Source organism: Lates calcarifer, linkage group LG6, assembly GCF_001640805.2.
Source record: "Lates calcarifer isolate ASB-BC8 linkage group LG6, TLL_Latcal_v3, whole genome shotgun sequence".
In the NCBI taxonomy this organism is placed as follows: domain Eukaryota; kingdom Metazoa; phylum Chordata; class Actinopteri; family Centropomidae; genus Lates; species Lates calcarifer.
This window is the reverse complement of record NC_066838.1, coordinates 19,798,622-19,914,377: the sequence shown is the minus strand read 5'-3', so window position 1 is coordinate 19,914,377 and position 115,756 is coordinate 19,798,622. Positions and strand designations below refer to the sequence as shown.

The window sequence follows — 115,756 nt, the reverse complement described above, 5'->3', positions numbered from 1 at the left end:
AAAACATGAAAAAATGTCATAGTATAGTATGGCGTCAAAAAACAGTCAAAAAATGTCATAGTATAGTATGGCGTCAAAAACAGTCAAAAAATGTCATAGTATAGTATGGCGTCAAAAAACATGAAAAAATGTCATAGTATAGTATGGCGTCAAAAACATGTCATAGTATAGTATGGCGTCAAAAACGTCAAAAAATGTCATAGTATAGTATGGCGTCAAAAACGGTCAAAAAATGTCATAGTATAGTATGGCGTCAAAAAACATGAAAAAATGTCATAGTATAGTATGGCGTCAAAAAACAGGTCAAAAAATGTCATAGTATAGTATGGCGTCAAAAACAGGTCAAAAAACATGAAAAAATGTCATAGTATAGTATGGCGTCAAAAAACAGAGTCAAAAAAAAACATGAAAAAATGTCATAGTATAGTATGGCGTCAAAAACAGTCAAAAAAATGTCATAGTATAGTATGGCGTCAAAAAAACATGAAAAAATGTCATAGTATAGTATGGCGTCAAAAAACATGAAAAAATGTCATAGTATAGTATGGCGTCAAAAAACATGAAAAAATGTCATAGTATAGTATGGCGTCAAAAAACATGAAAAAATGTCATAGTATAGTATGGCGTCAAAAAACATGAAAAAATGTCATAGTATAGTATGGCGTCAAAAAACATGAAAAAATGTCATAGTATAGTATGGCGTCAAAAACAGTCAAAAAACATGAAAAAATGTCATAGTATAGTATGGCGTCAAAAAACATGAAAAAATGTCAGTATAGTATGGCGTCAAAAACGGTCAAAAAATGTCATAGTATAGTATGGCGTCAAAAACAGTCAAAAAACATGAAAAAATGTCATAGTATAGTATGGCGTCAAAAAACATGAAAAAATGTCATAGTATAGTATGGCGTCAAAAAACAGTCAAAAAAAACATGGAAAAAATGTCATAGTATAGTATGGCGTCAAAAAACATGAAAAAATGTCATAGTATAGTATGGCGTCAAAAAACATGAAAAAATGTCATAGTATAGTATGGCGTCAAAAACATGAAAAAATGTCATAGTATAGTATGGCGTCAAAAAACATGAAAAAATGTCATAGTATAGTATGGCGTCAAAAAACATGAAAAAATGTCATAGTATAGTATGGCGTCAAAAAACATGAAAAAATGTCATAGTATAGTATGGCGTCAAAAAACATGAAAAAATGTCATAGTATAGTATGGCGTCAAAAACAGTCAAAAAACATGAAAAAATGTCATAGTATAGTATGGCGTCAAAAAACATGAAAAAATGTCATAGTATAGTATGGCGTCAAAAAACATGAAAAAATGTCATAGTATAGTATGGCGTCAAAAAACATGGTCAAAAAAATGTCATAGTATAGTATGGCGTCAAAAAACATGTCAAAAAATGTCATAGTATAGTATGGCGTCAAAAAACATGAAAAAATGTCATAGTATAGTATGGCGTCAAAAAACATGAAAAAAATGTCATAGTATAGTATGGCGTCAAAAAACATGAAAAAATGTCATAGTATAGTATGGCGTCAAAAAACATGAAAAAATGTCATAGTATGGCTTCAAAAATGGTCAAAAAATGTCAGTATAGTAAGGAATGAAAAATGGTCTAAAAATGTCACTGTGATTTCAAGCTTTGGACAGTTTCTGTGACTAACATGTTCTGTCTTTGCAGGAGGTGGAGAAGACCTTATCACCTGAAGAGGACAACAAAAGTAGTTAAATATTCATAGAGATATTCAGAGATGTGTAAGACTTTAATAAGCATGCTGTGGTTTGTTGTGCTGTCCAGAACCAAATCAATAAAGTTTTGTAGCTTATCTTTTTGAGTTGAGTTTTTCTATTTTCGAATTAATATCACAAAAAATGATTTTGTTATGCAATTAAAATATATAATTGAGGCTAAAAACTCTAATCTCTGTCTAAAAGTGGCTAGAAGCTGTAACCCTAACCCTAACCTTTGGCTAACAGACTTATATTTTTTATAGTTACATTGTTGGGAAAAAAGTTACAGAAGCTTTAACTGGCTGCAGTTTGTTCCAGACAAGAGGTTGTAAAGTGTCAAACTGAAAAGAATAAACTAACACTAACCTTCTGGAAATGTCTTCACGTCTGTCTCGTCTGTGATTTAATGGTTGAAGTTTGAATCCTGTGTAGAAAAAAACAACAAACATTAATGTTGTGAGTGTGGACTAACTGGTTCTGGATTAATCCGAACTAGTCCAAGAGTTACATTTTCTTTCTACACAAAGACAGAGGAAGCTGCTCTGACTGGAGAACTTACTCTACCAGCTCCTGATATTCACAAAACAGCAGTGGATGGAAATGTTTTTTTTTTCCCTACAAAGTCAAAATTTGAAATGAAAAAAAAAGGACAGTGTTTCTAGTGTGACGCTGAACTGAATAAGTTTGTCACATTTTTATGATTTACTGTGCTAATGAAAGAGAGAGGGACACGGGGTAAAGGGAGAGAAAGACAGAGATAAAGAGAAAGCATGAGAGTGAAAGAGAGCAACGAAGAAAGACAGGCAGAGAGAGAGGGAGGGAGACAGAAGAGAAAGTGTGAGAATTAGAGTAATAGAGCAATGTAGAGAGAGAGCTGATGTTTAAATTCTTCCTTTTCTTTGAACTGTACATTGATTAACTATGTAAATAAACTTTAATGATGAGATATATAATTTAATGTCAGTGCTCTGTGTTGGACAGTTGATGTAAAGCTGTTTGTGAATTACCTGGAGGTCTCTGTCCTGGTTTCAAAGAACTTCTTCAGGATTCTGTGATTGTGAACGATGTCTCAGCAATTGTGGACGAAGTGGTCGCACCTTCAGGACATCAAAGAGAAACATACAAAGGAAATTGATCAATACACTACTGCTTATTCATCATCAATAATTTAACCCCAAACCATACATAAATATTAAAAATTACAGCTGAACCAGAACATTTGTGTCTCAGAAATTGACTAAATATTGTCACATTCGACAAGAAAAAGCATCATCTTTAAGAATCAGTAACAATAAATATTAGGGATAGACCGATTATCGGTGCCAATATTCAGCATATGCATATCGGCATCTGCCTCTTTTTAAAATCCAATGGCCGATAAGAGATCAATTTAAAACTGGGTTATTTTGGCTCTGATGCAGCCGCGCCTCTCTGTCTGCAGTCACTACTCTGTCTCCAGCACTGTCCCGCCCACAGCACCATCTGATTGGTTACACGTAGAGCCACGGCACAGGTAACAGCCAATCAGCGGTGAAAGCTGTATATGCACAGTGCTCACACATGCTGAACAACTCTGTTTTTTGCACCACCATCGGGTGTGTTTTCATTTTTTCATTTAACTTTATAAGACATGCTACTGAGCCTGGGAGCTCCCTGCACTTTTTGTTAGAATTTTAGAAACAAAGATGTCTATTGTCTAAGATTAAAAAAAACTTTTAACATGTTGCAAATCTGAAAAGCTGTTTAATAAACATAGGCATTTAAACAAAGTTAAGTGTTGGAGTTTGTATTATCCAAAATTTTGACACCAATAGTTTCACTTTTACTTCAAATGAATATCGGCTCCAAATATCGGTTATCCGCCTCCTTGACTACTAATAATCAGTATCAGCCCTGAAAAAACCATATCAGTCTACCTCTAATAAATATGTGGCAAAAATGAACTAAAATGATCTTAAATCTTAAATTTCTATATTAATTGTTTGTCAACTAATCACTGGAGGAAACATGTATATTACTGTGAACTGCATAATAAAAACTTTCATTTAAGTACATTTTTGAAAGCAGGGTTTTAACTTGTGTTTTTTTTACTTGTTCTTCAGTCCAGAGACCGAAAATTAACTGACAACTATTTTGAGTTTTTAAAAATTATTATAACACCTACTATTTTCTGACAATTTATAGACACAATTAATCAGCTATTATTATATTCAATACTAAACTCATTAAATACCAAGGATTTAAACAATAACACTGTTACTAACATTAATAATTCAGCTCATTTTCAACAATTTCTAGAAAGAAGAGAGAAAGGGTAAATCTTTAGGACACATACCTGTTTGGTTTGTAAGGTGAGAGCTGGTGTTTCTGTCCAGGTTGCAGCAGCTGAACCAGTAAACCTGGAAAACAAATATCCTCATTAATAAAGTATATATTAGTAGTAATAGTTCACCTCCAAAACTTCAACTGTGTAGACAAATGCAACACTGAAAACCTTGACAATCACACTTTGAGTTTTGAGGTGAGTACATTATTATGTTACTAGAATATGACTTAATTGATCTCAGAGAGAGAAGAAATTTTTAAAACAGCCTTTGTAATCATCTCTAACAGTAATCTCAGCTCATACATTGTGACCTACTCTTGAGGCTTAAAACTTAAAAAACTTAAAAGGAGGAGCACAGAGTTAAAATATAGTTTTCAAGCTTGTATTCAACACAAATCTGAGCTATAAAGTCTCATATCACCATAAACAAGTTCTCATCAATAAGAGACACAACGAGATAAATGGATAGCTATGGACAGATTACTATCACAAAGCTACAAAGACACACAAAATGACAAAGAGGCAAAAAACTGAGTTGGAAAATGACCACAATGAGATGCTTAACTGCTACAATGAAACAAAAAATGGCCACAAAGAAACGTTAAATGACCTGGGATAGACACAAAACTACACAGACACAATACGATGCAAAACAACCACAAGAAACTGACTATAGGCCTGTACTACGAAGAGAGGTTACTGGCTTATCAGAGTAACTTCAGGTGTAACTTCCTGATTAACCTGTACTACTAAAGGGGGATAGATTTTACACATAGTCTCCAAACAGCTCCAAGCAAGTTATGTTCGTGGTTAACTCGGTGTTATCCCTTATAAATACCGACCCACAGGTGGAAGAAGCAATCGATATTGGCACACTGAGAGAGGCTGACTCTGCAGGACGATGCTGTCTAAAGACCATCAGCCTAAAAAAAAAAGAAAGCAGACATTTATTTCTTTGCATTCACCCTTTCTTAAAAGGAAAACGAAAAATTGGTAGTGGGTGGTAGAAATATGTAGATGAAAGGATGGTGTTTTTTATGCTGTTTTTTAAATTACCAATTTCAATTATTTTAATTTACATATACAGCCAAAGTGTTGTGACTATAACTATGACTATACTCCTACTCGAATAATTATCATAGATTTTACGTGTCCTTAAGTCTCACATTATAAATTAAGATTCTAGAACATATGACAATTCTCCCAGGCTTTCTTGGGAGCAGCGGTTTTAACGGGCGTTAAATGTAGTGCACGCCCGTTTTATGCATACGCACAAGTTAATACCGACTCGTCTGACCAACATCTGAGCCACTGCAGGGTAAACGTCCTTCGTAGTACAGGCTTCATAAAAACATCAGCCAGGTAGAGACGCAAAACGAACCAATACCACCACAAATAGACACGGAATGATCAGATGATCAGATCAGATGCTGGGCATGATAACACTTAGCACGACTTCGACATGTCTAAGCAGGCATCCCTCAGAGTTCAGTCATGCTGACTACTTTGAATAAATTACATTGGTTGGATTATAACGTTTGTGCTTTCTTGTTTAAATGTAGGCTGTTATATGGCTGTTTTAGCGTAACCCCTGCTCGCCCCTAATGCTAACGCTATCACCCAGGTGTAAAACAGCCAGGTAGAGACGCAAAATGATGAAAAATACAATCAGGGATTTACACAGCCTATTAAGAGCCCAGTGTGCCCGTCAACGCTAGGTGCCCACAACTCATGTCAAGGACACCTCAGTCACAGAAACACAAACACACTCTTACCCCGGCAACGTTAAGGTAATGCTAATGCAAACGCTCGCCGCTCTCTGATAACATTAACACTAACTCTAGCCGCAAACTGTTTGCCTTACCTTGGCGCCACAGGTGTGTTCAGAGTCCAGTCTCACTCCTGTTCGACAAAAACAGCTCCAAAGTTTGTTTTAGCATCCAGATCTCCACGGTGAGAGAAGTTTGCACACAGTACTAGCAAACAGATGCTATGGGTTAAACTGGTTTAAATCAGCTTTCCACTTCCTTTCTCCGCCTCTCTGCGCTCCTCCCACAAGGTCATGACCAATGACGAAACACCTTACTGACATCAGCTAACGATGGCAGAATTTTGATTGGCCGACCCATTGTGGGCTGCCTAGATTCGTCTTAAAATACATCACTGTAAAGACTTTTTTTAAATTTCACATTACAACTTACTGTACATTTCAAATTTGAAATACATATCAAATTACAAAAAACTCGTTTGAGGAAACATTTGCTTGCATTTGAAACACTACAAGCTTACAACACATTAACAAGATAATATAAAATAAAATAAAATAATCACAGGGGTTGACATTTTAACAAAAGTGCTTTAAGTGTATTAAAAGAACACAGGATTGTAACTTAAAAAGCAAGAGACTTTGACATTGTTTCATATAGTTCCTTGATAGACTGATTTTCTTCCAATAAAACCTTTAGGGATGTTATATAGTTTTTAATTTTTGTTTATGGTGGGTTTGCTGTTTTTCCATTCATTCTTGTGTATATGATATTTTCCCATAATAAGAATTATGTTTACCATTTTGGATACCTTTTTTGACAGACCGTCCATATAAACCATCACTTGAAATTTGTTAAACAAGGAATTGTTAATCTCAATATTTAACCATCAATAAACATCTTTCCAGAACAACATTGTGACTGAACAAGAGAAGAATAAGTGTTCAATCATTTCGTGTTCTGTCATACAGAAAACACACGGACTTACTTCAAAATTGAATCTTTTCCTTAGGGTTTCAGCAGCAGGATAAATATTGTTTATTAATTTGAACTGAATTTCTTTTACCTTGGGTGCAATTGGCCATTTAAGATAACTACAATAAGTCTTCGTTAGTGTCACTTCATTATCTGTTATCTTTATTTTTGTTGACTTTTTGATATCATGGAATAGCTTTTCTTTAAACACACTTCCAAGTACTTTGTTGTTACATTTTCTTTCACCAAATTTCAATTCACCGATTTTTAAATCAGGCAGTTTAACAGACACATTTGAGTTTGTGAGGATATTTTTAATCATGTATTTTAAGGGAAGTGGAATAGCTCTACTAATTTGGTTAAATTCTTTATAAGAGCATTTTAAACTAAACTTTTCTACAAATGAATTAAACTGCAATAAATTGCCATTTACATCCATCAAGTCAGTAACATATAGAACCTTTTTATCATACCATTCTTGTTTAAATAAAGTCTTCCTGTTAATTGATATGGTTCTATTATTCCACAAGGTGGAACTGTGCGGCGTGAAGTTGTGAGTGAACATCATTTTCCAGTAGAGCAGTATTTGTTTAGAGAAGTCAGAAAATTTGATAGGTAGTTTAGTTATTTCAAAGTCACACCTTAACAAAAATTCTAATCCTCCAACATTTTGGAAAAGATATTTTGGTATGTGCAACCATATGGAATCCGGTACATCACTGTAAAGACAGAGAGTAGCCTTAGATGATTTATAAGATTTGACGTACAGCCATGCGCCAGACGTATGTATTATCAGAGCTGGATACCGGATCGAAAATGACGCCCATTCAGTTGTGTCAGTGCCTGGCGCATACGCTTAAAAAGTGAGAAGGTTTCTAGCTTTCGGGATTAATTCCACATTTTGCGGCCCCTTGAATAACATGGATGAATTATTAGCGCTCATTAGATTCTCATAATACATCCATGGTTTGTTGTCATAATCTAAGAACCACCATGTTGAACAAAGATTCTACAGTAATGACAAGATAGTTGACCCCACTGACACACCCAAGCAACGACCATATGGCAGTGACGGAGGTGATCAGGTGAGAAAGTCGGTGACCTTGGTGTTGTACAATATCTTTGCAGTACCAAAGTGGAGTTATTTTAGGCAAATACTTCATGACTCAGAGTTAGCTTCATAAACATAAAAGTCAGATGAAATTAGCCTTTAGGCTTTGAGTACAAACACGGCATTAAAAGCCAGAATACATGTTTCAGTACACACTCATTTAAATCTGAAATTTAACAGCAACAAACAAGTTTTCATAACATGTCACTAGTGTCTCCCCTCTATGCAGGTCCTGACCCGGTCACAGAGCTTTTGGCCTCCTTAATCAAAGTTCTTATGATTGCTGTTTTTCTGGTTATTTTAATCTCCACAGTAAATCAGTTGGATTTCCTGTGGTGGTGGCTGCAGTCACGACAAAAGTTTGCCAGTGTGGTTTTTAGTCACTGTGACTCTGCATCCCAGCTGCATTTGGGAAACTAGTAGTCAGGTCTTTTACTCAAGTAAATATCACAGAGTAAAAAGGTTACAGTAAAAATATAGAATATTAGTTTCCAAATATAAAATATCCAAATGTAAAATATATGTCATTAGGGCATTATATCACAAATGTATGTAAGTTTAAGCTGCTCTAGTTTTGGTACTTCAATGCATTCTTCCCCTTCCAACAAGCCACATACTTTTAGTGTTTTATGAGGGCTTTGTGTGTTTTGATTTCAAGAATCTTAATCTACAAAGTATCTGTTAATATACACCCAGCAGAAGAATGCAACAGGAAGTTAGATCTTTTGAGACTTTGAAAAATAAGCATATTTTGCCCAGCTGAGATGTCTGAAGAGTTTTACAAATTAAACATTGTACTCTCTTTGACTAATTTAAGATAGGATTCAGGAGCTCTTTCTGAAAAGAAGATATAAACTCTGCATCAAAATTTCATGAATATCTATCAGAGCAACACTATCTTCCAGACTGGCAGGGTTGAATGTTATTTGGGAAAAAGATTCTGGCCAAGAAATCTCAGTTAATTGTTGGAAGAGTTTTATAGCATGTTGTTATACTTATTGATATGAAGCACAATCCCATAACCCTACATCTGTTACACTTGGTGAAAAAGTAGGAAATATCTGGAAAAGAGTGACTTGCATCCCTTATGAACAGTGTTATTGCTGCACTGTGTCTATTTGGATTAGTACCAAATTTTTGTCAATAGTCAAAACAAGAGTTATGGTTTCATCTTGCCATGATTACTGGCTGTAGAGTAATGTCATCTCATTATAGTCCCTCTGTCCCTGACGCATACAGTGGTGGCAATATTTTGACTGCTCATACTAATGAAGCAGCAGTCCTGCCTTGCTGTGACCCAAACCTTCAAGGTCTGATGGGCACCCTGACGCACTTCTTACACTGTTAATAAATGCAAACCATTTAAAGCATTGTTAAATAAAGCATATAATTACATAAATCTCAATTTCTGTGTACCTTTAAAAAGTATTTACTACTAAAACTAAGACTGATTGATAAATTAGTGTACACCCTTTCTTTTTAAATATCCTTTTTAAGTATATGCCGCCTAATTTTTGTTTAACATCTGTAATCAGCCTGGAAATGAATCAGAGCTTTTTATCTGAATCCGCTCATTCAAGGACCATTTCAGCGTCAAAGCAACTTGCAGAAAATTCTTTGGAATAAAACTGATTATTATTTGACCCTTTCTTCCTCCATTTCCCTGATGACTCATTCAGCAGCTTTTAAAAGTAAATTACTTTCATTTAAAGCATTTTAAATATTCAGTGAATGTAGCAAAGTCATATTGTCTAATTCAGAAGTTTACATGCAACACAGAGGTTTTTGTGCATTTTTGTACAGAGTATGAGTAACTCAGTGATAATGCTGGTTTAAAAAACAAAAAAGTGTGAGAATATGAAAATCTGAGAGCATCTAATCATTACAGGGTGGACTGTGAAATGTTTCGTATAAGTTGCATCATTTATCATGATGTCAGATCATTTGTATCCTTGACAATTTAATTTACCCAAATGTAAAGTATATTATTCTGACGACACCACATCTTGCCAAAAACATGTTTATGTCCTCTCCAAGGACATGATGTCTAGCAGACAGGAAGGATACTCCCACTGAGCTCACACACACTTTGTAAACACTGAATGCTTTTCTGAGGTCGAAATACTCTGGACAAAACAAAACTCCATATAATAGCATAAAATTAGGATAATTTTATGAAACATGAAACATACCAGTGTGCAATAACATTAAAGCTTTTCTGAGACATCCAAATGTATTGCCAATCCTTCAATTCAGGCGAAACATAATTTTACATATTATGTACAGTATACACTTATATATTTTAAAGGGGCTATTTGTAAGTTTTCTCCGCCACAGAATGTGTTTTTTCCCAGGAGCTGGTTGTTGGTGATGGTTGCTTGTCAAGAGCTCCAGTAATTGTTGCATTTGCAATACAAGAGGTTAGAATATGTCCTCTGAGCAGCGCCACTTCTTCAGGATAGTCTGGGTACTACAGTGTGTTATCATCAAAAAGTGACGAGATGGGTTGGCCAGGCCGGGGCTAGCATGTTAATTTCAGTAGAAGAAAAGAAGTGACATAACCAGAAGCAAAAAACTGTCGTTGTTTCCACTGCTGGAGACAGTTCTTGGCAAGTAATAGTTAAGTTTGATGCTGGACTCAGGAAGTTTCTTCTAGACTGGTAAATAAACAACTGTTAATGCTAACGATGTAGCTATAGCAAAAACTAACAAATAGCTCCTTTAAATATTCCTGATTACAACACAGCCTTGTAGAATAAAAGTCACCTGAATGGATGTCATTAATATGGATACAATACAGGTAGTACTTAACACATACAGTATCTTCTTTGTAGCAGAAGTGCACATCAGATTTGCTTTTCTTTATGAATAAAGTAATAGCATTAAAGCTCAGTATCCAGTGTCATTCAGCACTTTGCATTTGGAACAGTTGCATCAATTTTGTGGAGTTCAAATGTGATCAGCTTTATATTATCACAGTGGGAGGCTGAGTACATTCAAGCTGTTATTTGATTACCATTTATTAGGACCACCATTAGCTGTTACAAAGCAGCTACTCTTCCTGGGGTCCATGTTATGATTAGAAGGCAACATATACAAATAGGTATCATTTAAGAGAAGAAAGGAATAATTGGAATAATTGTCACAGAGGAAAAGCGCAGACATATTGTAGCTGCTGCACTTTACAAAGAGCTAGACAAAATAAAATGTCTTCTTAATGACACAGAGGCAATGACATAAAAATAACATTATTACTACATTTTGTCAGATCACCAGAGGAAGGCTGCACATTACCTGGGAATGTTTAAATCAGTAAATTTAAGAAAGAATCCAAAGACACATTCAGGCTGTACATAGCTTCCTTCTACAGAGAGGCACTCTAAAACCGAAGGCTGTAGCTTCCACTGAGGTATAAAATTCACAATCAAGGTATTCTATGTCTAATACAGGATAATATGCAGGAACGAGTTTTCAGTTGCTACTTATTAAAAATGTTTACATTATGTATCAGAGGTGGATCACAGCTCAGATTTGAAGGCTGTTGTGCAAAGGCATCAACTTCATGTATGTATGTGCACACTCACGCTGACGTATACATTTCCTATCCAACAAAAACTAAACAGACAACACATATAGGGTTTATACAGACATGGTGCACAGAGCTTAAGAATGTAATTGTTGAAGCTGGCTGCAATGTTTTACTGCTGGTCCTCAGAATTGGTAATGCATCCAAGTGGAGAAAAGGGTGGGATTAAATGGAGAAACGAAGGTGTGAGATATATGCAGTGGAGGGTGCAGCTGTTCCATGTGAAAGATAAAGAGGAAAGGACTGAAAATACCTCTTATTTTGCTCCTTTAACTGTGAACACAGTCGTCTGTGTCTGCTGCACTGAAACCGTTCAGAGAGTCCTGCAAGATGCAAGAGGAGAGAGGCAGAGAAGTTAAAAGAGCTAAGGAAAACAGCAAACCAAAAAAGGAGCGAGCAATTTGTTTTGACTGGCACTGACTGAACTTAAGCTAATATTAAAATCTGAGATCACCAGCCAAAGTCAAACACTCTGTCCTTTCTGTCCGTTCCCAGTTTTTGAAGTATTAAAAAAATGTATAAAGGTCACTTTGTGGGCAACAGCACAAGGAAAGAAACATGGAAAAAACTACAAGATCCATCTTTTCACATCCAAAAGGGCACTGTTGGTTGTTGTAAACATCCAAGTACATGGAAAACAGAACATCACTGGGTGTTCCTGCGACATCTCTGATCCCTGTCTGGAGTAACACATCTGAATATATGGAGCCATGAAAGTGACAAAAGGCAGAAAAAGGCAACATCAGTCACATGTATTTGGTTTACCACTGATTTTGTGCACAAACAGAGACACAAAGACATACCTGAACATCTCAACCTGTTATAATATACCATAAAGAAATTGGGAACTGTTGCTTGGACAAAATACTTTTATGATTAAATGTGAGCTATTACTCAACAAATAGAAAAATGAAGGTGCTGAAAGATAAAAGGAACACCTGCAAGGTAAGTAGTTTGGGGGGGGGTCCCAATTGATTGGAGGTTAACTGCATTTTAATTATTTAAGTAACTGAATCATTTGTTGATGTCGGTTTTCTGAAATCCATGTGAATACGCTATATTTTGTTAATTAATTTGGTTCACTCGTTCATTGGTTCATTCATGAAAGTATTATTTTATTGTCAAATCTGTCAGAACATTTTTATCTTAATCCTGTTTATATTTTCGTCCATTCACAAGATCTTTAAACTTCTGTTATACACAGTTTTTTTTGACTGTATTTGACTGTATGTTGACTGACCTCGCTTTGTAACAACTCTGCCCCCTCTGACGCCTCGGAGAACTGCAAGCTGGGTAAAGCGGGGGCCTGGGACATGCGGGCCTGTGGAGGGTTGCCCACGCTGTAAAGACGAGGTCGTTTAACCTGGTCTTGGCTGGACAGCGGAGTGAAGCTGTTCCTTCTGAGGAAAGCTGGAGGCACGACATCTGTTTGGACTTTACTCTGGTCGGCGAAAAGACAGACGAGGTGGACTGATTAACAAGTCTTTTTATGTTGTACTAATTAAATCTCCTTCTGAAATCGTGGTGTCCTGTGTAAGTGACTGTGAGAAGGCAAAGACAGAAAAACAACTACTGAGAAAAACAGCCCTAAATATAGAAGCCTATTGTCATGTTGGTCTCACCAGACAGGATATCTTTCACCCCATTTAACAAGGGGGTTTCTCTGTAAATGTGTTTATGTCTTAACACCCACTCTGTCTAGGACTTCAGGGTTGAAGTTCTTGGTACTAATTAGCACAAACTATACAACCAGACACACAGCTGGCTGATTAAGATATCAAGACAAAAGGCACAGTACAGTTCCTAAATACAGAAGCACAGAAGTCTTGGATCCAGATAAAGATGTGCACTACAATCATGCGTACGCAGATCAGGCATACACATTTTTCTAGAACAGTTTGAGGGTGATATGATGAGGAGGGGATGGATTCTTTCTGTTTCCAGTCTGCAATCTGCAAAATACAAATGCCAAAAGTGGCATTTCTAAACTTACTTTTGAAAGAATAATAAGAAAAGTTTGTGCACTAAACTTTCATTACTCTTTAAATTTACACTGAAGGCATCATATAATTTCTTTGTTTAGTTTTCGTTTTATCCTTTGCAGTGAAACACAAAGCAACAATGTCCCTCTCTGCCGTTCTTTTCAGTGACAGGTAGAGGAAACAGCAGTACTGATGTGCAAACCAGCAATCAAAAAGAACATTTAGAGAACAACGCATATTTGCTTTCTTGATCAATAACACTCCCATATCTATCTGCTAAATATGACATTAGAGCTGCTTAGCTTAGCATAGCATAAAGACTGGAAACAGAAGAAAACAGATAGTTCAGCTCTGTTCAAAGGTAACCAAATCTGCCTACAAGTACTTTATAAAAGAGACATATAAAGCAGAGCAAAGTGTAAACATGTACTTATACATCTGATGAAAAGAATGAGTGTGCATATTTCTTTCTGGGCATACACAGTTTTGGCTGTGGCATCTGATATTTTAGAAAAGACGATATCTGGCTCCTGAAAGCTGAAACAGCAGTGTGTAATTTTTGGTTTGAATTCTTAAACATAGGCTTGACCTGACCGTGGAGGTTAGAGTGATTCTTCAAGCTGCACGCACTGAACACATGCAGTGCAGTGAACTTGGTGGACAGCGACAAGAAAACGGACAGCAAGTGTATGACACAAACTATTAAAAAAGCAGCTTACTAATGGCCTGTCCCTGTGAGTGTTGACAGCTTCAACCTTCAGGTCAAACATGTCCACTTTACAGCCTGGACGAGAAAGACAGGAGAAAAATGCGTCAGTAATGCATCAGGAAAGGTTTAGTTAATCTATGAACAGTGCTGTGACTTACCATAAGCCACAGGGGTGAGTTTAAGGACAGTGTGCAGGGGACACTTCAAGTAGGGTAGGTCATCTGTGGTCACAAAAATAAAAACAACTCGTGAGACTTTGAGACTTTCTGTGTTGTGGTTATGTCCTCATGTTTGGCAGTATGGGCGGCTGTGGTATAATACATGTTGCAGTGTTAAGTCTGCAGTGTTACATGTCCCACAGGGGAATGCAGTGGAATAAAATGCCAGTCAGAGCTGCGCCCACACTGGTTGGTTAAGCTGTGGTTTTGCCTTTACACAGATGCTGCAACAGTGACCACATCCTCTGCTGACTGATGAAACCCTCCTTCTGCCCCAGGTCTAATTATGGATTTGACTTTAAGCATCATTTTCCACTCAGACCACCAAGTTATTATTGAGGTGCACACATTTATACATGGTTTACCTTGAGTATTTGAATGTAAGCACAACTGTTTCATAATGTAGAATGGCATCCAAAAGCCTTTGTCCACTGTCTGGTTTACAATCAAGTCAAAATTAATATGTTGTTGTTACTATTTTTACTTTATTTTCGCCTTGATCCTTGAGTCTTTGCAGTACACTCCCATACATATTTCTGATGTTATGCCAGGCTTATTGGGGACATGGGGAGGCTGCAAGAGTCTGATTGTATTCCATTATTTTGTATTTTTCTTTTTGTTGTTGATTTGTTGTTTTTTTTAAAAAATCTGTCATTCACATCTGAAACGTCAACATGCTTTTTTAGAGCATCCCACAGAGTCTTATGATGTGCAGTCCTTTGTTGTCAGTCATGTAGCATGGACCACTGTGCTGAATTTAAGAATGTGTGACTTCAGCACCCCCTTGTGGTGGCAACAAAAAAATGCATCAGACACAATTCAACAACAACAACAATTAATTTTTTTCTACAGTACATATTTAACCTTGGCCATGACTGTCCAAGTCAAGTCCAATTTTTCCAAAATATTTGCAGCTGTTATTCTGTTCTGTCACAACTCCCTACTGGTCAAGTGCTATTGTATTTAGCAAGTGCTCAGTGGCCTAGAGCTTAGGGCAGACTAAGGTCTGGTGGGAAGATATAACACCCACCTAACAAGCTACTAACCTAAGCCTACGTATAATCCTGTTGAAAGTGTTAAGGATATTACAAAACAAGGTCAGGTGAAAAGTGTAAAATACAAGCTTAAACCAACCAGTGTTACTTCCACAAAGAAATCAAATTTTGTGTGATTATAAAGCCTAGAGCTGCTTGTGCATGAGTTAATTAAGATATCCACAGTGGATAAATCTTGTGCAGTCACTGCTGTGCTTTGAAAGTGTGAAGGAATTAACTTAATTGTTAATTTTTTGTTTACAAAATACCAACACGTCCACTCATTTAGGTGCAGCCCCTGCACTGTGCCGAATCCATAGAATATAGTAGTAGCAGTAGAAATGAAAACACATATTTCAAGGTCATATAAATGTCTAAATGTTGTAGGGCTATGCATGACATTCTCCACCACACCAAGAAAAACAGAGCCTGTAATTCTTGTTTTGGCATCAATGAAAAGCTGGAAACTCACCCACTTAAAGCTGCACTTTGCCTTTTACTGCTTATCTGCTGAGATCTATCTGCGGCACTTACTGTTATCTTTGTAAAGTTATCTTTGTATTATGAATGATACGGTGTCAACTTGGCAAAGTGATCTTCAGGTAATATTGAATATCCCTCCAGTGTGTCTTCAACACATCCCTCCCAAACATTTAGGTCAGCTGCAATTTGACTCAGCGCTCAGGGTAACAAAATGCCCTTGAACTACTCCTTTTTGCTGAAGTACTTCATAGAAATAATCATGTAAGTTTTAGATAAAAACAGTTGTTGTTGTCAGAGAAATCAACAGTGTAAGGTTTCATGCACGTAACCTGCACTCTTATCCAGGAAATAGGCCAGCAAGCAGCGCATGACGGCCTGGTGACAGATGACCAGAACGTTGCCCTGGCGCTCCAGCTCCATGATAACTGGCTCCAGCCGCTGAACCAAATCCTGGTAGGACTACAGAGAGAGAGGGAGAGAGAGGAAAGGCACACATCAAGTCAAGTCAAATGACACAGAACTGGGTTTGGTTCAGATTTTTAAGTCTTTTGTAGAGCATTCATCATCATATTAGTAAAGCTAAGGAAGAGCCTTTACCTCTCCTCCGGGGTAGCGGTAGTGATACTTGCCCTGGTCCCTCATGGCAAACTCCTCTGGGTAAGTTTCCTCAATCATCTTGTAGGTCATCTCTTCACACACTCCCTGAAACGTTAAAAAAGTTTAAACACTCAAAACCTACGACAGGCTCTTATAGTGCGTCTGTCACTGCTGTGGTATTAAAGAGGTACGTACAGCATCTATTTCATTGAGGATTTTCCACTGCTCGTAGGGAACTCCCAGCTCCTCTGCCGTCTGGATGGTGCGTCTCAGCTGGCTGGTCCAAACTTTCAGGTCTGACAGACGGTGCTCTTCAACAAAACCCTTCAGAGCTGCAGCAAACTGATAAAGAGAGGACCAGGGTTTTATGGGGGAGAACAGACACCTAAACACAGGACTTTTTGCTTTCTTGCCCAGAGTTGGATGAGAAGATTTGATAACACACTTGTTTCGGTACAGGAAATATGAGGCTAGCTTAGCTTGGCACAAAGACTGGAAACAGTGGTAAACAGCTCTTCTCGCTCTGTCCAAGTGTAAACAAAAATCTGCCTACCAAAACCTCTAAAGATCAGTAGGACTGATATATCTCTTTTGTCATGTTGTGGTTTTATGAACAGTTATGTGCCACTGATCTGTGTCTCTGTGATGTTGCCAAGCAACCAGGGGACCAAAATAAACCACAAATGCTTGTGGTAGAGATTGCACATTTAATCAACACATAAATCAAGGATCTTTTATTGACACTGACATGAGCCACACATTTCACTCTGTGCTTTTTCAATCAGTAGTTTAGTTTTCTGATGTGTTCATCATACACATAACACCTTCATGATGTGTGCAAAGCGTTTTTTCTCTTTTTCACTATGTTTTTTAGACAACTTGTTCATTAGTGAGATTTAGAGGTGGTGATAGGTGGATTTTTTTTTTCATCTTTGGACAGAACCAGACTAGCTGTTTCCCCCTTTTTCCAGTCTTTATGGTAAGCTAAGCTGCTGGCTGTAGCTTCATATTTAAAAGACAAATTTAAGAGTGGCATTTCCCAAAATGTCAAACAATTCCTTAAGACTTGAGACATGAGAGGATATGTCAAAGCACCTGTTTCCCTCTCTCTGACAGTTCAGCATCTCCCCCGATGCGTCCCTCCACATTGTGATGGCTCTCTCCATGCCGACAGAGGTAGATGGAGTGGGAGTGTACGTGGATGTTCATGAGGTAGTAGACTATTTTACTCTGGATGTAGTCCTGCACCCTGTTGACCAAGAAACGACGGCCAACATTTATGACCTGGATGAAGGACAGGTTCCTGTGGGTCAGAGCAAAGAGGACAACAGGAAGTGAGTCAACCATACATACTGTAACCTGGTGTCATAAGTGACACCAGGATAAGGGTGGAATATCTTGTACTTTTGGTGTAGTCTAAATATCCCGATATGTCGTCTATCACATGATTCAGAGCTTTCTGTGTCAGCAATGATAAGGTCCAAGAAGATCAACAACCATTTCTACAAATTCCACTCTGCAAATCAAAAGTCAGCAAACAACAGACAGTAATCATCTGTAGTAAAAAATGAGCTCCTGTTTCCACCTGCAGGACAATTTCTGCAAGTGCATGCTCTTGTCAACAAAAGAAAACAACTAGCACATTGGTCTAAATTACTTAGATTAGGTTAGTAGTGAGAGGTATTTCACAATGTCAAGAAAAAAAATACACAAGGCCATGCAGCTAGTAACATCCTTAACAAAACAACTTCTTACTTGTCGTGTTCATCTGGATCTAAAGGTTGGTAGGTCACTTTATAACATTCAATTCTCTTCAGAAAATCCTCCATGACACTTTCTCTGTTCCTCTCAGGGTAATCTGGACTGGACACCTTCACATCCTTTGTGAGAGAGACAATTATAGCGATTACTCACTATGACTTTTAATGATTTAGGAGCAAAAATATGCACATAGATAAACATAAATGTATCATTTACCAGAATATTTGTAGCGATGACGTCTGGATCGTCACATATTGACTCTACAAAAAACACCTAACAAAATACATTATTGGTGTGAAAATCAGAGTGTAAAAAATAAACTATCTGCACAGTGACTGAGCTAAAATGATTTAATCCTCAAAGTAATTCTGACCTTGTAGGCGTTATCTTTTGCAAAATTAAGGATGAGTTCCCTCCTCTCTCTGGTGGTGTTGGTGGCATCAAAAACCTGACAGACAATGTGAGATAATCAGGACAAATTACACTTAATATTTAACAGAGAATCACAGTTGTATGCCTCTTTCAACCAGTCAAGTTGCCACTAATGACCCGAAAAGTGTTTGTGCAGAGCATAATGATGTCACTGTGAAGCTGACCTTTGACTTTGGGATATAAAATATCATAACTTCATGATTTTATCCTATTAGACATTTGTGTGAAATTTTGTCAGAATTAAAGTATGAATTCTAAAAATGTATTTTGTGAGGTCACGGTGATTTTGACCTTTCACCTTTGACCACCAAAATCTGATCAGTTCATCCTTGACTTCATCAAGTGGACATGTGGGCTAAATCTGAAGAAATTCCCTCAGGGTGTTCTTGATATATCGCGTCAAAGGAATGAGACAGACGGATAGAAAATAACATGTGTCCTTACAGCGATCTGACCTCCCTCCTCATTCAGATATGCCTTGACATCATCCAGTGCCACCAGAGCACACTGTCTGTGGAAACACAGTAAGAAAACTTACCAGAAAATCAAAGTTAGCTATTTAAAGGTTTCTTAAACACGTAACGTAACGTAATATTTGTAGCCAGATGCAGTCAATAGAAGCATTTGCATGGCTTGCCTACATGAAAAGTAACCACGTGTTTACTAAAATAGTGGAAGAGGAATCAGTCTACTACATCACAGAAGACTGATATAAAGAGGAACTCTCTTACTCACTTTCTAATTTGCATTGCTTCCTTGTTGTCATGTCTGAAAAAGTCATAGGACTTGTATGACTTCACTGCTTCTCTCCTATAAACTCCAAGGTTAAATACTGCAAGAGAACCAGGGGAGAAAGACATGAGAAGACAGTGAAAAGGATTACTGTGCTTGTATGTGCTCTGGCAAGGTGGTGACCTTTATCTCAACTGTGTCTGGCAAACCAGCTCTCCTACATTCCATTTATATGACAACATGAGTGTACGACCATGAGTGTGCAATAGGAGGCATAATTATTACAGCAAATTAACACAGCATTGCCTTAAGCACAAGACTTTATTTTACTAAAGTGTTGTCTCTGAATGCTGTTTACAGAAGCAACTTGTCATGGCACTACCCTGTTTTACCTGCAGATGCATGTTAGCACTGAATACACTGGCCTGGCCCTTCCAATAATAACAAAGCACTTCCTTTTTACAATCACTCTGATATTTCACAGAGCTCCTGGATTCAATTTTAACCTGTTTTATATTGGTTTTACTTCCCATGGACAGATCAAATGTTCCAACATGCACAAACACATGTTGCTTCTGTACTGACCCTTGGTTGGCACTCCGATCCAGTTGAGGTAGCGTGTCAGCTTCTTGGCCATGTAGGTCTTCCCCCTAGCGGGCAACCCAATCATCACTATCACAGTCGGAGAGTTGGTCATATAGGAGGCCCAGGCTGCAGTTTGGACATGCACGCGCGCACACACACACACACACACACACACACACACACACACACACACACACACACACACACACAAAGACAGACACAGACACAGACACACACACACAAACAGAAACACAAGCAGAGATTTTAGTTATCAAGCATGCTGTGTTTAACATTTACCCTCACTTTAACTTTAAACCTGATAAAAGGTCTTATTTGTAATACAAGGGCAGATACACACAATGTTTACACGATCATGCAAAAGCATACAAATATATACCGACACCAGACAGTGAGAGGGTTGTGAAATAATCCAGTGTCACCCCTGCAGTGTTCATCTATGGGCTGGTTAACACTCAAGTTAACATTTCTGTCATACTACTGTCATCTTTCGACTGCTGGTTAATGTTTCCCAAACTCCTGCTGCTTGGCAACCAAATTTAGTAATCCAGTGTAACCTTGCTGACAGGAACATGAAATGGAAAATATTCTAACTATGCTTTTTTTTTTTTTTTAATAAAAAAAAAGATTTTTTTTTATAAAAAAAAAACTCCCTCTTCTTTCAGTGTCTGCAAAAGACCATCGTCAGCTCAGGAAAAACAAATCTGTCAAAACAAAGACCTGGCGAGACCAGACTTGACTCAAGATTCTACGAACAGATGTCTGCAACTTCCACAGCCCAGCAGGCAGGAGTTGTTTTGCGTCGGAGACATATTCTGGTGGAATCATTTCCATCCCACATTTCAGATTAAAACATTCCTCAGTGTCTGAGGAAAAGTGACATTTCTAGTGGCTGACTCAGAGTGTTAACCTCACTATTTACAGTATTACTCTCCTTCAAAAAGTGCGTGTGGTAGTCACTGCCTGTGCAAACACACCCACACACTGTATGTATCCTAATAATGACAGAAGTTGCGTCAACATTTGACATTTAACAATCAGTGCCTGCGGGAGCCTTATCTTTCTTTACTGGTGAGCAGGAGATGTAATTAAAAGAGCCACTACAACAGTGTTACTGCATCATATAATAACATAGCAGGTAAGGTGCACAGAGTTCAATCATTAATACGCAACAGGTTAGTGCCTCAGATAATGAGTCAACATTTCACCTGAAGGGCACACAGAGGGAAAACAAACCACTCACAGCATTTCTTCTCATTGGCCCTGAAGTCCGTCCTTTTAGGCTCCGCTGAGCCGTCTGAGGCAGCCGGAGGTTTCTGCTGCTTGGCAGCCATGACGGTCCCTGATCCGTGTCCTGCTGTCCTGTCACAGCTGGTCTGGAGGGCGCCGAGCTTTGGTCACTAGTATGATCAGGTCAGCATCTCTCTGGTGAGGACAGGATTTTGCTGCATCATATCAAACACTGTTCGGTGGTACAGCAGATGTATGCAGTCAGATGCTAACTCATGTTCAGAGACAATGTGAGATGCATTTTAAGATAATGAGCACATACAGTGAAAACAGAAATCCTCAGAGGAAGCTGATAAAAGCAGATAAAGGTATCAGAATACTTTGAGCTCACAGGTCCTTAAATTATTAATCAATAGTGATCTATTGATTACTTGATCTGCAGGACATACCAGTTCCTAATTAGCAATTCTGATAATCTAGCAACATAATATCCCAAAGACCAAACTGACAGATTCAAATGTCTTGTTTTGTCTTTGGCCAAGAATCCAAAACCCAAATATTCAGTTTAAGGCTGCAACTAATGATTATTTTCATTATCAACTGATTTGCAGATAATTCTTGTGATTCATTGATTGTTTGGGTTCATAAAACATCTAAAAACAGTGATAAATGCTCACGACACCATCCTGCAGTACAAGGAGGCATCATTAAATGTCTTGTTAAGTCCAACCGACAGTCTAAAGCCTAAAAATACTCAATGTATTCTAATATTAGACTAAGAAAAGCAAAAACAAAAGTCACATTTGAGAAGCTGAAGCCATCCATATTTTTGACATTCCTGCTGGAAAAATTACAGAAATAGTTGATCGATCGGTTATGAAATTAACCTTCTAATCACTGTAGCTCAACTCAGTTGCATATATATACTTTTCTGTCAGGGTTGTTTGACATTAGTTAATTGTTGGTCGAGATAAAATGTTAACAGATAAATGAAAATGACTGTAAACTCATCACAGATTTCCACAGACATCATCACCTTACAGGAGGCATATTGAGTGATGCTTTGTGAACAGGTAAAACCCCGAGCTAGTTAATTAGGTCAATGCTGTAAACAGTAAAGAATCAGTTCGACATTTCTGACATTAAGAAACCCTCTCGCCAAAATTTTGCAGTAAAAGTCAGAGCAGAAGTTGTGTCATCCTGTCACAAACATCTGAGCAGCGGCTGGTGCTTGATGAACACTTCACGGACACTCCTGGCCTGCAAACTTAATCACTTCTGCTTTTACGAAAGCAAATGTCGCTTAAAAAGAAAAAAAAACAGGTTTGAGCAAAGCCGGTGTGAAAGTCCAGGTATATAAACTTACCACACTGACAGCAGGTGCCGGGTGAAATTCGTTTCCCCCTTTTGCTACAACGTTGCCATCAGTTCACCGCCACCCGAGACTTCTTCTTCTTCTCGGATGATTTAGCTCCTCCTCCCCGGTGTCTGCAGCTGCCGGAAGTTCACCACTGTCAAGTTCAGCCGGTAGAAAATCAACTACAACTTCTGGTCGTGTTTTTTTCATAATAAAATATTGTAAAGCTATCATCATTTGGAGTATTTATTGAAGTTTAAACACCAAAAAGAATATTAAAAAACACATACGCGGGTTTGAGACAGAGACTGTCTGTCCGGGCACAAACCTGTAAAATGCCCCCCACCTCAGACTGACAGAGACACAAAACGACCACAAACATCCCAGTCACAGTTGTTTTGTCCTCTTTGCAATAGTTGTGTGTCTCATTGTAGTTGTTTTGAATTATTTTGTGTAACTTTGAAGTTGCTTTGTGTTTCTTTGTGGTCGTTTTGTGTCTTGTAATTCACTTCAAATACAAGCTCTGTTCAAGAGACCCAATGACACCTCAAGGCCACAGGCCTGTCCTCAATCTAAGCCCATTCAGTAATCCTGCTATGATTAAAGCAAAAATAAAATACCAGGTGGTTTCTGTCAGTCAACAATTCAGCTGATAAGGTAATCAGTTCAGCTCTAGAGCACTGGTCGGTTTTATCACATAACACTTGTTGACTGTTGAATCTGACTGACTGCATTGTTTGTTCCTTTAAGTCAATTATATGCTTTTATTTTGAAGGGGTCTTGGTTATCCTTGCCGACTTGAAGCTTCTGGTCATGATTATTGCTAATTTACCATAAACCCTGTGGGGGCACTATGTTCAGTAGCTTTGATGGAACCACATCCTTTTGACAGCGTCGTCCTTCATGAAAGGAGAATGCCACTAAATGTAAAGAGTTAATGAAGTGCTGCACTGTAAATTATACAGAGGTGAAGGGGCCTGTTGTTTCCTTAACACCCTCATACATCAGTTCTCACATCTGCACAAATAACTGTTTAATTAAAGATTACACAAAACATCAATGATACTTTTACTTTAGAGTTTGTTTTTAGAGAGATTATCATAGAAGATTATTTCCCACATAGTTGTTTCTCTAGCTTCTACAGTGAGAAAGGACCCACAATAACCCATAATAACAAATGAACAAGACTTAACTAGTTGTGTTCACTCTTGATATTTGATGCAAATCTGCTTTCACTGCTCCAAATGATAGTTTATAATATGTTTTAGTTATCAGTTTATGAGCTCACCTTTCTTTCTGCCCACAGTAGCATGAGAAGCTGTAGGAAGGGAAATGTTGATCCATCAGCAAAATAAATATTGAAATGTTAGCTTGCTGAATTCAATCAATTTACCAATATTAAACTGTAGTAAAACAGGTAAATTATGTGTCATACCTTCTATTCAGCAACCTAAAATGATTAACTTGTAAGGCTGATTGATTCCAGTCTTCTAGAGGGCCCTCTTGTTATTGGGGCCGTGGTAGTTAGTTGCACTAATCCTCTCACTACTGCACCCCTGAAATGATGCATTCACCCATTTATAGGAAAAACCCAGCAAGAAGCTGCAAAAAGGTGTAGTGCTACATCTTTTCTGAAGTTAAACTATTTCAGTTTCTCCATCAATAAAATGCCAAAAGGTCAAGGACTTATAGCACATTTTCTCCTACATAAATGACAGCATGTGGACAGAAACTAACGCATGCATAGCCTCCAACACTGTGTGATGCTGCTGAGTAAATGTAGATCAGACGTTATGTGATGGGGATGTAGAAGGATGCAGTGGACAGGTGGAGGTTAGGCAAGCAGGGAGGGATCGTCATATTGAAACAGGAAAGGGCAAACTGCTGCAAAAAGTTGGAGCAACACTATTATCTAAAATATATAACATCCACTTTTCCCTGAATTTCAGTTACTGTCCAGTCCCAGAGTAAAAGCACACAAAGCACACAGTATGTGAACACTGTTCATGAAGTGCATATATTTATGTATTAATACAGGTTTCACCACTGCAGCTGTATTTCCGATGTCGTGGGTCCACGTGGACACTTTTTTATGCGTAACACAGTAAATATTTCACTAACTGTTGCTGTTACTGCTTGGAAGAGTATTGGTTGTATGACCATGTACTAAGGTAAACCAAATGGAAGTCTTTTGCTGACCCTTGTTTTATTTTAAGTTATAAAACAATAAAAACAACTGTGCACAAAAAAAAAAAACAGAAGTCGCTTTGGGATCACAAAGAGAGGTTTTCTGGACACTAATTTTCTGCTCCAAATCCAATAACAACAATGAATAGAATTGAGGTAATTGGTTTAAACATATATCCAGGGAAAAACATACATGCATTCCAAAATTGAGTGGCATTCCCCTTTAATTCTACAGCTTATTTCATACAGAAAATATGCCACATAACTCATTGCAATCACAATTCTTTATTCTCTTAAAAGAAACTAGCCTCACAGTGTCTAACTAATACACCATAACATTTAACAACCCTTTTGTCTGTAAGATATGTGCTTATTTTGTAAAATGTTTGTCAGTACAAGATAATCTGGAACTACATAGTTTTTGCTCATTTTTCCAAGCTGGATCTCTGAGAGGACGGACGCCAAGAGGTGGATGTACGGCCAGAGGGAGAGAGAGGTGGCCACTGTAGAGCGGGTATTGAAGTCAGGATGGGCTTATGACTCTCAGCATGTTTCTGTCCATCAAGCAAACGCAGTGACCCAGTATTTTCACCAACTGTGTCTCAGACAGTTCTGCAAATTCTAAAAAATAAAATAAAATAAAAATCACTTAACCAGAGACCTTTGCCTCGTCCACATGGTGGTTAAACAGCACATCAGCATAATCTGCCTCCTAGAGTTGCACCCTCTGGTCATCACTTGTCCATTTTTGTAGCCCTTTTGAAACTCAGGGAAGTACTGATAAACAAACTTGTCTGAAGATCCCTGATCAGGTCACGCTCTCTTAAAAGTTCAGTATGTGGGCAAATAAAGGGATCCGGCTCTCAAATGATATGAAAAACTGAGAGGACTTTTCCACTGTTTGTCACAGTTATAAACTCTTAACATACAGTACATACCCTGAATGCCTTACACAGATTGAATAGTTTCAGATCATTTGCAAGACCCATTTAAAGGAGTACTGAAAATTCACTGGCAAGGATCTTTGTATATTTTTTTTATATGTAAGAAGGCCATGCTTTTAGAGATTACACAGTAACAATAAAAGGTCTAATCTAACGCTTATGATTTATTTGTGTGTAATATTAACTTAGCAGTTAATATTACCATTGTGTTATGGATGAGTGCAGTAAAAAAAGACAGCAAGAATGATGACCAGGACATGTAGCAAAGGGATGTTTAATGATTTCTTTGGACAATGAAATGCACATGTCCATTGTTGATGTAATACAAATAAGAGAATAAGAAAAATCAACAACTTGGTATTGTGTCAGCATTCCCAGCTCAACTTTATTTCTTGTTTTGATGTTAACTAAGGATTCAAAATGGAGCAGAACAAGATGTCTGGAGTGTCTCGCAAGGACTGACCAGTAGGGGGAGAGCCAGCTCTTACTAAAATTAAAAAAAAAAAAAAAAAAAACCTAAGTGAGTCTATCTACACTTGTGCATGAATATCTGCTATGCCCTGTTCCACTCATGTACCCTTGGCACTTGCGTTTCCGTTTGAGAAAACTGAGACATGGAAACTTTTTCAGTCCCCACGCTCAAAGTGTCATGAGTTTACACAGAGACGAGGCATAACGTGTCCGGAGTGAGCCAATGCAAACACAAACAAACTCTGCTGAGAATGCGCACACAGACAGCCGAACTCACGAGCAGATTAAATAAAAAATAATCACTTTAAATAAAAGCTTCATCAAATGACACTGAAATGTTGATGATCGTTTGCTGTCTTGGCACAATGTGAAAATCCCTCGCAGCACCATTAATTTTTACAGAAGTCAAGACACGTTTAGGTTCACCTCATTTCGAATGAAAGTCACAAAACGTGTCGAATGACATTAAAAATTTTAATTAAAAAATGTACCACAGTTCTTCATTCTCAACAAAGGGGTGGGAGTTCAAGCTGCTAGAAGGGGGGGGTCATGAAGGAGACAGCTGATTTTAGCAGTCAAATTATGCCTGTACTTCACTGAACCAAACCTTAGGTGAACTTATTTATCTTATTTAAGAACACTGAGCAGGTCTGGAATTTAAATATTTGGCAATGGCTCTGAGCATTTGGCCAGTTCATTTGAGGTTATATAATAAATAATCAATCCATAGTGGTTTTTACTGACACATTTTGAGTGTTCAACCTGAGATTTTAGTCTTTTCAAGGACAGTCAGTTCATAAAAGTAACAAACATTCATCCTTCATGCTAAGAAAGTCTTATTGGAGAAGCTGAATTAAATAATTTAAGACTGGGTACCTACTGCATTGCTTGTTCTAATAGTATTTTGTTATTGCTTATGTTGTTCCATTTCATTTCCAGTAGCAAGTAAACCCCCACCCTAACGCGTGTAGTCTGGTTGAATGGGGAATGCCGTATCAAGTGGTGAGTCTTGGTCCCCTACATCACACAAAGGATGCAAGTGAAAAAGTCAGAATGATCAGGCAAACAAAGGTGGGCAAACTTGATCTGAGGTGAATGGAAAAGTGCAGTGATCAAGTCGACATGAGCTGCAAATGCATACGTTTCATACATTCCTCTGTAGCTCACTGGCTGGGTCAGTCAGTCCTCACATCCCTTCACAAAAACAAACAAAAATGTAAGACTTGAACAATGGGTGTTCACAGACACAGACTGTGTAGTGTGCGTTTGTGAAAAAAGGGGGAGAGGAAGAGAGAGAGAGAGAGAGAGAGGTGGAGTGAATGATTGCATCAAGTGCTAATATATCATGACAGTACATGTACTCGATCTATAAAAAACTACCTTGGTACTGAACACTGACCTCTTTCTAACAAATAATCTGGTATACAACATTTACAAAATGAACATTGTAATAGTGTGATATTTATAATATATATGCTACTGCCTTCCTCTGGTTCTCTGCATTTTAAACCTCTGAGTACATTAACGCCATCTTAATAATTCTTACACGGTAAAGCGTACACACCACACCCGACGAGTGGCAGCCTAATACAAATAGAGAACAGGAAGACTCTGTGGACAGTGAGTACACCTGCATGTGTGTCCTGAGTGTGTGTGGATGGTAGCTCAGCTCGTAAACCAGGCAGCCACAACTTGCCGGTAGACTCAGCAGTGAAGGGAGTTTTAAGAGAGTAAACTTCTGGGATACCAAGATTCTTCAGCTCACAAGGTACAGGATGTCCTTATCCAAGATACTTGCACATTTAAGACAGTCTTGATATACTTTAAGAGATAATAATTATTATAATGTCAATAATAACAATAATAATAACAATAGTATTAAACATCTGTCAATGTTATTTCTGTCCCATGGCAGCAGGGTGATGATCTGCATTATTCTGGATTGTTTCGGTGCCCTGTGATCCCCACATTTCTCCTGCCATCAGTTGTGCCGCTTACGAGGGATCGGCCTCTGTGCATCTGTTGTACGTCTGTGTGTTCATCTCAGATCTGTTTGTGTGTTTGTGTCGATGAAAGTTTGAAGTGAGTCAGGATTTTCCTCAATGATCGCTGCTGGTTCGCTCTCAGAGGCGGGTCTGAGCCTCAGGGACGTAGATTTCGATGCTGTCTGCGCTTTCCGTGGCGGAGTTCTGTCGTACTGACGCCGCACGCTTTGCTGCCATCAGCCGTTTTCTGGCCTCTTGCCGCTGCTTGTCCACGGCCGAGTCCACGCTCCTGTCCTTCCCCGCTGACAGTTTGGGCTTCGACTGCTTCTTTGGCACAGAGGATGGAAGCTGCTTGTTTTCATCCTGAGGAAATCATGACAACAAGGAAGAGGAATAAGGTACGATGTGGCACTACCTGAAAACACAGCCTCAAGTGGCGTTGATATGCATAGCTTTACACAGTTCAAAATTCACAAAGCTAACATAAAGATAAACTCCTCTAGGCTTGAGTTACGGGCTGCAATGATGATTATTTTCATTCATTTGCAGATTATTTTCAACATTTGTCGTTCTGTCTATAAAAGGTTAGAAAATTGTGAAAAATTCTCAAGTTGACATCTTCAAATTACTTTTTATCTTTGGGTTTTAGTCCCAAACCCAAAGGCTTTTAATGTACTGTGATACAAAACGGGGAAAATTAGCTAATCCTCACTTTTGAGAAGCTGGCACCAGGGAATGTTTAACATTTCTGATTGTTAAATGGCTGAAACAATTCATCTCTTATCAAAATAACTGCCAATTAACGTTCTGTTGGGCGGCACCAACTGATCGGCACAAACTGGTTTTATGCTTTGCTGCTCTGCAGCCTACAGTGGCTATGTGCATAGTCTCTAAAGTTACATTGTTGGCTCCTGTGAACCTGATGTGCGCCTCCTCAGAAATGTAACTACACATCCAGGCTACAGCACTGACACAGACACCACACGAGGACCGCAACAACTGTGGCTGGCTGCTTGTGTTTTCACTACGTGTTTCTGATGCTGGTGGAGTGAGTCAAGACGAAGCCTCCCAGTCATCTTCTCCTTTTCCAATACAGACATCTAACAAAGCAATTACACTGTAAATCTTATGCTCACCGCAATCACCGCACTCTATCAGTGGATGAACATCGAGACAGTGATTGTGCTGCGGTAGTCTCCTATTCAGTAATGAAACACAGCAAAATAACAGGATGTAACCCCCGTTCAGTAAATCTACTCACTGTTGATCTGAACCACAAGTAAATTAGAGACTGTAAAACATAATTCCTGTGTGAAATATAAAGCACGATATGGTTTAATTTTGCAGAGGTGATATCAACGAGTGATATCTGACTCAACTATAAGTTAAAACCCACGCCTGTTAACTCCTTGTGTCGAACCCAAAAGAACTTCACAGAATACTGCCTGGCAACAAACATCACCTTCTTCTCTGATTTCTCAGGAAGTTGCCAGTTGTTGGCTTTCAGTTGGTAGAGCTCATCAAACTTCATACTGATGTCTTCTATCGAGAGCTGTAGCAGATCCCAGAACCCTGCGAGGTCCTGTGCTGTGGGACGTGGGTTGGCATTCGCGTTCTAAGCGAGAGGAAAACGAGACAGTGTAGAGAAGTGACAGATGAATGGCTTTGGCCAAATCAGAGAGAATTAATCACATCCTTCCCCGAGCACATATTTCCTCTCTTCAAGAAACTGGTTGAAGAAGAAAACATATTTGACACATCAACTTCTGCAGATTATTAAATTTCAGCAATATTAGACCCGTAACAGAGACTGTTTGACAAGATTGAACAAAAATGAGCATCTACGGCAGTAAATCTGACTGAATAAATCAGAGGATTTTGTGCTTCTGGTTTCTCCCCAAATGTAATGTGATAAGAATACATGTCAGTGTTTGTAGGGAAAATGATGCTGGCTGCAAAAAAAAAAAAAAAAAGCAACTGAGGTCAATAAGAATTTGAGAGGCTAATGACGACATGTAGTAGGGTAGCATATCAAGAGAGAGATTCAATAGGATGTAATGGAGTCACTCACCAAGTTCTCATTACAGAGCCCTCTGAACTGCTCGAACTTCTGTGACATGAGGAGCTGAGCGCTGCCTACTGCACTGCGGATCGTCCCCAACACTACAAAAGAGAAAAGAATACAATGAATCTGCAACAAGCTGACAAGAATGGGCAGAGATCATCTTGAGTTTTAAAAAAAAGACACATAACACTACAAAAAGAGCATAAAAAGCTGTTACTTCAATGTCCAGAGTAAAGACATGACTTGAGAGATATAGTAAATGAAGGGTTTGAGAGCTACTGCGCATCAAACACGCAAGGAGGAGACTGCGTAGAATTTATTTCTGTTGTTTAGGAATTAAATATTTACGGTAACCATTTAACTTTCTGTGACAGTAAATAATTTCCTAAGAAGTAATTTATTAACTCAATCTAAAGGGAGGACAACAAATTACTCTTTATTCAGTTCTTTTTACATCTAATATTTGCATGTAAATGGAAATTCATAATTCAGGTCCACAGAGAGCACAAATGATAATCTGACGGAGCCTCTACTGCCTCGTCTGCTCCTCCTTCATTCATATTTAAGACGCTGCAGAGATAGATGGGCCTAAAAGCCTGAGTGGGTATTCTGGGAGAAGAGAAAGTGAAATGACTCTGCAGTGGCTCTATTACAGCTAAAACAAAGCTTACTCCCACTCTAATGAGCAGTGTTACTGTGAGTCAACAGCAGTAATGGGTTTGTTATGCTTGGTCTCTTCATCCATAGTCAACATGGACGAGGTCTGACCTATTCCCTTGTTTGTGAACTTCAGTAGCATCAATTCGATTCTTCACATCACTGACTTGACAAGCTATTTTCTGTTCTTTTTTACATTTATATTGTGCTGCTGTTTTATGTTTCTGTATTTTCTTTTGTCTTTCATCATGAAGCACTTTGTGATGTCTCATTAAGAAAAGTTCAAAATTGGCCTTGGATATACAAACAAATCATGCCTCAATCATTTTTTTATAGTCGGAGAACCATTGTTCAATCTAAATATGGCTGCTCTTGACTATGGTGAAACTGTGCGTATGCCAGGGTTCCCACACCTTCTTAAACAGCAAATTCAAGGACCTAACACTGCATAGTTTGAGACATTAATCAAGGTTAATTTCTGTTACAGCATTAAGAGTTTCTATAATGAGAACTAGCAGGCGCCAGAGAAACTCACAGACAGCAATTAAAAAGAGAGGCTTGAATGTGTCAACACTACTCAACTGTGCTGTGTAATAGTGATGGTAGACTGTGATCTCTTGCATGCATGCAGACAGCAGCATATAGCCTATTTACTAACATTAAGTAAAAATAATATCAAAATACTTCAATTTCTGTTTTGCGCAGAATATATAAATAGAAGCACATTCAATGACCTATATTCACAATTCACAAACTTTTTTCCTTTCTTGCTCTGCTGCAAAAAATGCAGCATGAACACTGTTAGCTGAATGGATTGCTGAGGCATTTCTGAAAAAAAGCAGGAAAAAAAAACGGTTGAAATGTAGAAGAAAGTTGAAAGCCAAAAGTAATCTCTGAAGCAATGCTTAAAATTGAATGGCAATAGCAGAATATAAGAATAACAGAATAGCAAAATGGCAAACTTGCAGACTAAGCAAAACAGTATAAATATAGTAAATAATGTATAATAGTAAAAAGTAAAATTTCTTGTTGCTTCATTGACTGGAGGAGCCTGGGATCAAAGCGCCAACCTTCTGATCAGGAAGCACCCGCTCTATTTGGTGCAACACTGAAGCCCACACTGCGGTACACAGATTTAAAAATCAAGCTTTTTAGTTCAGATGTTAGTATTTTCTGTGAGCGCTTGGGTTGTTGAGCATGACAATATACAGTATGTGTCCACACTCCAAGCACAACAGGAGATAGGGCGAGTTAAAGAAATGAAAAAAAGAGTTCCCCAAGCCGGTCACGTGACACACTGATGAATCCTCCAAGAAGCTGTAACAACCCAAACTAAAATGCCACAAATCTCCTAAAGTAAACATTTTTAGCACATGAAAAGATACATTAGAAGATCAAAGTTCTGGGAACATTTTAAGCCAAGAACACTGCAGCATTCACAATAACTGTTGTGTGTCTCTGTGTCCATATTTAAACTACATCAACTACATCAGAAAGCAGTGTGTACAAATAGCCACTCACAGGTCTGCTGTGATAATGGCATCTCAAGTTACACTGAAAATTACACTGATCTCCCTGTCTCACTGAAGCAACAGGCTCTAGCATTCAACAAATACAGACCATACAGAAAAAACACTGTGGATTTATCTTTAGCATTTATCTGATCCCTGATCAGTTTGACTGAATGATCGCTGTAGGTGAGGGAGTAGTGTCAGTAAAAGCCTGCTAAGGCAGTAAAACTCCTAACTCATGAATGGAATTCATGTGTTTTATTAGTTTATAAATAGCTGCTAGCTGCCTGACATTAGCAAAACTATTACTGTTGTAACTGCTACAACGCAGAGGTTAATTTTCTTCTGGCATTTTATTTTGGCAATTACAAAGCAGCCTCAGGTCCATCACCACCATCCTCTGAATTGGATTATGTCTGACCCTGATTTGCACGTAGTCCAAGAAAACCAAGACACTGCAATCACATTTGTGTCCTGACCAACAGGGACACATATATGTGGCTAGGTATAAATCAAAGTGTCTTAAAACCTCATCTGGATTTTATGCACAGATGAGATTCTTGAAATGAATGATGAAGATGTGAAGTGTAAATAGGACCTAATTGTTTTCATAGCCACTTGTAATTCCAGTAAATGCAACGCTGTCACTCACCCTCCTCTGAGAGCTTGTTGTCTTTGGTCTCCTGCTCCATCTGTTGACACCAGCCCTCCATGCGGCCCGTTTCCGCCTGCAACAGCTTCAGAAACCAGTTTCCGTCTCGGAGGCAAGCTGGCGTGCTGGACTGAACAGAATCTCCGTGGGTGCTGCAGTTTCCAGTCTCCAGGCTGGGGTCTGGCGGTGGCAAGGAGGAGGGATCTAAAGCCGGATCCAGATTCTCCGGGGGTGAGGTGGATATCCTGGATGGGGCTGAGGTGTGTTTAAGGGGCTGCTGTTCCATGGCTTTGTCCTGTCCATTGGGCGCAGTGGAATTCGCTGTTTGACTGTTGGTGCAGTTGACTGTGTTGTTTTCTGTGGGTGCGGCATCCTGGGGCTCCTGAGGCTCAGTCTCTGTATTTTGTCTGGAGGCCATGCTGCTGTCCCGGCTGAGACTGCAGAGACATGCATAAAAATCAGCCCCTGACAGAGAGTTAAATAAATAAGACAATGAAGTGATGCGTCAAACGTATTCCACAGTAACAGTTTTAGGTCAGCGAGTGTAACTGACAGGACTTAACAGATGATGGTGCTGCATCATCTACTCCAGAGAAGTGCAAAGAGTCCGAAAAGACACAGGATGCGAAGATGGGACAGCAGGGAAATTAGTGACAAATCAGGTATACAACATAAAAGCTTAGCTGACTGCTGGCTTTGGAGATAATGAGCAGGAGAAAAGGAAGCGGGCTGTCAAACAAATGTGATTAAGGGAAATTACAGTGCACTGGAAAAGTTTAAATGGCCGGTTTCTCACTATGTTCAGCTCACTCCAGTCAAAACAAGAGTAAAAGGACATCAATCAGAGTACTGGGTTGCTGTGCTGCTGCCAGGCTGACTGCTGAATGACCTTAGCCACTTGCTGCTGTGCAGGCTGCAGATTTGCCAGCAGCAGTGTGTACAGTTATGGAGGGAAAAGCAGAAGAAGAGATACAGCACATTCAGAGATATAGGCCTGGTGGCAGGGACAAAAATCTATATTACAATATTATGAACACATGATTATGATCTTATATCAATATATGTTACTATATGGGAAATTAAACTGGTTTTTAAACCTTGTTCTAACCAAGAAAGCATCGCTGACAGCCAGGCTCTATTTTTCAGGAACTCACACTAACACAACTACATACATTCACACCTGGGAGTTGCCCAGTGTAAACACAGTCTGACCTGCCGGCTACTGAGCAGCACTCACTGAATCAGCTGAGGGTTAAAGGCCTTTCTCAGGGCTCGCTGCTCGCTACTTGCCCCATCAAGATTTATCCTCCTGGTCCACGAACAACCCTACTTAGAGAAGCTCACTTGTCTGACCTTTATCTCACCTTTATGTCACTACTGGCCCTTCTCATACAAGTTTTTGGCTGTGCCTTGACTCATAACATTGCTTTCACGTTCGATGATCTATCTATCACCAATTAAATACTTAAAAGACTTTGCCACTGTTTTTACACTGACATACTCTTTGCTCCATTTGTTCATGCTATGTGGCAGCAGCTACATGGGCCAGATGTATACAAATGTGCAATATACTGTGCATTATAACATGACATTATAGCATTATATCATGATATTATATCACAGCATGAATGTCGTAACATCTCAAAAGTCCTGTTTCTTATCAAGTATATCCTGTGTTTGCAACATCTTCATGAAGACTGGTATACAGACAAACCATCAGATCATTACTCATGGCTTCCCATACACTGTTATGTCAAATTTGAGTGTACACTTACGGCCTGCCGTTCTCCACTTGAACTCCAATTGACTGAAATTTTAGGGGTGCAGCCAGGGGTAGTGGTTCCTCTCTTGGAATTGGAACAAGGCAATCCACCTGAATAATCATGGATGACAGAGAAGCAGTCAAACACAGGCAGCTCCCAGTATGAATATGTCCTGCTACAAAAATAGACAAATCTTACCTGAATTCCGATTGAGGACAGTTTCCTCTTGGGTGCAGTCGGGGGCTGCTCTAGGGTGACACCAGTGCTCAGGGTGTCATTTTGGGGCTGGGTAGATGTGGAAGTGGTGGCGGTGGCGACTGTGATGGTGGGAGGGAGGTCACGAGGAGCCGGAATGGGAGGCACAGAGCCTGCAGCGGGTGCAGGGGTCGCAGCAGGGACAGCAGCTGGTGGAGGTTGGGTCCCCTTAGCCAGACTGCCCGTGCGGATGCTACAGAGACTGTCAGAGGAGTTGCTGCGTCCTGACTGGCTGTTGGCCTCACTGCCGCGGTCCTGCTGGTCAAGGTATGTGTCCTGGGCTGACTCTGTGCTGCTCTGCAGCGTCACTGAGATGAGGGGCTTGGAGGTGGTGCGGGGTGGGACTGGAGGAGGAGCCTTCCTATTGCTGACTGTTGGCAGAGGAAGCAGATACAAAAAAGAAAGAAGACAGATTGAGAAACTTGCTCTTTGTCCCCTGAGACTTAAGAAAGAAAGCAAAAGAACATTAAAATTGTCCAACTAAACATAAGCCAGTTGGTGCCTAAACATAAAAAACATAAAAAACATAAAAACCATAAAACCATAAACATGGCTTATCTGAAAAACAAACCTGCACTTTGCCCTTTTTGCTGACTGCACTTAAAGCTACCTCTGTGTTTCCTGTAAACCTGCTGGTGGTTGTGTTCCATTGACGTCAGTCTGTCTCTGGGGATCCTCCTTTACATGCCACACCTTCACAGTCCTTTTGCTCTAGGGACTGTCTTACAGGGCAACTCTGTCCTCTCTGCTCAAAGCCATTTTCAACCAAACAGTTCCAAGGACTAAATTAAGAACTAAAATGTCCTTACTGCACTTTCCTGTTTGCATTTCCCCCACATCTGAAGAACCGTGAAGATTAGACACAACAACAACTCATCCTGCTGCCTTTTTGGATTTACTGTTGCGTGACATGTCTCAGAGGATGTTATGAATGGATGAAATGGAGATATGTGGAGGCAGAAAAGGATAGTGAAATCTCAATAATGCCTGTTCCTGGAGTTAATGATCTGCTGAGTGTTTAATTGTTGTTTATTTTTGCTTTAGTGATTTAACTATCAGTTAAGAATTTTTTATTTCTCTTCTTCACTAGGTTTGTTCTCGCATTACTGCTCCCTCCCTCTTTCACTTTCTATCTCTCTTCACTTTCACAGCTCTCAATCTGTTGTTTTTGGCCGCAGCAAAATCTCTGAAGACCATCAGTACATGACCTGTTCAGGTCTAAACAGCAGACAGACGCAGTTAGCAAATAGCTGGTGAACAAAGTAAAGGATTTAGCAACTATGGAGCTGATACAGACCAACGACAGAGCAAAAAGGAGATTTAATATTAGATTTATATTCCTCAGGTGACCAGAAACACGCCTATATGTGAATAATGTTGTGTAAATAAGAACTTTTTGCTGAAAAGTTTGTCAGTGTTGTGTTTACAGCTGGTTTTTTCTGCCTCCATGTAGCCAAAAAATTAAAAAATTTAAAATCCGCAGTTTAAATGTTTTTAAACTTAAAAGTTTTATTTATTTGTTTGTGGACCTTGGATTCACAAAGTCTTTAAGTCAGAAACTACACCGAGGCCTGAAAGTGGATTACTAGTGAGTAAGAACAATTTGACTCAGGGACAAGGAATGGGACTGGTGCCTCTTTTCCTGTCATCAGTCTGACTGCAGAGGTGGATGATACAGAGTTAACTACAGTAAAACAACATGAGAAACAAGGAAAAACCACAGGCTTTCTTCAAGAATTGGGGGGGATGCAGGGGTGGTTTTGTGTGAATGCTATTTAAACAGCTGGCTGACTGGTAACATATGACTGAAAGGGTTGCAAAACACAGAGCAAATGCTTTTGCCCCATTACAGCGTTCACTCACACATGATGGATGAAATATTTCTTTAAAATTAGCTGACTGAGAAAGTAATTCAAGAAAATGTAGTGTTTATTCTCTACGCTAGTGGTTTCAATCTAAATAGCAACCTAACACCCTGTAATTCTGAGGGCGCTGCACTTCCGTCATCAGCCTGTGAGTCACAGCAACAGTAAAGCCGTCATTAAATCCCACCAACATACACAAACATGGCTGCAGAATCCACTCCATGTAGTTCATGAGACGCTCATGCAGCCGTGACCTGCGGTGGCAATCTCGCCTCAGAGAACATATCCAACCAATGACAGAACGTTTATTGTGAAAGACTAGAGAGATACTTCTTGTGGTATTCATGGCACAGATGCATGACATTCCCAAAGTTAATGTGTCTTGTTACACCCCAAGTCTTAGCACATGCCTCCCATTTGTCAAGCCTACAAAGCTGCAGTGAGTTTTTAAGGCTTTGTTCAGATTTGTTTATCAAATCAGATCTTTAGGTCAGACTGTCCGCACTATTATTTGCAGGTGATCAGATCTGATTTGTGTGTCCAGACATCATCAACCAATCTGGATGGGTTGCTTTAATAATGACATAGGTGTCATTAACTATATAGCTACCGTCACTCTGGATCTGACATCACTGTTGTGTGTCACATTTGTGAGTGACTCAAAAGACACGTGCAATCCTCAATCAGCTCTACAACTGCACGACTGATGTGCAGCAACAACAAAGTAGGTCGTCGTGAAGTGGGCTAATTGCAGATTATTCACACTTTAAGCAAAGAGCACAATCCATTTTGCTGTCCTACTGCAATATATGGTGTGATGGCTGACTCCATGTCCCCTGACCATGGGGATTGTGCTGAGAGGTGATTAGGAGATGGATAAGCTGCCCAGACCCTGGATCTCTGGGATAGGGCCAGCAAATAGCCTCCAGCTGAAACATTTACTTCTTCAGAACGCTAAAGGTCACCCCACCTTCAATCATCAGGTCCTTTATCACAAACAGGGCCTGGCTATTGAATGCATGAATGAACAACAGTCCAAATTAGACATGATTAACCACTAAATTGCAAAGCAGGCTGACCCAGAAGGTCAGTGGCTGGACTTGGTGACGCAGCCTAAAATGTCACAACTGTTTTAAGATATAATAAGAATGGCACAGTGTTAGCTGGTGTTGAGATGGAAAGCAGCTCTCCGTTAAAACAAGCCAGTTAGACTACCAGCAACTGTGAATTTGGAGGATTCTCAAAAACCTAAACTCTACACAGAGATTTATTATATCATGGGATAGGATTTTGCAATTCTGTAAAGTCATTGCATCTGCAACTATTTATTTTTTTTGTTGCAACAATTGTACACAATAAGAAAAATACACAATAAACATAATCCACCAGGAGCATCCACATATTTTTCTGGCGAACACAGCACCTTGCCAGATGACGTTTGCATTGCAGAAAAAGTTGAGCTAGGTTCCCTCCCTTTCCTTAATGGCATATTGGGTAATGCTTACACAAAGCGATGTAAGTGGCTGTTGTCTGAGGCTCTTTTCCATGTAGGCTCCAAACCTTTTCATTGATTAAAAAAAAAGAGTGGGTTCACACTGTTCTGTGCTTTACACCTTTAATCTAATTAATTCACTATTTACTTGGACTGTGCTGCAAAAACCTGCCTTTCGTAATGTGTAAGAATAATAGTCATTAATTATTTCATAAGGTGGTCCACAGCTGATCAAGGAAGGTGCTTACATTTTCAGTACTGAAGGAAACATGGCAGCTAAGCTACTGAGCTACATTTTCACATGTTCATACAAGGGACAAATGATGAGGACAGCAGCTGTCTACGAGTCACTTATTTGAGGGGCCCAAATGCTTTCTTTGAAACAATTAAGATCAATTACAACCCTGTCAACACCACCGTGATGATCCCATGTTAACTAAATTGCTTCAGTTATGAAAGCTATGCAGTCTCTGACTCAGGATATGCTCTGGCTCCATCAGCACGTCTGTCTGAGAGCTATCAGATGACCATTAATGGACCCTCCACAGCAGGCTTAAACTTGGGTGAACATGACAGGCTATTTTCAATGCTGCTGCCATCTATTTATTTAAAAAAATCTGAACTAACTTCTTTTCCATATTAGGTGACAGTGTTTGGTGTTCTGGTTTGGGATTTAAGAAGTCTTGATTACTGTTGAGCTCATTCCTGAGTGAATTTGACTCACAGTAAAGTGTGTTAATTAGGCTGCAGAGTGAACTTGTTTGCATGGGGAGACAATGCGTTTTCACATTAGTTTCTACTGAAGCACAAAGCTCAATACAGACAAAAGCAAAGTACACACCAAGCCTTTATAAACAGTATTGTGGCTTATTGTGTATGAACCTTTGTAAAACTCCTGGACATGGGCCAAGTAGTATAGTTTAAGAGGTGGTAGCAGACGCTCTGTCCAAGATTAGCAGTCTTATTGTAAGATTGTATGGCAGGCTGACAGACTGTGGGAGTCATAGACTGAAAGATTAGACCAGGACACATGGCTGAGCATGCCCCCTGACAAACAGATTAGGCTCACAAGAGATACTCTGAATACTGTATATAAGCAGAGGGCTTGCCTATGCTCAATTAACGGCAAAAACTGGAACTTGATTTCAAAAACTTTGCCTTAGCCAAATAATAAATTTCACATTAACTGGGAAAACATTCATTTCAAAGAACTATATTTTTAGCATTACGTATGGCAAAACTGTTGAAAATACAAATATACTGTGTGTACATTGATGATTTTGCATCAGACGTATGCATGTCATATATGACAATATATGATAGATTCAAGGCCATTTCATATAGTGAAGCCAATTAATGACAGTAGATCTTGCATATACTGTAGGGCTTCTTGCAAATTTGAGTCCTTGTTTATTTTAAAATGACTAGTTGACGTTTTCACTCCACTGCTGCTAACTGTTATTGATCTGTTTTATTATTTATATACAACAAAAAAATATTTGTTTGTTTGTTTTCATGTTATTTAGCATCATGAATAGGAGAGAAGCGCTGAAAGGTATGAGGAGAGAGGCGGGTAATTATTGTGCAGGTAGGACAGACCTCAAGACAGAGAGCGTGATCTGTTGAGACAGAAAGACAGGCGGGCTGACATTTAGCGGACAACACTGACACGCTGATTGAAAAAAGTAAATCACTTAAGCAACACACAGCCCACAACAGTGACAACACGTAGGGTAGAAAACAACACCTAGGATATCACTAACAGTCAAGCAACTCGCACTCCATTATGTACTACTGCGGTTAGTATTCCAGAAGTAAATGGTTCATGAAAATTTTAAATAAAAAGCAACAAATGTCTTGCCTTGAGAACAGCCATTCAAGCTGAGACAAAATCCAAATAATTTAGTCCACTCTTTACACTGCTGGAGACTTGTTTTGTGCATTCTTATCTGCTGTATATGCTGATATCCTTAAGACCTCCTGTGGCTTTTCAGTCTGACCTGCTGGACTGAGGTTACAGTCTGGGTCGTGGCCTAATCAGATGACGTAAAGACACGTGTCGAGTGCCTCTGAGGTCAAATCTTTCAGGATGGGAAACTGGGATACTTCTCAATGCAGCATAACCAAGCAACTTTCATTTCATTTCAGATACAACACTGCTTTTTTAGAAAATGCCGTTTCAGGACATGCAACACCCTTAACACTGACTACCACGGCAATCCTATATCTTGATAAATCTTCTGGTCTGTTAAATGTAAGAAATGGTGAAAATTATTATCATAATTTCCCTAACTCTCATAATAATGGTATCAGATTGCTTGTGTTGTGCAACCAACATGCAAAAACTGAAGATATTAAGTTTATTATCACATCAGACAGAGAAAAGCAGTAAATCCTCATAACTGAGAAGCTGGATGACGAAAACATTTTTGTTGGCATCACATTACTAAAATAGTTGCTGATTATTTTTTGTCATTCAATTCTTTGATGACTTTGAAGAACTAAATTTTTGTCCTTTTAAAAACAGCCTAATATTAAAATGTGTCTCGTAACACACAAAAGTGTTTCTCAATGTATATTCTATGAATATTTTTTAATTCTCCTTTAGTTGACAAAAAGCAGTTCTCAAATCAGCACGTCATTACTGCAGGAATTGGAGAGGCCTTTACCACCCTGTCTACCCATGTTAACTAACAGTTCCACAGACATCATTAGGAAGCCTGACTGCTGCTGACCTTACTGTGAAACTACAGTGTCTTCACCCATTCAGTCAAGAGATTACCTCATCAACGAGTGTGAGAGGAAGAGTGTGTAATACTGTGGAGGATGACTCACAGTCTATCCACGGCAATACACAGACACACCATGTCTTGTGTAATATGGTGCGGGATACAATGAACACGCCTTGTGGCTACAATGAAGCTTCAAAGTCAATGTGCCCAATGACTGCCAGGAGCCTGTGAAAGTGGTCTGACAGGTGAATTTCAAACTCTGAAGGACTAAAAATTAAATTATTTACAAAGCATTAGTGGGAAATAACAGGAATTCGGTCATTCAGTATAAACAATAGTGTCAGTGAGCACAGAAAAGGGATGTAGGTAAAGCTATGGTGAGTGTTTTGTTCTGATGTTACATGTCTTTTGTGTGGACATCCTTCTTGTGTCAGGTGGTTATAAAAGCCCTGTGAAGTGCTGAGCTGCAAAGCGCTACACAGGGCAGGAAGCTGATAAATTATTGATTGTGTCCTCAGGTCTTAACACATGGTAGCTGGCTACTGAATAAAAATGGCTTATGAAACTATAAATAAAAATAGCCAGTGCAGTTGTGGCACTTAAAGTAAAAATCATTTCAGAGGGAAGGTTGTCATACACTAACTGGATCTACTCATGCCACATGTGATTTGAAACAGAAATATTAAGACACAGTTGAATTCAATAAGTAAATACAACGTGTTATACTTCAAAAGGTACTTTGATCTGGTCAGGAGAGACAGATCACAATCTGTAGTAGAAAGGACTGTCAGTTTTGACTTTGTGAGTGGACTGATAGGTGATTCATAGCTTCCTCCATGCCTCTGAGCTCGCATCACTGTCACATGCTGAGGCTGAATCGACTAACGTTACATTACCTTATTTAACAGCTAATGTCTATATATAATAAATTACCACACCAGCCCAAGTTATTTAGTTCATAGAGGTATTCATTGAGTGTTTTACGGTTTTACTCAACGATCCGGGTCAGTAAGTTACGATTTAAACATCGTTTAATCCAGCTATTCGGTAAAGTAAGATAGTACACAGTGCATCGGCCAGTGGCCAGTGGTGTGTATCAACTGTTGCAAATGTGAACGGTGTGGTTAGCCTAACTAACCGGGTACCGAGCTGCCAGTACTGGGTTGTTAACGCCTCGGCTACTGTTAGCTTCTGCTAGCAGCCAGTGAACGGTGTGCTACCACACAGGGCATTTAACGTTCGAGTAACGTTAGCCGGGGGGCATTATGTGGTAGGAGGTGTAAGCGAGCCAACAAAGAGACGCTGCTACCGGTGACTTTTATTGCCTTGTTACCACCAGTCTAACAACAGCTGCCACATTGCTGTCTGCCAGCCTCGTCTGCTCGCTAACATCTCGTATCAGGGTTTCATCCCCTTTCTTCATCCACGTTAGCTAGCTAACCCTACCAGACCATTAGCTCGTGTTAGCTCGCCGTTGCTAACGCGCCGACAGCAACTGACAGCCCGAACACCAGCGATCACTTAAATGAAAAGCAACAAACACCTTACTGTATAGTGGGCGAGTCGAAAATCCTTATTTTCGGTTCATTCATGAAATGCGGACGAGATGCAGACGGGTGCTACGGTGTCTTGCCGTAAGAAGATACACAACGACGCTGTGAAGAAAAGATTTGTAGTACACGCCCTTGACGACGAGGATTGGAGTCCACGTTTTCCCCGTTTACCGCTTTCTGCAAGCGATTGGACCGCTCGGATCCTCGAGTTAATCGATGAGGGAGGTGATTGGTTTAAGTCTCGGGGTAGCGTTGCTAGTGAATGTGCTCACGGCGGGTGCGCTTCATTTTGTGTCTGGGCGCCGCGGGAACAGACTCAAGTCTAGACATAAAAAAATAACCACACATTGGATGGAGCCGTATCTAAATTGAGTTGTTTCCTTTCATGTTTTTATTTAATTGAAAGCCAATTTAAATCTTATTGTAATTTTTTCCTCAGCTTTCCCACATGTCTCAAGTAAGTAACACAGAGAAAATTGATTAAATGTTTGGTGAATACTGAAACATTACATCATATTAAAACAGTCAGTGGTGTCTTTCAAAACATCTAACATCTATTTTCAAGTCCCAATTAAAGACCAGTAACCTAATTATAACTGCCCATGATCCTCTTGAGGTCAGGGCCCCCACAAACCACAGGTTCACTCCACATTATTGGGTCTACATAATTTAATCAGTTGCAAATATTGTCAGAAATTTACACCCCTGAAATAGGATACCAATAGTGATAGGCCTTCATCCACTATGTGCCACAATCTAGTTTTAAGACCTTAAAGTTTTAGTTTAATACTTTGATCCTTTGTTGTAAAGTTGCATATCATCAAATTCCTTCCATGCCAATTGTTGCTGCCAATTAATCTTATCAATTAACCTACTGATCAATTAGTTAATCATTTGATCTGTAGAGTACTGGTTGGTATAATGGGGTTAGAAGGGACAAGCCATGATCTTCCTATACACTTAATGTTACCAATGACTTTAATCAAAAAACTAGTAAGGATCCAGTAGGCTACATGTAGTCTACAGTATATAACAATAGCAAAGTAATAGTCCATAACGATACATTATGGTAGCAGCAAACATGGCACAAGTCCAATATGAATATAGGCTTTTCATACACTAAATTTTAATGCATTTAGACATACAGTATGAAGCAATAAGACATGCACTTATATGCAAAAGTCTCCACAAATTACACATTTTGTAGATTTTTTTAAAGTGAAAAGAAGTAAAAAAAAAAACAAACTCATACAGTAAATGGACATTTTAAAAAATCAGCCTTTCCTCTGTACTGTTACATTTTATTTCATGAATTTTGAAAAAATCAATTAATTAAACAGTGACTGCAAGAGTTTAGATGGAAGAAAGGAAGAGGAGAAGAGAGATAAAGAAAAGCAAATTCTGGATGCAAATGTCATGTAGTCAGTTAAGAAAGTCAAATTGAAACGAGGCAGCAGGCTTCTACAACAGGGCAATGATCCAAAGTAGACCTCAAACTCCACCATGAACTAGCCTACTTCAAATAACACAAGCTGCAGCTTTTGGAACAGCCCTCACAGTCCCCTGACTTTAACATCACTGAAAATCTGTGTGTACACACGCTGTGTGTGCCAGACAGCCTAAAAATATCTCCGAACCTGAAGTGAAGTGAAGAGTGGGTGAAAATTCCTAAATTAGGACTAGAAAGACTCCTAGCTGCCTGCTGCAAAAAGCATTTGCAAGCTGCAATATAGTGGTTTTACTCAGTACTGACTTAGTATTGTGCCACAATTACTGTTACTTCTTCATGAAATAAAGAGTAACAGTGCATTAACATTTGAAGAAAGGCTCATTTGTTGTAGTTACTTCTTCTCAATTGAAAAATCAACAAAATATGTAATTTGTCCAGGGGTGTCCAAACTTTTGCACATAACTGCTATAACAACCCCAGAAAGAATAGTTGTCTGCATCATTTGTTTGCATGATCATTTTGGTCGTCTTTGATATTTTCATCTAACAGTGTGTGTGTATGATGTATAATGATAAACATAATAAACTCCTGTGAACCATAATGCTTAACATCAGGCATATACTGGATTCTTAGTACTGTAGAAGAATCTCACACTACTTTTAAATTACAAAATGTAACTAATCCTTCTTATTCAGTGATAAAAAACACATCGTGAAGGAGAATTTTTTTAGAATCGTTTTTTGTTTTTCATAGAAATACCTAAATTGACTTCATTCATTTACTCCAGACACAGTGGATGTTTCCAATGCAATGTCCAAATAATTGTCACTTCACTACAAAAATTCAAGAAATCACACAAAAGTAATTACTTTCAGTAGTTTGATATACATAGACGGGTGACAAATTAAAGGAAAAACCTGAAAAACGAGTGGAGAAACAGGATGGCAGCATCCCCATCCACAGGGCAGGGGTCAGTTATGTGAATCACATCCAATGCTTTCACCGTCACCAGATCTCAACCCATTTGAAAACCTATGGGAGATTCCACCACTGTTTTCTGAAAAAATATACACAAATGTAGTGGCAGCAGAATGGCGTCAAGGTTTTAAATCCTATGGCAGGAGTTCTGTTAACATGAAAAAATGGTTTGCCTTTCTCAGTAGTCAGTGGGGTGTCTGGTTTGGCACAGTACTTTTTCCACTCTGCTTTCATTTATTCAGCGATCCACAAGAGGAGTGTTCTTTCACTGTTAAAACTAGAGCTGGACCAGTGTGTAACCAAAAGCCCTTATTAAAATGGAAATGTAACAATTCTATTAACACCAACATGGAGCGAAAATCTCTATTTTCTACATCTCATGTTTTACATGTTTGGTATTCAGGGCAGAGTAGGCCTACAGTAAAACTAAATGAATCCATGCAGAAACAATACTGTTAATCCACAATAAAATAGGGTGAAACTTATTTTTACCTATACTGAAGACAGAAGTATGTTGTACTGTACATGTATGTGTATGTTTTCTTTATGTTATTCTTAAGTAAAAATGCAAGGTTTTATCATTTCTACGTATAATTATATGTTTTAAATTCTGGTTTGAATATTTCATGGATTTCAGTGATGTGCAAAAAGCATCTTATCTCTTTTTAAAGGACAGAGTAAATGGATGTGTTGCTGATGTCTGGCTTGTATTTCCTCCCTCTCAGCTCATTCTAAGCTATCTTTAGCAGCTTTGTCCCACCTTGTCCTGTCACTGGTACTCACTGGTGTTGGAGCTGTAGCTGTAGCCTGTAGTGGTGGGCGGCGGAGAGTCTGAGTCCACAGAGGCCGTATCTTCATCCTGGGAACAGCCCGCCTGGATGGCCCGCAGGTAGCTGTGGCTGCGTGACCGGAAGCACGTAGGTGCGGGCAGATCCAGAGCCTCCACTGCCTGCGATTCGCCGTCACAGTATGGTACTGAGTGCCCACAGCCCTGCCCGCATACCTGAAAGAACGTGTGCAGACTCACACGCTGAGGGCAGAGGGCAGACTGAGAAACAGGCATTCACTAAAAGTCTATACTCAGTGGCGGAGGAAGCACACACAGATCACAGTAAAAGTGCCAATACAACAACCTTAAAATACTTGATTACATGTAAACTCCACCATCCAAAATCCTACTTAAGTAAAAGTACAAAAGTATTAAGATAAAAGTATTTAATAAATGAAGTAAAAATTAACCCTGTGACTGTTATTGATGCAGTAAGAAAGAACTTTTGAGGTACTTGTACTTTGCTTGAGTAAATCTACTTAGTTACTCTCCACCACTGTCTACACCTATGAATTATGGTGCAGACAGTGTTAGGTAGTGTAAAAAAAAAAAAATCAACACATATAAAGGAAATACAGAGATCACTAATTTTAGTTCTTGGTTCAGGGCCAGTATAAAAATATTTTACACAGCATTGTGTGAGATATTCAAAATAGCTTTGTTTCAGTATTTCTTTGTGTTGTCACTGTGTGATGGAAATAAGCTGTGTCATCCAGCACTATCTGAAATGTTTGATCAAGCAACATCAAAAAGAAGCAGTACAAACGACCAGTGGTAGTTATTTTTATGTTTGCCATTTGAGTAGCAGATATGAAAGTGTCGTGGGTGGCACGTAAACATGAATAATTCTCCCTCAAAATCAACTCGCTCCAAATGTTACTATCCATATACGTTTTACTCTGATTGCCCTTTACTGAAATTGAATCCCCAAGTCATTGTTTGATTGATGTGCAAGCACAGACTGATGCCATTACTTTCCTATAAAAGGCTGTTTGCATCACTCTGGTGTGTGATTCTGCATCCTGCTGATGGAGATATACAACAAGCTCCCTCGAGTTTACACTGAGGCACATGTCCCATTTTGACAATCTGCAAACACTCAAACATCTTTTCTATTCCAACAGCTTATTCCCGACCGGCTTATTCATATACCATCTCTCAGCAGTCTCAGCAGACATTACATATATTTGAATAGTCTTTCAGTAGCTTCAACCTCAAAGTTGTGCCTATGTATTTTTTCTTTCATACCCTCATGATTACACCTCTGATCACATTTTCTCCTCTTTTTTGGGTGACTGGAGTCTATCTAAAATAATCTAATTAGCTGTTTCTAATATTTTATTCATACCCACAAAAAACACATAGCAGACACACATGAGGAAATAGTCTTTGCCAGCCAAATAATAATGCTGTCACAATTCTAACAGCAACACATTTGATAAGGAAGTAGACATACCTGAGTGCCCGAGCCTCTGCCCAGCGTGCCCGAGCATTGGCTGAAATCATTGTTCCTGTGGCGTGGGGGGGCCTCCAATGGGCTCACCAAGCAGTCCAAGTTATCAAGGCTCCGGTTAGTCGACAGCTCTTTCAGGGACGGCAGGGAGCTGTGGAAGCGAACGTAATAATCAACCTCTCAGAAGTCAGAGACCGGAATAAGTGAGGGTTGTGTTTAATTGATGATATCCTGGAGAAACTTTAAATTACACTGCAGAAAGTTCCCCTGGGTATTTTAAAATTAAATACAATTGAGATGTGTGGATAGTGATATGTGTTCGGGTTTAAAATAGCAACAGCACAGAGGAAACAAAGATTTCTGAGAAAAACTTGAAGATTTTATAAATGTACTTTCTCATTGATCTGGGATTTTTGTGAAGTTTCCTCTGTTCTGGCTTGCCCTTTTTGGCACCTGGTGTTAGTGAAAATGTGTGTGCACCAAGCAGCGGGGTGTGTCTGGAGTAATCTCCATGGACAATTTGCATGTTATGAAATCAGGGCTTGAGGAAGCAGGTAAGAGTAAAGTACTAACACACCACTGAGGGTACCTGCAGGGTAAGAAATGGAGCAGGGGGGCAGAGAGGAAAAGTACTGGGAGGGTTAGATAAAAAAAAGTGGTAGGTAGTGGTGGTTTAGGGCAGGTGAGGGTGGGTGGAGGGCGACACTGCCTGCCTACAGATGACACTGACCTCAGATGCTGCATAGAACATGCACTTTGCAGAGGAGACCACAGATAATCCTCCCGCATGAGAGCGTAGCAACGAGGCCTGTCCGTGTGGATATTGGGGTAAAACACATGGCAAAAGTTCACCTCCTTTTGCTTTTGTAGCAAATAAAATGATACTGTACGTCCTCTCTCATTAATGTGCGTCTCTATCTCCATGACTAGCTTCTAATAACTTGTTTTGACTAAGTGCTGCTGCGCATCCACACAATTATTTGTGACAAGATGCTGCCATCTGCTGACTACCTTTGGGGACAAGAGGAAAATGTTTCTTCCCACAGTTTTAACAACAAACACTCCTTTAGTGCCTATTTCTGTTTAGATGAATGTAAAGTAAAAAAATCACAAACTCAACTATGAAAAACAATGAGCATGATAATCACGGTCATAATTCCAGTGTGATAATGTTGATTCTCTGAGCTGCAGGACTCACTTGCGTGGAGGTGGTGGTGGCTGATGCTCGCTCAGGGAGCGCTGAGTGGCCTTCAGGTAGCTCTGGCGACGAGCTGCAGACTTGGGGGAAGGTTTGGGGCTTCCCTCTGAGTCCTCGCTGTCTTCCAGGTCTCCCATAGCTTTCACATAGCTGCCACTGCGCATCCTTCGACAGGGGATCTCAGTTCCCTTGGGCCGGCTGCGGCTCAGGGTTCCTGCCCAGTCTCCCAGTGGGACCTAGATTATGAAGACACATACATACAGACATGAGACTCTTAAACCATATGAGGTATATTCAGGTTTATCCCTTAGAAACAGTATGCATTTCATGTTTTTTTGCCTTCTTTTTTTTCAAATAAATATTCATTATATGATTCTGGGAATGTGAGGCAATGGTGCTTAAAAAGGAAAACATGACTGGGATGAATCTATAAAATCTATAAATGTGACTGAGTATGAACAAAGTTTATGTGAAATAAACAGAATAAGGGTCAAGTTAATTAAATCATCGCGCAAAGTAGGAACTGTCCTAAAATTGATCAATAAAATAAAATAATAAATAATAATAAATAAAACAAATCTCAGAGGAAATTATAAAAATATCCATGCAAACTTACAAAGAAGATGAAGATGAAGATGAATACTCACTGGCCCTCCTACCTGAAGGAACTGTTGTGCCAGGTCTTGGTGGCATGACTTTGATTTAAGCAGGGTCCTGTTGACCGTAGCAGAGCCCTTCTGCAATGCTTGCCTGGCCTGGCTGAGGGTGAGAGTGGACCAGGAGCCCCTCTTCACCAGCGTATCATCCTTGCTTCCCCTGGTTCTTCCCTCCTCTTCCTTGGATCCTACCTGTGTCGCCGGGCATGCCAGGAACTTGAGGTCACTGCTGCTTTTAGAGGTCTTGAGAGTATGTGCAGAAATGGTGTTGTAGCCCTGTGGGATATGTCTGGGAGGAGCCTGGCTGTCTGACACCGCTCTGCCAAGAGTCATCATGGTCAGTGGGTTGCGGTAACCTACAGCAATAGTGCCAGCTTTGGTAGTGTCAGTGTCTAGGGCATCGTCTGAGCTCCAGAGGCCTAGTGTGTTGGGCCTAGGTCTCTGCTTTGGCCCCTCAGTCTTAGCCCTGTCTTTACTCTTGCTCCTGCGGGTTGGTCTACCACCATCCTCACCAGCCCCTGTGGTGCCACTCATTCCTCCAGCAGAACGCCCGTTTATGCTTCCTTTGATTGCAGAGTTTTCCAGGGACTGGGATTTCGCAAATAGCTTCTGCACAGAGTGCATCAGGTGGCGAATGCGTCCTGGACTCTCGCTGCGTTGCTTCGACATGCGTCCTCTATGAAACTGCAGGGTGCTGAATCCATCACGCTGCAGGGGCAAGTGCCTCTCTAGCTGATCCAGAAGGTTGGAGGGCAACCGATTCATCTTGGCTGCTGCTGCAGAGGATATGGTGGCTGATCCACTGGTGATCATTGGAGCACCAGTGAGGCCCAGACCCAAGCCCATACCCATAGACAAGGAGGTGGATAGCGTACCTGCCCTGTTGCCCTGCCCAACTCCACCACCACCAGCCAAACAGGCCTGGGAGCAGTCAACCTGGTCGGTCTGGGAGGTGAAATGCAAACGAGGGAAGGTGCTGCTGTTGGACATTTGGCTGAAAGGCAGCAGGCAGTCAGGGGTCAGGGCGCTGGGGCTGGTGGGAGTGCACTGATGGAGATGTGGGTCCAGAGTGCCATAGTGGTTTATGGTGGGGCTCAACAGAAAGGAGCTGTGAGGGTCTGAGGTTAAGGGACAGAGAGGCTTCTGTTGGCATCCTGCTGGTTCACATGAGTCAGAGAGGTGACGACTGCGGTTGGCTCCTAACCCTTTCATGGTGGCTGAGATGTCGTCCTTAGAACATGTCTCCAATAAGTATGGGTCTAAAGACCTGAAGGGTTCATCCTGAAATATAGACAGACACAGAAATAATCTATTAAACATGCAAGCATCTTATTGGCACTGCAATTTAGTGCATGCATTCTGAATAAAACTTTTAACTGTAACAACACTCCTGGGCATATTTCTGTCACATTTTCTTATTTTCTGTGATTAACCAGTTTTTATCCGAGTTTAGTGACTAAATCTCTCAGGAATTTTCAATAAAAATGTGCCAGTGTCCCTTTCAAGAGATTATAGTTAACAGTGTGTAACAGTAAAACAGCCATTTGCATACAATATAAAGCCTCAGAGGGGGAGCGCTACACATCTATACTTAAAGTTAATGAACACATTAGAGTAAGAGCCCATTTGGAGGTGTTTCTTTCAGTGTGTCCTTGGATTTTCAGAGCAGTAATTGAGCTTTAAAAAAAAAAGACATTATCGACTCTCTCTGCTGTGTGGTGCATTTCACAGAGGCAGCATAACACAGACAGTGATGTGGAGAACAGAGCCATTGTCCTCTACAGTCAGTTCCCACATAAGTTGCTTAACACAACATACCACCAGGTGGAGCAACAGTAGCAAGTGCACAAGGGACAATGTTTGGGGGTTAAACCCACACACATACAAAAATTGTATTTGGGTCTTAAACTACATTTCAAAATTAAAATGTCTAGTTTTTTTAAATTGTAGGTGTATACGATTTTTTGAAAAATGCCACGGTATAATAAAAAAATTATGTTTGTGCTTTAAGTGGTTGAAGACAAACAGTTGGATAATACATATTCTTTTTCTTTGATTCACAGTCTCCATCATTCTGCCACCAAACAAATAAGAAGAATGGAGCCATGAGGCTGAAAAACTAAAGACAAACAGACTAAACCACACACAGAATAGGACAGTCTTTTCAGTTCAGTGCATGAACTACGCCACCCCGGCACGAAACCAGATCGCCAGAGGCCCAATCTAAGACATCACAGTGATGTACAGCCTGGAGCTATAGTCCACTGACAATGCATAGGAGAATGATTTTTGTGACTCATACATGTAAATGAGCTTTATATTTAAGATGCTCTGTGTGTTTCAAAGCAGGAAATGAACCCTCGTTTCCACAAATCATTTTTGGTACTTCGCCATCCTCTTGAATCTACTTACTGTGGGATAAACTGTGATTCCTTTCTAACCACAGGGAACAATAAATCTTCCCTAATGCGCACTAAAAAAAAACAACAAAAAAACAGAAGAATTCTGGGGTAATGGCAGATATTTCATAGCTGTGTTTCAGTGGCATCTATTAGATACAAGCAGAAATAAATGGTGAATTCAATCTGATAAAACTTCACTCAAGGGTCCTGTTATTATTTGTAGATAATGTACTGTTTCATTTTATTTTGAGCTCTTTGTTCTATGTAAGATTTTGAAAAAATAGATCACCGGAGAGCTGACAGTGGATGACAGCTCTGATGTAGCCTATAGATAATGGTCAATTTTTTCACTGCTTCTCGATCAAAGCTAAATATAGCCTAATATGGCCTCCTAGTCAATACGCATTACAGTTTCCAATACAGCCACAAGAATTAATCTTAATATAGTCCTTCATTTGTTTTTGACGTCTGCTGTGTCTGATACACTACATCTCTGCCATAAAGGCAAACATGGTGGCCTGGCAAAGTGCCTCAGCTGCTCAGCAGTGGTCTGACAATTGTATAGAACAGAACAGCACAGAAACACAAACGCAATCTAGAGCAAATGAGGGAAATGGAGATATTTTCTGGCGACAGTCTCATCTTCTTCTGTCACAGGCGTACTCACTCTCAAACCTCACTATGAACAGACAGTAATAATGCATCAAGGTTGTGAAAACTCATAATTCACACAGCAGAAATCTATGCTGCATTAAATTCACTCTAACAGATGCTGTCTGTATCACAGTGGAGTGACTCACCGATCAGTCAATGGTAAGAGCATGAAATCTTGCCTGGGAGCTGAATGTGGAATGTTAACTGCACACATTTTCATTCCACCGTGTTGGTTTGCCACTTCTTATGTCTCTCTGACCTCCCATACGCTCTCTACAGTGCGAGAGCAGCCACTTATCTGAGTCAGTGTTCCTGGACGGGCACAGCAGTGTGCTGACAAATACACCAGCGCTTTACAACAGTGCAGCCTGCTGTAATTCATCCACCAGAGCTGACTGTAGCCCCACGTGTTCACGTCCTGTAGGCGCCACTGCTGACAAACTGACACACACCTACACACTGACACACCAACACACACTGACACACACATAAATGTGCTAAAACGCCCACCCACCCACCCATCCGCCGCACCAATGAAACGCTGTCAAGTGTTGAGCATCACGGGGGGCAGGATGAGAAAGAAATAATGTTCACAGTTCATGTAACTCTGTCACAGGTTCAGTGCATCTGACTGTCTGTGTGATGGTGGCCACCAGGCTCCTGCATAATTACAAGGTGAATGAATCCTTGGAGTGTGTGTGATGTTAGCAAATATGTGTTTCTGCTTCACACACACGCCACAGAGAGGCAATAACTGGCTGTGGGAATTATCCCAGAGACTGTTGCACAATCGCTGAGTGACAGGAGTGTTATGTCTCTTTCAGCAGCAGCTACACATACATGTGTGTGCATCAAAAGCATAACCTCCAATGGCCTCATACATACATAAGTACCATATTAGTTGCAGCTGGATTCCACTTATGCACTGTAGAGAGTGATCTTACAGTTGTTTGTGTATTCAGGTCGTGTAAGGGTCACTTGGAGGGTAAAAGCTCATGCAAACATTTAGTTGATTGCTGGATGAAGGTGAACTGAAAACCAGAGCCGCCATTAAACATTATGAAAAATGAGATTTGGCAACAGTAACAACAGTTGTTGTGGTTGAGGGTCTATACAAGGAGCCAAACATTAGAACCTGTCAGTGGACAAGGTCTTTCAGCGAGGAGCTCACTGTATGTGACTAGTCTACTATCTCAACAGTATTTGTTCAACCTATTATAAAAATCTTAGTAAAAACATTATGTGCAATATGAAACAAAAACAAAAGGGCTGAACAAAAAGACTGAAATTAGAACAATTTATACAAGGGGCACTACTTTCATGGTGGCGCAGGGAACAGCACAAAGGATGCTTTGACCGTTTGGTATTTTCCTGATCTTAAAATTTGCTTTGCCCATCTGTGTGGTATTTAATGCCAAGTGCAGTGCGCAAGGTACACAGGTGGGAGGAGAGGCACAAACAGATGGGAGGTTTATTAAAATAAGGCAACGTAAAATAAGTTGTTGGTATTTTGGTGAAAAAATGTGTCTTAGACACTGAGAGCAGAGATCTAAGAACTACATCTGTTTCGGGCATTACGTCACCCCGAGGCCAGTCTGTACATTTGGATTATGAGACTTTTTTTTTTTTTTTTGGCTGAAAACAGCTGCTGCAGCTAAGAAACCCATGCTGCAGTGAGAGGGAACCAAAACAGTAAAGTTGCTCACCACAAAACCAAAACAATGAGTCAAAAGATGCTACAAAGCTCTGAGGAGCTGAGGGGAGCTGCACAGTTAGGTGATAATTCTCTGTGGGTTCATCACTACTAGTGACTGCTTTCATATTACACACAGTCATTTCACCCAGTAGTAATATAAAAATATTGATTATAGCTGCTGAAAAGACCCAGCAGCAAAAACATCTTATTCACCAAAGAGAGATATACCAGGTGAGCAAGAAATACTTATTATTATGTATATAGGTATACAGTATAGATAAGTCAGATTTTTCTTTCACTGCAGTATATAAGTAGATAATTTTTTATTTTTTATTTTTTTCACTTAATCTGTTCTCAAATGTGTCTTCTTACATCAAGTTTTATTAAACCTTTCCGACTATATGACTCAAGGGGCCACTTAAATTATCAAGAGTAGCAGATTTAAATTAAATTACACAGTAACAGTGACATTGTACCCATTCCAAGCTACAGTGGACATACTATAGTCCACCACTACCTTTTTCTCCCACATCACTGTTTCACTATTACTCTATGAGATGTGTCATCTGGAGATACAGTGGAGAAGAGTGGTTTGGTTCAGGTTGATTCAGAGAATATTTTTTACGATGAAAGACGAAGATTTCTGTTACATCGAAACGTTGCTCTGTTATATTAAATTTGCCGGGAGCTTTCAGTACATTGTGCAGATCTTTTGTCTACTGTTTGCCTTCAGTTTGCTTTTTGATGCAGCATCTCTAGAAGTTTTTTTGGATGCATGTGCCCTATGCTCTGTTTGTCTTTGATTCAGAGATTAAAATAAATATAAAATACAATGGTAAGGGTTTAATTAGATGGTCAAATCACAGACTCGTTTACTACCGTAAAGTAGTCCTGTTGCACTGGCTGTTATACTGCATACATGTGCATGCGGGACATCTAATTTGGCTCTTATACTTTCACATAATTGTGTTATAAAATCAAAGCCAGATGACAAACAATAAACAAGCCCAAATGTTACTGAGGCAAGCAGAGTAATGTTCATTGTTGGAAGATGAGAGAGACTTTCCAAGTACCTTGTTGTTATGTAATGTTGTTTCTGAATCTTGCTGTGGAAAAAAAAAGCCCAGTGGGAAAAGTATTATTAATAGTATTCTTTAGGCTATGCATCAGATTTTCAGCTGTCAGGGTAGAGACGTTGTGGATAATTAGGACACTTCTGGCCGAACTGGTAAAAACATTGGGGACAAGCGTGACATGTTGCTTGTTGCTGGGCAAGAGAGTAAAATAATTTTTAATTCCTTCCTGCTGCAGTATACTGAGATGTTCCATTTTTGTCATTCGATGGCATTAAAAAGTTAGATCCTGTTAAAAAATAAAAGCTGAATTCAATTATACATGAGTCACAGAACATGAATCAATTACAAAATTCAGTCACTTACATCACTTTTCAAGATCGTTGTGATTAACAGGCATGAAATTGTCTTTTGCTTTGTCTTGAAAACATTAATTTAACATGAAAACTTTAAAATATCAATAAAAATGGGCATGTAGGTTTTGCTAAACTGATAAAAGAAGACAAGCAGGGACAAAATGGCCAAAAGCCAAGAATTTAAAAGTAAATAAATAAATGAGTTTCAAGTTTTGCAGCCTCAGTATACTGTAGTGTTGAGGATGCTTCACACTAGTCAGACTAAGATAAAGGAGGGTGGAACAAACCTTTGCTATAGTCTCTTAAAGATGCTCTGTGAATTTCTTTTAGTAAAATAAAAAATGAAAGAAATAAAACCTAAAAAATGAAAAATAATGAATACAATCTGGGATCATTTTTACACTAGGTTTAGATTTAACAAATGGGGATGGTACTCTGAACATAAACGCACTTTGACAAAACAATAATCCTCACAGGACCAGTGAAATCGCTGCTACTTTGTCAAAACCCCCATCACTGGCCCGTCGGGAGGTGATGTCATGTACTCTGGCGCTGACATACGGCCCCTGTTAGATCTACACGAGACCCGCTAACAAGCAGAACCAAGAGTTGCTGGGCTGTGGTCCCACAGAGCCACCAAGCAGGCCTGTAATGAATGTCTCCTGTAGCTGTGCACTTCCCCTACAGTCCCCGGTGATGAGCATAGGGAGGGGACAGACAGTGAAGAAAGAGAGAGGTATCGATCTGGGTCTCGCTCCTTGTTCTAAGGGTGAATATACAGCTGCTGGGTATTGGCTTTTGCAGTCACCTTCAATAATCACCTTTTTTTTTCTCATTGCCTCTCATCCACTCTCTTTCAGCCACATGTCCAGTACATTTATATCATGACTCAATATGATTACTGACTGTGCAACTGTTAATATGAAGAATAAATTCTGCATTTCTTATACTGGTGCAAAAATACAGGCATCATGGGGAAGACTACTTTCAGATTCATTTAATAGGGTAGAGTGTTTGATAACCAGCTACTGCAAGCACAAAGTCCATGTTTACAGTATTAACACTTTAGATGAACCAGCACCATCCGTCATCCCCACTGTCTGGTGAGAATCTACTAATAGCTTGTTGCAAAGTTATGTCATCTGTGCTTCCTGTGGATAAAGTAAGTGTTGTTTTTTACTGTTGCAAGTGTTATTCTCTGCTGCCTGGGGAGATCAAGAGCAATGAGACCCCTTTCTGTGGACAACAGGGCTAATAAGCACAAGAACACAATGCTTTTCCATATATGTCTACTAAGGAGAATATTCTTAAAAATTAGATTTTTTAAACCTTTAATTGTGGCAATAAGCCTTTTTAAGTGACAGATCTGTGTCAAAATATTTAAGTTGAGCATTTTGACTCTCTACACCCCTGCACTTTTTGGTGCAGAGTTAAATGAGAGTATCTATACCGCCACATATATCTGTCTGTTAAATTTAAGGTTACAGCCAGCAGCCTTAGCCTTAGGAAACAGGAGGAAGCAGCAAGTCTTGCTCTGTCCACATAATGAAATCTGCCTTGCAGCACCTCGAAAACACATTACATCTCACTTGTTTAATCCAAATTTAATGTACCGGTGCAGTCCCCGTTCAAAATGTGCCTGTCAGTAGGGGCTGATTGCTTGGCCTGCATTAATCCAGCTTGCAGCTTGTTACTACTAGAACTGGCTGCTTCACTTCACTCCGATAGTGTCTGGGTGACGGCCAGTGTGAAAGTGCCACCAAAGTTGAGTTCTGACTTTTCTAAAACCCTGGTGTGTGTATGCTGTAAATTGTCTGGGCGCATAGTGTGGCTCTACCTTTTCCTAAATGTCAGGTGACATGCAGAAAAGCAATGTTTGAAGTTTTGAGGAGCCACTTGTCCAAAAAAGTTCACAGTCGATACTGCACTTCCTCGGGTCCACAACAATACACCAACAAAGTCTGAAGTCCATCAGCTGAGTGTTTGTCGAGAAAATCAAAAGACAGACAGACAGACAGACAGAGATTCCTACATTTATAGTAAGATATAGTGCTATATTGATATACACACAAAAACCTCAAATGACATGAATGCTCGCAACTTGTTAACATGTGATTCTCATCTTTACCCTCCAATACCATAGGATGTGAATGAGGCAACACATAGCCCCCCCCAACAATGGTGAATTATCATGTTTTAAAACTTTTTTTGTACAGATTAAGCTTACTTAAGTGTTAAAGATTAGACTTTAGAAGTGAAAGGGACAGATTTTGACGGTGAACAAAGCTTACTAACTAACTAACTGTTTCCCACTGTTTCCAGTCTTTGTGCTGCACGTGGTAAGTTCATATTTACCCCTAATTCTCCAATAGAAAACAAATAAGCGTACTTCCCAAAATGTCTAACTATTCCTTTAAAATGATCAAAACAGGCAAGGCCAATAAGTGCACATCCATTACACTCAAATAACACCCCACCCTCCTTCTCTTCTGTTTCCGTGTTGCTGAAAAGGCCAAGTCCATAACCAGGAGGGATGAACATCACATATGAGTTATACAACAAGAATTCTTTTTGTTTTAGCCCTGATTCCACAATGCTTTTTCTTCTGAAAGTATTATCAGAAACATTGAGCTTCCATTAAGCTGGACGCTAAAGATAAAGATATAACAAAGTGATTCTGACAGTGTGGCTGTATGTATCTACTAAGCAATTCATTGTTTAACCTCAGGGGCCATATCATGGAGACATTTTTCTTTGTAGAGGGGATTTAACTGCCAAATGTTGGTCAATCACATTAAAGGAAGAAGCAGAGGTCAGTAAAATGGTTAGAAGAAAGAATCGACTGCTGTGAGACATGTTTTGAGTACCCTGTTTGTTTATGTGGTAAGACTATGGGACAGATAGATAGTCCAGCAGATGGGGGGTTTATGTTTAAAGCACAAGCTAGAGCAGCCAGCCTGTATTGACTCTAGATGTGGAGTTATCCAAAACACCTGCTTATCTCATTCACTGACTGGCTTGTCAAGGAACTTTGTTGATGGCATGTAAGCACGCCTACCAAAATCTGAAAGCATTTTCCTTTTACATTGTTGAACATGGGCAATGTTGCTCTCAAAATGTGAAGCCTGCTGAAATATTCAGAGCTAGAAGCATTTGACGTTCATAGGATTCTCATCAGTGCTTTGCCCATTAAAGCGATCCCACTGCACCGCTCTCCCTCGTTCACCACTGCACGCACTGAAGTGTAATTAGAGAGAGAGGTTGCACATTTCCCTTGGGCAATTTACCATCCTCACTGTACTGCTGCTGGTTCCTTTCTGTATGTTTTCATTTGGCAACATCTTGTGCCAGAGCTTCAGCACTGCCTGACCACAAAGATCCAGTTCAGTGACTCTGCAAGATTGAATGCATGGCATGGTGCTGGATAGAGGGCGAATATTTATGGGTTCAATTTAAAATTTAAAAAATGGCTGTAATCCTAATATTGGCTCATTGGATAGCCATGCAATGGTGTATGAATGTAGAGAGGCGTAAATCACCACCATCACTTGTTAGTAAGATTAGACTATTAATAAGATAATAGACCTAACAGCAAAAGGTAAATTCTAGACTTGAAAGGAAAAAAACATGATGTTGCATGTGTTCATCTCTGTATTTCTGCCTTCATAAAGCAGAACTGTAGCAGAAGCTGTAGGGCATGTGTTGAGAGCTGTGAACTTCCCTCCCTGATAAAATGACTTTGACACTGTATTGGTCTCAGGCGAAACAAGACATAAAGTACCCAATAAGCTGCACGCGTTAACCTCTGCAGTCATGTGCTGTTGTGTCATGCATGCTAAGCAAGCACAGCCCAGTGTTACACTGTTAAAACATGCTACCCATACATTCAGCACAGTGCCTGGGCCCTGGGGAATTATTGCATGCTATTGGTTAGTGGCTGGCAGGGTGAATCCTCCACCAGCGCTCGTTTAAAATGCTGTCAAAGCTTTAATAGTCCCAGGGGCTCAGGCTTAGAGAGGAAATGCTTCAGTCTACTCTGGAAACAGAAAAGGCATTACAAACAGTACTATGCCAAAGGAAGTAATACAATTGCTTTGTTTGAGCTTTGTTTGAGTTTTAAACTAATCTGCTCTCTGGCACGTTGCTGTGCACAACTGTATCGTAATAGCCCTTTGCATTTCCAACCCATTTTCAAACTATCAGGGTTAATTCTTTGCAGGCTGGATTAAATCTATCCGCCTGATCGAGAGCTGTGTGGTGTGGGGTTTATCTCGTTCAATGCTAGCTGACCCCCTAAGTGGGACTTTCTCCAATATGGAGCAGGACAGTGACCTTAAATCGGCTAAACATGTGCACATAGAGTAAAATAATGAACCTCATTGCTGGTGTGCACTCAGGTCAGGAATTTTCTGCATCGTTTTCTTCATGAAGGCAAGAGAGACTCCTCATGTTGAGTAAAAACATGCCCCGAAAATTGACCTATGATGTAATTATTCAAGTCTAAAGAGCAACATATTGCTACTATGGTGGTTTGCAGTTGCATTGCCATAAACCACAACAGCTTTGGCTAGATCATATTCCAGCCTGGGGTGTCATATTAAATGGATTTCTCAAAGATAGTCCCATGTAAATCCTATGGGAGGCGAGATCAGGGCAGGCGCACAGCAGTTGTCCCTAGCTGCTCAAATTGGCCCCGGCACTAGAAACAAGATGAAATTAATATGCTGTTTTGCTCTCTGTAGTGTGAAGGGATTAGAGCATCCAACAGTATCAGGATTTAGGATTCAGTGTGTACTGCACATGACCATGTGGAGCAGTTCAACTGCAGCAGCCGTGGTCAGGCAGTGTAGAGAGGAGGGCTGGAGGAGGAACACATCTGTCAATTAAGAGCCACACTTAAACAGGAGCAGGAACTGTTGTGAGGATTACACCAAGGTCATATTGAATATGCGCAGATATTTTTTTCTAAAAAGAGCTGCAAAGTGGTCTAATTAGAGTGAACATCAAAGCTTATACAGCCAGCAATGGGAGTAATAGGATCAGAAGAAGCCACTGGATCACATTCATAACTATTAGTGTTGAATGTTAGGTCAGCATGGTTAGACATCCAAGTCCTTTATTTGGGCAAAAATCAAGAACAAAATCCACAAAGGAAACATAAAAAATAAAATTTATTTATCAATTCTTAATACTGAAACAAAGATAAAAATGCAAATAAGTCAACATGCTCTAAGCTTCCCTTATTGTTATGCCTTAACCCTGACCACCAGCACAACCTCTTGCTACACTGCCCCAATCCAAACTGACGTTGACAAATCATCCAGCCTGCAAATGATTCCTTCACACCCTCCAATGAATTATCTGTACATCAGCATCATCTGTGGCAGTGAGGTCACTAGAGGACAATAATTTCCCTCTCCGCCAATAGCTCTTGCTGTCCATTTGCACATGTAATGTGTTTGGTGAGGTAATAACCCATTCCAGTGGTGGATCAGGTCTCCCATATCTGTCATTGAAGGTGACCTGGAAGAACCAAACCAAAATGTGCAACCTCTCTGAACTACAGTGTGAGAGAGCGTCTTAACTGGAGTAGTTTAGTGTTGAGGAAATGTAAGTAAACTAAACTTAGGATTTTTAAATCAAGTTCGGACACTGAATTCATCCCTAAGTCACTCGTCTGGAGCCACACACTGCCAGCAGAGTTGAGCACAAAGATAACTGCAGTAGAGAGGGGTCGATCTCCCCTTCACATGCTCTGTAACAAAAACATCTGACTCACATGCATTCAGTGAGGAAGAGGATACTTCAGATGCGGGAACTCCATCTAGCTCCTTGGTGGCCACAACTGCAGGACAAAAGAAAGAAAAAAAAAAACAGTTAAACTGATAAGAACATTGCCCGAGCATCAGACACATTCAACAACAAATATTTGAACAGAGTCATTGCCACTGGTGGATGAAACAGACCCTCTTTTTCACCAGCAGTGAGAGCAGGCTGGTGATAGGACCCTTAGGACTATGAAGATTCAACAGAGGGAGCATTGGTCACCCAGCAAGAGGACAGGTTGGGGGCCAGAGAGATGCACAATGACTGAGGCCACAGCTCTGCCCTTGTCTGTCCTCTTGGGAATAAACCCCATGCCTTGTCAAAGTTAGGATATTTCAGCTCTTTTTTTAAAAAAAAAAAAAAAGAAAAGAAAAAAAAAAGACACTGTGTGGTGTAATGCAGCCCATGGCAACTGCAACATCCTTGGTCATTACAGTTTTCTGTCCTGCACAAGCTGGAGACCCCATTTAACTTCATTGCTGACAGGGAGACAAGGACACTAAACAGCTCCAGCTTGTTAGCTGCAGTGTCACCATGAACATTTTGTATCCTACTGACTTTTCGTCATTGGCCAGTGGTGTGGTGAGCTTCCTACTCCGTCAGCAATAAGTGGGCAACAAGCACATCATCTAATTGGAGGAGTATCCTGGCACAAAAAGTGTGGCCTGGAATTTTTTGTCTGATTAAAACTGATGGTGGGAGACCTGAAAGATGCAAGCCCCAGCCGTCATCTTTAAAACATTCTCAGATCTTGTTGAGTACGTGTCACAGACACCCTTTAGCAGCGATGACGGACTAGCAGTGGAAGCTGAATACTGTGCCCTGCCAATGTGGGCAGTGCTCGTCTCACAGATGACGCACTGTAGCTCCATCTTGGGAGAGTGCTGGGAGTTATTCCATTGCTACTGCTGCCATCTCACTGCTGACAAAGCTCATCACTCAGTACTCTACAGCTGGTCTGTGATCCCATGCATGCTTGACACCAAGGCACATGAAGCAGAGTAAATGTGGATCAACGGAAGCAAACAAGATGGGGGCATGATGGGCAGTGTTTAGCCACTGGAGTGTCAGACTAATTTATCCTTGACTATGCTGCCATCTTGGAGCTAAGATGAGTGGCTAAGCCTATGGAGCAGGCAGAGTGAAAATAGAACATCTGTCTGTGGGTTTAGATGCTGTACTTTAAGCTTCCAGCAGCTGGAGGTTAAGTTTATCATGCACAGATTTTCTTTGCATTTCTTCAATTTATTTCAGTTTATAAAAGTATCCAGGGTCACGTGTATATGCATACTGTAAATTCACAGGTCACAATGTGCTTACTAACACACTGAGATATTATTAGTACAGTAGAGCATCTACATATTTAACTTCCCCAGTGATAAAGGGAAGAGCTGTTTCATTATGAAAGACAAAGCCTTTTATAATTAAAGCCGTAAGAGTAGAATAAAACAGAATGGAATGGGATCAAGGCATAAAATAAAATAACTAAGGCTTCACTCTTCATCTACAGACAGTAAGACATCTTAAATCCATAGTCAGAAATATAAAGTACGGTGTAGGACTGTGCTGCTGCACAGTTCTGAGAGTACTCTTCTGATAGGAAGTATACTGTACTAAAGATAGAAGAAATATAGCTAAATTTGAAATCAAAATTCATTTTGGACACTTAAACCACATTAGAGAATTATGTGACCACCAGCCACACACATACACAGTATATATGTTAACATTCCAACTGTGTTTCTGAGAAATTGCGTTTTAGTTAGTCTGATACGTCTAACACTGCATTACCCACAACCCTAAGGGCTGTTACTATGGCAACAGCACTGGCCAAAGGCACAAAATTCTCCTGACCAACGACTAGTTGAGCACTATTTCAGTGATTCTGACACCTTAGGTAATCAAAGAGTGCACAGCCTCACTGATACTGAGGTGAAGAAAGTAGTAGAAAAGAGAGACAATCACCTGAGACCAATACATGTGGAGCAGCGCAGCTAAACACGTGTCAACTCACTGGACATGTCAGGGCCAGCATGAAGGACAAGAGTTACAGGGTTATGGTGAGCTACAGCTAAAAATCAGATTTCTTCTTGTTACATAGGTGTTTTGATGTGGGTGTTTCGTATCTAATTTTTGGTGTTATTTTTGGATTATTTATAATTTGGAATTTCAGTATTTCATTGTTTGTTGTTTTATGCTGTATGTCTTTTTTTTTAAGATCTTGGGACTATGTTGGATTTTTCTATATCTGCAAGCAATAAAAAATCACGTCATATCGTGTAATCATGTTTTTTTAAATGTACTGTTGGTCGCTTATTCAACAAACTAAGGAGCAGGACATGATGTGTGTTTGGAAGTTTGATAAGAAGGAGAACACTGCTGCTCACTGCAAAGATTTGATCTCTATGAAAATATCTACATAAACAGAGGGCAAATAGTATTATAAACTAATGCAAAAATAGAGGATGAAATCACGAAACCACGAACATTTCTTCCTCTCAACCAGGGCAGGTCGTTTACAGAGATGATAGATGTGTATGCTGTGTGCATTAAATTTTAGTAGGACTTCGGAGGAGCTGAGGGGATGACAGACCAAAGCAGAGGACAGGTTTCTACTGCTTCATCTGCAGCCAGATGGCCCAGTGTTGCAGCTTTTAAAAGAAAAGCAGAAGGGAAGTGAGAGTCCATTCCTGTGGGACTGTTTAATGCTGTAGGACAGAGCGCTGAGCTGGGTCCCGTCTCCTGGGTACTCTTGTCTCCCAGAGCCTGCTGCTGGGCACAGACACAGAGCCGTGAGCTGTGAAAAGGTGTGTGGGCCACAGGATCACAGCAACTATTAAAGGCAATCACAGCATTGAGTAAATTACTGTTATCAGTGAAACATTTTGAACCAGCTGAGACATCTGGATGCGCTGACGCCGCTAAGTGACTGAAGAATTTTCCTTTGATCCTCTTTGAGGATCTGAACTGCCCATCAATGTAACCTTTATAGGTCAGCTGAAGGTTGTTAAGTTGCTGCTCTTGCTGCAATTTCACATTTCTCTACAATTCAAGCTGATGTTGGTGGAATCTCACCACCACACAGAGGATGTAGTGGGTACCCTGGTTTCCTGATGATTAGAGTGTTTGTTTAGGATTTTGCATTTTGCTGGATACGTGGACATGGAAGGATTACTGAACAGCCCTACTGGGCACAGGCCCAGGGGCCCATGGAGTCAGGAACACACACTCTATTTGGAGTAACTGCAAACTTTTGTTTTTGGGAAGTAAATTAAACAACTATAAAGAGACTCAAAATCATTACACAGACCAAACAGAGCATGCAAAAAGGCCACAAAGAGACATAAAACAGCAACAAAAAGATAGACAGTGACCAAAAAGAGACACAAAATGACTGATCATGATGGTAGTATGCATGAATGCCAGCAGCTGATGCAAAATGACCAAAACGACACACAAAACAAGCACAGAGAGCTAAAAGGACAAGACATCTCTTTAAACCTGTGGCCTGTTGTCTCACAAACCATTGATGTATCTGGATACTTGTGAACTAAAATCTTTGAGTTTAATATTAGAAGCTACAGTACAAGCGTGTATATACGTATGATGAATCGAAGCTTTGAGCTGCTGGTAGTTTAATCCTATTTTTCATTTGTTACATTCTTCCATCAAGGTGCTTACAGTCAAGTGCACATCTACTGTTAAGACAATTCTCACTTATTTAACAGCCATTTGTTTTATTATTCAAAGATGTGACGCTAATTAAAGTTACACATGGAGAACAATGACTCCTTCCTTCTGCTGTTTGGGAACAGTCCAACTTACTCTTACACAGAAAGAACACAATATCATGTTTGTGAAGGAAAAAATCAGTTAAGAAATGTCTTAGTATTCACTGGACATTTTTCAAGTAGTATTTCTCCAGGGGAAAAAAAATTGATTTGTGAAACATTCATTCACTTACTATGTTATGGTAAAAACACTGAATGATAAGGAATACCCATAAGAAATAATATTTCTTTATCTAAGTGGTAAAGGAAAAGACAGTTAATACATGGCAGTAGAAAGTGTTGAGACTGAGCACAACAAACAATAGCACACGGCATATTTTATATCTATATTATGTGCTCACAGACATAAACAGCAATATCCCCAATTCATTTAACTCTAGTCTGTGTATAATTTCTCTCTTTATGACTCTGTGACTGACAGTGATATCAAACATTCACATCATTGAGTGAGCACAGAGTAGAGTCTTAACATTCATCTCAGAAGTGTATTACTGATTCTCACATTGTCACCAACACAAACAGCCATGGGATTGTGTGGTCGAGTCACAATACTTGTGACAACAATGACAAACGCTTGGCTTGCTCCGAGCTCCAAGCATCATATCATCACAAAACAATTCCACCAACAATGCTCGAGCCTTGACAACAGCATTCTACTTCTCGCTGAACAAAAAAAAATTACAAAAGGTTCCAAATATGCAGGACGTTTTATTTAGCAAAGACCGACACTAAAAACTCTTCAAATGTGCATCTCAAGCTCCTCAGAGATTTGAGTTTTTATGAAGGTTGTCCATCTGTGGCTGCATGTATTTGTGCCTTCTGTTCTTTACATAGAAACCTGCTTCATGTTGACACACAGAACAATCAAATCTCTACCTGGATAAATTCAGTGTCGAGTATGGTATGGTATGATTCCTGACTTTCAGATTGATGTCTGCCAAAACCATGCAGGCAAATAGTATTCTCTGCTACTGTAGCTATAATCAATGTATTTATATTAAAATGGATCACGTGACTACACGTGTGTGAAAGCACTCACTCGTACAGATGATGGCTCAATTTTGCTGTTCTGATTCACTCTGGCTGCTCTTGTAGCAGCTCTAAAAACCCACTGCACACTTCCTGCTCAGCACCAGACAGTAGACAGACACGCAAAGTTAGTCATTGCAGTGAAGCATTTGGCAACAAAAGAGCATCAGAGGGTGGTAGAGACCAAAAACAGAGCTAACAGGAGAGTGAGTATTGGTCTAGTGGCCTAAAACTCCAGACTGAAGCTAATGTTCCTTCGGCTTTGCAGGATGTGTAAATAAGTAACAGCTAATATACTAATATTATCAACTTGAAAGGTGACAGTCTGTCAGTGTTGTGATAGCAGTATGTTTCTGTTTCTGTCCCCAAGGTGGCTGAAAATCACCTATTGCAGGTTTACGTAATGTTGGGATTCTAACTTTTTCAATTTCTGTATCTGTGGGCAGATCACCACAAACAAGAAAATTCTGTTTATTTATTTGAGTTATTTATAGACAATAATAAAAAGTGTCAAATGTTAAACCTGCATTAATTGATTTTTGAAGTTGTTGTGGCCAATGTGTTTTCAAACTGTTGCTTATCACACATCCAGCAGACAAAGTCAAAATACTGTATACACTCTGCTTGTAGCCTTGGTGTGGCCTCCACTCCTCAGGGATATACAATATATACAGCTTAGGACCCTAAAACCAAAACACTGATCTTAAGGATGCTAAAATGATCCATAGAGATGAGAGGAACTGCACTGTCAGGTGATAAATAGATGAGATAGATAAGTCAGATTTATTGTACTGCACACATCTGACAGAGTCAAGGTAAGACAAAAAAAATATTCTTGTACATTTCAAGTCATAGTTTCAGAAAAAAACCCACAGTAAACTTTCTAACTCTGGCAACAAAATAAATTGCCCTTGAAGAAAAAGCCTATGCAGATATAAAGAGACGTAAGAGTGTTGTTGATGCTTGTAGCCAAAGTGAGGTTGATCAATACATTACACATACAAATGGACTAAAAGTGTCAATTGCATGGAGTGATAATTTAAGCAAAAGCCTCACTGGCACTGATGTGATCCTTCAAGGTAGCACGTGGTCACACTGTAAGTAAATGAGGTCTAATTGGCAGAGTGACCCACAGACCGGGCATTTGTTCAACTGCTACTTTATCCGATAAGGAAGTGTCGGAGCCGAGGGTGAGATAGCGCGGATGAGTGCTAAACCTGTGACTGATGAACACGGAGCAGGCTGCATTTCTCAGAGTACCCTCTACTGGAAGGACACTCATTTACCAGATTGATGGGGTGCTTTATTGCCTGCCACCTCTCTTCCTTCTCTCTCACCATCCCCAATCTCCTCCCTCTCTCTTATACCTATTTCTCTCTTTATCTCCTCCTCCTACCATTCTCCTTTGTCACACACACACACACACACAAACACATACTGTAAATTCATACACACTCTCCTCCTGCTGTCTGTTCTCCTTTCTCTACACACACACAATCTTCTTCTGGTCCTGTGATTGCTTTGCAGAAGGACAATGAGGCTCTCCTAACCTCTTTCACACCTCCACCACAACACTGGTGTCAGTTTTGAACAACAGGCAACACACACACAAACACACGCGCAGACAAGCAAGTGCTATAACCTGTCCAGATTGCAATTAAACCATTACACTTATGGTTTTAACTACAGCTGGAACTAACAGTGACTTTCAATACAATTAATCTGCCAATTTTTAAAATTTATTTAAAGGTACCCTGTGACACTTTTTTTCAACACTAGTAGCATTATGGATCAGTGTTTTTGTGAGCGTGCAGACATGCGCGACTCAGACAACATCTCTGCCATTTATTTCATATAAATCCGCTGATCGACAGGTGGTGATGATACACCAACAAACACAACAAGGCACAAGAAAGGGCAGGGAAGAAGAAGATGGCTGGCAAGAAAACATAGATAAAAAATAATGTATGTTTCAAAATTCAAAAGAAAGAAAGAAAAAAGAGTTAAGAAATCTGTTTAACATATTTGTTAGGCTGCAAGGATATTCACAGTGCATTTTGGTGAGTAACACTGAATATAAACTAAAACATTTTTTTTAAAAGGAAAATGCATAGGGCTCCTTTAATCATTTGGTGGCGAAAAATCCCTAATTTCACAGAGCTCAGGGTGTCATCTTCATGTCAGTCAGTCCCGACGTTCAATTTAAGAATGTCACACCTGAGAGTAGATAATATTTGACATTTGTGGTTAGATTAAAGCAGCTATAATCAATATTTTACATTAACAACAGATTACATGGCTATGTGTAGTAACAAAGGGGTTGCTCATAGTCACAAACAAACAGAGAATTATCACTCAACTCTGTTGCTCCTCTCAGCTCAATGGAGCATTTTTGCATTTTTCTTCTACAGCAACTGTCTATAGCTCTGATAAATCTATTGTATGCCACCTGCACAACACCAAATAGCACACAGACAAAGTCATCTACTAGCTGGTGAACATGGTGGAGCTGAAGCAGTCCAAAAGGTCAGGGAGGCCGATGTCCTGCAGTCAGCCACATCAGCTGAATCACATGGAGCAAAAAGCAAAGGAGCAAATGGTCTAAAGCAAACACACAAAATACTTATCTCTGAAAATATACTTACTGATAAAAGTGCAAATATATTCTCACGACATGAATACTGATGTTTTCACTGTAAGGGTCTTTTTTTTCGCTCTTCTTTTTTCCAGCACAGCTTTTGTAGTCAGTGTCAGTGGTGATCTCACATGGCAAATCAAATCAGTGATCAGCTGGAAAACCACTGCCTCATGCATAAGTAAAGACCACCCCCTGGCCCTTGTGCACGCTACACACCTGATGTCACACACACACGTACAAAACACAAACACTAAAGCCATTATCTAACCACCTCAAAGCGCTGTTTGCACACGTATGATAACTTATTCATATGAGGGAACATGCATAGAAGCAGACCATAAATTGCAGGTGACATATGGATTTTACCCCCCCCCCCTCCAGAGAAAAGTGTTGGTGAGACTATCACATGGCTGCACAGACGTGGCAGTCAATGCCACTGAGCTCATTGCCCCTGGCTGACCTGAGAGAGGCCAAGGACAATAAGTGATGAGTGAGTATGTTTCTGACCCTGAAGAAACTCACTATAATACAGCAACTGCACACTATCAAGTGTTTCACTCCCCTCTCCTTCCTCACTCTTTCTATCTGCAGTACTACACAGTCTGACTCACCAGCTGCTCTCAATTGTATCCACACTGGCTGGGGTAAGACAATGCAGGTTTTGTTTTCTTTTTGTTAAGTCTGTTTGTTGTCAAAAGAGGCATGAGGTAGCAGATACAAGCACTGTTTTTTTAGAATGTGGCCCTTTCTCAAACCTTGGTGATTAAGTGAATCACCTGACACAAAGCTAGTTCTAAATTAGAGCTCCTTCTCTGCTGGTGAATCTTGCCAGAATAGTACATCGATGGATACTGTTCCTGCAGAGGGACCATTAATAGTGTGGTGATCATCATCGATTTCCCCCAGGTAATCATCATTTGTCACATTTTAGACATCTGAGGGTTTAATGCGGCATCACAAATGGCTTTCTGATTAATAGGAACAATGTTCCAAAGGAGGCAGCAACACAGAGGCCATTCTCACAAGATCTGTGGCACTGTGGCTCTGCTGGTGCAACCCTTCTTTGTTGCCTGTCTGAAAATTCAAATATACAGCTGGTGTAACGCAGCAGAGCCTCCTGGCCCAGAGCAGCGATGCAAATTCAGACTTCAGTGGTGGAGCAGAGGAGGAGGACATATTCAATGGTGTCTGAAGCTATTACCTTTTTCATGCAGTTGACTGATGGGTTATGTGACTGATACATCACCATAAATACCAGCTATACAAAAATAAAACAACATTATCAGCATCCTTTACTTAAATAAGACTGAGAGGCTATGGCCATGCTAGCAGCTCTATGAGGCGCTACTAGGCACAGTGATGCTTGGAGCTGATTTCTATATAAACATCAGCATGCTAACATGACAAATGTTAGCAATGAAAATGCTAACATGTTAATGTTAAGTAGCCGCGATATTCGTTATGTTTATTATTTTAGTTTACAAAGTACAACAGTTTTTCAGGTGTTTGGTCATAAACCAGAGTTATTGACAACAGATATTTTTACCTGACGATAGCAGAAGAGGCTAAGAGGCTAATAGCTAAGGGATCACTTAAGTGATTACAATTCATTTTGAGGGGGACATCAATATCTGTAGTTGTTGCAAAGTTATACTAAAAACCACAGACAACCTCATAATGGAGCTGAATAAAAAGTTAGGGGATCACCCAAGTCCTTAAACTGTCCTCTGCGGACCAGGGATGTTTATGCAAATGACAGACTGACCAACAGCACAACAATGCTATCCCTAGAGCCTAGAGGTTAAGACAAATAAAATGGCCATAAATACATCACATCCACAATGGTCTTCAACAAGTGCAATCTTTCATTTTCATCAGCGGCTAAAAACATTGAATATCCATTTTAAATACAAGGCAACAAATTCTGCAGTATTGTTTTGTGCTACTTTTCATACTTTTCATTTATGGTGTTTTATCAATTACATAATAAGTAGTAGTCAGTAGACTGTACAGTATATAGGGAAAAAAGAAAGAACCACTGAAATCACCCTGATGATGGCAAGACAGCTGAAAACAAAAAGCATGGTGTTGTGGAGAATGTGCGATGTGTATTAACTTTGACAGATATTTGGGATAATAACATGTATGTGGAATTAAGTATTTGACCTAAATCACACATCAAACAGGCATCATCGTATTAAATGATTCGAATTGCTGTGTGCTTTGTGCTGCTCAGCTTACAAAAGAGATGCTCCACTCCTCATCAGCACCAAAGGTCAGGACCCTGGACAGCTCCATCAACCCTGACCTCTCTGCCAATCAGCTCAAGGAAAACCGCCTGTCAGCGTGGCAGCAGGCGGCTTTGGAGTTCATCATTACCCGAGTGCTGATCTCTAACCCTCAGTGGAGCCTAAACCTCAGCTTATATGCAACGTGTCACATCCTTTTTCAAGCTGTATCTCATTTGTGCCTTTGGGTTGAGGGGTCAGAGGTCATGGTGGTTTGTCTCTTCATCACACTTACAATGATACTGAGATCAAGAGACAGTGGTCTTCACTTTAATCTCCAGCGGATGAATTTCATTTAAATTAAGACCTGCACTTGCGTCATTACTTTTTTTATATACTCTAGGCTTCGACTGAAGTCAATCAACTCTCAAGTGAAGTGCAAAAACAGCAGCATGAACACAGTCAGCACTTAGAGAAGTTTGTCCATGATGAGACTAAAGGAAATGCATTATGTTCAATCAGCAGTGCATTATTTATTCAAATAGATTCACTCATGAATAATAAGGTGTTTATTGATTTTGTTTGTTGATTAATTAAATAATAGATCCTCCTACAGCAGAGACACACTATTCAGACTCAAACTCATGCAGCTATATCTATATGACAGCTTCCTGTATGGATGCTCTCAGCATTTGTTACACTGTATAAACTCTTATCGCTTATCGTGCACAATATTTTCTGGAGATGTAAAAACAAAACCACATCTTATCTATTCAGAAATGTAGTAAGTCTCTTAGTTATCACTGAATACATCCTTAATTCATGGAGTGGTCAAACACAACAACAACATATTTTTTTTAAGAGAAAATTAAACAGCAAAATGTCTCTTTGGAAACAGCATACCACTTATCAGGATAAACTACTGAAGAAATAATAAGGAAACATTGATACTTTGGGGAGATACTGTTTGCTTTCTTGATGAGAGTTAGATGAACACACTGATACCACTCCTATGTTTGTACACTAAATCTGAAGTGAGCAGCCAGCTGACTTAGCTTACCATAGAGACTGGAAACAGGAGGAAACAGCTAGTCTAGCTCTGTCCAAAGGTAATGAAGTCGACCTACCAACAGCCCTCAGCAGAAAATTTGATTTCTGTACAGGATGTCAGACTCTTATGAAATGCTATCAAAGTTTCATCAGCCAAAGCAAAGCAAAGCAATTTGACAAATCAGCCACAAAGACAGAAACAGACCAAGTTTTTGCCTCTAAACTAAATCCATTATAAATGTAAGAAAACCAGTTTAAATAAGCTTTTTCAAATTTCTTTAAAAGGTTTAAAGCTACCTACGCATAGTACATGAGGCAGAGACTGTGAATGAAATGTTACTGAATTACTGGTTAATAAAAGTCTACCTGGAATTTTAATTAACAAGGTTTATGACCTGAGTTACAATCCAACATTGAAGAAATATTTCAGTCCTCATCCAGGATCATTGTGGGCATGATATAAAGACTACAGCTCCTCTGATATTTAATCTCAGATATGTGCAGTCCTCTCTGCTGTTTGACTGTTGCACTCTGAGCTTAGTTTTCATTTTATGAGTTCCACAGAGGCTATTTTCTCTTCTTTTCATTAATGAAAAGATGGATACATTTTAAAAGAGTTACATAGCTTTACAACACAATCTATGGCTTTAAACCCAAGTTAAAATGCTTAGGACAAACAAACACATAACCGTCAAGTGCGGCAAATGTACCGTCAAGTTGACCCTGTTCCAAATTGTTAAGCATTAATAAAAGTCCCCTCTAACAGTTTTTATGATGTGAGTACAAAGCTGAACCAGGAACATTAGGCAAGAATTTTACATCTTTAATAGCACAAAACCAAACTGCACACAACAGACACAACAAACAGGTTACCTTGAAAGCCATTCATGGTCTGCATAAATTGAGGGGATTAAACACAAACACATTAAACCCAGGAGACCTTAGCAAACCTTCTGTCATTGTATATGTATGAATAGGCCCTCAAGGTCTCTACCAACCCTTCATGTCTTTCTTTCTTTTTTTTTTCGCCAAGACATTTTCTCTGGTAGATGGCTGAATCAATGATTTTCGAGGCTGGAGAGGAATGGAAAAGGGAAAATAAAGGAAAGCAGAGAAGAGAAGAGAGAGGCAGACCGACAGAGAGAAAAGGAGTTTGTGTGAAAGATTTAGAGATTGAGATTGAAAATGCATAAAGGCAAAAGAAGGCTTAGCTCCAACCCAAAATCGTTTGGCTATTTTTCTGACAGTCAGGACTTTGAATTGATTTCAAAGAAGAAGAAGAAGAAGAAGAAGGAAGAAGCCTTCACCAAAACTTTGAATACTTTACACAAAATAAGTCAGAATATTTGAATCAGAATGGCTCAGGAGACACAAGACAAACTCTTGTGTCTGTAGCATGAAGCAAGTTGACGTGAAAGCTTTACAAGTTTACCCAGTGGACAAAAGTAACTCTGTCAATGTACTTTATTCCTGTCAGTCACAATGTAAAGTTACAGAAAGTTAATTTTTGATCTTGGAAACAATACCACAAAATTTTTTGCTATTACTACATAGCCAACATTAGGATTAACAACTGTTTATTTACCGAGAGCTTCAGACAACAACACCACATCAAAAGTGGTCACAAAATCGTCTGGAAAGGGGTCAAAGGTCATCAAGCAGGAGGCATTGAACAACCATAGAATAATAAAGGAGGCCATTCGCTTTCCAATTATGTAAATTAAGACTGGGCTTACTGAATTTTTAATTTTTTAAAAATATAGTAAGAGTTTGCTGCCATGCTCAGGGGCACAATAGATGTTAAGTGTTGCTAAGCACAAAATGCTGAAACAGTTTAATGAAAGTGTATCCATGTATAATGGGAAAGTGATCCCAATCTCTGCAACATACTGAAGGAAATGCTACGAAATATACATTTGACATGACAAAAACATGTTTTAGATTGTGTCCATTTTCTACCATGATTCCCCATTATTTTGGGTACTATTACACAATTAATCAACTGAAGTAAATTATGTACTATACAATTATTACTGATTGTTTAACTCTGAGGCTGAAGTTGCCATGATATAATTTCAAGCCCGAACAAGACTAGACTTGTCTTTTATTTTTCCATTGGAAAGTGCTTTAATTATAAACCCAGCATTTACTTCAGGTCACAAACTTACAACAAAGACAAGGCAAGATGTCCTCGCTCATCTCCCAGCCCTCTCTAGCACAGTGTCTTCTCACTTCTCCAGTTTCACATGAATTATTCATGGCAGCAGAGATAAGGAATTATGTAAAAGAAGCAGCACATAAATCTCTGTGGTTAGGAATCGTTAATCAGAGCATCCCAAGGGGAGGTGATAATGCCACAGAGTATGGAGTTGAGACGGCTTCTCAAAGTTACTTTTTTTTTTTTTGTCTTTGCAGCTCACTGTGTGTGCGGTCCAGGTGTGAGCCGGTGAAGGGTAAAGTCACTCCACTTCTTATTCTAAGATTTAAACTTAAGCCATTTGGTTTGTTAATGGGCAGCAATGGATGATGATGAGAGATGAGCTTTTGTATTTGGGTAATGAGAGATATTAACAGAAAGATGAGAAGATAAAAGTAAACTTGGGAAACACCTCACTTAAGATTACAGCCTGCAAATTATTGTGTGATTGATACAGAGTATCAATATATGAAAGTAAAGGGACAGAAGATAAAAGATTAAGGAATAATGGTGTAACAACTTTGTGTTTAAGGAGGACCCAGGAATAAATTATTTCATTTTATAATTAAAGGGTAAAATTATATTTCTAATGGGTAATAAGGCAGGAGCAATGAGGTATCAGCATTTATAGTGAGATGACATTACTTAGATTCTAATTTAAAATTCTTTACTTAAACTTTGAGAAATTGCAAAGTAAAAGAGTATGTATTATAATAATTAATACAGTTTTAATCTTTTTAATGGATTTTCACAATGATCACAGTATAGTTACAGGGCATATTAAAGTTTTTTTGCATAGTGAAGTGTAAGTGCTACATGAAGCTCTTATGAAAGGACATATAGGGTACGTCTGCTGGTACCCTGTTTGTGCCTTGTAATTATTCTGTATGTACTGAATATTAATATTTGTACTCAAATTTGTTACTTCCTTGTTTTCTGTTCATCTTCACTTGTACCAACAGGTGCCCAGTAAGTATTTCCCGCGCCATAAGTAGAAAATAGATGAAAAGTGCTGGCTGTAATCTTAATCATTACCACAGTCAATATGATCTGATGCATAAATCAAACCCATTGATTTTGACTTTTTTTTTTTCACTTTTGAGATCCTTGTCTACAAGGTGCAACCTGCAGAGCTTTGGTTCACACATACAGATACCGGCTGCACACCGACCTTATCCCATCTGCTCTGGGAAATATCTCTCTGCAGAAATGGGGTGGATTACATTGACCTAGTGTGGCATGGGTTACTGGTGCAAAGCGAGTGTCAAAATGTGACAAATCTTGCTGAGCCCTTGGTTCCCAAGTCTCCTTTGTCCATCCCCACCTCCATACTAAAGAGGCACTCTGTCACAAGACGCAGTGCAGAAGTGGAGGATATGGAAGATTTAACAACAAGATGGTGGTTTTCAGTCTGGAATAGCTAAAAGGCGTTCTAGGAAGTATTTACCTCATGTTTTTTTTGCCTGGAAAATTATTAGACTGTCTATAAATGCATGTTATAATGTCAACACATTATGGGGAAGCGCAAGTGATACTGATGGCCTCCGTTCTGATCAAACAGGTCATGAAACTTGGTGGAAACTGTATGTCTGGGGATGCCCGGGGGAGTTTATGCAGGCGGTCCAGAGAGACAAGCCTTGTGCAGACAGAAATTGGTGTGAATGGAGATCTGCTCTGACACACTGGCCCTAATGTGTGAGGCCAATGTGGGCACAGGCCTGTCAGGTCGCAGGCAGAGATGGCTCCTCATTGGACTGGTGTTAATTATGGGGCCAAAGGCTTTGCCAAGACTATTTGTCATGATGAGAGCTCTGGCAGGCAGAGGACACAGCTTTTGTTTTTTAGTTTTTATTTTTTAGAAATGCATGATTTCCTACAAAGAGAGAAGAAACTTTTAAGCTCTCTCCCAAACACAACATCTTTTTCCCTGTCTTTTTCCTCTCTAAAAACTGTCCTGAACCCTCTTCTCTGTATAAAACCATTAGATAGATGCAATTCCATGTGTGCACTACACTTGGCCGTTGACATTCAGCAAGTTAACTTTTTTGTGTTGTATCTTTTAAACCAACTATAGACTGGGAGCCATCTCCGGTTAGTTATCAATTATTTACAGCACAGGCTTTTTCTTTATGTTCCCTAAAATAATGACAGTCCAAAATATTCCCTGATAAAAGGGCAGAATCAAAATAAGTAAAAACACGGTGCATGGCCTCAGACCATTATGGTTTTACTCTAAGTGCAAACAGTCGACAGGAGTCATTTTGGCTTTCTTCAAGCCTGCTGAAACTGGACATTTTTTCCTTATTATTCCCACAAAGCCCAAATGTACATAGTTATACTAAGGAGAGGAAGCAATTGAAAAAGGTCGCACCATTCTCTTGTCCCATCATCCTTTACTGGCCGATCATTTTTGACATAGAATCCATGTTGAAAGGTGAGTGGTGGGTTAGTATTGGCTGTGTTTTCTGGATCACCTGCATCTACCCTGTATGTCCATCACCTATCTCCTGCTTGAGCCTGATGGGCAGCAAAGCCATCTTTCTGGATAATTAAAGCTGTGAGTGCAGACTGACATGTCCCGCAGTGAGAGGTGAATGCTCACAGAAGCAGAAGTCCTTCTGTATCGAACTTTGCCTGCTGTAATCTCCTACAGTAGACCTCATTCGCTCAGACAGTTCCAGTTCCACTTTCTCATTGCATGTGTGAGGAGAAATCAGAAAAACTGTCAAATTATGATGGGTAAGACCTGTGTCAGCATTCTGTGTTGTAGGCCAACAACAATGTGTGTTTATTTTGTTGTACAGTGCAGTAAATACAGCCACCATGGTAATTTATAGGGTAAGTTGTACAGACAAAACACCCCCTTTGACCCCCTAGTGTTAAATGGCTCCAACAAAACAGCAGGTCTAATTACAATTCTAATTGAGGGCAGGACTATCAATTATGGGGCCTGACAGTGAAGCCACAATAATATGCTACAGTGATGCTGTGGATTGCTTTAGCAGTGTGAATGCTAACACCCAGGCCATTTCCCCTGTTTGTTTCATTAAGTCACTGTGATATCAGAGAACAGATGTTCAGGCTTTTAACCACATCTGACTCTCTCATCAGGATGCCAAAATACAACACATCTCACAACAATCTACCTGAAGCTCCTAGCTGCAGAGAGCGTGCACTCACTCGCTCACACACAGGCATGCTCTTTATCTTTGCTGCTGCCGTTGCTTCTGCTGCAGCATAAATGCTTCCTCATGTTCTCCTCCTCTTTCATCTTATTGTCTTCCTCTCACCCTCCCCTCACTGAGCAAACATAAAATGGAAAAAAAAGTGCTGACTTCGAAAGGGATGACGCAGTAAACATAGTTGCTCTGAATATCTAAATTAAAAGTGGCCTTGTGTATCGTTTGAATTATTCATAATGGTAAACTGGATGCAGCTGCTACTACAGGGCAAGAGGAAATCTCTGAGTTACAGTTACAGTCTGATAGATTACTCCATTTAGCCTGGTAAATTGTTGTTGTAAATTATAGTCAAATAAATGTATTTCAAAATATGGATGAATTTACTTGTTGTGTGGATACAGTTCATGATAATTGTTAAAGTACTTGATCAATGTTTTAATAAAATAACATAATGAGACCAGTGTTGGATGGTAGTGTGGGTGTATTTAAATCATTTTCCCCCTCTTTTCTTTGTTTTATGACTGAAATATCTCAAAAACTATTGGATGGTTTGCCGCGACGTTCATGGTCCCCAGAGGGCAAACACTACCAACTTTGGTGATCACCTAACTTATTATCCAGTGCCACCAACAGACATGTTGTCCAGTAAAATATATACATTTATACAAAATTTTATGCAGAAATTCATGGTTCCCAAATTATGTATATTAGTACCACCACAAAGTAAATAAACTGTGGTTTATAGCAAATGTCTTAACAACCATTTGATGGATCACCATGAAATTTGGTTCAGACATTCATGACACCCTTAGGATGAATTAAGGCAATTTTCTCCAATTTCTGCAACAAGTTTGCTTGTGACCAAATACCTGCAAGAAGAATGACATTCCCATTAGCTGTAGAGTGTGTATTTAGTGCCAATTAGTGAATGTCAACATGCTAACATGCCAAACTAAGATGGTGTGCGTGTTAAACATTACACCTACTACACATCAGCATGTTAATACTGTCACTGTGAGCGTGATAGCATGCTGATGATAGCATTTAGCTCAAAGCACAACTGTGCCCGAGTGCAGCCTCACACAGCCGTGAGCGTGGCTGTGGACTCTTCGTCTAGTTACATAACGTGGCAGAATACAGTCACATTGTCTTCTATTTAGGATACATACTAGCACTCGCATTTATACAAGCCACACTTATTTTATTCACTTCCTTCAGTGAATGCAAATAAAAGCACACTGCATGTTTCTTTTGCTTACTACTCCACTGCTTATATATTAGACAAATCACCTATGGCACAGTGTCAAATAGCGCAAATTAAAAGCTTTTAAGTGCTTCCTCGTGCTCATTAGCATATGTACTGAATGGCAGGGACTGTGGCAGCTCTTTAGAAGACAGAGATAACCTCCTGGAATGACAAGCCTTGAACTTCACCTCTCAAAGGGATATGGGAGAGACAGAGGGAGTGATCTCAGCTGCCGTCTGAATGAGGGCACCTGGTGTGGGCCGTTGTTCTATCAACCCCTCCCATTGAGCCTTTAAATCTCATCCACTTCATGAGAGTCACGTCTTCACTTAGATAATGAATTATGGATCCCACCCAGGGTGATATTCAATATTAGATGAACTGCATATCTTCATTTGGTGACAGTGCCACCGCCGCCATAAGGGACAATCCCTTCTCATAAGCATGAACCCAGATACAGAGGAAAAGCTCATTACTATCCATATTCATGATGGGGACTTATGCGGTGTGCGCGTGCTGTGTGCATGCATACTTGTGTTGTACTCGTGCTAGGTAAGTACCATAAATGTGTGTGTGTATACTGTGTGTTTGTATATGTGAGCGTCTGTGCTTTCACAGGGACGTGCTCAATTCCGGAGCGGGCAGGTTAATTCTGCATGGTCTTTCTAAATGGGGGGACAGGAAGATAAAGTCACTATAGTCACTACAGAATGCACCCGGCTGTTGTTCCTTCTGCCTGAATACACATGAGTGGCCTGACTGATCTTTCCCCTGCTCTTTCTGTGCTGAAAAAGACTAAGATGCTGAACACAGACATGTATAGTACATTTATAAGAACATGGGCCAATAGACTGTCTGAAGATTCAGTGGAGCGTTAGCAAATACAAGGGGAAAAAAATGATGCACAGCCTTCTACTGCTGAGCAAGTGCTTTAGTCTGCTGTAGATATTGGTCTCAATTCATATAAATATACATATCATAATAGTGATTGTTTGTTTTTTGTTTGTTTGTTTGTTTGCACTTTTAGGGTGTTAATATTCTGTTTGAAAATTGTCTTGTGTCAAAAAAATTAACACTAAATTAAATTAGCAACATCACAAATCTTAAAAAACATTGCCAATAGAAGAGGAAAAACAATGTTCATTTTTCAAAACACTCCTGTGCTTGTAGACATGTAAAGCAAACCATACACCGTTAAGCTCTGTTCCATGCTTGAATCTTTTGTTATTAGTGTAGTTACAAACATCAATGAGATTTTGAATGAAGTTTTCTTACTTGCTGAACTGAACCTAAATGCCCTGGTTTCACTTCGATTTCTATAAAAGAAAGCCTGCATTACAAACTGGGAGCAAAAGACACAACTCAGTTGCATTATGGGAAGTGTAGGGACCAGTGTGTTTGGCGCTTTGTCCATTTTAGGGAGTAAGTGCTTTATTTTAACAGTATAAGTACATGGAGCACTTGCATTTAGGGCATGTCCAAATCCAGTTTTTCTGATTTCAAAAAAAGTTGTAGCACTGGGTACATGGTTCAAAACTGTTGTACTTAGTCTCTTAATTAATCATGGGTGTGTTTTGGGATTAACATGCAATAAACAAACAGGGTGCTATCTCCCATTCCCTTTAAACACCAGGTGTGCTTGCACCTTGCCAGATTGCTATTATAATGGCAGATTTTCCAGCCTCTTCTGACAGCTGCAGCTCCTCACCTGTGCTGCTGCTGCTGATATATTTTGATTGATTGACATCAACAGTTCAGCATCAACAGTTCAGCATCACTCTTTCAAAAGTCCTTATTTATGTCCAAGCAACATCCATGATGCATGGGAATGTTATGCACCACGCAGCATGGCTTTTTATTTACATCTTTTTGCATGTTGTGTACCTGCCAGTGTAAGCCCATATTACTAGCTTGATAATGCACCCTTAAAATAACAGTGAAATACTGCATCATTGACTTCCAACCAGATTTTTGTTGATTAATCGTGCAATTGCTTCCCGTTGCCTCAAGGAAGCAATGCGCCTAACCACGCCTCATTTTAAGACCAACACGCCCATGGGTGCTCAGATAGGGGCAAGTGCATTTGCTATTTAAACACTGTGGGTGCTGGACAGGGAAATGACAACTCCATCAGTTTGAAAATAGCAAAGACACTGGTTTCACGCTCTGCGTCAGGTGTAAGATGTGTCTGGGTATCTCTGCTGCATCAATTTTGACCTTTCCTTTTTCATTTCTGTCTCTTATCAGTCCCAGCAATTTATGGGAATGCAACATTAAATCACTGGATTACTCCTTGTCAACCAACCTCTCTGTTAAAGATACTCTACCTATTTTACACATTAAAGTCTGTTGACAGGTTTTGGGGCGTACTAATGCATATAGGAAAATAGTTCATTGCGAGTCTGACAATGTTACAGGATTAAAATGCTAAACTGGTGGAGTATGCTTTTAATGAGTGCCTCCCTTTCTCAATTGCTGTTTGAAAAAAGCCCAAGAAATCCCAATAAGAAGCAAGGATTACCACATGGTGCCTGCCTGACAAAGGAATCATTCAATGCATATCCTAGATCAACAGCCGCAATTTTATACAATACTTCATAGAAAGGTTAAGCAACCAAAATCTCAGATGAAACAGTCTGCGAAAGCAAGACGATAATTGTCTTAACCTCAACATACCGAAGAGGGACTTTGATGCCACAATCGTCTCCCTCGTGGCTGTCAGGGAAGAAATCTGAATTTCAAAACAACACATTACACAGTGCATTCCGCTTAAGACAAAACGAGACGTTTTAAAGAAGCACATGGTGTACATCTGGCAGCTCTGGTCCTCATTTTGGATTCAGTCAGGAAGATAATTATCCTGGCGTGCAATTGTATTCTCTTCCAATTCTAGCAGTGTCTAGGGTCTGTGGATCAAACAAACCAAAACTTGCATCTAACATGGATTTCATATGGTTGTGGGACATGGACTCTCAAGCTGAAACTGCACTGACAGCTCTCCTTGGCAGTATGCACAAAGGCAGACAGGTGCTCATACAGGACACAAATCCTGTATATATTATTCCAAACATACAAAAGCACACACACAATGAAACACAATGCAAACAGTCCTTATAAGTGACAAAGCATTGTCCTTGGATACTCAGGCGCACTTTGCTGCAATGTATTTGAGCAGGCCTCCTTGCTGTCATGCTGCAGTAGTGCAGTCTACTCATTATCTTGTGTCATGTGACAGCATTTCTGAATCATTTGGCCCTGGGAGCTGAACCAAAAGGGGAAAAAACTCACAGCCGCCGCTAAACTCAGATGACAGGGAAGACGAGCTATAACAATGTCCTTGTCCCTCCACGGATTACATAAGAAATTCCACCGATGTCAATCATGCACTAATAGGCACTGTCCTCCAGAGACTTTCTCTCTGTAGAAAAACACAGTGTAAAGTAGTGCACAGAATTTGTTTGGCAGATGCAAGCACGCATGTCTCTGTGCGTGTGAATGTGGAATCCCTCCATTTAGTGTGTCTTCATTATAATTTTGCATGTGTTAACCCTGTCCGCAAGATAAGAACAGCCTATTCTTATCTTCTATGTGCACGACAGATCCTTAAAAACAGACTCTCAAATCCTCAGCTAAAGTGTGATGTGTCAAAATAAGCTCAGGATAAAATTTCAACACCTTGCACTTGTCATCGTGGATTTGACGACGTTTGTCAAGGGTTAAAGAGAGAAGACAGAAAAGCTCAGACGTGCTTCGAGGACAACGCATAAAAACAGCTAATGCTGATGATACAGAAACTATTACACAGCTGTTGACTGACATTTAAGAGCTGGTGTTACTGCAAGATGTGCTGTCAACATCTATGGTGCACTGCTGACTGACGTCATAGCCCTGTACTCAGTGTTACTATAGATTAGACTGACAGAAAGCAGCAAGAAACTGCCAAATCGTTGTAAAAGTAGCCCAACTTATTTTCATTTAGGTGAGTGTTTTATTGTCTATAATGTCCAAAAGCTGCATGAGTGGATGTAAACATTTACAAGAAACTATAAGTGTTGTTGTACATCTGTTGCACGCCAAATTAGCTATGAGCAGTTCCTGTTTGCTTTGTACCACTGAATGTACTGTCAACTATCAATCAATTATTTTGATATTGAAGAAAGCTTAAAAACATGATGATTCTCAGGCAAGTCTGAAGTTAAAAGGAGTGTCATTTTTCTATAATTTCTAAGCTGGTTTATGGACATTTATTTGTGATGAACATTGGAGATGATGATATTCTCTGGGGGAGTAAGCCACACTGAATCAAAAAATATCTGTATCATGGCTGTGTTTTCATATTTGACACAAATTTTTGACACAAATTGTGGCAATCTGGTGCTAAGGGTTTTAGTAGCCTTCCTTAAGTGCATAGCATTAGTAAATTTACTATGTGTGTACTAAATACTAAGTAAAGACTAATAATTCAATGTGCTGCAATGCAAAACTCTTCTCTATCCCATAACATATGCATGAAAAATAGACAAAAAAAGAAGTAAAACATATTTCACTCAAATCTTCTATATTATACTGGTTATTGTCAGCATGATGTATATTACTTTAAGAGTTTGTAAAAAAAAAAAAAAAAAAAAAAAAACACAGACATAAACAATAAAACCACAGGGACAAAAAGCAATTGCTTAACCATCTTCTCTGTGTGTCTTCCATTATCTCAGCTACCTTTAAGCAGGGCTGTATGATGTCAGTGACAGCAAACTCAATGAGCCAGAAAGAGAGCAATGACAAGGCACATGACACCGGAGGACATGACAGCAGACTGCAAACAGCTTAGCAACATCAAGGCGCTGCACAGGCATCATACTGATCAGCTACATCGTGAACAGAAATGCATGGCACCAACTTCTGTGGTTCAACAAGGATAGGACGCAGGAAGCGGCAACACAAGCCAATGAGCCAGGCACTGTAGGTGGTGATGGGCAGAAATGGAAGAATACTGGGATTTTTTTTTTTAACAAAACAAGCTTCAGCACATGGTCTTTGATAAGGTTTATAAAAAGAATACAAAGGAAAACTACAGACACAGCTCTAAAAATCACCTCTAGTGTAACAGCATGAACCACTAATAGATCACTGAGAGAAGACGAGTAGGCTGTGGTGATGAAATGGCAGTGCTTTCAAACGATGCAGCAAGTGTGCTGGTCTCACTTACAGTGTGTAATAGTAGAGGACATTTACGGCCAGCAAAACAAGCCATAATGATTTCCTGCAGGCATGCCGTTTGTGCTTGGCTTGGGAGGAACTTCCACATGCGGCAAGTGTCTGTGAAATCACTAATAAATACTGTATCACAGGTACATTGGAGATTGAACCGAGAATGATCCTCGCACTCAGAAGAGCGGAGCACAATCGATTGCCTCTAATGTTGTCAGGGAAACCAGCAGTAGAACTCTAAAGGTATTTAAATGCATTGTCAACCTCTGACATAGTGTATATATTAGTTACTTTGATTGTGTGTGTTGTTTTTATGAGGCAAACAGAGAGAAGAAACAAAATTAGAAAATGAATATGTAAAGAAAATGTAGAAATGGCTTCAATGACAAAGTAACTGAAATAAATCTAAGCTCCACGTCAAAACAATGTGTGGTGCGGTCATTCGCCACTTCCAAATGACAGCCAATAACGTTCTTCCTTTTATAGCTCTTTAAAGACAAGATGTAGAGAAGTGCGAAGTTGAAATGTTTAAAGTTCCTTTCTATAGTGCAATGGTGTAATAAACAACATTGTGCTTTAGTTTCTGTGAGAATTAAGATGATTTGTGTTTGGCTCTCGCCTGGCTGCTGCTTGCACTGCGTCAGAGGATATTTGCCAAAAGCTCAGTCTTTCTCAACCTTCTCTTTCAGTGTCTGTCACTTTTTGACTCTGCTGAGCTCAGCAGGGGGCGCAGGATTGCAAAGCCAGGTCTCATTCACACTGAGCAGCTTTTTGAATGATCTGTAAGCTTTGGGCAGCAGAATCACTACAAATACAGACCAGGTTTGTCAAAGTGTAGAAACTGTTGTCATATCCAGGTGTGACTGAGGAAAGTGTTTTCTAGTGCACTTTGAAAACGGACTGACATTCACTGTGACTCCAGCATGAGCCCTTGGGTCTGCACCTGATGTGAAAGTCATCCTCTTAGCACATTAAAGTTGCATAACATCATTGGTTGAATGGTTCAAATTATGTCATGCGTCATTACATGGAGATTGAATCCAGACAAACGAAGTTGGCTGTTGTCGTCTGGAGGTGAGACAGAATTTGTACAACACAGCTGATTAAGGCTTGCACTAAGTGACAGGCTGAATGTGATGAAAAGTGTTCATCGTCTGACTTTAAGATCGTTGGGCTGCATCTCATTCATTTGGATGAGGAAATGATATGGATGGGCCTTACTACCCTGCCAAGTCACCTATCTATTAATCAAGCTGTCTCTAAGTGTCTTTCTAGCTGAAAATGGCTATTTGTAATATTGGTTGTGCTGTAACATGTAGTCTACAGAACCTACAGCATATATTTTCTTAATTGTTTGTCGATCAGTGCTTTTAAACAATAACCCTGAAGAGACTAAAAGCCAACACTGAATTATATTCATGAATTTATATTTATCATAATGGAGGAATATGTCACCCAATATGTTTATATGGCTCTTTAATGTGATTTTAATAGGTTTTGGCGGAGACATAAGTGACTGCTGCTACACAGATGAGACCTGCTGCCAGGATATATTTCATTTTTTGATCTTCTTTCTTTCTTTCTTTCTTTTTTTTTTTTTTTTTTTTTTTTTTTTTTACATCTGGAGACATTTAAATGTTTACTGGACATTTGTATTCAGAACAACATACAATCTGAGAATGTCAATTATGTCAAGAATTTTTGTCTCAGACGGTCAACTGGTTCATCACTTTGGTACCATCATCACTATGTCCCAGACTCTGCTTTATGACTTTGTGCTAATTAGCCTGCTTAACTAAGATGGTGAGCATGATAAACATACCTGCTAAACATCAGCATGCCAGTCATAGTCATAGTCACTGCGAGCACCTTAGCAGACTCTAGGTCTTGCCTTAACAGGACATTCCTCCACATTGATCAACATTATAATAGCAATTAACATATATTTTCATTATCAATTAATCCCCTAATTATTTTTTCTATTGATTGTTTAATCTAGGGAACCAAGCATGGTTACAACTATAACTACTTGGTCAAGGTTAGAAATCTTGACTGTTGACTGTCAGTAGGAAACAGGAAACAAACAGCAGTATCCCATGTTACAGTACGTTGTTTTGTTGTACTCTTCTTGAGCTTATCCCTTTGTGGACTCTGTGGCTCTGTAATAACAGCACCTGACTTCTCCCTTTGTTTCCAATGCACAGGAATCCTACAGACGCTGCAGGGCTTAGTCACTTGACTGTAAATGTGTTGCTTTTGGGGATTTTCTGAAACAAGTGATGCTGTAGTTTTTCTTGGGAGGGTAGTCTCCAGATAACAGTTAAAGACATGCTCCATCAAGTCACTGTGAGACTCCACTTAGAGGCTGGACTCTCCTGCCACTTGACCACTCTGCCACACTAACCACTCTCACTAGCTGACAAACCCCCTCTGAATAAATGTCTGCCGAGGGGCTCCTCGAGGAGAATACCCGTGAGACAGCTCCAAACATCCTATTGATCTGACAGTGAGATCAAGCTTGAAGTCTGAACCACTGCGTCTTACGACCACAGGAACTACATGCAAGCTTCCTCACAGCAACAGACATGATAAATAGAGGGGAATTTGTCTCCTTGGGGTGCAATCCTCTTAAACTGGTCAATTTTCCACAACAACATTTATGAAACCTCAGTCAATATCACTGACAAAGTGAAGAAGGGCTTATGCCATTAAAGCCTAGATAGCATCACACATAAATCTTACTCACAGCGGCAAGGTGGTCAAAAAAAAGCTTGATAAATGAAGTGATACGAGCGTCCTCTAAAATGCTTTCAGTTTATTGTATCAGGGCGAGGTTGTGGCTGTGTGCACTCATGAGTGAGTATCCATTTCAGGTGAGCCAGGCCCTAGGTATCAGCTGCAACCATGCACTTCTCATTACTCTGGTCAGCCTGCTGTGAGCACTCCATCACACACAGCCATGACGCTGCTGTCAAGCCAGCTGCACCAAAACACACACACACACACACACACACATACATACAGGAGGAGCATTTTGTAACATAGCTTATCACCAAGTCTTTCAGGCCGAGAGCTACTGTCAAGACTAAGATCAGCTGCATCAGTGGAGCTCACATACGTCATGAGAGAAATCTTAATCGCTAAATTGACACACAGTTGCTGCACTTCCACTTGTTCCCCTCAATGGATTGATGTCTGCACAGCTGAGCTATAACTCCAAGAGGGAATAGTAAACACTGACTGGACAGTGACCAAAGTTGTAATGAATACTAATCGTGTGTGCTTTCTGACCAGTATTACAAATATTGTAGGGAAGTATTTATCACAGGGATTAAAATTGGTTCAGTCTCATCAAATGCTCAGTTGGCTGTGATCTAATGTTTGCACTGTTAGTTTGTATCACAATTTTACCTCAAGCTGTTTCGTGACACTACAAACGTCCACCTCATTACTTAGCTTTTTTATGTTACTGCATTAGAATAAACTGAATTGTCACATATTTTACTAAATGTACTAAAAATGGATATACTTCACACTCACTGAGACTTTTTCAGGTGTGGGGCCTCCCTTCGCTCTCAAAACACCCTCATTTCTTCATGGCATGAATTTGAGATTCTGGTCCATGTTGGCAAGATTGCATCACATAGTTCCTGCAGATTTGTCAGCTTTACCTTCATGCTGCCAATCTCCCAGATTCAGATCTGGTCATTCTGGGGCCACTGAAGTACACTGAACTCATTGGCATGTTCAGGAAACCAGATGACTTCTGCTTCACGACATGGTGCATTATCATGCTGGGAGTAGCTGTTAGAAATCCATCCAGTTTAGGTGAGCCTGCAGCCTCAGATTTCTGCTGCCACGTGATTGGCTGATTTGATAATTACGTGAATGAGCAGGTGCTTGGTGAGTGCATTCACCAGTAACCCACCATTGGTGTTGTTTCTAGCTGTAGCAGACAGCTGTTTTTAGTGATGATCCCCCTGTAAACCTGTGCAACACAGACACAGTTAGTGACTGACTGGTGAACATTATGGAGCATTTCCCCAGGAGTTCATAAAGACCAAAACTATGTCATAATAGTAATGAAAAATATCTTGTTATAAAATCAAAATGTAAAAATTAGAAAAGCTTCCCTCTTCTATTGGATTCACTTTAATTGATCTATAAACATTATGTTCTTTTGACTTGTTAGGGTTTGAATGTGACTTTAGTCTGTGCTGAGACTGTACGGTGCCTGAAGCAAGTGGTTTTAACTCAAGTGAGGTTTGTCAGAGAGGACAAATATATCCACACACACTGGTAACAAGAAGCAGGTGTATTAATGTTACAGCATATGGTGTACGTAAAGGGATACATCAGATGTTTTGCTAGATTTATAAATAGGATAAACCTGGAGCAAGAGTGATACTAGAGGAATTCAATTAGTTCAGCCCCTTATTTTAAAATAGGATTTGGCATTGTTGTCTGACATTAAGACCATACATGATCACCCTTGGCCTTTCATGAGCTTATAGTGACATTTAATATTGAGGGGATTACAAATGGAAGAATAATGATAAGCCATTTTTATTGCTCTAATACCAATAATCAAAGAAAGGGAAATAGCTGTGTGGTGAAATCTCAAAGTGGCATTGGCTTAAACCAATAATCTGACAGCTATTGTTACTGTAGTTATTCCACACTTGGGCTTCGGCCATGTTTGCAGCCCCCTTGCGCAGAATACAGAGAACAGGCCAATTTTTGCCTCCAGCAGCTGAATGTGCTTCTGTTTGATTGTTAATTAATTTCCTTTATTGCATGTTTTCTGTTAATGCAGAGGAATAACATCTGGAAAAGGGCATAAGAAAAGAGTGAAATAAAATAAAATGAATGATGAACTATTCAGCACTATAGCTGATGATATACACACCCTCCTTTTGTTCCTTGGGCTTGTGTTACTAATCCCATTTATCGATACATACAGTATTTATCATATGTTTAGTGTATTTTGTGTGACCTTTAATTAAAACTAACATTTTTTTCTGAATCAGTTTGAGACACACAAACACAGAGAGAAAAAAGTGTTTTGTGATTCAGTGACTGCAGAGTCTGGCTGCAAGGAATAATTCCTGACATCAGCACTACCGGTTGATCACATCAAATAACATACTGTGAGTCAGCTTGCCAGCCAGATAGTTAGTTAGAGTGTAATGATTCACATTTACTTCTGAAGCAAACTTAAAATTCGTGTATATCCTGCAGTGTTTTCTGCTGATGAGCAGATTCGCTGGAGCCAGAGGACGATACATTAAGTGATAAGTGGCTGGTAAAAAAATAAGGGGGATTTATCTGTTGTGGTGATAAGATAAAGGGGTTACTTAGTTAAGCTGTTTTGATAGCAAATTAACGAATGGGGGGGGGGATGACATATAACAGCATAGAAATTATTTTAGTCTGTAAAATTTAGTCGAACAGAACTATAGTCTCAAAACAGACTTTATCTTTACAAGGTGATTTCTTAGATTTTATTAAAATAGAACTCATTAAAAGTTGATAGGGAGAAAAAGAAAGGTCATCCTTTTTCCCTTGACTGTGTCACCAATAGTCTCAGTCAGCTGAGTTTGTGTACCACTGGGATGAGAGCAGCCATATGTCATGAGAGGGGGGAAATAATAATGTCCACTATTAGCATACCAAACACCAAGCACATAAATAATGCAAAAGTTACAGTTTCTTTTGTTCAAGGATACATCACCCACAACCAGGATCAGCATTTTGGGTGCCAGCGTGCCCTGTGAAGCCTTTGATAATGAAATGCTGGATGCAAATCCTGACCACATGTTGAGCCGGGGGCGGGCTTGATCTCAGAACAAAGCGGGCTCAATCAATAGAGGAGGTGCCCCATGAATCAAACCTGGCCAGAACCGATGCTGATGAGTTTTTGGAGAATCGATTTCCTTGTGCATTTTTTGTGTGGCCTCTACATCCTACACTAAAAAAGACCTAAAGTCAAGGTGTTGAGACCCACCTGACACTTCACTCATGTTACTGCTATACCTGTCATGTTTTCCACTAATATACTTGCTTTATACTAACAGACAGCTGCTGTGATCCCAGCATCATTGTGTACTGTTTGTGTATCTAGAGGTTTAGAACACATATCAACTTGGGGGCAGATTGGGGCCTAATCATTTCTGACCAAAAACTGAATATTCTCTTTGTGAACTACTGCTTATAATCTAAATAAAGCCAAAGTGACAGTCAAAAAGGTTACAATAGTGTTGATGTTGAGATCACAGCAGAGAAAATGGTGGTGCTGACATCATAAATACTATGTCAGGTGGACAAGCTTGATGTGTTTCCCTGCAAAGCTTTCTGACATTGCTGTGTTCACCCAGACCTTCTCCTGACTTTAATTTCTGATACTGCCACCACCGGCCATGTGCAGAATTTCATTTTGCAGATAGGTAGTAATTAAGGAGGACATGTGCAGTCAGCACAGCCATGACGCTTATGCAACTATGTAGTTAAAATTACAATGGTGGTAGATCTACCATTCACAATTCTTAGTAATTTTTTTAGAAACAATGTGTTCTTGATTGAACAGTCATCAGTTTTGCCAGCTGGAATGATCACTGTTGTTGGCAGGTTTATTAGCTAAAGCTAGCTGACTAATTACTAATTAATTGACTAATTACTAATTAATTAGTCAGCTAGCTAACTAATTACTAGTTTTGTTGGTTGGTTGAAAATCTTATTGTTTGCAGGTGACTTGAGCTAAACCCAGAACTATGTAAAAACAGTCTTACACATGCACTTGATGGCTATATACAACATACTGCAATACCTGTGTAGAGCTAGTTGGTCCTTGTATCTGAGTGTCAAGAGGAAAAGTGTAAGCTCAAACTTTTATTTTGCTCTAACATAACCCTGTTTGTCTGTGAATACTCTCAGTCATCCAGATCATGGTTGGAAAAGCTGATTCAAGGGCAGCTGGACTTGGTTGTAGGTACTTGAGGATGTTTCACCTCTCATCCAAGAGGCTTCTTCAGTTTTGACCACTGCTTCTCCAGAGCTAAAGAAGCTACAGAGCTGCCAACATTAGCCTTAACTCTGACAGCATAAAGGAAAGGCTTTCACAGACTGGGGAAATACTACACAGCTGATTTACTAGTCGGCATGTGGAGAAATCCAGAGCCTGAGGTTACTAAGCTGTGATTTCACAATCATGGTTTAGCTAATGCTCAAGAGAGAGAGCTTGATAAGTGCCTTTCCCCACCATGTCCAGCCTAATCAGCACCAGCATTTAAATAAACGTTTGATCATCAAGGATATCAGAAATTAATCACTAACACAGCCAACAAACTTCTCACCAGAGCACAACCACCATTACTTCATTTTCCGCACTCACCTGTTCAGTCAAGCCCGTTCTGCCTTTGAGGCTTCAGCTTGTGACAAATGAGCCTGTCCCGCCCTGTTTACCCTAAGGAGCTGTTAACGCCACTAATTCCAAACCAAGGCCTCCATAATTTTTAAATACATTTTCCGTCAGGTGTTTACTTTTTCCATCTCTTCCACGCTGCAGCTACCAACAAGATGAAAAAGAAGGGAGCACTGCAACTTTCTGTTTATCAAAAATGACATTAATTAAAGCCTCAAAGAATGAAAAAGGAGGGGAAGAGAAGGACTGAGTCAAGCTGAAATTTGAGATGAGGCAGAGTCTCAGTGCGACAGACTCTGTGCCAGGATGGCAAGAACATTAAAAAAGAAGGAACAGACAGTAACAAGGGCAGAGACAAGGAGAAACACTTGAAAGGGAAAAAACTGACAAATGGAGAAGCAGCATTTAGGATAGAAAAATGGCAGCAGAGGGAGAAAAATAAAAGAAAGTAAACAGAAATGTGTGGGAGTAAAATAGACAAAAACAATTGTACAGGATGAATGAGAGAATATAAGTGAGGAGGTGAGGCTGCTGCTCAACAGACCTGTCACAGCTTGATGTATGGGCCTCTTATCTAGCAGGACCAAATGCATTATCAAAAACACTGAGACAACATGTCAATATGTCTTACTGTGAGCACACAAGGAACAAAACGGGTAGGTGTCAGTGTCTTCGAGTCATGCCTGGAAAAACTCTCACTCCTGCGGCGTGCGTTACATGGAGCAGGTGGGAGGGGGGTCTAAGAAACCATGACGACTGAAATGTGATGTCTTAAAGTTAGATTTAGTGGGAAATGGCAAACCACACAGCAAGAAACCCGGTGTAATCACAGCACACAACAAAGCATTGTCTACCAATTTATGTAATATTACATCAATGAGACGCAAAGTGAAGCTCTAATAATAACAAGTTTTATCTGTGATTTTTCTTTCTTGTGTTCTGTGGTGTTCTGAAGCACAGCAATATGTGAATAGATGAGCTGATGCTGTGAAGGCTAAAAACAGAACATTGCATAATCAGGTGACTTTGCAAAGGCAGCGCAGTTTCATCTTATTGTCACACTGATTGAATGAAGGCCAGCAGTGATGACATAGCAGCAGGGAGTGAGAGGGGAGTTTACCCTCTGGCCTCCAGGAGGGACGAAGGACAATGGCTGTGAGTGCACAGAGAAAGAATATAAAAATATCTCTCCTCTCAGCTCTTTTCCATGCTTATACAATTGTCCCTTCCTTCCATTCATTTCAAGTATAAACCTCACTTTGCGTTAATGCTTTGAACACCACGATAAGGGAATGGGAGAACCTGAATGCCTGTCAAGGTTGAGGTCTGAATTAGGGTCCTGATTGAAGCCCAGCAGTCTGTTTATTTGTTTGTTTGTTTTTTGGCAGTAAATCACGACAGAGTTACTTAGCAAATAGTTTGCTGGAATGAGACAAAGATCATGTTCTTTTGAGCTATTTCTTGCTTGACAGGCAGAAGCAGCCGGTATGCTTAGTTTCAAAATGTATTTATATACACAGTTTCTGAAACCCCTTTCTCCCCCCACGCTTTTCAGACGTCAGATGGGGGGGTCTGCGTGCGACCATTTCTGTAACTTTCCAAAACAATTTGACATTTACACCCACTTCAGGCTGTGATTGGTCAGCTGTACAAAGGTGAGAAAGGAGTCAGGGACTGAACTTCTCTCTCTGGCTCTCTTTCTTTCATTTGTTACACAGCTATTTTTGTCTCCTTTAACATGAATTCAACACTATGAATACCTTCCAGGGGAAACTGAATTTGGAAATTTGCACGCTTATCCCCATATTTAAATGGATTTATCATGTTTTTTGTGAAGCACTTTTGAGCAAATCTCAGAGTCTCAAGAGTCTCAAGTTCTGTTGGACAAGTTGAGGTCAAGGCACAAGATCTCATAGTCAAACAAGGTCTCTAAATGATGACCACAAAAATTACACTGCATTTCAACATTTTCCAATCAAACTTGTGTTAGAAGTGTTTTTTTGAATAGCTGAAATCAAGTTCAATTTATAGGCCTAACAATTAGTACATGCTCAAAGTGTTAGGGCCACTCTTTGGCCTCTCTTTGTTATTTCATTGGGTCAAATAATGAAACTTTTGCTTTTAAAGGTTTGTAAACTACAGTTTGTAGCTAAGTGTAAATAGGCCTTTTCCTTTTCTCGCTGAAAGTTACAGTAAATGAGACAGCTGATGAATTTCATGTCTACACAGTAAATATGAAGCAACAGCAGCAGCAGCAAACAGCTAGTTAGCTTAGCATAAGTAATGAAAACAGCTAGAATGCCAGGACCCCTCAAGGTCAAAGCTTGTCTCAGGTCTATAGCTCTGGCTCAACCACCTATATGCATCCTATAAGACATGATCCTGCAGGTGACAGTGACTTCTGGTGTTGCCTGTTTTGAAGGACAGTACCCAGTTTTAATGTCATGTGAGGCAGGTTCAAAAATTCTATGGCTTTTTTGCTTCACTGGTAGTACATGTTACCTTCTAGACTACTCTGGTGCCTCTCTTGCAATGAGACAACTTGACAACTTGGCTGGCTTGCTTTTTCCTCTCTGTTTTTTTTTTTTTGTGTGTCTGTGAGTGTTCTCCAGAAGTCTCCTCTTCACACTCTTTTCATGTTTTGTTTTCCCTGTTCCAAAAGCTTAGCCTGCCTCGCAAACATCTGTTTTGTTTCTTGAGAAGCACTGAATCTTACAGGTGACGTAATTTTTCTTCTCAGTGTCAGTTTTGTCCTTGGATTATACTGTACACCACCACCTGTGAGGCTTCTAAAAAAAAAAAAAGGTGGTATAGCTACTGCCAGAACTGTCAGAATAAACAAATAAATATGCTTGGCTGTCTACGACGTGCATCCAAGATTAGTTCATCCAACTGAAATCAGCAAAAACCTGCTACAGAAATAGGAAAAGTACACACTGGAGTTATGTACACATCCACTATACTTAGAAATCATGGGTCATCTCTTTGCAATTATATACTTGGTACTTTGTGATTGCATTACAGCCCCCAGTCATTTAACATTATAGAGTATATTTGCACATTGCTTCAGTTTGACTAAAGGAACAGTCTTCTCCACCACACAAGCATTTAGATTGTTTTTTTTTTTTACAGCCCTTCAGTTGTCACCATGCAGTCTAACGTAGGCTTTATGTTTGCTTTTGTTTTTGATTTTAATAATGGCCTCCTTTGTGTTCCCTGTCCCTTATACATCTACATATAAAACTGTGCTGTACATTCAAACACAAACATCTCCCTTGCTTGAATCATGACATTCAGCTTCTGACGCCCGCCCACATTTCAGTCATCCTTGGGAGGAGACAGAGCTGGCAGACTCACATCGGCCATCCAGGGACAATGCGGCAGGCAGGCAGGCAGGCAGGCAGGCAGCTCTACTACAGTAGTGGCATGGCAGGTTCAGCTGAAGGAGAGGCGCTGATGCCCATACTAATGAGACTCTACGCAGCGCAGTGACCAAGCGTATGCAGGAGGATCAGGCAGAAACAATCACACAGCTACCAGAGAGAACATTGGCTCATGGACGACCCCCCCACCCCACCCCACCCCCCCAACCACCTCCTCTATACCGTTCAGAAAGAAAAAAGTTATTAGCTCTCTTGTCTTTCCATCTCAATTCTCTCAACCTTTGAAACATTTTGACAAATGTGTTGCAGACTAAGCATTCAGAACAACACAGCGCACAGCGCAGACAAAATCAATCAATCAATCTTGTTAGTGCAGGAACAACCACCACTTTTGGTCAGTTTGTTCAAGAATATGCTGCGGCCTGAGAAGTATTCAGCTAGAAATTACAGAAATGTTATTATTGAAATGAATTTATATTTACTCTCTAACAAGCTATGTTTAATACAGACACAGAGAGGTAAGTATTGATTTCTAAAACTGTTTACACAGCATTTGTAGACACTGCAGAATCCCCAGCAGCCAACAAGGCATAACCAGCTTTCATTCAATATCAGAGGTTCTACAAGTCTATATTATGTCAAATCTAATGGTTTATCAAAGCTACACAGTGTATGCATATCACAATATAGTGTCAGGTGTGTTGGCTAGAAGGCAAAAACAATTTGAGAGAGGTGCAGGCACGCTGAATCGAGGCTCCAAAAGATTTCTTTAGTACAGCTGCAATGATTTGATCACATCTTCATCAGTTACACTATACTGTATATCTTTACTTTCATCCAAATCCTTTTGAACAATGTTTTTCTCAGCAAGATGGATTTATTATATAATGTTATATAAATTGATGTGTTCACTGATGTTTGGATTTCAAGCAGTTTGTCGTAAATATTGTAATAATTGTAAATGTTGTGAATAAGCAGTCTATATTTTGATTTTCTTTGCCACAGTTGAGTTTACTTGACTACTGACTGATTAAACATGATTTAGAAGCTTCACTAGATAAATCTTTTTCAGTGATTTGAATTTTTATAACTTTTTTTTCTCTTCACACAAATATCTGGCTTAAGTTAAACATTATCTCTTGTCTCTACACCCAGTCAAAACAGGAATTTTCTGCTTGTGTGACAAAGAATAAATGTCTTTAGATAGAGCATGATGGTTTTTACTGTAAGTATATGCTTCTGTGTTTTGTACAAATTAAAATACGAGAGCATTAGATGGAGAGATGAGGGGATGAAGAGATAGAAGAAACAGGAATGCAAGCAGTGAACTTTGGAAGCCCTTACAATTTTTCAGATGAAATTCATTACTACCCCCAACAGATTAATAAAGAGTGAGATTGCGCTCTGATGACAGGCAGATGCTCTCCATGCAGGTGGCAAATATGAGAATAACATTAACTCTGTCATTAGTCAGCTCCTTACACTTGACTGTGCATGTTCCTGTAACTATACACTACTGAAATGTATAGCATTTATCCAATGCAGAACAGTCATGCTTCCAGACGGGATCCCTTTGGGAACGGCTGGAACTGCTTTACATCTCCATGTCATCAAGGATTTGCATCTCCAGCTTCCTGTGAGGCTCAGGAGTATCTTGCTGCCCCATTACCTGTCAGTCTTCAGGAACAGCTGCCTCCCTCCTGCTGTGAATTATGCAACAGTGGTGTTTACAATGAATGCAGAGACGCAAACAAGGACATACAACCTCAGTGGGGTTGAGGATGGAGGCTGAATGAGAGTCTGTCCCTGCTGTCGTACAGTTACCACTACAGGAATTTACAGCAGACAGCTCAGGGTGACCTGCTCATCGACTGATGCTCCACGCAGGAGGATGACAATGAGACTGGAGGTCAAGTCGTGTCGAAGAAATCTAAGAGACACAGACAGCCTGCTGTGGCAACCGTGAGGCTTAGTTACACACAAACACAAAACAGCACAGGAATTGCGGAAGTCAGTTCTTTTTCCCTGTGTTGCAAATCCTGCCGCAGTGACAGAGCAACACGAGTTTCTGTATTACATCACACATCTTCCCTCTAAATCCAGTGAAAGCACACAGCACTGTTGTCCATTAGCGTGTATTAATGAACAGGGTATAAAGCAATTCATAAAGTACTGTGGTCAGTCACTAGGTCCTATTGTATCTGCCCCTGGTTTTACTCTCTGCATATTTATTTTGTTATGCTCACTACAACATACTAAGAGACAGTCATGACATAATGAATGTGCAGTGCTAATATGACAAGATCTCATGTAACTGTCTGTTAGCAATTATTCATGTGACTCTGAGTGCTACTTAAACGTAACAAGCTCCACTTTGTGCAGTGAGTGTGAATGCACATGAATGCATGATGAATAATATATAGTTGGCAAACTGAAGCAGAGAAATGAAAGCAGCCGTCACATGTGCTAATGTGGTTAAGTTTAAGAGTGAGAAGATGTGACCACATTGTCATGCAAATCTCTTGCAATGCTAATCACTAAGATAAAATGGAGAGCACTAGATAGTATATAAACTTAGTTTGGGAGGATTTATACCTCAAGGATTAACAAAGAATAAAATACAATGTTTAGCAAATGAAAACACCCATGGGCTGACAGAATGTAAAACTGAGAAAACACTTCTTCTGTATATGGTACTAGCAAAGTTATAACTATATATATATTTACAGTACGTTTAACCATTGATACACTAACTGCATTCAGTCTGATAGACCAGGTACACTAACAACCAAAACTTTAATACATAAAAAATATAGTAGCACACATTGTGTCATGTGGTAAACTGTTCTATTTAGCTTCAAGGTTATAGTGAGGGTGAGTGATCATGAGAGTGTTTGTGTTCAGCAGTCCTGGGGGACATGTTGCATCTATCTGTGAAGAGGGAGACAGGCTTCAAATTGCCTCACCGCTGAGGATGACACAGTGTGCTATCACTCCTTCCAGCTACAGTCAAAGTTTGTGTGTGCTTGTGTATGTGTGGGATGAGGGGATGCGGGTGTGCAGTGTCACAAGGTTGAATGTTGTTCTTGACTCTTTGTGGCCCTGACAGTGAAGGGGCTGTGTGGGTGCGTTTGAGCGTCTCTCCTGACCAAGGATGCTTGCAAGTTACTAAAGTAGTAAACAAGGCACGGGGGCAGCAAAGCATGAAGAAACGTGACCATGAAAACACATAAAGACTAAATAGTATCAGCTCATAAAACTAGAAACATGGAATGACATACCTACAAAGCTCATGCATGAAGAAAGTTTGGTCATAATCCTACATTAAATGATTACACAACTCACTCTATGGAGCTTTATAGCAACTTATAAATCACTGTTGTGGTTTTCTGGCCTACAACTGCACTCCTTTGGTTTACTTTGATCGCTCTCATTGCATCACTTTTTGGTCACAGCAGGAAGCTGTGCAGCAAAAAAACTCTAAAACCCACTGTACACTACCTTAAGGTCTCCTCCTCCCCTGTCATCTGACATACAGGTTTCTTAAAAACACTTTACGACAGCGTACACAAAATCCTAAGTAGTCACACTGAACAAAGGAGGAACAGCTTAATATCTAACATAAAGAGCTTGAAGAAGTCAGAAATGGCTAAAAATCAGTTATTGCAGGTTTAATTAATATATTTATTAAGTTGCAAAATGTTTAAGCATGATTTACATGCTTAAACATTTTGGTTAAGATTAGAGAAAGATCATGGCTTTTGTTAAGTGTTACCATATCATCATAAGACACAGTGAGTTTACTTTATTAATGTTTAGCTGAATCCATAATCTTTCCTGAACCTCAACCAAAGTGAATTTATTGCCTGAACCAAACCACACATATAGGCAAACAACAGTCTCTATTGTCAAAGTCCTTCATGTTCTACCACCACCATCCAGCTATGACAGAATTTCTTTCACTGGCTCTGACGTAATTTCTAGGAGACAGAGTTGTCACAATTTGCCCGTATTGTTGATGGTTTTGCACTTTATGCAGATGACTTTTGAAAGTTATGATACTCTTGCAGTTTTCTAACTTTTTTGTTATCTCAAACTATGACAGTGACTTTACGTTATTATGCAAGATCTTGACACTGTGCACAGGCAGGATTATGTCAAAGCGAAGCCATGGTGTGATTTCCCAGTCCCCAACTCAAGCTTAGTTTAATCTGCAGTTCAAAAAGGGCTACTGTATTCCTTCCTGAAATCCTCCACTCAAATGAGCATTTGTGTGTGCATACGTGTCGGTGCACATGTACATGCACATTAGCGTACATTAGCTCACTGCAGGTAATATTAACCATTTAATGTGGACAGAAAAAGCCAGTTGAAGTGATGTAAGGTTTTTTTGTCAGCTGTGGAGCACGGTGCTGCCGGCATACTCCCGGCATGACAGTTTGTGTGTACCTTACACATACAGTGCTTTTGTGTGTGAGTGTTTTTAGATAAATAATTTAATGGGACCAGGATACTGACTGCCAGATTACTGCTGTTGCAGTAGAGACATATTAACATATTAAAGGTCGGTGTCCTCCTTGAGAAACATTAGATTCTTTAAAATTAAAGGCCTAATAATGAGAGGGGAGCATTTTTCAGCACATGGAGACCTAGATTTTTTTATACACTATGACAATCCCACCTGGTTAATATGGGTTGAAACAGCTAGTAACAGAAGCGTGAGGAACTCTCACAGTTCAGATGTTATTTTTTGAAAGCTGTGCATCTAGATTGGAAAAAAACTATCACTAAAATACCTAAAATCTCTGCATTTTTTTCTGATAATGTGCTTATATTTTGGCCTATAATTATGACAGTAGTTTGCCCATTTTTTTATAGGTAGATATCTATAACAAAACAAAGCATGAAATGACATGCAAAAAAAAAGAAATGCATAGTGATAACACACTAAATTAAATTGGCATGTTATTCATACGCAATTTGGTGATAACAGGCTGAGCTGAACCAGATATCACCCTTGGTCAGATGGGACCCTGGTACTGGTATCCGTGCGTGAAGTTATGTGGAGCCATGCATGTCAAAGGGTGAAAACAATCATCTGGTTTGGTGAGCGAGTGGTGATGTGGTGAAGCAGTGATGGCAACGGGCCTGATAATGTCAGACGTCGTGTCCATATGGCGCTCAGAGCCGGGGCTCTGACACAGGCACACCCGGGGTCAGGTCTTGGTTTTGAGTGGAAGCAATCGGTGGCAGGAGCCAGATGGCAGACGTCCAAAGGTGTTAATCTTCAGAGGGCTCAGATCGGATCTCTGACTCCCTATCAAGCCCACTGTCTGTGCAAGCTGACTGTCTTGTAGTGAATCAACACATGAAAATCGCAGCTAAGACTACCAGTCACAAAATTAGTGATTAAAATATATGAAATTAACGACTGAACTTGATATTATATGTAATGAGGAGGAATCTTGCTGCAGGCAGTTTGAGATAGGAATCAATCTTTTTCCCTGCACAATGCAACAAGATCTTCATAATAATTCCCAACAAAGTATTATTTTTTTCTTCTATCTTGTCTGCATGCTTGTGTTTATTTACCCCAGTGTTCCCACATGCTTAGCCAGCAACACATTACAGTCAACACGAGAGCATTTCTCTGTCATCCTGCTGTTCTCTGGAATATGTATGTGAATTTATGCATTTGATTTGGACCTGCAGGAGGAAAGCAGGTTTCCAAAAGGCGAAAATCACCCACTTTCTTTATATTTACACAGAAGAAATTAAAGCCAACTTATGATTCAAGGGTAGTGCTTGTTACAATGAAACCCTGTGAGCTCTGTCCCTGTCCAAAAAGTCTTTTTATACATACACAAAACCACCCACAGACACAATCACCAAGAACTGCCCCAGAAATTCATGCGAAGGTTATAGAAATTCTCTTTGTAGTTGCAAAACAAAATATCCCTGAGCTTTGAACATCACCCTGCATTATTTCCGCAGCATCCTCAGCACCCCTCTGTATTGCTTCTTCTTTGCCTCTCAGTAATGTTAGGCAGCTTCTCCATTAAGCCTGTTTTATTTCTTGTCCATATCAATTAGTTTTTAGCTGCGTTTGATTGTAAACTACAAGCAGAACAAATAAGCCAAATCTTCATCAATTGTTTATTCTCATTTCCATTTCATTTAAACCCTATTTTAATGTTTAATATCCCGAGAAAACTGTTATTCTTTGGACGCTGAGTAAAAAATACGGACTGCCATAAAAATACTGACATGAACAAACAGCTGTTGCTGGGATCTTCCCTGCTTTGGACACATGAGACATAATTAATCACCAGGGGACACAGACTCATTAATTGCTGTGTGCTGATTAATTGTCTCTGGTGAAAAACGCTCAGCTTAACATGCAAATTTGTGTCACAGGATCTATTCAGCAACGCAGCCCAGGCAGGGACTTATTGTAAAATGACACATGCAGGGAGATAACAAGACACTTGTCAGGGGCCTACTGTAAAACAGTTGTTTCTATTTTGAGCTCCTATACAAGAAGTGGAAAATGTGAGATGTTACAACCTGGACTTGACGAATATTGAGAGGAGGCTGAAATGTAAGGGGGGAAAGAGAGTTTTCTGGTGTGATGTAATGAACTGTTTATCATTTCATTTGCTTTGTCCTTGGTTTTTTGCTGCATTAAACAAACTGCTAGAGAGGAGAGGGGAGGACAGGAGAGGAGAGGAGGAAGAAGAGGAGACAAAATGAGAGAAGTGAGGAGAACAGAGGAGTAAAATAAAGGACAGGGGGCAAAAGGATGAAAGAAGAGGAGTGAAGAAGTGAAAATAGGAGAGGAGATGAAAGAGGAAGAGATTAAAGTAGAGGAGACGAGAAAGAGGAGAGTAAAGGGGAGAACAGGGAAGGAGATGGGATGGAAGGAGAGAAGATAAAAAGAGAACTGGGAAGAGGAGGTGTACAGGGGCCAAAGGAAAGGAAAAGAGGAGAGGAGAGGAGGAGAAAGCATGAAAAGAAGTGAGGAGATGAAATGAGTGAATGTGAAGGAGGCGAGAAAAGCAGAAATCAGAGGAGGAGAGGAAGAGAGGGGGGAGGAGTGGACAGGACAAGAGAGGAGATGGAAGAAGTGAGGAAGTGAAAGGGAAAAGGACAAGAGGAGACAAAAGGAAAAGAGAAGAGGAAAGGAGAGTAGATGAAAATAGAAATGAGGAGAGGAGGTGAAAGGAGCATGTTGAGCACAGTGACCTGATGGCAGGAAAGGTCACTGACTCAGCAGCACAGAACAGCATCTGTGAAGGCAGAGTTTAATCACCACCAACCACTTCATCAGCTCCTGCATGAGATGGACTGAGAATTACCAAGGTCATAAAATCTCTCTCTGTTGAAGACATATAGAATGAGATGAGCTGCTCGCCTTAGAGAGATGAAATCGCACAATTTCTGCTCTCCATTTGAGTCCTCTTTATCCACAACTTTGAGAGGGCGATGATGAGGCAATAGATGAACAGATGGAGCACTAAGACACTTCACTGATGGTAGGGAGGAAGTGTACACATGTTCAAAGCGCCATGCTTCTGCCTGAACTGAAGCTACACTGGTGGCTTGTTGCTATGGTACACATGGAGAAACAACAGCTTTAAATGTATACTGTATTTTTATATATCCTGTTTTTTGTTTTTTTTCAAATGGACAGTAGCCACCATGGGCCTCAAAAATATATGTTTATACTAAACCTTTCTTACTTTTTTCTCTGAGGATTGTTCATAAAGTCAGATTCATCAAATTAGTTGAAAATTGCTTGTTTCAGCCTTATGAATGTCACTTGTTCATTAGAAGGTTCTGGTGTAAAATTCAATCATTAATACAGCTGCAATAATTGGCTGACTAATTGATTATTTAACCAAAAGGCAACTATTTAGGTAATTGATGACTTGTGTAAGTCACTGTCAAGCAAATTTATCAAACATCTGATGCTTCTAGGTTCTCAAATGTGCCTTTTGTGGTCATATACACTACTTACATTGGTAAATTGAATATTTGAGGGTTTACACTCCAAACGGAACACCAACATCTTTCCAATGTTAGATAGGAGTGGTCTGTCTCAGACCATTTCTGTAACTTTCTGAAACCAAGAAACTGACATTCACACTTCATGCCATGTGCAGCCAGCTGTACAGAGGTGACAAAGTAGCCAGGGATTGTACTGCTCTCACTAGCTCTCTGTTTTCACTTGTAACTCAACTATTTGTGACACTTTTCATATGTGCAACCAAGCGCAACACTATGAATGACGTCCTGGAGAGACTAAATCACATCTCCCCTTCCTCTATGGCAGCTTTTTAATTCTGGCCTGCCCCCGTGATCATTTTAATGTGGTTATGTATATAGATTTTGTTAGTTTAGTTAATTTTGATACCAGTCTAGAAGAAATGGCGTGTGTTCAGCAACAAACTTCACTGCTATTAACTCTTGTTTTGCTTCTGTTTCTATCACTTCTTTTCTTCTACTGAAGTTAGCATGCTAACCAGCTAGCCATGGCCCGTCCTGTCTTGTAATAAAAACTTCATGATAGTGAGTTACCATAGTGTTCAGTCTGCCCTCAGTCCAACATGAGAGGATGAAGCAGCTGACCTCTAACCTCTTCGTCTTGTAAACGCAACAATGGCCGAAGCTCTTGGTAACTAAACAGCTGTTAATGCTAAGGTTGGCTATGTAGCAATAACAAAAATGTTCATATAGCACCTTTAAGGCATTATGATTTCAGGTCTCTGTGGAGAAACTCATAAGACAGGAGTTATGCAACAGGCCTGGACCACACCTGAATGTCATTTGTAAGAGAAAATTAGTGAATGCCACAAATTCATATGCGCATGCCACTTAAGAAAGGTGAAACTCTGTTTATATGTGTGGTTCTTCATGTTTTTTCATGAGTCCTATTGTCTTTTTTCCCTATCAGACTGCAAATCATAGTGAGAGTCCATGGTGATGACAGACTAACATGAACATGAGCTTTATACTGCAGCAGGCATAATAAGATAGGAAATTCAGTAATCCATACTGACTCTGTTATAGCACTACATCATTCAATATAACACAGCGTGACGAGTGACATGAAAGGCTGGTGAAACTGCTATATTGTAATTACCTTGTTGTGTTTGTCAGCTGACCTTACACCCACCACATTCGGCTGATATAGTATAGAGAGACTGGCAGAGGAAAGGCAGCAAGTTAATAAAACAGACAGAGAATGAGAGAACACAAAAAAGAGAATAGGAGACTAAGAGAAAAGAGAAGGCACTGGGCCTTAGAGACTGTCCATGCTCATTGAAATGCCAATTAGGCCAATACTTTGTGACATTTCTGCTCTTTCTCTTCTCATGATACAGCTAATGCGCCCCAGCATGAGCAGTCATACTTCAGGAGGCCTTATAATACTGAAGCTCTAACACAATAGGTCATACACACAAGATTTTAACACGTGCTGTCTTTGCTGCCATCTCTAAAACATAAAACGCCTCCTATAGTATTTGCTGATTCTAGCAGTGGTGAAAGAAGTATTCAGATCTTTTACCTAACTGAAACCATTACGTATAAAAGTCCTGCATTCAAAATCTTACATAAAGAAGCTATAATTGATATTTTATGATAAAAATTTATCAAATGACAATGTGACAACAACACGACAGTGTGAAAGGGGTTGATCGTAGTGATGAATTTGCAGAGAATTATCACCTGAGTCTGCAGCTGTTCTCGGTTTTATGGAGCTTCACATTGAGTTTCAGCTCATTGTTTATTGGTCTCATCGCGTCATCTTTGGTCACAGCAGGCAGCTGAAAAAGCTATAAAACCTGACTGTACGCTACCTGCTCAGCACCAAACAGCAGACAAACACAGCTGGTGACTAGCTGGTGAACACAGTGGAGTGTTTAGCAATGTAAGAGCTAGATTTCCTTCAGGAGCTGGTGGAGACGAAAACCAGAGCTCTAAGGAGTGAATACTGGACTTACAGAAAAATCAGTTAATGCAAATCTAAAATTAAAGGTATATAGAGTAATCAGTAAATTTTACTTAAAACTATCAAAAGTAAAAACATATTATAATAATAAATATTATTATTATTATTAGAAATGAATTACACCTTTATATTAATTGTTTATATGCCAGTCAGAAATATCTATATGACAAATACAACAATAAACACTTAAAAATGTCCCTTTAAGTACATTATAGTGTGTATATGCTAGGATAGAGCTCATAAATGCTAACTAGCTCATAAATGCTAACTAGCAGGACTTACAGTACCGTTAGAAGTGTTATATAAACTGTATAAAGCACTCAAGCACAAGTAACTAAAACGTACCATGTTATATTCTTCCACTGGTTACAAGTGAAACTGGAAAGAGCTCTCAGAAGACACAGTACAATACCTGCAACCTTTTCAGACAAGGATAAACATGTCCATGCAGACAGTTTGCATTACATCAATCTAAAGATCAACTTAATGCATTCAATATGACTGTTTGTGCAGTACTGGTTCTGTTGTTGCAGGCTCCCACCGGGTGTTAGTGTGAAAAGACTTTTAATGCTCTGTGTCCTTTGACGTCATACTGATGTGTGTGATACTGTACAGTATCTTGTCTAATCACTCCCTGCAGTAGCCTGACTAAGCCAGTTTTAAAAACACCCACCATCCTGGATCAGAGCCAGCTGGGTTTCTTTCAAACTATCTAGTACAGTATCACCATGGCTGTTGGCTCCCTGGCAGTAGATATGACATTGACACCAAAGTGAGAGCCTGCAGTCCACCACCAACAGAGCTGTTTTACACTGGAGCTGCTCCTGTACTCTGTGCTGCTCACTACTCAGTCTGGATGCTTTTTTTCTCCTGCTGTTTATTATGAGAGCTGACAATCCTGTACGCATTTAAAAGCATATACAGGTTCAGGAAAGAGAAAGGGGGGTTCAGCCGTACATTGTGATGTATAAACCTTTCAGGCTGCCCAAGCACTCAGTGTGTCTCTGTTGGCAGTGGAGGCTCGCACACTAGCTACACTGACATCCTTCACTGTGCCATCCACAGATTTGTGGTCCCATTGAGCTGCGGATGAATTATTAATCAGCCTTCTACTAACAAAATGGGCTTTTAATTGTAGGGACTCCTGTTCGACAACAACAACTGAATCAAAGGCCTCGATACAAAGTGACTATCGATCTACCCCCCTCCCTCTCCGCCAATGGATGCAGCCTCATCTTCAGCAGCAGAGGAGAAGTGTGCTGGTTTATAGCCACACAGCAAACAGCTCCTGCTCCATCCAAAGGACAGGGGCCCACAGAAATGTTTTTTCCACATACTACTAAATACAAAAGGGGATATTTTCTACTGCAGACAGAGAGATGAAACTTCAAAGGGAGGATAGGAGGAGTACGCTGCTGTGGTTTTGCTGTAGTCCGAGATTTATACGCATCAAAAGCGAGAAACAAAAGCCATTCAACCAACAAGTAAATGGTAATTTAGCGCTAATTAATTCAAAATCTGAACAGAGTTAAAAGCTAACAGAGGTTCTCCTAATTGTTCTCACCAGACCTGTTTGTTTTCTTTCAAAACTCTAAATCCAGCTTCTTTTTCCTCCTCTACAGACATCATGAAAGCAAAGCAGATGAGCTTTTTTAACTTTGTCGTGCGTATATATAATCAGGTCTAAAAGCTGAAATAATGCCTCAGGTTAAAGTAAATTCTACTTGCCATTGCCTCAGTAAACTGACTTTGGCTCTGGCAGTCTGGAGCCAGCTCTAGTCAAGGCATCTTGAGATGAACCACACTCAGGCTTTAAAAAACAGTCAGGCTGTTGTCATGACATTGTATAGAAGTCGCATATCGGCATCTTACAGCTACACTCACACTCATGAGGTTGACAGGTGAAGAGCGACTTGTTTCCAAAAAACGCAGGCAAATCGTCAATTTCAACTCAGGAGAGGGATTGGCGATGCAACAATGCAGCCTGATGAGCTTCAGTCGAGCCGTCAGTTTTTTGACTGAAACCCGCAACGCCCGATGTAAACCCCCGAACGTGTCAACAAGCTTACCTTTCTCATTTTATTGTAAGCAGCTGCAGATGGGTGTCGGTCACACGGGAATAGTTATCCAGCGCTTACATGTCGGCCGTAATATCACTGTCACCCGGCTGTTTATCTGTCGGGAAGGTAAACAAGACGGTCCTATAACATTGGCAGAAATATAATTGCCTTTTATATTTTTTTCATCCCTTGTTACTTCGCCTCCCTCTCTCGTTTCCTTCCCACAGTGCAGCGGTCTTCTGATAGCAGCAGCTCACCGGTTTACAGAGGGATCCATCACGGCAGGGAAAACGCAGTTTGGAGGCTGCCGGTGATGCAGCAGCAGCAGCGTTTGGTCCGTCGAGACGCGGGATGAGAGAGGTGGGGGTGGGGGCATCCGAGGGCCCACGACAAAACACTCAGCTCAGTAGATGAACTCATCGGACCCGAAATCACGGTCTCATGAGCAAACGGTGGTTGATGAATCATTATGCGCACAGAGGGGCAACATGAGTACGTGTGTGTGTTTTATAATTTCTCGTGTTTCTCAGGAGTGATGCTCTTTGATGATTAAGGGGAGAGAAGATGCATTTTAAAGGGAAATTTCATTCAAAAACAGGATTTCACTTTGAATTTTAGACAATTAAGCCAACTGTCTGAACTTGTGTCTGTTGACACATTGTGTTACGTCTGCAACGTGACAAGTATTTAAATCAGTGATTAATCTGTTGATTATTTTCTCGATGTGATAAATGCCTCATCATATTTTACCAGATGAAAGTGACATATTCAGATCATGTTTTGTCTGTCCAAAACCCAAAGATATCCAGTTCACTGTCATTTATGGTGGCCGCTAAGTGCAAATTCAATGACAATAAGGAAAACACAACAAACGTGCTATAAGTACGTTTTCTATAGCTATAGCGAAAATGTACTTTTCGCTATAGCAACCGTTTACATTAACAGCGATTTACTTACCGGTCTAGAGGACACGTTGTGAGTTCAGCATCAAACTTCATTCCCTGGCTCACCAAGAGCAGTCTGAATTTCTGGAAAGAAACACAGATTTTAACAATTCTTTTGCTTCTGTTTTTAATCACTTCTCTCTTAAGTTAGCACCAGCTAGCCTCCTGCCGCTCCAGTCCTGAAGAAGTATCACTGCCCAACCAACAATGGCTGTTAATGCTAGTGTTGGCTAAGTAGTGATAACAAAATGTACATATATTGATAATGTTGCTCCATGTCTGCTGGAATGAGCAATGGTTTGCCAACAAATTCACCACAACTGACCAAATGCAAGTTTTAAAATGTTTCAATATCAGCTTACGTCTACATTATACAGTGTTTTAAAATTTGTTACCTGTTTATCAGGTACATCCAACTGAAACTACAGCAGTCTATTACAACAAATCTGTAATAAATCCCACCCTCTGCTTATAACGTTCTGTTTTAATTGAAAATGTTTTAGAGGTGTTGATTCTCCTGCATGGTCATTTTGGGGGATGTAATCCATAGTGCCACGTCACAGGTTATTACATAAACAGTTAACTATATATATATTATTCATTATATAGCTATATGTTTATGTATTGCTCATAGATACTAAATGGGGTACTGAAATGTAGTTATTTGTTTTTATTTGTTTATTTTTGCTTTTCAGCTTTATTCGTCATATTTTATTAATTCAGTCAAGCTTTCAGCTACTGTTTGTGTAAATTTTATTTCCCAAGCCCTGTTGCAAAGCCTTCCCTTGACAAAAATATGATACACCTTCCTCTGTGTATACACAATGTCCTTGATAGAAACTGGTCTCCCCATATCCCAAACAAAATCACCACAATGCTGTCATGGATGCTCAGAGTCGTTCCATTATTTACTATCTGTTGAGCGGCTACAGGATTTTAGTCTATATGACCTCACTACTACTGTCTGTGTGTGTGTTGTTAGTCTAAATAATAGAAAATACAATCTGTGAAACCTATTTTAGGGCAGATTTTCCCTTTAATCAATGAAGCCATGGCTAGCCATGAATTTTTGTCAAAGTGAATAATGGCCACACAGATGTTTGGAATGGACACACAAATGCAAACATTACAGGCACACACACACCCACATACACAAAAGGTCTGTGGCACCAGAAACTGCATGAATATGACTAATCTCCAGTTTGAAATCAGAATGACAATAAAAGACAATCTGTCCTCTCCAGAGTAATGCCCAGTAGCACAAGCATTAAGGATGGCTGATTGGATAAGACCATGACTAATGACTCTGCATCTGATCCATTCAAATAGCCAGTGGATCAGTGTGCTGCATGTTTGGGCCGCACGACCATATTACCAGTATTACTATTACTATAGGAATAGAAGAAGTAATGACATATCTAACAGTACATTCCATTATATTGATTGTATCACTACTATATAATTATATACTATATTGTTATTATTCTGTTTTTATTATGCATATTTGTACTTATATGTACAACATTATTCACACATCATGGCTGCTGGAGTCTCTTACTGGACTGGTCTTTGGCACAAACATTTGCACAACTCATTTATATGGTCTACAGTACAGTCTAGCATATATAGTATACATAGCTTTTTAAAATCTCACCTCTCTAATTTCTTAAATCTCTTACTCTGTTTTTTTATTTATTCATTTAATTCAAAAAGTTTGTTATCTGTTCCTATCTCTCAGCCCCTCTCTGTGCCACCCTATGTGTCTTATCTTATCTCTCCTTATTGAGCTTGAGAGTTACTAACCGATAATGCCGCAATGCTGAGGTAATACATTTCATATAATAATTTGCAGGAGTTCAAATATGTAGCTTTAAGTACCAAAATGACTCACAGGGAAAACAAATGTAGCTTTGAACAAAGTTTCAAAGCTTTGTGCTCTTTGTCTGGTCTTGCACTCCTTTACAATGTGTTTCATACAGTCAAAGTAAACTTTTCTTTTGAATTTTAGACCAGCAGGAGGCCGTAATGAAGATCCAGAGTTTCTTTGTTGCATAAGAAAATATTAAAAAAGCAAATGAGTTAAATACTGTTTTAACAGCTTTACTGTGGCATATTATTTTCTTCTTCAGTTAAGCTTCCACTGAAATGCTTTTGAGATAAGCAGACCATGTCTAATTAGCTTAGGACCAACATATATATGTATATATTTTTTAGTTTGTCTAAATACAACATTTTACAACAATACAAATATTGCTAAATGACTAACTATTGCCATAAAATGTTTTTTTTTTCTTGTGCATTATATGTTGGATGGGGGTTTGCTTTCACAGCCCATCCATTATTGCTATTGTTCTTTATTCTATGTGGTTCATTTAGTCCACATGCAAAACATTTAATGAAAGCAGTTTTATGCTACTTTGAAATAAAACTATATAACAAAAACAAGGTTTTCACTCTAACCCATACAGAATCGTGACACATTGTTGGCAGAGAGAAAACAGTGGGATAGTTTTGCTTTGTCTCTGGCCTCCCTGTGTGTACTCAGGCCAGTGAGTAGTGTATGATATATTATAGTGACTGTTTTGGAGGAGGGAGAAAGCTGTTCCACCATCAACTGCCAAGCTCTGTTGCTAGCTTCATCAGACCAGTCCATTCTGTCATTGACAATCTGTTTTATGTAACAATTCCCACATTCAGTGCTCATTCCAGGACTAACAAACTGTTTTTCATATTACTCAGAAAGCATTTCTGCCAGGTGTGTGTGCGTGTGTTGCTTTCACTTCCCATATTTGTGATGCTGACAGCTGCTTAAGATAGACATTTTGGATCTGCAATGTTTTTAGATTTAATTCATGAAATATATTGTGCTTTATCAGCTTACACAGACAACAGAAGGCATGACGAGACTAATTATTAAGTGATTAGTAAAGAGTCTACAGCCACACTAGCTGCTCTACGGGTGTACTGAGGCATAGTGATGATTAATTTGAGCTAAGTGCTAACATCAACAAGCTAATGTTTATAAAGTTCACCATATTGGTGTAGCATGTTAGCCTGTTAACATTTGCTCATTAGCACTTAACACAAAGTATAGTTGAGACTGATAAGCATGTGATTACTTTTGCAGTGTTTTTTTTTGTCATAAACTAATTCAAAATTGATTTGAAAATGGAATAGAGGGAAAATTAAGGGATTATCAAAATTATTATAATTCATCCTGGGGGAACAGGATGTCTTCACCAAATTTCATGGCAGTCCATTTAGTAGTTGTTGAGGTATTTCACTCCTAACCAAAAATGTGAACTTTTGGTGTGAGAGGAAAAGTCACAGGGGTATTGGGATACAATGTCTGGGAGATTAGTACAAATGCAAATTTCAGTGCAAATCCATGCTATTACATGTTGAGAACTTTGACCTACTGGAAGCACTAGAGGAAAATTCAGGGTCATTATGATCCATCCTCAGGGCACCGTAAATGTGTGCACAAAATGTACTGGCAATCCATCCAACTGTTTTTGAGATCTCTCACTAAAAAACAAAAATGCCAACCTAATAATGGCACTAAATGAAAAGTTAGGAGATCAGCAGAAATCAGTAGGCTTTATTTCCTGGGCACCAAGAATGCCTGCACAAAACTTCAGGGTAATCCTTCAAATATTTGTTGAGATATTTCAGCTTCAAAATTAGTATTTAAGGGTTAGATCTGTTATTTCAGCTGCCATCAGAGTCTGTTATTAACCAGCAATCAGTCAATTGTGTGGCCTATTTAATGCACAAAAGAAACAACGAGAAACTGAAAAGATCATAAAGAAGAAAGAAACAACTGATTAATCTCCTGCAGCACATATTATGTAAAATCCATATGCCAATATCTGGCATGCTCCCAGCTTTAAAACAGTACTATAATGTCAGTCAACTAAGATTAATGTTTGAGACATTCTGTCATCACAATTGTTATTAATCACTATATAAGCGATGTAACATACTCTCTTATACTCTGTATAAGCTCTGTTCCAATATCCCATAACACACACACAGTCCAGAGAGCGTGCCCAGTGGCTCGCATAACTGGGTTCTTCCTGTGGAGGATTGGCAATAAAATACAGACTGCTCCTCCTGCTTGTGCCCCCAAGATATCACGCCAATTATTTGTCTCTGTGGGAGCAACCTATTTGTGGCAGATCTTCTTAAAATAAGAGTGGGGAGCTACAGCCCGCTCTACATCCTCTCTGGTTCCTGACTGGACAGTTTATGAGGGCACGTGTCACCTCTCACTGTGACCCCACAGGCCCATCTAACTACGGCTGTGGAAAGGTGGTGACGTTGCAGTCACCATACAAGCACAGACTTTTGGTTCTGTTCACACCCCTGCGGAGAGAATTCAGTCCCACTGTGCGTCTCTGCGTCTCCATTTTAGTGAGTTAACAGATCTGTACAACTTGCCCGCGGCTCTGTCAAACATTAATCCCAACCTTTCCGCTGCCACAAACACACATACAGCACATAGCCTGTTTTTTGGATGTCACAGATCACAAATAGGAAGACAACTGTCCTCAATGTATGAGTTAAATAATAATACCAAATGTAAGTCACTATACTGTAGGTGCATGCTCTGGTTTATCCTCATTGCTTTTGTTTTCCATCACTTTTCAAGAGCCTTAATTTTTAAAACAACATTCCCTTGCTAATTAGGTGACTAATTGGATACTCCTCTCTCTGGTTTTGAGTGTGTCATCAGGTTTCACACTGTAATCCAGATCATTTACTTTAATATGCGCAGACAATTTACAGCTCAAGAGAATAAATTGCATTCAGTCTCCCTTTTTTTTATCATGGTAAACAATTGTGTTTTCAACCAATGTAAAATTGCACCAACATCACATGTGCAGCAAATATGTTATTACTGTTTTTTAAAAGCTCAACAGCACAACACACCACAACTTAGCTGAAAACAGACAAGTGATTCCAGATGTTTCTCCAGACCACAGCACAGTAATATCACACTCTGAGCATTAAACAGGCTGCCAGAGACAGTGTGCAATGCACAGAGGCAGTGGGATGTCAGGGGCAGCTGACAAGAGGATGTTGGGTGGGCGAGTGGCATTTCATCATACAATCCATGTACAGTAATCAATGACCACTCACCAGTGGAGGGAAGAGGGACAGGAGAGAGAGCGAGAGAGTGCCAGTGGGCATGTCAGATAAAAGCACTGAAGGAGAAAAACAGGGGAACAAAGATGGGGGATATGTTGAATTTGGTGGGGTGTGAGTACAACAGAGAATGGTGGGGATGCGTAAAAGAGCACAAATTGTGTGAAAGATGCAGAGATTAAAGTAAGCAGATGATTATGTAAGCAATTGCTTGACTGAGGAGACACACATAAAAGGCCAGGGAGACCATGTGCTGATTGGAAAAGCTGAAGAGCTTGCACCTCCTCTCCTCTGTATAATCCAGGTCTCAGTGATCACTCCTCAGATCAAAGCAACAGGCATTTTTAACCTAATTAAACATCTTTTGACAAAAAACACTTGTTCTTGGTCTTTAGCTTCACATGTTTTTAATTTATTTACCCTTCAGTGTTCTTTTACAAAGCTACAACACCAACACCATTCACGTAGCATTGGGGGGATGGGGGGTTAACTTATAGTAAATGCTTTACCTGTTACTAGAGCGTGACGGTCTCTGGTTGGGGGCAAATCTGGTCAGCTATGGTTCTATTTTAAAAAACACCACCAGCCTTGTAAGCCTGGCACACTTCAGGCAGCACTGCAGATGGCTTTGTAAAAGCAAGCTCCAACATCTACCGCCTGGATTCATGTTTGAGAAAGAGAAAGACAGAGAGAGAAAAAACAGGAAGTACAGAGACAAACTGCTTTTTCAGAATAGCTGAGCTCCATTTCTTCCAGTGTGCAGGCAATCTATCGAAAGCAGTGATTTTGAATCTATGAAACTGAGCCAGACATGATTCATGAGTCATGCATGTAAACAACAGTGTGTAAACCACGCTGTGTAGGACATCAGTTCAGATAGATTTATTAAAGATTAACGATTCAGGGAAATAGAAGACTGGTTACAGACAATAGCAAGCTATTCCGGCCATTGACTAATTGTATTGTGGGTGCTCTGATGTGCACCAGATTAATGAACATGTGCTGAGTGAGTTCAGGCAGAATACTCTGTCAACCAGACCATGAACACATGGTTATAGGGCTATACTGTTCCATTTTATCTATCTCCTCTGTTTCCCTGGCTTATATACTGTAGTGCTCTATTATAATAACATCACGATTCTGAGGATTTAACTGTACAATCCAGGGCTTTGATTGTATTCTTTCTGATTCAAAATAAACACTAGCAGACAATTAAGATCCTCATTTATCCCATCAATCATGTGGCAGAACAACAAAACAATAGCCTCGCGAGAAAACAGGGCGATCCATCAAGAAGCGGAAAGTCATCAATCATATTTTATGTATTAAAAAAAGAAAAACAAAACAAAACAATGAAGCTGAAGTTCATTATTTTCAGGTCAAGAGGTGAACTCCTGAAGTTTTCCTTTTGGGAATGTTGATACTGTATCAGCAAAAATCATTATGTCAGGTGTCAAATATCATCATGGAGTAAAAGCCAGAAGCTACAAACACCCAAACTGACATATTTAGTATATACTTAAATACTCCAGAGTATATGTCCCCAGATTATTAAAGATGCTAGTTTGTAAAACCAATTTACCGTTTAAAAGAAAGGCCAATTTTACAGCCATGTTGACAATATGATCTAATCACTGACCAACTGCCTCTTATTCATCATCAGAAATTTACAGAAACTCAACACACACAGAGGCCTCTGTGAGTCTGTGCTAACACAATAATAAAATAAATAAACAGAATTATTAGTTGATATTTATAACCCTCCACTCACACATATAACTGTCCTGCTCAGTAACTAAAACTGGGTACCCACAGTTGCTGGCTGCTCTTTGAAATTTTATATTTAGACTGCTGACTCATTCAACAATATATTCCTGGGAGAGAGGACTTTCACCTTTACTATTACCTTTAATTTTATGTCTTTAACTGGGTGAAATGCCTTTTTCAAAGGGCTATGCTTAGTGCTACTTGTTCAGTAAATTTCATTTTTTAATCAGTAAAGGTCAGGACACCTCAGTCAATGCGTCCAGCTATGAATGATTTTTATTTGAGTAATGCTAAAAAAGACTGTAGGATTTAAAAGAGAACAGCAACCAGCTCAAGCCAGAGTCCTGCCCACTCACAGTGTTATTGTGCCATCTGTTGGATTTACAGACAACTGCAGTTGTGTGTGTGGTGTGTGTGTGTGTGTGTGTGTGTGTGTGTGTGTGTGTGTGTGTGTGTGTGTGTGTGTGCAGGGACAAAGCTTCACATAGCAGGAGACTATCCATCAAAACTGTCTCTGTCTGTCCCCATTAAAATCTAAACAGTGAGGATAATTTACACTGTCCAGGTCTTAACAACAGGTGAGCCAGTGAATGTCTTTTGCTGTTGTTATTGAAGTCATTAAGCAATTACCAGGCCTACACATTGAAGGAAACTATAACTACTACAGTATTTTAGTAACACAAATGTGAGTAATAACTTGAATCGATAGATCTAACATGGCTTTTTCTTTTCAAGTCAAGTCAAATCTTATTTATATAACCAGCAAATCATAACAGAAGTTATCTCAAGGCATTTTTCATATAGAACAGGTCAAGATCATACTCTTTATATTATAATATTTACAAAGAGCAACCCAACAATTCCCAATTTAAAAGATATTTATGGTGTCTAGTTTTCTTCTACATCTCATCTGACCAAACCATGTTGTATAACACTCAGAATAACTCGTTTTTCGTAGTTGGCCATATTCATACATGTCAACACTAACAATCTGTTATTTTCTTTACTAATTACACTTGTAATGGCAACTAAATCATAAAAAACAGCAGCAAGACTGATGATTTTGAGTAAAAGTCTCAAGATATTTCTGTGGACCAA

The 115,756-nt window shown here is 39.7% G+C and overlaps 2 protein-coding genes and 1 long non-coding RNA gene across 5 annotated transcripts in view; 1 reads left to right on the top strand and 2 right to left on the bottom strand.

The window, feature by feature from the left end:
* The window catches only part of LOC127142576 (uncharacterized), a 9,669-nt gene extending 7,762 nt beyond the window's left edge, over window positions 1-1,907 (top strand). Inside the window, exon 5 of the long non-coding RNA XR_007813434.1 lies at window positions 1,695-1,907. This is a non-coding gene — a long non-coding RNA (uncharacterized LOC127142576). The remainder of the gene's footprint in view (window positions 1-1,694) is intronic.
* Window positions 1,908-10,078: 8,171 nt separating this feature from the next.
* On the bottom strand, window positions 10,079-22,783 carry LOC108900238 (6-phosphofructo-2-kinase/fructose-2,6-bisphosphatase 2). Of its 3 annotated transcripts, none has more exons than XM_018701210.2 (16): window positions 22,656-22,783; window positions 21,303-21,484; window positions 20,042-20,167; window positions 19,460-19,556; window positions 19,169-19,235; window positions 18,666-18,740; window positions 18,509-18,565; window positions 18,287-18,411; window positions 17,627-17,834; window positions 16,727-16,873; window positions 16,532-16,636; window positions 16,264-16,393; window positions 14,358-14,420; window positions 14,210-14,274; window positions 12,749-12,949; window positions 10,079-11,831 (listed from the first exon to the last, which is right to left on the bottom strand). In XM_018701210.2, the coding sequence occupies exons 2-16, from the start codon at window positions 21,391-21,393 to the stop codon at window positions 11,778-11,780; spliced, it is 1,611 nt and encodes a 536-aa protein (XP_018556726.1). In that variant the 5' UTR covers window positions 21,394-21,484; window positions 22,656-22,783; the 3' UTR covers window positions 10,079-11,777. The 3 variants fall into 3 exon arrangements, with proteins under 3 accessions (XP_018556726.1, XP_018556727.1, XP_050927283.1); XM_018701211.2 differs by having other exon boundaries at window positions 21,303-21,521; window positions 22,656-22,764; XM_051071326.1 differs by lacking the exon at window positions 18,509-18,565 and having other exon boundaries at window positions 21,303-21,521; window positions 22,656-22,764.
* Window positions 22,784-26,035: 3,252 nt separating this feature from the next.
* On the bottom strand, window positions 26,036-106,981 carry dlgap4a (discs, large (Drosophila) homolog-associated protein 4a). Its single transcript, XM_051071325.1, has 13 exons — window positions 106,806-106,981; window positions 61,303-61,368; window positions 49,346-50,623; window positions 48,687-48,922; window positions 48,219-48,296; window positions 47,492-47,639; window positions 45,990-46,236; window positions 35,080-35,507; window positions 34,894-34,991; window positions 33,119-33,555; window positions 30,305-30,396; window positions 29,696-29,848; window positions 26,036-28,596 (listed from the first exon to the last, which is right to left on the bottom strand). Exons 2-13 carry the CDS (start codon window positions 61,306-61,308, stop codon window positions 28,372-28,374), a joined length of 3,426 nt encoding a protein of 1,141 aa, XP_050927282.1. The 5' UTR covers window positions 61,309-61,368; window positions 106,806-106,981; the 3' UTR covers window positions 26,036-28,371.
* Between the last annotated feature and the right edge of the window lie 8,775 nt (window positions 106,982-115,756).

Coding starts and splice junctions, on each gene's coding strand:
- LOC108900238 (XM_018701210.2), bottom strand. CDS start 21,393: ATGGCTGCCAAGCAGCAGAAACCTCCGGCTGCCTCAGACGGCTCAGCG. Junction 18,566..18,665: donor CAAAAGATAACGCCTACAAG/GTCAGAATTACT, acceptor GTATTTTGTTAG/GTGTTTTTTGTAGAGTCAAT. Junction 17,835..18,286: donor GATCCAGATGAACACGACAA/GTAAGAAGTTGT, acceptor TCTGACCCACAG/GAACCTGTCCTTCATCCAGG.
- dlgap4a (XM_051071325.1), bottom strand. Junction 34,992..35,079: donor TGTCCTCAATCGGAATTCAG/GTAAGATTTGTC, acceptor ATGATTATTCAG/GTGGATTGCCTTGTTCCAAT. Junction 28,597..29,695: donor CTGAGAAATCAGAGAAGAAG/GTGATGTTTGTT, acceptor TGATTTCCTCAG/GATGAAAACAAGCAGCTTCC.